General features: G+C 48.3%; 2 protein-coding genes across 7 annotated transcripts; both read right to left on the bottom strand.

Moving 5' to 3' along the window:
• Nucleotides 1-1,899: 1,899 nt before the first annotated feature.
• LOC121336133 (putative neutral ceramidase C) lies at nt 1,900-17,024 on the bottom strand. Its single transcript, XM_041405001.1, has 20 exons — nt 16,898-17,024; nt 15,416-15,504; nt 14,911-15,060; nt 13,788-13,964; nt 13,320-13,447; nt 12,845-12,922; nt 12,245-12,365; nt 11,441-11,566; nt 11,066-11,152; nt 9,412-9,516; nt 9,203-9,284; nt 8,791-8,906; nt 7,421-7,515; nt 6,547-6,586; nt 5,538-5,633; nt 4,976-5,071; nt 4,242-4,391; nt 3,646-3,705; nt 2,949-3,037; nt 1,900-2,089 (listed from the first exon to the last, which is right to left on the bottom strand). The coding sequence occupies exons 1-20, from the start codon at nt 17,022-17,024 to the stop codon at nt 1,900-1,902; spliced, it is 2,202 nt and encodes a 733-aa protein (XP_041260935.1).
• Nucleotides 17,025-24,221: 7,197 nt separating this feature from the next.
• SGMS1 (sphingomyelin synthase 1) lies at nt 24,222-113,116 on the bottom strand. Of its 6 annotated transcripts, none has more exons than XM_041404914.1 (8): nt 112,982-113,116; nt 89,365-89,484; nt 59,455-59,698; nt 36,594-37,414; nt 32,753-32,870; nt 29,350-29,503; nt 28,550-28,716; nt 24,222-25,908 (listed from the first exon to the last, which is right to left on the bottom strand). In XM_041404914.1, exons 4-8 carry the CDS (start codon nt 37,208-37,210, stop codon nt 25,729-25,731), a joined length of 1,236 nt encoding a protein of 411 aa, XP_041260848.1. In that variant the 5' UTR covers nt 37,211-37,414; nt 59,455-59,698; nt 89,365-89,484; nt 112,982-113,116; the 3' UTR covers nt 24,222-25,728. The 6 variants fall into 6 exon arrangements, with proteins under 6 accessions (XP_041260848.1, XP_041260846.1, XP_041260847.1 ...); XM_041404912.1 differs by having other exon boundaries at nt 89,369-89,484; XM_041404913.1 differs by lacking the exon at nt 112,982-113,116 and adding an exon at nt 95,784-96,071 and having other exon boundaries at nt 89,369-89,484.
• Between the last annotated feature and the right edge of the window lie 3,169 nt (nt 113,117-116,285).

The raw sequence follows: 116,285 nt of genomic DNA, 5'->3' as shown, positions 1-116,285 counted from the left end.
CCGCTGGTGAATTGGGAAGGGACGGGATGTGCAGGAGGGAGCGCTCGAGCCGTGCACAGGAGCTCGGGCTGCCGACACGAGTTTCCCGAGTTGTGGTAGTTTATATCCCACGCCAACAAAAATAAAACAAAGGTGGAATTCTGCCCTTCTCCCGAGCACGTAGCCGGGCACAAATGGCTCCACGTCGAGGGACGAGCAACTGTGAGGAGTAGTGAGTGCTATATTTAACAGCTGGCGAGGTGCCCAAATTCCTGAAAAATTCTTTTTTTTCCTAGGCTTTGGCTCCAGCTTGTTCTCGTGTAAAACAGCACTGGCACCTAGTGGCTGCTGGATCCAGGCACAGCATCCCAAAAAAGCGTGTAGGGAAGCAAGGAAGGGCTGCTGGTCACTGCCTGCCGACAGCCACCATGCTGTTACAGAGCAAATAAAAGCAAGGGCTTCTCTCCCAGAGAGTTTTCTACGCACAAAATATGATGAAAATCCCAAAAAATATGCTCCCTAAATTCTGCCCACTGGTGACAGCCAAATAAACACAAGGTGTTTCACAAGGGGACCTGCTCTGGGGCACAAGGGGCTCTCCAGATATCCTAATTCTGGCTTTCAACACTCCCTCTCCCCTGCTTCCTAAAAACTCTCTTTTGAGGTCAGATGTTGATGGTTTAGAGGGTAAATCTTTTAATTGGCAATTCAGCTTGGCTTGCTTAAACACGTCCTAAACATGTGAAAAAAAAAAAAAAAAACTACTGAAAAAAACCTGCTGTTAGTGGGGTGGCTGGGGGGGTCATTAGGACAGGACATCGGGAGCATCTCCAGGGATTTTATTCCCAGTGATGTTCTTTCAAAGCTCTCTCTTTTTCCTGACTCAGTATTGCAACTGCTTTGAGCTCCTCTGGATGGGGATCTCTGAGACTGATTGCAGCTGGTTGGAAATGAATAATTCATCCTCTCCTACTGATTTTGAAGAGAGGCAAAATTATCTGATTGATGATTCTCTGAAGAATTAAGGAGATTGCATACAAAATTGGTACACATTATTGGAGCATATTAAACATTTACAGTTGTTTAGCAGTCAGGCCCTACAAGAATCCTAAATCCAGACCTGAAATATGTTTTCTTCTCCCTGTGGCCACTTGTAGAGGGCAGAAGAGATTTAGGGACTGTGGAGCTGTCCCCACTTATGACAGTGCTGGTGGGAGGCAGTTCAGGAGGGACCTGCCACCAACACTGGCTCAGGGTGGTCATGGCTTTGTCCAGGCAGCTCTGAAACCCTCCTGGGAAGACCCTCTACATTCCTGGGGACGTTTTTTGTGGTGAAACCCTTTCAGCCAACAGCTTTGGGCACTGTCCTTGTACCCTGCAATGGTAACAATCCAATGAACTCTTGTGTGGGTTGGAGAGGAATCACAAACCCTTCTGGTGACCCACCTGTAGGTGACTTTGAGTGACCTGCTGGCCTTGGGTCCTTCCTGATACTCCAGCAAAGGAGGCTGAGCTCTGTTCAGGGCAGCCTCACCCACAGCTTTAACTCATAAATTCAGTTCTTACCGATTTCCACCTAATTCCCTCCAGGAGAGCCTATTCACCATCAATAGGCACGGGTTTAATGACTAAAGAAGAATTTACATCATCATTACAATAAGAATCAGCTGAAACCTGGCCTAGCCAGGACAGAAACCACTTGACTGAGGACACATGAGGAGACTCAGCTGCAGGGAAAAGCCAGCACTTCCCAGGAAGTTGAGCTTTGCACATCAAATGAGCACCAGCAGCACCCAAGGGCGTCCAGAACATCACGGAATCATCTGGAGTTGGAGAGAACCCACAAGAACCATCCAAGTCCAACCCCTGCACAGCTCAGACACCAAGTCTCCTGCCTGGCCCTTTAGGGAACGGGGTCACCTATGGAGCTGTGATTTGAAATGCTGAGGATGAGCCCTCAAAGGGGACGCTGATGACACGGAGGAAGGCCACCCTTTTCTTGTAGTGCCCGAAGTAGCGGAGCCGGTACACGCCGGGCTCCGTGCCAGCCGGGATGTGCCACTCAATGGTCACGTTGCTCTGGCCACGGGATCCTTTGCTCCAGTAAAACCTGGAAAACAGGCCCAAAACTGCAGTCAGCAAGGAAATCCACGTTTCACTGGAGCTCACTACGTGCCATGAGATAAAATACACTTCCCTGGAGCGTCTTCAAGTCCTCCCTGTGCGGGGGCAGAGCCAAACTGAGAAGGGGAATATTCACTTCAATCACAAAATCTATAATTATTGAGCTTCTGGCACCCACTTCCACATCAAAAGCCCATTTTCTTTTACAGAATCCTTGTGCAAAGGCCTCTCTGTTCAACCCCCAAAACTCTACAGAGAATGCTCAGCCTCAAAACCCCACACATCACCTGGACATGAGGGATTTTTCAGCTGGCTCTGAGGAAGGCCTTCTTGGGAAGTTGATGAAGATTCACCTACAGCTCTGAAAGGTGTCACCAGCCTTGCTGCTTTGTAGATATTTTTCCTAAAGGCTGACATTCCCACCTTTAACTTTTCTTTCTTCCAAACTTTTGAAAAATTGTTGCTTGTTTATGCTGCACAGCACATCTGGCCAGTTTTCCCTGTGAGTCTCTCCTGTTTTCACTTTGGCATCTTATTCATCCCCACAGTGTGCCAGAGGGAAGGATATAGGCTAAGAGCAAGCTGGACCACAAACCTTCTGTAATTGCTGCCCTTCCTCATCCCTTTCCCAAATTTGCAAGCCTCCATTCCAGACTCTGGAGCCAAGGGGAACACCAGTTTTGCCAAATTAACCCCCCCAAACATGAGCTGATTCTCCCCTGGAGAGCATCACCTGCAGGGCCAAAACTAACCTGGGGCTGGGAGCTCTGGAATGAAGCCCTTCAGGTTAGACTGGGATGACTCCCTGGATTCTCTGGGACAGGGAAATTGCTCAGGGCACCCACCTGGTGTCCCAGGAGGCGTCGTTCAGCACCACATGCCAGCTGCTGGAAATGTTGGAGTATCTCTCCACCGTCAGGAAGTTATGCTCAGTCTGGAATAAAAGCACCAGAGTCAGGCAGACACTGAGGGACAGGCAGGTCCCCACCTTCTGTGGCACTTGAAACTGGATAGGGACTCTGCTTCCTCATGCTTTACTGGCAGATGTGGGAATTACTGGCACAAGTGTTTTATTTTACTGCCGAAGCACAAATTTTAAGCTGATAAATGATGTGAAGAACTTAGGTGTAGGAAGAGAACGTGCAGTCAGAATGTCCATGCAAGGTGAGTGATGGAATGAATTAAGTGCTTTTCTAATTTCCTTTGTTTTGTTAAAATAAAGCAGCAGGGTGGTAGGATTGAAATTAGAGACCAGGTTTGCCCTGGATACCAGCCTGGTCTAACACATACAACTTCAATAATATGAAGAGACCATAAACAGCCCAAATTCACTTCACTGCCCCAAAAGCTTTCTGGTGGTGTGAATTCCCAAAGCACACACCTTTTCCTGGTCTCCCAGCAAAGAAAAAATCCTACCCAAATATCCATTAACCCCAAACAGCCCAATTCCAGCATCACTCCATCAACCCCAAACACCCCAATTCCAGCACCATTCCACCAACCCCAAACAGCCCAATTCCAGCATCATTCCATCACATTTACCGCGTTCTCTGCTGAGTTCCTGGGGTTTGCACCCACAAAAGTCACTTCAGCAACTTCTCTCTGGGGGGGAATTGAGATTTGTGTTAAAGGCTAAGCAGCACATTAAGGAAAAAAGGGAGGAAATAAGGGAGATTTTTTCAGAATGCCTTACTGCAGGGAGTAAGGAAACAGCAATGAGGTGAAAGCTTTGCTCTGAACATCTTATCTAAATGCTGAACATTGAAAACAGAACCATTTCTGACATTTTGATTTCATTTCATTTACATTCCACGGCAGAGGCATCAAAGGTGACCTGATTGCTTCTTGTAAAAGATCCCTGTAAAATATTTGCCTACTTAATCAACTGCTATTTTGTTTTGAAGCAGAAGGGGAAAATCTGCTTTGTGCTGAGTGAAGGCCTTTTATTGCTTTTATTTCCCCCTTTATCCACCCATTTTCTTCCCATCCAGCACAGTGGCATGGCCATGGAAGTGCTCTGTCCCTGCCTTCTCAGCCGTGCCCACCAGGGCACCACAACTCACAGGCTTGTGGGGTCAGGGGGAAGAATTTAAAGGCAATTTCTCCAACAGGTTTTAAGGATTCCCTGGAGCTCTCACCTCTCGATACTCTGGTCTCACTTCTTCCAGCACATCTCCAAAGTTTTTGTTGGCCGGCGCGTTCTCGGTGCCGAGAGAAGGCAGCAGGGTCAGCTTGGTTACGTTGAAAAGTGGGGGCTCTGGGCCAGGGGACAGCTCCTGAGTGGCATTCTGGGAGAGGGAAGATGTGCTTGTTAAACATCCACATGGACAGCCAGGATTCCCTGAGGAGCCACATCATCTGCATCCCAGCCTCTGCTGGCACAGATTGTAGGAATAATAAAGTGAGTGGGAAAGCAAAGCAGAGAATGTCCAGCTGTGCTCTGCCTGCAGGAGCAATCCCTGCAGGACAATTGCTGCCCTGTTGCTGGGGTCTCCTAAACCCAGCCCCAGAACATCCCAGGATATTCCTGCCCACTGCTCCTGCCCGTTCACATGTCACAGTGTTAATGGGCACTGTCAGGTTCACCAAAAACGCAGTAGATTTTTTTTTCCTTTTGGTAGAAAAGCAGCAGCTTCAGGCCATGGTGAAAGTTTAGAAGTACTGATTTCCTACACTCTGAGCTGCAAAACCCCCAGAACTTCTCAAGTGGCGTCAGGGTCCCATTACAGGAATTATTTTCATACCATTTCTCAAGGTGGATTCTGAAGAGAGAGCACAGTAGTCGGTTGGCCTTGGTGAGGAACAGCCACCACCACTGACTTAAGATTCAGATATCCCCAGCAGCCTGTGGCATGTAGGAAATGCTGCTTACCAGAGCAATAGCCTTGGCCAGGCCCCTGTACAGCTGGATGTAAGCAGAAAGGGTGTGTGGCCCATAAATAGTCGAGGCAGCCTCGTATCGTTGAATCTGGACAGGACAAATTCGGGAGAGGAGGGATGGGAGGGCTCCTGAGTGGTTTGCACATCCCATCCCAGCCAGCTCGAGATCAGCAGTGGGTTATTTATTCCCTTTCTGATAAGGTGACAGCCCCAACAACTTGCCAAAGTATTTCTGCTGCAATTTCAGGTTACTCCTCATTCTCCGACCCACTGCAAACAGGGAGGGCCTGTTTGCTCCTCCAGTTTTTACCCTCTTTGCTCTTGCAATTAGCACAGGTTTTACCCTCTTTTAAAGGTTTATGATGCAACTTGCCTCCCCCTCCAACTTTTTGGGGTGGGACTCTTCCAGCCCCAGTTCTTCCAACCTTCCCTCCCAGTTCTCCCTGGCCATTTTTGTGGCAAAGGAAGGGAACGCACATCATTTCACATGAATGATGAGCCCCTGGAGCCAAAAGTGAACTAACTTAGATTCAATCCCCAGTTTTAACATTTACCTGGTATTCCTCATAGGTGGTGATGTAGTGGGTGTAGACATTGCACAGACCTGCAATCACAACGTTCATCCCTGGTGTCCCATGGGAATTAAATTCCTAAGGAAGGAAATAAAACCCTTACCTTGAAAGAAGTGCTTTATGCACAACTATATTGTTTTTATTACTGTCATTATTATTACTATTATTATATCAATATTGTTATTGTTTTTATGTTACTTGGTGGTTGTACTACTACTACTACTATTATTATTATTATTATTATTGTTGTTGTTGTTGTTGTTGTTATTATTGTTGTTATTATTATTATTATTATTATTATTATTATTATTATTATTATTATTATTATTATTATTTTTCAGGACAGAATACAAACCTATGGTGGGAAGGGGGGTGGATGCCCAGGAATGCAAACCTACAAGCATAATTTGCCTTTTTCAAGGTCTCATATTCACTCCCCAAAGTAAAAACAGACAAATGACCTCACATTCCAGTAAATCTAGGGGGGTTATTTTGGAAGCTGGTGTCTGTATACTCCTAAAAAAATCAGGGATCTAAGTATGAGAAAGGCCCAGGGAATTGTGGAGACAGTATTTGGGACTGGGATTTTATTTAGGCTGCAGCCAGGATGTGTCAATCAAATGGAAAAAATACTTTTTCCTTTTTTTTCCCCCCTGCAGTTGTTCTCATGTTGCAGCATCCTGGTAGGGATTGAGGAGCTGAACCCCTCCATCCCAGAGCCAAGCTTCTGCTGGCATCAGTTGTGCCTGGATCCCTGTGGAATTGGCTTAATGGACTGAAACCTGATCAGTTGGTGTTTTGGGAAGGATATTCATTTCTCTTGCCTGTCAGGAAGCAGATGGAAAATCCATCTGAAGAAAATGGGAGAAGGAAACATCTGTGGGACACGAGCCCCGGGAGCCCAGCTGGGAGGAGAGGAGGGAACAACCAGGAGGCTCAAGAGAAGAGAAGTTCCAGATGTGCTTCGCTCAGAGGAACCTCAGCAACTCACCCTTTGAACAGCCTCCCGCAGCCTGCGTCCAGACATGGTCCTGGGGCACGGAGGGAGCAAAGTCAGGCTCCAGAATCATGGAATCCCAGAATCATTGAGGCTGAAAAGTCCCTGCCAGCCCATGGAGTCCCAGCTGTGCCCAATGCCCACCTTGTCCCCAGCCCAGAGCACTGAGTGCCACCTCCAGCTCTTCCTGGGACACCTCCAGGGATGGGCACTCCAAAGCTCCCTGGGCAGCCCCTGCCAAGGCCTGAGCACCCTTTCCATGCAGAAATTCCTGCTGCTGTCCAAGCTGAGCCTCCCCTGGCCCAGCCTGAGGCCCTTTCCCCTTGTCCTGTCCCTGTTCCCTGGCAGCACAGCCCGACCCCCCTGGAGATGTGGAGAGCAGGGATCTGAAGCAGGAATTGCTGGCTGGACCTGCAGCACCCACCAGAAATTCCCACAGCAGCTCCAGCACTGCCCAACATCCCTTAAAATCCTCTGTGCACAAGTTCAACCAAAACACCTCAAAACGTTTCACACCCATCAGCACAGCCAGGGAGGGGCTGGAGGCACCCCAGGGCAGGGTAGAAATAAAGGTACTAGAGATAAATCATTATCCTTTTTAAATTTGCATCACTGCACCACCAACAGTCAGTGCAATTCATCATTGTGGCGTTTTGTGGTGCCAAAACCAGAATCAAAGTTTAAAAATTCCTCGAAACTCCTTTTTGTTACAACCAAAATGATTCATGTGTGCATCTCAGTAGTTCTCAGGGTGAGTTTGGGGACAATTTTGAGCCTGCACTCCTTTCTACCTGCAGGCAGAACTGTTCCAGGAGGTTTGAGTGAAATCTGGCTGCAGTAAATGCAGCAAAACCCAAGGAATACACACGTGAACTCCCCGGGCACAGCAAGGATTGCCAGGGACCCAATGGCAGCGATCTGCACATCCACGATGTCCGGGTGCCAGGGGTGGGGCCAGGTCATCTGAGGGGGAGGAAAAAGTGCATATAAATACTCTGGTTTAATAGGAAAAAAACAAAAAAAGAAAAATCTGAGGTGTTTTCCTTCCTACAGTCATCAACCATCATGAATTAATTTTGTGAATTTATCTGTAAATTAAATTAATTTAATTTATTTGTGAAACATGTGAGAAGGTTCATGTGAGACCTTCATATGATGTCTGGCCATAAGAGTCACATAAGGCACAAGTAAATACTACAGGTAAGGCAAAAAAAACCCTGAAATAAGGTGTTGCCAGAGGGGCAGCTTTGGCAAAGTGGATAAAGAAGGTCAGGGTAGCACCTAGATACCCCTCACCTGCATGGAAAAAGGATGGAATTGGGATAGATTGAGAAAAAAAATCCCACTCCAGCAAGCCAAAAAAGGTGGTTTTTTTTCTGAGGAGCAATTTGCTGGGGGCAAAACATGAATGACAAAAGCTTGTGAAGCACATCAGAAGCAGGAGGCCTGCCAGAGCATCCCTAAAATGTGCTAAAGCCCTAAGAATAAAGTGTAATTTACTCTCAGTAACACCATCCTGCATGGAGGAGGAGGAGGCTGGGAGGGGCTGGGGCCTCTTTTGGGTAGAGCTGAGGTGAGGAGCTGATTGAACACGAAGTGACAGCAGGGAAGCTTTTAACGAGGCTGGTGAAAGGAATAACAATGAATTCCTTACCCAGCTGGCCTCGTTTAAGTGCTCTGAAAACCTTGGACATGATCCCTCTGCCTGGCTGCCTCAGTGCCAAGGGAGCATCAGGTGGGAAAAGGGGCAGCAATTTCCACTTAGAGTCATAAAGCAGGATTTGGGGAGAGCTCAGAAAAGGCCAAGCCATGCCCTGGCGATTAGGGCTCTCAGGATATGCAGGGATCTAGATTCTGACCACTTCAGTTTTGGAGAAATCCAGCAAAATTTGCAAATTTCTAGCTTGGGTGGCCAGGGTGGGTCAGGGTGAGTGGCCACAAACAGAGACTATTGTCCAGGGGCAAAAGAAGTCCTTTGCCCAGGCTCTGGGTATCATATGAAAGCTGGCAATTAGGGCTCTGAGGACTTGCAGGGATCTAGATTCTGACCACTTTCGTTTTGGAGAAATCCAGCAAAAGTTGGAATCCAGCAGAGCTGTGCTCCCTCCTTGTTCTTTAGCACACATCACAGACCCTGCCTGGAGCTCCCTGACAAACCCACGAGGGATGGGGATCTGTGATCCCAGCCCAGCCCAGCCATCCCTGCAGCCCCCAGGGCTCACACAGGTGTGTCCTTACCTCTCCCGTGTTGAAGAGGATGGGCTTGGGTTTGTGGCAGGCTGTGGTTTCGTTCGATGGCTCTCCCAGCAGCTGGTCCCGGATTTGATCCCAAAACGGGTCCCCTTCTACTGAGCCTTGAGGGGGAAACATCTTTAAACTGTGTTCCTCAGCTGCCCCAGCAGCTCTCAGACACCCCCTGCTCCCAGGGAAGGAGGACAGATGAGCAGGACAGTCCCAAACCAGCTCTTCCTTCTCCCTATTCCCCATCCCATCCCCATGCTCTCCTTCCAGGGCGTGGCCATATTCTTTTTCCAAATGGCCACAGACAAACCTGTGAGGGGGTTTCCCCCACATTCCCGAAAACCATCCCTTTGGGTGCTGTGAAGTGACTGCAGGGCTGTCAGTCCATCTGGGATCTGCCCCAAATTACCTTGGGTGAAGTTGAAAGCCCCCACTCCGTCAATAGTCCCCGCAGCAAAGCTGTGCCCCAGGGCTGGTTTACAGGTTTTAACCTGAATCAGAACGGGAGAAGAAAAGGAAAAAGAGACAAACCCCATTTTCCCTCATGGTGGCAGGTGCTGCTGGGGGAAAAAATGGGACAAACCCCATTTTCCCTGAGGAACAGCCTGCTGCTCTCACCGTGTGTGTGGCGTTGAGCTCCACGGACACGTTGCTCATTTTCACCCACTGGTGGGCTGAGCTCAGGGGTCCTGTTACCTCCTGGGAGGCTTTTTCATACAGCTCCTAAAGGACACATGAGGTGGAAAAAAATCCTTGTGGGACAAGGGATCGGGAACAGCCGTATGGATATTTCCTCATTTCACCTTCCTGGGGCCTCTTCAGGCATTAATGCAAATCTCAAATTCCCAAGTCCCTTTGTTTCTGTCTCCCCTGAGCCCTGCAAGCTCTGCCTGCCTCAGGGAGAGAGGACATTTCTTTTACAGCTGAAACACGCCCCTGTTTCAGCAGGATGGCAACTCCCTTCCCCTGGCTGCCACCTCTTGGCATCTCTCACATCTTTGACCAAGCAGAAAAAAAATTTTCTCTGTGAGAAAGAAGTGTTTTGCTCTACTCACTGCCTCAAAGTGCTTCTTGTATTTACTGCAGCCCGGACAGCTGAAGGTATTTACTGCACACACTCAGCCCCCCAGGGAATGGTTTTCCTGCCCCAGGTTGGTCCGTGGGGAGGGCTGCCAGAAGTTCTACAGGTTTAATGACATTCCTGGAAGGAGCTCAGGGCACAGCCTTGGGAGGCCAGGAGTCTGGGGTGCTAAAGACCACAGCAGTGGTTTTCCCCTGTGTTTGATGCACACAGCAGCACTCTTGGACTGGGGACAGAGACACCCAGCCCGGAGTGACTTCGGGGCACAGCCTCTGCAGGGGTGACCAAAGGAAAAGCCACCACCAAGCCTCCTGCTCTTCCTCCTCCTGCTCCAGATCCTACAAGCTCCTGCCCCTGAAATGCTGCCAAAAGCTCTCCTTGCACTCACTGCTCACATCACTCAGGAGGGGAAGCAGAAAATTCAGTCCAGGGTGGCTTCAGAGCCCACGGGTGACAAAAGGGAGCCCTTAGGGCTGAGGAAGTGCAGGGCCAAGCAGAGCAAGGGGAGCATCCTCTGTGGGGGCTTCAGCCACACGTTTTACCTCACGTTTGTGTCACTTTGGGAATGTGATGCCAAACTGTTCCCCAAATGGTGTGTGGTGGTGTCTCTGAGCTCTCTCAGGAGGATTTTTCCCATCATGATGCCTTTGAGATGAGGGAGGGGGAGAGGATAAGAGGGGACATCCCCATCATATCCCAGTGAGGAATATTGAGATCAAAACCCCAGCCCAGCATTTTCAAATGACAACACCTGCAAGGATCTAAATATCTAAAGTAGCTAAATAAAAGTATGTGTTGTCCAGTCTAAATTCAGGTTTCTAATCAGATGTGTTCTACCAGAGGAAAATTTTCGCTACCATTAAGATTTCCTACAATGTCCTAAGCCTAACAAATTCCAGGCTCTGAGGTCCTCTTGATTCCAGCAGACAGAGATATCACCAGCTGGTTGCAGAGCTCATTTACCCATTAAAAACAAAATCAAGGAACTTTACAGTAATTTGAAAAAACATTCACCAAAAAACATTCACCAAAGCAGGTACAAGATGATAGAACATGGAATTAGGAGCTAGAAGATGGAATATGGAATATCCAGAGGAAAGGGATCCACAAGGCTCATCAAGTTGCTCAAATGAGCATGAATTCCTGTTGTAGCAGCACTCACACACACTCAGAAAGCAGAATATCCCTTACCTTTGCTTTCAAGTAGATGTTTTGCCCTATAATCCTGGTGCTCTCAAACATATTGTTCCCAGGCCCCTTGGCCATGCACATGGTTGCCTGTCGGGAAATTTGTTTGGTGATCAGTGACTATGGAGAGCATCTGGCACTGCCAGGTGGCTGTCAGGCTATGGGAACTGAGGGCTTCTTGCAGGCCACATCAAAATCAGCCACGGGGTTACTACACTCCAGTTAAATTTGGGGTGAACAAGCAGAAAATAGGGTGCGTGGGAGACAAAGTGCCGTTAATTCCCGGAAGGGGCATCCAGGACGCTCCAAAAAGAGGTGATTTTTTACTTTCAGTGCACAGTGGCCCAGCAGAGGGTGGGACAGGTGGGACACACTCACCCCTCCGACGGGACAGGTGCTCTGGGGGTTGTCACACGACTCGCCCGTGTTGGCGCAGAAGGGGCCCCGCGTGTTGGGGGACACATCTCCCAGGTTGGACGAGGCAAAGGCGGCCACGAAAGAGCCCTGCCAAGGCCAGAGGAGCGTTGCAGCGCCTTGCAGGGAAAGCTGCAAAGCTCCCGTGCAGCCCTCCCCGCTGCTGCTGTGCTCTAAACCAAGCAGGGCTCTGGTTTGTTCCCAAAGTCGCTGGGAGCTCTGGGATGGATGGGGGTTTGGGCACACCCAAGGGGGAGGGCAGGAAGAGAACTGGATGCACATGATGCCATTTCAGGGAGAGCTTCACACCACCTTGGTGTGCAGACAGCGTCTCCTCCTCCCCCTCTTCCACCTCCGCTCTTCCCCTGCTTCTCCTGTTGCTGATCAGATGTTTATGGGTCACTGGAGCACCTTGCACAGGAGGTTTTTTCCTTCCAGGCATCCACAATGACTGATTTATGGGGTGAGAACTATTGGAGCTGACTGCAGGGACACTGCCCAGGTTGTTCAAGGCTTGAACGCTTCCAGGGATGGGGCAACCACAACCTCCCCAGATTTTAATCAAAATAAATGTGAGTTATTCCTCAAGTCTGAATAATTGCCACTTATTGCTAGTTTGGAAAGAATACACCTTCCATTTTCCCTTCTGAAACAGGAAATAAATCAAAGCATTCACCACAGTCCTTGTGTTCCTGTGTTTGCCTTGCTGTCCCACCTGACCCCTCCCTGTCCCAGCCCTGCTTCCCCCATTCCTTTGGGTGCTCCCACCTCTCCAGGGAGCATTCCCTTGTTCTTCTCCTGCTCAAACAGGTAGGAGGCGTAGCCCACGTTGTCACTGTTCACCAGGTGGTTGGAGTTGTTCATGCTCACCGGGTGCACGGCAAACCAGCTGAGGAAGGGTTAAAAATTAAATTTAAAAAGTGAAAGGGAAAAAGTGAAAATGCTCTGTTCACCCCATGCAGCAGCAATTGACCTGTTCAATCCTGTTGAATTTCAATCCTATTGAATTTTCCTATTCCCTGTTTGGGGGAATTTTCTTTGGGAGAATACACACAGAGACTCATGGTGCTCAGGAATCCTAAGAGGATTCCCATCCTGTCCCTTCCTAAGCAGGAGGGCTCATGGCTGTAACAATCCAGGCCTTGAGACCACAAGAATTTGTCACTGTCATTATCAGGGCCACCAAGAGCTCCTTCAGACCTGAACTGACTCTTGTAGTAACCCATAAATTATATTTTGCAGGGATTTTTGTATTCAAAGGAACAACGAGGAGTCAGTGATGTAAAAAGGGGGGGAAACGGAACACCTTAATTCCTACAAAAAATAATGAGGGGATGGAGAAAAACCTGCTGCTCTGGTGGTCAGTACCTGATGAGGCCCAGCTCGTGTCCATTCTCATCTACCATCTTCAGCAGCACCATTTCTTTATCCGTGTTGGATGAATACCTGGATGGGAGCAAAGCGGGGAAATCCCATCAGAGTCAGGGCCATGCTCTGGTGCTCTGGCAGGTTAAATCCCCGCTAGGCTGAACAAGGATATCAAAAGGTCATTCCAGGTACCAGCAGCACACAGCAAGGCCTTAGAGGAGCACCTGGACCCAGCTGGGAAGGTGAGGGAAGAGCTGTGGCTGTCGCTGTCCTCAGGCATTGCTCTTCCAGGGAATGGAGGCAACACAAATTCGTGCACCAGGGACAGCGCTTTAATGCCCTCTGACTCTTTATTTGTTAAATAAATCACAAGGTCACATCCTTGACTGATTCCTCATGCTTAGAGAGGGCAACTACAGCTTTCAAGCCCTTTTCAAGCAGTTAGTTTTTTTTCTCCTGCCTGGGGAGATTTTACCTTTTCCGCTCGGACTCCGGGTTCGCGAGGTAGGAGAAAGGGCTCCGGTTGATCTGGCTGTTTTCTACTGTGCCTCTGTTTATAAAGAGCCTTCCTCTCTTCATGTTCTCATGGGCAATGTCTATGCTCTGCAAAGCAGCAAGACTGGCACTGTCAGTCCGTGAGGCACGTGGGAGGTTTTCTGGAAAATCTCTTTCTTTCCCTCCCTGTCCATCCCCAACCTTTCTTGGAATCTGCGGATGCTTGTTTGGGATTTTTTCCTAAACACGTCTAAAATTCTCAAAAATTACAACAACATTTTTAAACTACCAACATCTGTCTCTGAAGAAAGGGTTCAAAGCTCCTGCTTTTTGAGCTGCAAACAAGCAAGCCCACCTCAAAGCAGGCTGTGCCACGCGGAGGTGCCACCCCAAACCCCGCAGCCAGAGCTGTGCTGGGCACCAAGACGCTGAACTGGGCCACACCGACCTTCACAATGCCATTCACGATGGAGCTGAGGGCTGGCTGGATGAGCCCCTTGCTGGTGATCCAGAAGAGGGTGTACTGGAAGTAGCCTGCAGGCCCTGAGTGGGTGTGGGTCCCGCTGAGGATGACGTTGTCCTGCCGGTACAGCTCGCCGTACTTGCTCCGCAGCTGCTTCAGCACCTGAGGGGAGGAGGTGCTCCTAAAAACCCCTTCTCCTGCCCAAAAATACCCCAACCATCCATGCCCCCCCTCACCCCACTCTTTCTGCCTGGCACAACAAGGAGGTTGTAGCTGTTGGCTTGGCAGGAAGTTCAAAATAGGAATATCTGGTAAAAGACCTTTATATCCAACCCGAAGAGCATCCCAGATCATCCCAGGAGGACCCACAGTTCTCCAGCACCTCCCTATCATTGTTGCCGCTTTGTGATGAAGAGATGGGACTGTTTTTGGGCTAAGAACCATTTATTGCTGAGATAAACATCAGTCTCAGAGGCTGTGAGGTTTTAGAGGAGTGAGCAGTCGGCCATAGCTCAGAGCGGTCACAAGTTCTTTGTTACAAGGCAATACAGAACTTTCTAAGCCCGTGGACAGATGCCACAAGGTTCACTTTGCTTTTCTAACCTACCACCTTTGCTTCACTGTGGATACTTTCATCTAATGGGCTTCTGTCACACTTAAACACAGATGCTTCTATTATAACTTCAGAACTCTCAGTTTATTCCATACAGCCCCAGCCCTACATTACAGACCCTTCACCATCTCATCAGTGCAGTTTCTCACTTAAGGCATATTCTTACTTACAACTATAGAAACATAAGTTTAAGAGTTTTCTGCTTATTGTCTGCATATTTTATTTCTACATCAATCCAAACTTCTTCTAAGGCTGCAGATCAAACCCTGTGGTGTCTGTGGAGGCTTCTGTTTTTCTGATTCCACATTTCCTCTGCTGTACTAGAGGCACCATGATAACGTATTTGTGATTCCAATGAACTCCTGCTAATTCTCCCACTAAGAGAAGAGCGAGCAAAGCCCAGCCTCATTTGCTGAGGGGCCCTAAGCTCTTCTCCAAGCACCAGCCCAAGGAAATCCCAAAGGATTGCTCCCAGCCCTCCTTTGCAGCCCGTACCTCCAGCCTCACTCTCTGGGACATCATCCCGATGTCGGCGCTGACGAACACGACGCGCTTGGAGCCCTCGGGCTCTGCCACGATGAAGGCTCGGCTGTAGAGGCGTGAGAGGAGCCCCCCACCCACCTGCTCGGGGTTGGCATATCCCATCTGCAAGAGAGGAGCTCCATCATCAATACTGAGCCATTTATTCCTCTGCTTTTCCCGAGCAGATTTGCCCCGGGGGTCGTTCAACAGCTCCGAGCTGCAGCTCTGTCTTGCCCCGCATTCCATGGAATGGTTGGGCTTGGAAGGGTCCCTAAAGCCCATCTCCTCCCAACCCCCCCTTCTGACCTCCCACCAAGCCCACGTTGCTCCAGACCTCAGGGAAATTTCAACTGATGTTCGAAGGCAACGCACATTTGGCAAGGCAGAGGCTCTAAACCGGAAATCCTGCCCAAAAAATACTCCCAGAGGAGGAAAAATCAGTATTTCACCAAGCCCATGAGGAACTGCCCCAACTCACCAGAGGCACCTGTGCCACGGGCCCGGTGCAGTCAGCTCTGCCAACACCCACCAGGTACTTTGCCTCCTCTGCTGTGTTGTTGGTGCAGTCTGCGACAACCACAATCGGCAGGTCAGCGGGCACAGCGAGCAGAACGGGCACAGCACAGGCCAAAGGCTCTGGCTGGGCGCTCTGGGGGCTTTTCCAGCAAGCTCCCAATGTGCCACGGCTGTGAATGCCTCGGGGTGGCACAGCAGGTGTGAGGAACCACCCAGGGAGCTCTCAGAGGGTCACTGGACTCTGTCAGATGGATGCACAGCTGGGGGAACCAGCCCAGCATTCCCGGTTAAACCCCCCAAGCCCACCAGTGCCACGCAGGAGCCAAACCCAAGGGCTGTTTGACAAAATTCAGCTCAGCAGTGGTAAGAAAAAAGGGATGGTGTGTCAGGAGCTGTTGGGAAAGGACTAGGGAAGAGAGGAGGGCACATCAACACATCCTGTGTCCAGTGCTGGTGTCCTGGTCTTCCCCCAAAAAATCACAGCAGAGCCAGCCGAACCTCAGAGAAGGGAAAAGCAGCTCTGAGCAGTGATTTCCAGGCAAATGGTGAGGAAAAGATCTCCCAAAGGAGATCACATCTCACCCCAGACACCAGGAAGGTGCAGAAATCCTTCCAGGATGGGCAAACCCATGGAAGAAAAGCCATGGATGGCTATCAAATGATAATCAATCAGAAATGTTATCTGCATCTCAGGAAATCCCAGAGCCACAAATCACTGCAGGCTGAGATAACACTGTGGGAAAATATGAAATATTTCTGTGTGCTTGCCCTGTTCCCACAGCCTTCCCCAGGCAGCTGCTTTGGGATCAGGGGATGCTCCATTTTCCCAGCCTGGCCTTTCCTGGGCTGTCACTTAAAACACGGGAGAAGGGAAACACAGTGGCCAGAGACTGATGCCATTTCTGTCATTTAAAATGACACCAGCCAACTGCGCCACCCCTTTAGAACTACCCCTCCTCCTCCTCCTCCAAGAGCTCTGACACGGAGGAGAATCATTTGTGCAAAGCTGTTATAGCCTAAAACCACAAAGTTTTGAGTCCCAGATATGAACTACATCCAATTTGAGCCCAAAATCTGGAAGCTGGGAGGTCCCACTGGTGAGATGCTGAGTCCAGCTCCCGACACCCTCATTCCCTGTGCCTGAGGATGGGGTTGTGAAACCCCTTGGTCAAATCCTGGGAGTGAGGGGCTCTCAGCAGGCACGGAGAGGGAAGGGAGGATGGAAGGAAGGGATGGATCCCTGCAGCCAACCTGAGCCCATCCTGGGGCTGTGCATCCATGCCCAGAGAGCTGCTCCATGCTCGGGTGGAGGCACCACGTGCAGAGGTGGTGGTGACAGCTCAGCAGTGACCTGGGACCTCCACCTGTCCCCCTCTGACCTAAACCCTGCCCTGGGCACCCCCTGGAGCAGAGGGCTTGCAGGGGCTGGGATAGCTCCACTTGCCATCGGTGTTTTTGGTGAGGAAGTGCAGCACCAGGAGCACCACGGTGAGGGAGATCATCAGCACCAGGCACACGATCAGGATCACCTCCAGCCGGGAGAAGGAGCACCTGGACCTCTTCCCAGGCATGGTGGGGGCACTGTGGGAGCAGAAAGGATCCCGTGGGACATCCCAGCGAGGGGCACATCCCAGCCAGAGCTCACATCCCACCCTCAGGGAGCTGTTTGTGTCCCCCAGACGGCGTCAGAGACAGCAGCTGTAGCCATGATATTTTATGAAAAATCCTTTGCTAGGATTTTTCTCCTGAGAAGCTGAGGAGCCTCAGGAAAGAAACATAAACAATAACTATCTGCTGCTGTGGAATGCAACAGGTGCAGCTGTGATTGGTGTGTGTTGGTTGTTTCCAATTAATGGCCAATCACAGATGCAGCTGGCTCAGACTCTGAGAGGCACAAAATTTTGTTAGGCATTCTATTCTTGTTCTTTCTAACTTTCTAATCAATCTTTTCTCTCTATTCTTGTAGTATAGTTTCAATGTAGTATTTTAATATACTATATATCATAATATAACAAACCAGCCTTCTGAAAGCATGAAGTCAAGCCTTGCGCCTCCACACATTAAACACCAGACACAACAAGCAGCAGCACAGAGAAGGGTGGGACATGGAGATTTATATTTCAGCTTATGAAAAAAAACATATCTCCTGCTGGCAGCAAGCACTCCCTGACACCAGGCCTGACAGGACAGGGAGAGCTCCCAAATTCCCAGCCCTGTGTCTCCCGAGACACTTTGCTCACCCTTCTGAAGAGATCTGGGAACAAACCCCACAATATTCCACCAGCTTCTCTGAGTGGCTGTAGGAGATGCTGAAGCTCAGAGCGTGGCAGAAGACAGTACTGTCACCGTAATAAACACCAATTTAGGAATCTCAGCTTCAAGGTCCCTCCCAACCCACACCAGTCTGTGATTATTCTGCGATTAGAGAGGGAAGAATGAGGCAGAGAATCTGATTTTCCTGGCTGTAACATTTGCCAGCTCTGGTGAAGCTGCCTGCAGGCTGTTCCTCACAGGGAATGTGCCCTGGAAACAATGAACCTGCAGGAAACAACTGCTGGAATGAGCACTTATGCTCCTGAAAAGGCTGCAGCGAGAAATGACATCAGCAGAGAGCCAAGTGGTCACTTAGTCTTGCTGCAGGTGACCTCTCTTATCAGCTGCTTTGGCTGCAGCACTCGTGGGCAGGGCTGAATTTCACAGAACAAATATTTTAGTGACAACAAATCTGGAGTTACAGATTTCCCTCCTGCCCTCTTTGTTCCCTGAGCTGTCCAGAACTATCCCAGCACCAGCCTGAACCACATCAGCATCACACACACTCACACTCCTACATCCCACTGATTAAACTGCCCCAAGACCACTGGAAGGTGCAAACCCCAATCCTGTGGGATCCCAGGGGAATCTCCTTACCTGAGTGAGTTCCCTGGCCAGTCCCAGCAGCTCCCAGCTCCAAGCTGGAAAGTTCAGGTGGAAAATTCTTGCTGAGCAACCCCGTGAGTCAAGCGTGGCACAAGATAAGGAGAAACCAATCAATAATTGAATCCCACGAGGAGGTGATGGAAGGTTTTCCCCTGGTGTGTTTCTGTTAAGCTGCAAACAGCACCTCCCTCTCCCAAAATAACCTTTCCAGGACTGCTCTGCTGCTCGAGGAATTTGGGAAGGGGATGTTTTTACTTCCTCTGCCTCATCACAGCTTGTCCGGCCTGTGGAATGGTGGCTGGATGTGACTCCTGATTCTCACTGCTCAGGGTTTCCATGCTTTACTAGAAGAGCTTGGAAACACAATTGTATTTCAAGTGTAAAATACTTTTTATTATTAATGCACTTCTATTTAACAAAAAAACTTTATTTGTTAAAACTCAGCTTTTTTCCCCCACCTGTTTCAAGTCCCAGCTAGGCCTGGATAAATTCCCCAGCTGCTCAAATAGCTTTATCCAAAGGCTTTTGGCACTTTGCTCCTCCCCAAAGGGACAGGACCCATCAGTTGTTGGTGCAGCAGGAGGAAAGATCCAACCAGCCACAGCCCTTTCCCCTCCTGCATTGTGGTGGGAACTAAAAGCTGGGAGCACCTCTGGCATTTTGCCTCCCCTCTCAGAGAAGGGAAAAGAGTTTCCATCACCTTTGCCATGGTGCATCCCTGATCCAAGGGTTAACATCGCAGGCAAGGGCTGCGTCAGCGATCAAGGTCACGTTCTGCCCTTTGGCTCCAGTGCTTTTTGGACTGCCTGCTGGGGAGAAACGAGATTTCTTGATACCTTATCTCCTGGCTGTAATTCCCAAGGAACCTGCAGGCCCTGCAAACAGCCCTGTGGGCTGGCAGATCTCCCCGGACACCGCTGTTCTCCTGAGAATGCTCAGTGGGTCCCAAAGTGGGTCCCAAAGCCTTGGGGGGAACTGGAGGGGACAGACAAAACCATGGAGGAGCTGCTCTGCTGGCATGGGAGAGCTGCTGGCACAGGGATGAGCCAGGAACAGGCTGGGCAAGATCAAGAGCTCTTCCTGCAGGTGGAGCATCAGGAAAAGCTGATTAGAGATGGAGTTTTAAGGAATTGCTCTTGTGATGGAGAGTGCTGCCAGCCTCACCCCACAAAATGCAAACGGCTGAGGACAAGTGGCTCTGTGATCGGCTGGGGGTGGAGGAGGGAAAGGAAGATTGGTCAAAGGAAGAAAGCTCAAATCATGCCCTGGGGAATATTTCAAGTTGTTTTCCTGTTGTTCTGGGGAGCAACAGCTCTCCACCTCCCCCAGGTGATGGCCGTGTCCAGGCCCGGAACTGCAGAAGCAAGGAGCTTTTTGGTGCAGAAAAGGCACTTTCTGGGCTGCCAAGACCTCAGCTTCAGAGCTAAGTGCTTGGTAAATCCCTCTGAATGCCTCCCTGCCTGTGGCAATGTGAGGAGGGTGAAAAGTTCCCGCAGGCCATCCTCCTTCCCAAGCCCAGGAGTCCTCCAGCTTCTTCCCGGTGCCCTTTTGTGCCAGAGGAGTCTAAAGAAAATGATGTTCTCTTTACACTCTTCACCCTGCGGAAAAAAGGTTCCTCCCCATCACTGCTACCACACGACTGCTCTCTGTGACCCCCCCAGGGGCTGCAAACAGCTCAGGGACTTCACCCTCAGCAGGAGAAGTGTTCAAACCCCCCTGGGATGAAGGGATGCGCTGAAGGAATCAGGCAAGGCTGGCACAAGGGGAACCTCTCAACACAGATGGCCAAATGTGCATTTCTTCTCCCAGGGAACCTTGTGCTTCCAGATCATTAAGAAAGAGGATTCAAAGTACCTCTAGACAGGAAAAATAAAGTGAATTAAGAAAATTGGCTTTGAAATATGAACCCATGAAGCATTTACTTCCCTTTCCTCATTTTGCAGTTCCTCATCCCTCCCGAGCAAGACCAGATCATTTCAGAGAAATGGCACTTTCCTACAGCACCCAAATTTCACTTTATAACCAGCATTTCCTGGTCTCTTGGAGAGCTCCCTCTCTGTAAACCATCCAAGGTGGGACTGGGTAAAACTAAAACTAAACTCTTCTCTTCTCTTAAAAATGCTCAGGCCACGATCTTCTCTGTAAACTTTCTGAAACAAGAACTCTTCTGATGGGCAATGAAGAGATTGAAAATTAATTTTAATTTTTTTTTTTTTTTTTTTTTTTTTTTTTTTTTAATTAGAAGACCTGGAAGTATTCCTGAAACTGGCTGCATCAAGCCCCCTTGTTCTAGGGGGGAAAAAAATCCCTTTTTTCCTGAGAAACCACTGTGATGAGCAATTCCTGCAGGGCTTCACCCTGCAGGACAGAAACCTTGATTCCAGCCTGTTTGCTACACCCTGGCCAGGTCCTGAGCAGAAAATTGGACCAACCATCACCTCAGCTTGAGCAGTGGCTGGTGCAGAGCTGAGATGTTCCCAGATCCTGGGTGTGAGAGCCCTCACAGCAATGAAGAGGCCTCTTACATAATGTTGTTTATTTAACAGAAAATGGCCAAAGTCCTTTCTGCTGGGGCAGGAGATAAAAGTGTTTGCACAGAGCTGACAGCAAGAACCCTGCCAGGCTTTGGCCAGGACACACCAGGGCTGATTTATGTGAAAATCCAGCACCACGTGGATTTTCTTCCCTGGTCAAAACACACATTCCTACTCCAAGCAGCAGCTGGAGGTGGAGCACTTCTTTGTGGTGGCAAAAGGTGACTTTGCTGCTGGAAAACACAGACATGGAGAGTTTAGGGAGGGCAGGTTGAATGGAAAGGCAGCAAAATTGGAGTTTCTGAAATCAAAATCCTACACAGGTCACTGAGTGACAGCTGAGCTGAAGGGATACCTGGCAAATAAAATCAAAATGTTGTCCTGGGGTGCCTTGCCTTTCCTTCCCTACCCTCCCTTGCCTGGCCCCAAGAGCAAGAACTCTCCTGCCCTTCTGAAAACCAAGTCATGGTGGCTTTTTGCTGCTAATAACTTATGGCCAGACATGTGAACACCCCAAAATTCCCCAGGTGATGTGCCTTAAATCTATCCAGGGGTTAAAGCTTCACCACAAATAGAGAATATTTTGCCATCCCTTGTCAGAAGCTGCAGCAGCATCCCCAGGGACAGGGCACTTCCCAGGGATGTGGGAGAGCCCTGGGAAGCATTGCTCCCGGGGAGGGCCAAGCAGCACATGCCAAGCTAAAAAGCTCTGGCACAAAACTGGGAAAACCTCAAAAACAGCAATGCAGACTTGGGCAGACCCAAATTCAGCCCCACTGGGGTTTTTTGTGGGGGAGAAAATGGTCATAAAATGAATAAGGTGGGTTGCTCTGTGTCCACCCATGCCAGCAGGGGCTGAGCTGCTGCTGCTGTTTTTTGGGAGCCCTGTCTGCTCCCAAACCTTGCAACACCTGCTCCTTCCATCATCTCGGAATCACAGAATATCCTGATCTGGGAGAGACCCCCAAGGACCATCAAAATCCAAATCCTGGTCCTGCAGAGTGCCTGAGAGTGGTGTCCAAACATTTATTGATTTAGACAAAGGGTGCCGTGCCCAAATCCTGGCTCTCACTGGCATTCCCTGCCCAACCTGCAGCACACATGGGCAGCCAGGGGCAGGAGAGGCATTGAGAGGATGCAAAAACAAACCACAGATCCTTCTGGCAAACATTTGTGGCCAGTAGCTGATGAGCTGGATGGGAGAAGCTGCCACACCAGAAATTTGTGGCTTCTCTTTGGGCAGTGCTCTCACCCGCTGGCACCAGGAAGAGAGGGAAGCTGATGGGATTGATCTGTCCAGAGCACAGGAAAGCAAAGGGATCACTGCCTTTGCTCTCATGCTCCTCCACCACCTCCCATCCCTGTATTTATGGGTGTCAAACCTTGCCCATGTTCCCGTATCCAGGAGGAGAAAGAACACCAAGCTGTGTCCTGAGGAAAAGCAGGAGGGGGAAGTTGATGGGATTGATCTTTCCAGAGCACAGGAGAGCAGAAGGATCACTGTCCTTGTTCTCGTGCTCCTCCACCACCTCATATCCCTGTATTTATGACTGTCAAACCTTCTCCACGTTCCAGTATCCAGATGGATCTCGGCAACATCAGTGCCCACCCTCCTGGCAGAGATCCTGGTGTGCCCAGCTTTCTCCACCTTGAACCTTCCTTTTCCAGCCTTTTCTGGAGCAGATCCCTCTTCCCACTTTCAGCCTTCTGGCACCTGCACTGGCCTGTCCTGGTTTGTCCCTCCACACCCAAACCTGGCTCTGCCTGTCCCCTAAAGACACCCTCAGTGCTCAGCTGAGGCCACAGAGGATGAGATCCATGAGTTCTGTGGGATTGGGGCAGCACAATGCCAGATTCCAGCTTTTACAGCCTTCCAGTTTGCTGTGCTCACCTCTCTGATGGGCACCAAGCAAAGAGGAGCGGCGGGAGCTGGGAGGGAGAGGCAACAGCGCACCAGTGCTCAGGGCAGGGAATCACTGAGGTGGTGGTTCAGCCTCTAACTGGGACAAGAATGTCACTGGAAGTCACCCAAGGATCCAGCCCAGGAACACAAAGCTCACAGGCCAAGTGATGGCAGAGGAGCCCCAGCAGCCCTGGCTGCTTTCCCCAGACAGCAGAGGCTGAGGGATGGCTGTAGGTGGATCTTACCTGAGGTTTGGGGGGGAACACAGAGAAAATCTGGGATTCTGGCCATCAGCACCATGTCCCGACCCCAAGCCACGTCCCATCCCACCCAGCCAAGGCAGCACAAGCTCCACAGCCTGGACTGAGCCAATGCACAGCAGTTCTGTCCCAAACCCACCCCTGGCCTCCCTCCTCCAGAGCCAGCAGCCCCCATTCCCAGGCTCCCTTCCCGAGGCAGCAGCAGGCCCTGCCCGAGCACAGATGGGACCGCGAGGAGCCAGAGCCATGCAGAAAGTCAGACACCACAAGGCAGGATTGAGCAGATTCCATTTAATGTCATGTGCATATATATCCATACATTTACTTATGTCAATGGTTCGGATGTGCGTGATGCCAGGTCTTGAAAAATCTACTCCTCGGGTTACGTCTGGGAGCGCCAACTCTCTCAAAAATCAGCTCAAAAACCAGCTGGGCTGGGCTTGGGCTGTTGAAAAACCAACTTTTAGCCCAAAAAGCCATGAATTGAAGGCAGAGCTGGCAGAGCTGAGCCCTGAATTCCCACCCAGCTCTGCAAATGCTGTTGCAAAGGGCTTGGCCACGGAACCCCTCCCTCCTTCCCTCCCTCCCAGGGGGCAGAACTGATAAGGAACGAGCTGCCCCTGGTCAGCATCCCCAGGCAGAGCAGCAGAAGCAGCACCCCACCAGCTCTCCAGGGTTTTGGCCAAGGCTGAGAAACAGGGCAGAGAGGCAGAGATAAAACATTCCCAACAAAAAGAAAAAAAAAAAAAAAAAAAAAAAAAAGGAAAGGAGGAAAAAAAAGTCACTTTCACCACCACGGACGCGCAGAAATTGGCTTCTCTTCTCTTTTTTTTCTGGTGTCCAGGGGCCAGCACTGGCAGCTCCTGGGGGAAGGGATGCCCACCCTGCCCTGTGCTGCATCCCAGCAGTTGCAGGGTAGATTTTTCAAGGCCTGGAGATGGCTCCCAGGAAGGCTCCTCCCGCCCGCTCGGCATCGATTGCATAGCATTTATTTCACATAAGGCACTGTTTTGCCCAACAGCAATTCCACATCAATGCAGTTTCCATACAGGATGGCCTACAGTGCAATAACATCAACTTAAAGGCAAGGTTTGGAAGAATAAACCCAGCTTTAAATTGCAACTGAATATTAAGAAGATAAGGGAAACTACATTTTTCAAAAGCCTTTTTTATTTTCCTTCACCATTGTTGTTTTACAATACAAATATCACCTTGTGAATACACAAAAAACCTACAGAAGATAACTCTGCTTCACGTAAAATACAGAATGGATATATATATATATATATTTATATATATATTTTTCTCTTCTTCATTCTTTTTTTTATTTTTATAAAAACTATTTTTGTTCTGCACATTGGCAAGTTTAGGATAGGAGACTTCCCCAAACATACAGTATGTATGGTAGGAGTGGAAACTTAGAATTACATGCAGTTTCTGCACAAATATTTTAAAGAAATAGATTATCTTTGTTGTTTTTCAACAACACTCCGACAAGGGCATGGAGAAACCATTCATAGTTCACTCAGTGATCGTTTGTAAAATTCTTAAAAAACAGGAGTTCATGGCTGTTTTGCTTTTTAAAACCCAGCTACCAAGTAGACAATAAAGTGATACTTTTTTAGCTTGACCTGCCCACAATGTGTGAGCAAGGTCGGACCCTTTTTTATTTGGTGGGGTGGGAGGCTTTTCCCTACACGTGGCAATTTCAACATTATAAGCAAATTTCCAGTTTAATTTAGCTATAAATGCAAAAAATTAGTAATTATACAGTATATATAATTCTGCTTTCATGGAATACTTTATTTTAAATAAAAACATTTAAGACTGCCTACTGACCATACAATCAAGACAAGAAAGGCACTAGAAACATAGACAAATCTCTCTCTCTCCCAAGAAGCATTTTCTTTAAATTTTTTTAACTCTCTATTCTCTGACATGTAAAAATCTTTTTAAATTTAAATTTTTTTCATACACATTTTGAAAAATAAAGTTAGGAAATACTTAGAAAATCACTTTACATTTTTTCTCTCTTTTTTTTTTTTTTTTGTTTTTTTTTTCTTTTTTTTTTTTTTTTAATTTTTGCACTTTTTTGACACAGTCACTGCAGAATCTACAAAATCAGGATTTACCAAACCTTTCTGTGTCTATCATCTTATTCGTAGCGCGGTGCAACAGGTAGAAAGATTTCTTGATTTCACCCAAGGCAGATATTTAGAAACCTTCATATAGTCATTTGCTAGAAAATGGCTTACAGCCCAATCTTTGGGGCAAGAGATATGAAAAGTATGTTTTCCCAAGAAAATAATATGCTTTGTTCCCAGACGTGACTGGAAAGACCAGAACTCATGATATAAAAGCTTTTCATCTATGTTGTCGCATCATATACAAAGGAACATGGTGATGGGCAAATGCAAATCCCAACTCTATCAACAAGAAATGTATAACAGTGCATGATCAGTTAAATTCTCTTTATTGTTGTCCAACGCAGATCCTTTGGAGAGAAAAAAAGATCACAGTGCTTACCAGGTAACTGAACAGGTCAGGTCCAGGGAGCTGCTAAAGAAAGGGTTAGGGAGCGGTGGATTTTTGTTTATGGCATCTTCTCTTGGAGTTGTGAGCACTTGGGACAGGTCCTTTCGGGGCTCTGGTGACACTGTTACGTGTCACTCACCAGGCGGCTGTACTTGACCTGCCGGCCCCGCGCCAGCGCCGGACACCGCAGGGGCCAGTGGTAGGAGCGAGGTACAATTCCTTGGACATTCTTCTCAAAGTACTGGAAGGGCTTGTACCACCAGACCCTTGCAAGGAGGTTCGTTTGGGAAGCTTCTTTTAGCACCTGCAGGGGGAGGAGGACAAAAAGAGGATTGCTGAAGGGCAGGTCCTTTATTCGCACCACTTCACTCGCCGCCGTTCCTCCTTGCTCTCCTGCTTCCTGCTGCTCCCAAAATCTCACCTCCCCGACAGATCCCAGCCTTCCTGCACACACCAAACCTGCTCAGCCCTGCCTACAGGACCCCAGTTGTTTGATGGGCCCACAGGAAAGGAATGAGTGGCCCAAGGATGGGTGTCTGCTCTCCTTTGGGGATGAAAACGCCATCCCAAAGCAGGATGTTCTGTAGGGATGTCCCAGGTGGCTCTGTAAGTGCCTCTGGAATTCCATGGGGATCAGGAATCACTTTGGGGCCTGGCTGTGTGCCTGTGGAGCTATAGGAATACATCACACAGGACTCCATTTTCTTCATGGAGGAAAAAGCCCATTCTTTATTCACACAACTCCTTTTTATACCGTTTTACAGACCTCCTGTGTGACTCCAATTGGTCAGTAGCTCTCTTTAGTAACAAGTTGTTATTCTGTATTGATTGGTCACTCAAACTCTCAGTGTGTATGTGCAGGAAAAGTTGTTTATGAGAGATAGAAAAATTTTTTCAGATAGAAAAATGGAAACTATCTGTATCTGTATTTTTCTATCTGTATAAACTGTGTAAAAACAGTTTATACAGGTGCTGGTTGTTTTTCACCCAGGAATAGATTGTTATGCTAACAAACTGCTCATCCCAGGATTGCTTTCACGTGGGAACTTGCAAAAGACTAGCCTGACTTAGAAGAAATGACAGGCCAGCCAGAGCAGGCTTGATTTTATAAGGCTTTTCTTTATAATTTCTCTACCTTACTGCAACATGGAGCCATGAGCAGGGCACGTCCCAACCCATCTGGAGATCAGAACCCTGCCCTGCCCTCCACACACTCCCAGACTGCTCCCACCTAGCTTTTGCTTCTCTCAGCCACGAGCAAGCCCCAGCCCACAGACACACAGAGCAGGCAGGCCCCAAGGGAATTATCCAACTCCCCCCGTGCTGCCCATTATCCATGCCAGAGCCAGGGATCCCTGTATCCACCCCCCAAAGGGAACACACAAGCACAGGGCTTGTACACTGAGCTTCATCTCCAGGTCAAGCTCAGGTGTCAAATAAATCCACTGTTGCTTTTAATTTTAAGGCCAGGCACAAGCCCCAGCATGAGGAAGGAGAGAGCACCACACCAGTGTGTGCTCAGGGAAGGAGCCAGGGACTGGCATTTCCCAACATCCTGGCAGCTCAGGGCAGCAGTGCTGAGCCACCTCCCCAGGCACATCAGGTGGCAGAACAGGAAGATTTCCACACCAAAGCTCTGCTGAAGCAATTCCTCAGCAGGACTGGGGGCACTCCTGACTCCAGCACTTGCAGCTTGGAAGTACCACTGCTCTGAGAGCCCAGGAGCAGAGTGAAAGCATGGAATCCTCTGGATTGTGTGTGGAATCCTCAGCTCTGGTGTGACAAGAGCTGCAGAGCATGGGCACAGAACACAGTGGCTCCCAAGCTGACTGAACATCAAAGGGCACCTAATCTGCAGTCAGGCACTTGGCCAGAAGTGCACCACAAGGCCTGGCTGTGGTGTGTTGCTTCAGGCAGCACCAGAGCAGTGGAATAAGGAGATGTGACCATGACCTTTAGGGCTCCTTCCAGCCCATGATGATTCTGTGATAGGATCTAAAAAACTGCACTGTCACAATATATATTCCTCTTCTACCATTGTAGGAGATCTTTATTACACATCATTAACAGCATGTGCCACAGATAAGCAAAAGATCTTTGACCACGAGCACAGAAAATATTTGGGCACCAATATGCTGCTACAGACCTAAAAATGTCTCTTAACTCCCTCGTCCACTATCCGTGGCAAAAAACTTGTGCATTTCCTCTCAGAGAATCATGGAACGTGCAGAGCTGGAAGGGACCCACAGGGATCATGGATCCAGCCTCTGTTCCTGCCCAGACGCCGCAACAACCCCACCCTGGGCATCCCTGGAGTGCTGTCCAAGCTCTCCTGGACCTCTGGCAGCCTCGGGGCTGTGCCCATCCCCTGGGGAGCCTGGGCAGTGCCCAGCACCTCTGGGGGAAAAACCTTTCCTGATCTCCAGCCTGACCCTGCCCTGGCACAGCAGAGGTTTCACTTCCCTCAGCAGTGTCAGCTCCTCCCTGATGTTCCAGTTCACCAGCCAGGAGAACTCTCCACCCCCTGGAAACACTATCAAAAACCAGTTTCTTTTTGGCTGAGGCCTCCTCCTGTACCTCGAGAGATCTGTGGCACAAGCCACAGAACACAGGAAAACCCCAGCTGGCCTCAACAACCAAACTAAACAAAACCAAGGCAAAAGAATCTAAATGGTTTGTTGTTCTGTCACAAACGTGACCACCTGGCCCAAATTCAGAAGACTTCAAAAAACTGAGGTTACCCAGGAGTGGGAGAGCCCTGCCTGCCTTTGGGAAGCCCTTCCCATATTTTTGTGGTCAAGAACCCAAAGAATGATGCCTCTTTCTTCCCTGCAAACCCAACAGCTGGGAGGAAGAGAGGGACTCTCCACAGGACATGGGTGAGCCTGGATATTCTCACCCCCCCAGGCTAGAGCAGGAGCATCCAAGGAGTGGGAGGAACTCACTTGCTGGTTGGCCATTGTGTGGTACCACCAGAATAGCCTTGTAGTGATGTAGTAAGCCACCACCACGTCCACAGTGTAGTGGTCATGAGCAAGGAGGATGCAGAACATCCCCACCATGCTGAGCGCCCAGCAGAGCCAGTGGTACCACCAGAGTCGCCGTGGGGAATCTGCAAAGAAGCACAAGCAGGGGTTACTCTCCCAAGTGGAAGCTTATCAGCACTATTGCTGTGATTAGCAGAGGTCATGGACTGCAATCCTGGCTGACACAGAGATGCCTGTGCTGAGATTAAGAGCAGGAATGCTGAGATCACAAAATAAGTATCACTCTCTTAAGGTGTAACTTAAAATTGTACTCAGGGGTAATGAGATCCTTGGAAATGAGAAAGATATAATATACCCTGGCCAGTCAAACCAACCTGCTTGTGTTTAGACTGGATTTTGGGAAGGAATTGTTCCCTGGGAGGGTGGGGAGGCACTGGTTCAGATTCCCAGAGCAGCTGTGGCTGCCCCTGGATCCCTGGCAGTGCCTAAGGCCAGGCTGGACGGGGCTTGGAGCAGCCTGGGACAGTGGAAGGTGTCCCTGCCATGACAGGGGGTGGGATGAGATGGCTTTTAGGTCCCTCACAACCCAAACCCTTACAATCCCTCTGGTGAAGAATTTTCCCCTAATACCCAGCGTGAGGCCGTTTCCTCTCACCATGGAACACGCAGGTATTTTAACTGGAACTGTGCTCATGAGCACAATAGAAAGCCCTCAGTCAGGAAGGAAGCACCCAGCAGGAGGGCAGCAGGGCACTCACACTCTTTGATGAACAGGTAGGTGAGGGTTAGGATGACGGTGTGGCCGCTGTACAGGTAGTCCCCACACATGTTGTGGGAGCCCGTGATGGACAAGCCTCCGCCAGCAATCAACTTCATTATCCTTCGCAGGTGGGATTCCCAGTCTCCAAAGAGCTGGTGGGACAGCAAAACACAAAAGCACAGTAAAATATCACAGCTCAAGCAATGGTTTTAAGCAGCAATTTGGCCTTTCAGTTCTCTATTGTATTTGCAGGGACCCCCATGTCAGGGAAGAATGATGAATCTGACTCCATGTTCTCAGAAGGCCAATTTATTACTTTATAATACTATATTATATTAAAGAATACTATACTAACTATACTAAAGAATACAAAAAGGATACCTACTAAATGCTCAAAAGCTAATAATGAAAACTCATTACTCTTTCCAGAGTCTTGACACAGCTTGGCCCTAATTGGCCAGAGAGTGGAAAAAACTCACAGCAGAACCCAATGAAACAATCACCTGTGGGTAAACAACCTCCAAACACATTCCACATGTGAGCACAACACAGGAGAAGCAAATGAGAAAAGAATTGTTTTCCTTTTCTCTGAGGCTTCTCAGCTTCTCAGGAGAAAAATCCTGGGCGAAGGGATTTTTCAGAGAATGTGAATGCCACATTCTCCTCCCCTTCTGCTTTGATCCACAAGATCAATCAGCAGATAAATAAATCCTCAGCCTTTCCCAAAAGCTGACAGCACATTTCCAGTAGGAAAAAGACTGGAAATGAGACACGAGTGTTTTGATGCTTTGCACCTCTTGTAGCTGGTGCTCAGGTGAGATTTGCCTTCTGTTCAGAGGCAGCACACTCTAAAATAAATGAGGTTTAATTTAGTTTATGTTGTTGGTAACAGCACAGGCCCTACTGGTGATCCTCCAACAGAAACCGGGAGGAACTGCCCAGACTGAACAGCCAGCTGCCAAAGTCAGGATCTGATGGACACAAGAGCATCTCACTCCAAACCCCAAGGCCTTGGAAAAGTCTGTTAGATTATTTCTTCCTGCTTCCCACTCCAACAGAAACATGTGTGCTGTCTGTCAGAGCACGGGGCCAGACTTGTGCTTTGAATCCACAGCAGCACAAACAGGGATCTCCCTCCACAGCCAGATTTGCTCTGACCCACCCCCAACCACTGGCTCACAGAGCATTCCTGGAAAAGCTTCAGTTTGCCCAAGGAAAGCCAAATCCCAGCAAACCAATTCCTTCCCAGAGGACACTCTGCTCCCTCTCCCGAGTGATCAAGGGCAGCTGGCACTGCCCAAGACTTTTGCTGCTCTCAGCTCTTAGCCAAGGCCAAATATTAAACAAATCCACAAAAAAAGTATGCCATGGGACAACCAGGATGTGTGGAGAACCTCTGGCACCCATCAGGAAGCAGGGACTAATGGATCAATATACACCTGTGCTGCATCCTCACCTCATTTTATGGTGTTTGAAAATCCATGGAAACCACTACACTGTCAGAAGGAAACACAGACTCCCCCCAGGCTGGCCATTAAGTTTTTAAGATTTTAAGATTTTAAATCTTGGCCTTGCTTTAAGAAGTGGAAATTAATAATTTCTGACCGAGTGGAGCATGTTCTTTGCAGGAATTAAACACTTCCTGCTAACAGTTGCTCACAAACACTAAACTGCTCCCCAAAGCCCACTTTTCACAATCACACAGAACTCAATAAGGTGTTGAGAGGTTATTCTTTTCCCACCAGTACATTTAGGGCTTTCAAGAAAACTCCTTAATCTTATCAGGGCCCTCAGCTTGTCTCTACTTGAGTAATGAGAAGGATTTGCCAACACCATAAATTCCCCAAATTCCCCAAACAGGCAGATTTATTCACTTTAGCCCATAAATACCTGTGTTCTCTCTTTTTTAATTTCATAGCAGCAGGCTGTTCAAGCACAGTGCTGAATCCTCTCCCACTCACTTCTTTCCAAAATCCCTCCAAAAACCACAAAGGTTCTGCCTTGGCTGGACTTCCCTGAGGAACCAAAGGTTTGTTTGGATGTGCCAATCCTCACCAAAACAACGACAGCACGTGGATCAAGTCCAATCAGGATTTTACTGCCTGGACCTCAGTGATTTTACAACCTGCCAGCTGATTTATGGCTGTGCTTGTGCCCTTTCTCCTGCTTCAACGGCGTCACTGCACAACCAGCCCCAGGAATTGCAGAAAGGATCAGGATTCCAGCAATGCTGTAGTGACATGAGGTGGATGAAACACCAGCAGCTCTGTCCCATCTCCACCCTGAGCACGTGAATTACCCTTCCAGGCTGACCACAAGGGTCAACACCTCTGCCCCAGTAGCCTGGTTTCAGCCACGGCTTTCACAAGCCTAATTTATCTCTGGGAGTCAGGGCTGGACTGGGGAGGAGGTGAGAAGTCCTTGTGCTAACAGAATTGCAAAAATATGTGCAGCAGGCAGCCTTAGGAAAGTCCCTCTGGGCCATTTTCAACCACGAATCATATTTGGATTTGACACACTGAGGTGTGTATTTATTTAGAAATCAGTGACTCACACATGGCAAAGGTTGCACGTTGCTTCAACAGCTTCAGTGGGGACAGGAACACGCTGATCATGCAAATTAGTTGAAAATGCCACAGAATTTGGGTAGCTCAGTGCTTTGAAAAGGGTGGGAATCCCTGCACTGCCCCAAGCACCTCCACTGAGAGGGCAGCCAGTGACATGCAGAAGGGAGTCCCTGTCACACCAAACCAGCGCTCTCAAATTAAAATTATAGAGTGGTTTAGGCTGGTTTGGGCTTAAAGTTCATCCCATTCCACCCCTGCCCTGGGCAGGGACACCTTCCACTGTCCCAGGCTGCTCCAAGCCCCAGTGTCCACCCCGGCCTTGGGCACTGCCAGGGATCCAGGGGCAGCCACAGCTGCTCTGGACACCCGGTGCCAGGGCCTGCCCTCCCTGCCAGGGAACAATTCCTAATTCCCAATATCCCATCTATCCCTGCACTCTGGCATTCTGAACCCATTCCCTGTGTCCTGTGCCTCCAGTTCCTGTTGCAGGGTCCCTCTGCAGCTCCCCTGTGTCCCTTCAGGTCCTGGAAGGAGCTGTGAGGTCTCCACACACCCTTCCCTTCTCCAGGCTGAGCATTCCCAGCTCTCCCAGCCTGGCTCCACAGAGAAGATGCTCCAGACCCCTCAGCATCTCCATGGCCTCCTCTGGACCTGCTCCAACAGTTCCATGCCCTCCTTATGCTGGGGGCACCAGAACTGTGCACAGAATTCTGAGGGGGCTCTCACCAGAGCAGGGCACAGGGGCAGAATCCCCTCCCTTAGTAACATTTACTGAGAAAGCAGTTTTGGGAAGAGGAGGATGAGGGGGAAACAGGCAGATAAGGAGGGATTTACCTTTGGAGAACACTTGAAATGCATTCCAGGTACTGGGAGTGTAGTCACGTACATGGTAATACACCGGTACAGGTATAGTGTGCCAACAATACAGAAAAATCTTCTGCTAATTATAGACCTGGCAGGGAGAAAAAACAGGCACAAATAAGGAGGTGCTGAAGGCAAACAAAATCCACAAAGGTAAATAAAACAAAGCAGCAGCTGGTTTCTCCTGATGCTTTGGAAACTCGTGACACTATCGGCTTACACCTGGGAATGCTGAACTACTCCACAAATATTCCCACGCCTTCCAGGCCAGGAACACAGGAGCAACACAACTCACACTGCCTTTGAAGGTGAATATGGAAAATCTAAGGATTAGGAGGCCAAAGCCTGTGCAGATTGGGTGCTGAAGACATTAAAGGGGATTTCATGCCCCACACCCCTCCATTAGCTGCGGCCAGTCACTGATTTCCTATTCGAGGCAGGGGATAAAGTTACAGGATTTTCATTGTGAGATGAAAAGGACTAAGTTTATTTCAGCTGACACACAAGTTAGTGATTACAAAGGGTCTCCTGTATAACCCAGAGGAGTGAGAGAACACATCTTTCCTGTGCAGCATTATAAAGGAAGCAGTTCACATCAGCAAGGAAAGCTCCCCAGTAAAAATGCAGAGCTGCCCTGGCTGCAGGACAGGGTGTTTGCAGGGAAGCCACTCAGCAGCCACAGCTGCAGAGACACTGATTAGTGAGGGCTGATGCTCACAGAGAGGGCAGATGCAGATCTGGGGTACTGTGAGGTGCTTCTGCAAAACCAGCACGAGCACCCGGGGTACAGGGTGGGCTCAGGAGGGACAGCCAGCCCCAGAACTGCCCCCCTGGGGTAACACCTCAAAGAAAAACAATTAAACCTCTCCTGGCACAACCACCAGGAGAGGAGCAACCTCTGGAAAGATCCTTAGGAGAGATCACTGCCAGGGTTACAGAAACTGGGGGTGAATCCAACTACAGCAATGACCCTTTGTGTGCCACTGGCTACAAATCCTGTGGGTTTGGTTCATTTTAAATCACTGCTCTTTGCACTAATGGCCATTTCAAGCTGCAGGTTCTGGCATTCCCAGAATCCAAGAACAATCTGGATTGGAAGAAACCTTCAAGATCATATCATTCCACCCCCTGCCATGTCAGGGACACCTTCCACCATCCCAGGCTGCTCCAAGTCCCAGTGTCCAGCCTGGCCTTGGGCACTGCCAGGGATCCAGGGCCTGCCTACCCTGCCAGGGAACAATTCCTTCCCAATATTCCATCCATCCCTGTCCTCTGGCAGTGGGAAGGCATTCCCTGTGTCCTGTCCCTCCAGGCCCTTCCAAAGAACCTCTCTCCTTCTTTCTTTGAGGTTCCCTTAAGGCACTGGAATTCAGTTGTTGCTATTTTGCTTACTTTCAAAAAAATAATACTCCTATCCAGCTGAGCTCTTTCAAAATTGGCCACCTTTTATATTGTTCAGTGCTTTTGGCATGGTTACTAAACTGGAGTGCTCCACTTTTGGAGGAGTATGAGTCTGCAGTGCCAGATCAGCAACACCTTGAGTGCCTTGATTTATCAGGAAAAATTCAACTCTTGCAGGCTAAACACATTTTGCTGTGGAGTACTACTCCCTGCTGTAACATAGTATTCCAGACTTTCTACTTCCCTCTCCTGGTGTAAACATGGGCAAAGCTGTGAGTTAAGAATGACAATTATTAATCTTGTTCCACTAACTGAAATTTAAGTGTGGAGGGCACCACTCCAGTAGAGCAGGGGTTCTCCTCTGCAGAATTTTTCCTCTCATATCTCACCCTTGTGGCTTTTAGAACCAGACATGAACCTGCTTTTTTCTTTTTAACATAAAGGCAAACAGGGGGTTGGGGATTAAAGGCTGAGCAACACTATATTCTGAGAGACCAAAGAAGCATTTCTCCAAGCACTGAATTTCTTTTTTTAATTAAAACTACCACTTGATTTTGCTGGATTTGGCATATTTTAACTTGGGAAAATCTGAGAGAACTCTGCACTGTAATATAAAATAAAAATAAATGCAAGAAGCCTCGTATTTCCCTTTCCCTCAGGAGGATTTGTGTGAGTGTGAGACTCAGAACCAGCCAGTAAGTACAACCTCCACACTTATTCCCGGCCCAGAGAACTCCATCCCAGCTCTGCAGACCTCAGCAGCGTCCTTCAGCCCCATGAGCCAAACACATGGCCAATCCTGGCACTGTGCTTCTCCCACAGCATCTGGGAATGCTTCCCAGGGAAGTTCACCTCCCTCAGCAGCTTTCTTGAGCTCCAGAATGGCCAGCCAGACCTGCTCCTGTCTTCTGGAGAGACATCAGCCCAATCCCATGCCATGGACTGCATTAGAATCATGGAATCACACAATGTTTGCCTTGGAAAGGACCTTAAAGCCCTTCCACCCCTGCCATGGGCAGGGACACCTTCCACTATCCCAGGTTGCTCCAAGCCTTGTCCAACCTGGCCCTGGACACCTCCAGGGATGAGGAAGCAGAAGTGAGGAAGGCCCATGTGGCCCAACGCCCTCCCTTTATTCCTGAATTAGGTTTCAGAGGGAGGGGATAACCCCACCACAAAAGGGATTCAGCTTTTCTGTAGCACTGAGTCACCACCCCTATGGTGTGCCCCATCCAAAACCACAAGAACAAGGTCCTCCACATGAAGCCACCTCGCTGGGCTCCTGTTCCTGCCAGCACCTCTCCTGCTCTTCCCTTTCTCCTGCTCTTCTCTTTCTGCTGCTTAGCCACAGCTTGGGCCTCTGGGACCTTGATCCCTCTGCTCAGGGATAGAAAAGAGGGATTTTGGTCCTTGAAACATTCCATGATCAGTGCATAGACTGACCAAGCTCTGGGACTCCCTGGCATCTTCCCCTAACACCAGAAAAGGCCTTTCCAAAGGGGACTTCCATGGCAGGGGGTTGGAATGGGATGACCTTTAGGGTCCCTTCCAGCCCCTAATATTGTGTGAATCTGTAACATAAATAAAAACAAACACCCCAAAGCAAATGGGGACACGGTAAGGGGAAACCTTCACATCTACCAGTGACACCAATACATGTATGTTACCATCAACCCACATCTCACTGCTTCAAAACTTCCAAGGATTCTGCTGTTCCTCACCTACAGGCTCTGCTCAGCTCCACCACAGGATGTTTGATCCCTGGTATGGCACTATTAACCCCACATCCCCTTCTTGAGGGCAATCCCACACCACCCTCCTCTAGCTGTTTCCCTTGTTTAGAATCATGGAATATGCTGAGCTGGAAGGGACCCACAAGAATCACTGATCCAGCTCCTGTCCCTGCACAGATACCTCAATAATCCCACCATGTGCACCCTGGGAGCATTGCACAAATGCTCCTGCAGCTCTGGCAGCCTCCGGGCTGTGCCCATTCCCTGGGGAAACTGGGCAGTGCCCAGCACCCTCTGGGGGAAGAACCTTTCCCTAAAATCCAACCTAAAACCTCCTGGCACAGCTCCAGCCATTCCCTTGGGTCCAGGTTCACAAGAGCATGTGCTCCCTCAGAACAAACAGTGAGTTCAGAACATCATTTCATCCAATCCACGGCTTTTCACCCATGAAAAAGGTTTGAGTTAACCACGCAGGCAAACAAGAGCAGGGGCATTGCCCAGTTTCTCAGGGAACATGTGGAGCTCTGCCTTCTGCACAAGCAGCTCACACTGCGTGCTACCTCACCTTTGAAAACTGAGATAAGAAGATCACAAGAAGCTTCATTTTGTTTGGGTGCAAACCAGCATCTGCCCTCCAAAAGCTGTCAGAAGCACGCAAGTTTTGAAAAGGTTTTACTTACTTGTATTTTAAGAGCAGCCACTGAACAAACCACAGTCCTACAAGGATCATGCCGTTGATTTCACAAATAGAAAAAGCCCATTGCACCCGATCAAAGCGATCAAAAAATGCATCTGGGAGGGGAGGCTGCACCTCCTTGGGAGGCACTCGTTCATGAACCACCGAGATAGTCACCGTGGTGAAGACGAAACAAAAAAGTGCATAAATGAAAGCCAGGAAAGTCTTGCCCCACTCCATGGGATACTGCGAGCGCTCCGGCTCCGGCATGGGGATCTTGATCATCTCCTTCTTGAACCCGTTGGGGACCCCATTGAGCTTGAGCGCGGCGCCGAAGCCGTTCTGGCGCGCGGCGTCGCTGGCGCGCACGTGCCCGTTGGCGTGGCCGTTCTTGTGAGCCTCCATGTGGTGAGCCATCTTCAGCCCCTCGATCATGTTCAACAGCCGCTGCCCGCTGTCGGAAGACACCCGGCACAGAGGGGATTTCTTGAAATCCTCCTCCGTCAGGTTGATGAGGTCCCGCCCGGTGAAGTTCTTCAGGGGCTCACAGTACTCCGGCACGGCATTGTCCGTCAGCCAGCTGGTCACCTCCTCGGGTGACCACAGCACCACTTCTTTCATCTCGCCAGGGACGGTGGCACATGGGTTTTAAAAAAGTGGGCAGCAGTCACTGAGGCTCCAGCGTGGTGGGAAGCTCCTCCTTGGCTTCATCTTGTCCCTGGAATGGGTTTGGCCAGAGCGAGAGCCTGTCCCTGCCCAGCCGACACCAGCGTGCGGCCAGCATAGGAAACACTCTACTTCATCTTCGTGCTGGCATTCTTCTTCCTGGGGAGGGGGACAAAAACACAGAACCAGGCATTAGCACGGCAGTTAGCCTGCAGGTCATGGCCAAAGCCAAAATTCCTGCACCAAACCAGCTCTGCTTGGGATGGACAACAGACTCTGGAGGGAAAAGAGCAGCAGATTTGAGCTCCAGCCTTGTACACACAGCACTGTCCTTCCCAAGCTCGCTGTTGGTTTCTTAAAAGATTCAACACCACTTTGCTGTTGTAGGAAGCTTCCCTCCTGCTCTGTATTTGTTACATTTTCCATTTCAATGCTCTAGGCCATGAGCAGCACCCAAACTCCTCTTACAATCATCATACTCATGGATTTAAGGAGCTACAGAGCAAATGTTTGATGTTATTTGCAGTAGAAACCTCTTCTACCCCTTATAGACTGATACCTTAATGGAATGTGTAGCACCAGTGATTGAATACAAAACCTGTTTTTCATTCTGCAAGGCAAAAATCATGAAGTCACAGAATCCCAGACTGGTTTGGGTTGGAAAGGACCTTAAAGCTCATCCCATTCCACCCCCTGCCATGGGCAGGGACACCTTCCATTAGACCAGCTTGCTCCAAGCCCCATCCAACCCACCCTAGAACTCCTCCAGGTGCCACATATAGTTATCAACACTAAAAAAATGACGTAAGTAAGCAAGGATTCTACTCTCTGGGCCAAAAGAGCAGCAGGAAAATCAATAATCAAGCAGATTAGCCTGAAAATAAACTGAAGCATTTAGGTTTACAAGTATTTAGGAGCTCTGTGAGGTAAATTTGACTGTTACCAGTGTATACTGCTCCAATTCAAAGAAATGTTGTCTACCAGAGACAGAAAAAAAGGAACCAGGAGAAATGTTTAATAAAAAAAAAAAAAAAAAAAAAAAGAGGAACTAGGTAAGAAACTTCTATACTCATTGAATTGCAGAAATAGCTTAGAAAAGCTGATTGCTTCAAGTACAAAAGTTGCAAGCACACACAAGTTACTTGCTTGGAATCTCCTCCTGAATTTTTGAGATGTACAGCAAACAACGTAGTGATGGCAGGGACCACCACCAGCAAATTCTCAGGTCTGAGATGTTTATTGAACCAAAAACCAAAACTGCTCCTCCCCAGAGCAAGGAGAGGAAAGCAGTGGAAGCCCCACCATCCCACAGACCACGTGCTCTGCTGCAGCTCATAAACATGAAGTGAGAAGGTAACAGCACAGGGAAAAAAAAACCACTTCATACTTTCAGAAGTCAAACCAAGCCTTTATCAGCTGTAAGAATATTTTTAGCCTCTTACTAGGCTCCCAAGTGTTTGTGTTTCATCAAAGGGAGCAAAGTTGTGACTGAGGAAAACCAAAATAATTTATCCTACTGGCATGATTTGAGCTGAAGTGGCTCAGAACAGATACAGAGCTTTACTCCTATGCAAACACGACCACAATGCACATCAATTCATTTTCTGACCTGTTACCTCTAAGCTCAGCAAGAAACACAAGGTGCAGTTTTTAACTTGTTTTTCCATGGAAGGAACTGTGATGGTAGAGAAAAGAAAAAGCCTTGGATGGAAGGACTGGCAGTACTTTGGAAAGGCCATCTCTCACCTCCTGGACACACCAGGAATGTGCACACATTTTAAATCCATGGAGGAAGCAGGGGTGAAGATGACTCTTCCACTTTGTGCATATCTGTGTCGTTTTAAAGCAGAAGTGAGGATACAGCTCTATTTGCTTCCTTTTCTTTCAATACTGAGGAAGGCTTTAAAGCCACAGATTGCTTCATTATTCAAGTTGTGTTTAGCAAATCAGTATTTAGTTACAGAGCTCTGAACATGGAAAAAGGATGGCCTGAATTATGCATGGTAACCCACATTAGAAGCTCCTACAAGGCCAGGACTGAGCAGCAGCTCAGCTCCACCTGCTCATCTCCATGTGCTCATTTCAAATCCCAGCTCTGGCAGCACAAATTCCCAACAGACAATCCTAATAGACTTCTTGAGGATGGTGCCTCACAACGACAAAGCCAAAGTTATTTATTTTTAATGCTGTTCCCCCTGCCTGCAGCAGCCATCCCGCATGCCTTTGGGGCTCTCTGAGCAGTCTGGGGGTACACAAGGTGGGCCAGTATCAACTAAACCTTTTCAGTTTTCAACAGTGGAGTGCCTAAATCCCAGTTTCACAAATCCCTGAACTGACAGAAAAGCTTCCTGTCCGTCCTGACGACATTTTTAATTAAGGATTTGGAATCCCAAAGACACAGCTCAGGAGCCTGTAGCCAACCTCCGAATTACATCTCCACTGCCAGGGAAGGTCTAGACTGGATACTGGGAAAAACTTATCCATGGAAAAGGTTGTCCAGCCCTGGAATAGGCTGTCCAGGGCAGTGGCAGAGTCACCACCCCTGCCTGGAGGGATTTAAAACATTTGTAGATGTGGCACTCGGGGACATGGGTTAGTGGTAGCCTTGGGAGTGGTTGGACTTGATGAGCTTAGAGGGCTTTTCCAACCTAAACCATTCACTGGTTACATTCCAGAAAAGCTTCCAGCAGGTTCTAAGATGAGTTCCAGATGGAAAAAATCTGTTGCCAGCTGCAAATAGCACTTGGATACTGGCACAAGAGTCCCAACATGCTGGTGTGACCCCAGGATACCTGGCCTGGCAGCCTGACAAAAACCAACAAAAGTGTGTCCTGCAGGAAAACTGCAGGTTTGGGCAATATTGCTGGAAACTACCATCAGTTCCAAAATGTGCTCTCACACCACCAGTGTAAACCTCTATCAAGCACCTTTTGTAAAAGCAGAGTAATTGATACAGGAGGAAAGGTAATCCTCTGCCAAGGACACAGGCCATGGAGATGAGTTGTTTTCACTGAGAGTTAAAATGAGGAAAACCAACTAAAATTTTTAACACCACTTCTTATTCAAGCCTGTTTTCACAGCCTGTCTAATGGGGGAGGAATAGGCAAAAAAGCTTCTTTACTCACACCTTCCAGCTTGTCACATTAAAAATTCCTCATTCCCTATGGTGCATCCATGAAGGCTTAATGAGGTGTGGTTTGCAGAAACTATGGGGGACCACAAAAGGTCTCCTCTCCACACAAGCTGAAGACAGAAGGTGGGGACCAGGTCAGCTGCAGCCAGGCCACATGCCCACGAGGATGAGACACACACAAACCGCCCCAGCTCTGACACAGGTTCTTTAGCCTGGCTGGCTAAAAATTCCCTCCATCTGCAGCAGAGCTGCCTCATTAAGGAGCCTGAACCTGACAAGGAATTATAAATAACAATGTGATTATCATAACAATACCAACTGCACCGTAATAATGATGCTGTGGAAAACCAGTACCTCAAAATACCCACACAAGAGTGAGCAGGATGAAACAACCTCATCAAGGGCTCAGGTGGAACCTCCTTGTGTTTACAGGACCTTTTTTCCCCGTTGCCAGCAAACACTGAAGTGCTAACTCAAAACATGGGGAGTAATTGCCACCACCACTTCCATCTACACCTTGGCCATGACCACATCAGAGGGTTAAACAAGTATTTGGGGTGCAGGGTTACAACCCTGCCTATCAAGACCTGTTCTTCTCAGATCAGCTGGGCATAAAGAGCAAACGTGGGAGCATCAACCTTTTTGGTTAAAGAGCAAGAAAATCAGCCATTAAATCATCAGCTGATTAGAATCTTAGAATCATGGAATTATCTGGCTTGGGAGGGACCTTAGAGCCCATCCAGTGCCATCCCATGCCATGGGCAGGGACACCTTCCACTGTCCCAGGCTTGGGCACTGCCAGGGATCCAGGGGCAGCCACAGCTGCTCTGGGCACCCTGTGCCAGGGCCTGCCCACCCTACCAGGGAACAATTCCTAATTCCCAATATCCCATCCGTCCCTGCCCTCTGGCAGTGGAAGCCATTCCGTGGCCTGTCTCTCCATATCTTGTCCCCAGTCTCTCTCCAGCTCTCCTGGAGCCCCTTTAGGCCCTGGCAAGGGCTCTGAGCTCTCCCTGGAGCCTTCTCCTCTCCAGGTGAGCACCCCCAGCTCTCCCAGCCTGGCTCCAGCCCTTGGAGCATCTCCAAGTCCTCCTCTGGACCTGCTCTAACAGCTCCACATCTTTCCCATGCTGAGGACAAGGCCCAGGTGTGGGTCTCCTTGCAAGCAGAAACGGTTAATTCTCACAATTAACACTGATGAGACAAAACCACATCCACTTAAACCAGTAAAAAACCACCTCCCTTATCCGTTTGTTCATCTTGAAACTCCTCCTGAAGTACTTTGAAACCCAACCAAAGCAAAGAAAAGCTAAGCCTTCCGAAACCAAACTGCGCCCTGCTCGTGTTTGTGCTTTTACTCTCTAAGCTTTGCTGCCAGGGCAACAGTCACTATAGAAATCAGTCAAATAATAAGCTAATTCAGCAACTCGTCACCGGGAGCCAGGAAATCCTTTCAGAGCCAGTGGTGTGCTCCACTTGCAACCCTCAGCATCCTTCCAGACAGCCCAGAAAAGTTGAGAGGATTTGACCCACAGTGAAAAAAAGAGGGTCTAAATGAGAGAGGCTCATAAGCAGAGCTGGAAGGTACAATAATGGTGGTTTGGCCCTTGGAAACCAAACTCTGAGGTTCACACTGGTAATGTGTGCACACAACAAGCAGAGAAACCCAGCTGCTGTAAGGACTGAAGACTGAATACTTTATTACCCAGCCCACCAGTGAATTCCCCATGAATGATGAGCAGGAGTCACACAGACACCGAGTACCCCGAATAAAAGCTGGGAGCTCTTGTCCTGTGTTTTTGGAGCACAAAACAAACTGTTCACAGCAGCAGGAGCTGAGTCACTGCTACAGTCACCTCTTCTCCAGGCATTTCATCATGGCCAACAATAACACTCTGACACCTCAATAACTGGACATCCTGTACTTGACAAGCACCTCTGCACACAATTTGCAAGGGAAGGGAGCTGCCTGCCACAAATTATGTGCTGGATAGCCCTAACAAGCTCTCAAGCAGTGTTTCCCTCCCTCCAGGACAGGCTTGCCTCCAAACCTGCATCACCCCTTCTGCACCACTAACAAGCAAGAAACTGCTGGCAGTGTAAAACAGGCCAGTAAAGCTGGGTTTGTGCAGGAAATGCAAATATATGCAAATATAAAATAGCTGTAAGTATAACACTGAGGCACAGGTGGGCTCACAAGTTGCACAGAGAGGTTTCCAAGGTCAGCCTCAGATGGAAAACATTGGCCTGTGGATGGGAAGTCAGAGCAAGTAGAGCTACTACTATGAAAAGAGAGGCTGGGATGAAAATGCAAAGCAACGCCCACATCCCCTGAACAGCCACTTACACAGCTTCAGAGGGAGAAAAAGCCCTGCCTGAATCCTGAGCAGCCTGCTTTTTTCTAATTTACTTAATAGCAAGAAGAAAAAGAAACCCTCACCATAATTTTTCTATCCTAATTAGATTTAAAAAAAAACACCCAGAAATGAAAATCCACTCATGGGTGTAACAGCTCGGAACATAAGCCCAGAGGTGAGCATGGAGGATTTAAAACCCAAAGTACTTGCAGCACATTTGGATAACCAAACAGGGCCCACCTCCAGATGGGAACACCACCAGGGAGTATTTCCCTCCATGAGACTCCACCAGAGCTTGGAGCAGCCTGGTCTTAGTGGAAGGTGTCTCTGTCCATGACAGAAACTGAAACTGGTCTTTAAGGCCCCTTCCAACCCAAACAATTCCCTAATTCTGTGATTTATAGCCCTACACCTCAGCTTTCTTCCTCTCCCATCTTCCTGGTGCTTGGCAGTAGTAATGAAAACCAGCAAACACTCAGGAGGAGGCCACACCTGACCAGCAGTCCCACCCCAGGAGCAGCTGCTAAGCAGGCTTTTTACTTTCCCAAGACAGAAATCCTGCTTCCAATGATCCTGGAATGGAGAGGATGGAGCAGGGAGGAGGGCAGGGCAGGTTTAAGTTGCAATTATTTCAGGCTGGGAAGTTGCCGCAAGTCAGGGAGGCGGAGGCAGAGGCAGAGCCAAGCACCAGGCCCAGAACCCTTCTGCCCATTCCAGGGGTAACCCAAGCACCCATCCCATTTTGTACTCCATTCCACAATCCTAATGTCTCAATCCTAAAAAAATGCAACGTCTGCAATGGAAGCGGGACCAATATTGGCTTATTTTTGAACAGCTGCAATAGGAAATCCACGCTCCCCATCCAAAATGCAAAGGGGGGTGTGAAAATATTAACAGAACATCACAAATCTTTAAAAATTAGTTTACACTGTATATTAGGAAAAAATTCTCCCCTATGAGGATGGGCAGGCCCTGGCACAGGGTGCCCAGAGAAGCTGTGGCTGCTCCTGGATCCCTGGAAGTGTCCAAAGCCAGGATGGAAGGGGAGCACCTGTATGAGGTTATTGTAATTTTCAGGGTGCCCCGATGAAGGAAGGAAATGATGAATCTGACTCCATGTTCTTAGAAGGCTAATTTATTATTTTATGATACTGTATTATATTAAAGAATACTAAACTATACTAAAGAATACAGAAAGGATACTTACTGAATGCTAAAAAGATAATAATGGAAATTCGTGATTCTCTCCAGAGTCCGACACAGCTTGGCAATGATTGGCCAATGAGTGAAAACAACTCACAGCAGAAACCAATGGAACAATCACCTGTTGGACACACAATCTCCAACCACATTCCAAAGCAGCAAAACACAGGAGAAGCAAATGAGATAAGAATTGTTTGCCTTTTTCTCTGAGGCTTCTCAGCTTCCCAGGAGAAAAACTTGGGTGAAGGGACTTTTCAGAAAATGTGAATGCCACACAAGGTCCCTGCCCATGGCAGGAAGTGGAACAAGATGAGCTTTTAAGATCCTTCCAACCCAAACCAGTCTGTGATTTTATGAATAACCTGCTCAGACACCAGGATCTTCAATGTTTCAGCAGCTTCCTACAGCAGAACCCACCCAGCCAGCATCCCCCAAGGCAACCCACGCCTCTCGGGCACCACACCACGCTCAAACCTTGCCCACGTGCGATGTGGACAGGAGCAGCCCTGAGTGGCTGTGGGCTCTGTGCTCAGCAGAGCAGGCTCTGGCTGCTGTCCCCAGCAGAGCTGAGCACTCATCCCTGGGATGCCTGGGGATCTGGGTCAGGCAGAGCTAGGGCAGGGCTGGAAATAGAGCCCCGCGTCCTCGTGCAACCCCGCAGACAATCCGGCACTGAGAGCGCTCAGCCATGCTCCTGAGACTACCCAGCCTCCCCAGACTGACACACAAACTACAAACACCTTCAAAGGAACACAGATGAAACACTGAAAAGGCAGAAAGAGTGGGTTTTTTTCCCTACAAGGCAGGGCAAATGGATGCAAGGAGGAAAATGAGAAGAGACTAAACATTTGCGACATGCTCCATATTTTAATTCAATTAGTGCAGGTGTTTTGAGGTTTTTGTGAGGGTTTTTTACCTCCAGTGACTACCTAAAAGCCATTTATTATTAGAAAGTCAGATTTGTTGGAAACCTCTGGGAATCTAAGTGGCAGCATGAATTTAAAAATTAAAAAATCATGGGAACAGAAAGGGAAGTTGTGCCCAAGGAAACTGAGAGCAGTCTTATGACTGATGGTAACGTGGCTCTGAAATGCAGACTCCAGCATAATTTGCCAAACCAGCCATGCAGATTAGGAAAAGAAACCTGGCAGAAATCACAGAGAAAACAGATCCTCTCTGAAGACTTAAATCAGTTACTTGACATATTTTTTTAATATTAGGGTTTGTTACTGGCCAGGTATGAGACAGTAGCCAGACCACAACAGTTGCTCCCTCCCAGCTGCCCTTGCCAGGGTTGTAACTAAAGCAAAAGAAAACTAAATTTACACGCTACGATTCCCAGCCTAGAATAATATTTCCATATTTCATTAGCAATATAAATATTTTATTTCAAACATCCTACTTTTGAAGTCCCAACACATCAGACCCACATCAAAGCCTCCAAGCCTCCAGAGTTGAAATGTGAATATCTTCATGCACAATGCTGTTCTCTGCACTTCAGCTGTTACTTTTCATAAACCCACCCAAAAAGACACACCATCAACAAGATTCACTTTCAATGCCATTCCTCTTGGAAAACAAAACAATCCCTAGCTTTGTCTTTATTAATTTAGTTTCATGTAACACCAAGTGTTCCTTGGTGTGAAAGACAAAACACCACACGTATTCAAGATTACTCCTGGTATAAACAGTCTGAATTTCTGAACAGAGAGTCCTCCTCTTTCCAGCAATACCTGCTCAGAGTTGCACCAAAAATCAAATAAGTCTCTTCAAGACATGCATGTGCAGGAAGGAGAGGAAGGCTCTTATTGCATAGTTGGTCTAGAAAAATCATAAACACAGGAAAGGGAAGGAAAACGAAAAAATCCCAAACCATCTTGACTGCCAACAAATTATGGGTGTACAGCCTGCATGGTGGGGATGTGTCTGACTAGAGCCAGATCTCCTGGCATTGCAGATGAACTGTCCTGGCATCTTCCTTTTTGTGGTTATGCTACAAGCAGGAAAAACCCTCTCAGTTTTTTTGCCAAATCCCAGAACCTTTCTTTACTCTCCATCACAGGAAGCCAAATCCTTCTGTTTGCAGCACAGATTTCCACTTGGCCTTGATAGCAAACCCAGTGTGGCTGGGGACACAAATCCTCCCCTTCCCAGCCCAGCCATCCAGCACCTCCTTCTTCAACAGCCACAAGAAGGTGCCAAACAACTCAGAGCAGCTCTGGTCCCTGCTCCAAGGGTCTCTGGCTTTTGCCTTTTATAGGTAATCTCATCATTGCTGCTCAGTGTTTTGGGCAATGAATGTGACACTTTGATCATTCAACAAGCTCCAAATTTCAGAATCTGGGCTCCAGAAACCCAAGCTATTCCTTGCCCAGTGCCCTGCCCACAGCTTTATCTGTGTGTCAGACTATTCCTACTCATTCCATCCACTGCTCCTACTCAGCTGCTCCCAATCCATGTCATATGTGACACTGCTCCCATCGATGATCTGTGACACCAGCAAATCCTGCTCAAATCTTGCTGGGCACTGAAAAAGTGGGCACTGAACCCAAAGAACAGGAATACACAAACAACCTCCCTGAAACATGAAGCACTCCTTACAATTTTAACTGGCAGATGTTTGAAGATCACAAAACAACAATGAAAACACGCTTCCTTCCACACTGACAGCAATGGTGACAGTACCACCAGGCACACATCAAACTGCCCAGATCACAAGCAGAGTCACTTGGGGTCTTAACAGTGTGTTCAAAGGCTGCAAAATATGTTTTACATATTCCCCTCAGCTCAAAAGTTATGATCAATTAGGTTCACAAAGAAGGAGAAATAAAGGAAGATTAAAAACTCAGATCTCGCCATCTAACTGTTCTGGAAATTATGAATATTTCAACAACCACCTGAAAGCCTCAGAAGTAAATGCCTCCTGCAGACACATCCAATTGCTTCTAAATTTCTTTTCTAGTGGCACAGTTGAGGCACAGCTGGTGACGTGACTGTCATGCTGTCCTAACACCTTTACGGAGAAGTCCATCAGCCACCTGGCCAGGGACAATCCCAGGCAACATCTCTGGAGCTGTGGCTCTCAGAGATGCTTTCTTCTGCAGGCAGTCACTCCACTACCTGGCACACTGAACAGGAAAGACTGGATGGCTGGGTAACAGACCCACAGGCTGAACTGGTAGGATTTGAACACATCAATTAATCAGTTCCAAAGGTAACCCGTAATTCCAGTCAAACAAGGGAATCTCAGCCAGAGGTACCGGGTAAGGGCGAGCAGCTTGTGTTCCTGCCATGGAAATTAAGCTGTGTTTAAAACTAGAATCTCAGGATGGTTTGGGTTGGAAGGGACCTTAAAGCCCACCCAGTGCCACCCCTGCCATGGGCAGGGACACCTTCCACTGTCCCAGGCTGCTCCAAGCCCCAGTGTCCAACCTGGCCTTGGGCACTGCCAGGGATCCAGGGGCAGCCACAGCTGCTCTGGGCACCCCGTGCCAGGGCCTGCCCACCCTGCCAGGGAACAATTTTTTCCTGATATCCAATCTAACCCTGCTCTCTGTCAGTTCGAAATTGAACAATATTTCACTTCCAAAGTCCCCCACCTGGGGAACGCTGTCATCCACCACACTCACCCACAACCCATAAAACTGTTGCAAACAACCCAAAACTGAGTGCAAAGCTCAGCCAGCACTCTGTCCACCCTTCACTGCCAAAAACAACTAAAAACACTTCCCTCAGATGCCTCCTGAATGGGTGGGCATGTGATCCCTCTCCTCCTGCCACAGAAGGGATGAAGGGGTGTCCAGCTGCCAGCACAGCCTTGAGCAAACTTTCCTTACCAGTCTAAACATTTTCTTTTAACTAAAAGAAGGCAAGCCAAAACTTACAGTACAGACTGGAAGATGCCCTCCTGCAGATGTGTTTTCTCTTGCTATAAATAACAAATACAGTTATTGGCTTTCTCATTTATGTATTAACTTTTGTTTTGCAAGTTACTATTGATCACAAGAATCCTGATGTAGTACAATTTGTAATTACTGCTTTTGATACAGTATAATCTGTCTGTTTATGCATGCACCATATAGCTTTTATAAGAAGCTGTGCCATATATACTATCTTAGACTGTAGCATAATGCTGAAATTATTTTTTTCATGTAACTAACTCAGAAGATGGTGTAAAATAATTAGGTTATTTCCCATATTCAGGGACTATCTTATCTGAAAGGCAAGATAATAGAAACACAAACCAGAGGACCCAAAAAAGAGAAGAATTTATTGACCCTCGTTATCAGGGACTGAAAATACAACAAGATGGAACCACAAGAAAAAATAAACTATATTGGTTTCATCTACAAGATGGCACGAAGACAAGTCAAAGGTTAAAACTCCAAAGAATGTTTGAATATGTTTAAACCCTTATGAATATACATGTACCCCCTATAATGTAACAGTATACAGAGAACATGGTTTAAGTTAACTGTGTGCAAATAGCCAAGCATCCCAGCACTTGGATTTACCTCTTTTATCCCTTAATAGACTTTAATAAACATTTTCAGTAGTGAGCTGTGTTTCTCACACTCTCACGAGGGTGTGCATCAGTGCAGCTCCCTGCAGGGCACGCGCCACACGCTGCTCCCAGCAAACACAGCCCATTGCTTAGATAATCTCAGTTGGTTCAGGCACTCAAAAGCCACATCCACCCTTGGAAAAACAATTAATAAAAGTCAGTGTTCCATCCTGGGAAGCGGACATGGGAATTAACCATTTAATTAATGAAGGGATGCCTGTGGCTTCAGGAGGATCACTGCAAAACCAAGCCTGGCTTTCACAGCTGCTCTTACACAAACAGTTAAATGCAACAAGGACCAGCCCTGCATCTTACAGCAGCCAGAACTGCTGGAACCCAGTGGCTCTGTTCTTCTTCCAGAAAGAGGAGCCCAAACAAATCAACCTCCATCCCTTCTGTGGCAAAGTATCGCATGACCAAGCAGCTCCAGAGGCATCTGACTTATCTTTAATTATTTGTTGTTGTTAAGTGTGAACAGATGAGAGGGAGGGAGAGAAGCAAAGATTTCAATCTGCAGTCACGTGCATGTGTGCAAGCAGGTGGGTGAAGCTCAGATTAGCAAGGTATTAAGGAGAGCAAGGCAAGGATGCCAAGGAGGTGCTGCCTGAAAATAGCCCCACTGTGACCTATCTCCTCTCCCAGATGGATCAGGAGACCCATGGCCACGGAGCCAGGGCTCTGTGACTGCTGGGGAAGGATGGGAGATTGCAAGAATATTGGAAAATGCTGCTGAGGCTGAAGAGAAAAGGGGAATGGCCAAGTAGATAATGAAGCGGCAGTCTGAATTTTTGAACAGAGTCCCCTCTTTCCAGCAATACCTGCTCAGAGTTGCACCAAAAATCAAATAATTCTCTTCAAGACATGCACGTGCAGGAAGGAGAGAAAGGCTCTTATTGAATAGCTGGTCTAGAAGAATCAAAAGGAGATGCAGGAGAGTGCGCTGCTCCTTTTCATCTCCCTGCAGCACAGCCACACAAGAGCTTGCTGGGAATGAGCCCTTCCCATAGGAAAATACTCAGGAGACACATTCCCTGGGGATGCCCAGCAGGATCCACTATCCCTGCTGCCTGTGAGTAAGCAAACAAAAAGGGCAATGACAATTCTGCTGCTGTTTCTGATGAGCAGGGGCTCCTCTGAGCAGGAGGGGTGAGCTAAGATGTGCTGGTACTGCAGGAATTCATCTGGGTTTAGACTGGATGCTGGCAAGGGATTGTTCCCTGTGAGAGTGGGGAGGCACAGGGTGCAGCAAGCTGGGATAGTGAAAGGTGTCCTTGCCCATGGCAGGGCTTGGGATGAGAGGATTTCCAAGCAGAACCATGGTGGGATTGTGTGATCTGACAAGGAGCCCTTGGGAGCAGGACATTGGGAAAAGCCCATGGAGGCACCTTGTGACAGGCACACCTCTGTGACTCCCCAGAATTCCCTCCAGGCCTGGGAAATGCATATGGGCCTCCTGAATATCCCAGGAGTACAAAACAAATAAGGGCAACCTTGCCACAGCTGCTGTTTTACCCAGCCAGCCCACAACCAGACTTGCTCTACAGGACTGTCCTCAAACTGTGCTCTGACATGCAACTTTTAGATTAATCTCCCAGACCTTCTAAACCTCATAAAATATGACATTTCAGTAAGAGGTTATTAAAAAGGAAAAAAAAATCTTCCTGCAAGCCACACAAGAGCTGTTGAAATGACTACAGGTGTGGAAAATACAAGTGGTATTCTGGAAACAAGATCAAGTACTACGAGTGTTCACACCAAAACATGCTAAACAGTCACAGAAGTTGAAGTTTGGAGGTTGTTCAGGTCTTCTTGGGGTTTTTTTTGTGTGCTTTTTAGAGGTAAGGGTGGGGCCACTAGATATAGCACAGGATATAAATACACATGAGATTCTCTTTTAAAAGTAAATATATCATTATCTGTCCTTGGGCATTGCAAAAGCTTTTCACTAGGTCTGAAAATAACCTAAATCCACAAATATTTCATGGGGGTGAGGGGATAGAAGTACAGTGGCAGAGATCCTGCTGAAATATGCAGCTCACCCTGTGTGGCACCACAACAGCACTGACAACAAGGGTCTAATTCTAGGTTTGATTTCACATCAGCAGTGAAACAATGTGGGGTCTGGAACTCATCTGATCCTGAGACAAACTTGTGCTGGTCTCAATCAGTCTGAAATGTAAGACATGCCACAAATAGCACCATGTAAATTCAGATTTAATGGGGACACAGTTGAGCTCAGCCCAGAAAAGCCAGCAGCTCCTGGACTGCACAAGGAGACCACGTTCCTGGCTGGTTTTGGGACTTCTTGCCCTCCCCAAACACAATCTGCAGGAGACAGGTTGCCAGCAGCAAGGCTGCAGGCTCTCCTTCCTTTCTGGAGGAGCAGGGAGGAAGGATGAATATTCAGAAAGCTCTTGAGAAGCAGTGGAACAGCCCCTGGGGAGCAGAGCAGACACAGCGCCAGCCCAAAATTCAGGAAACCTGGAGCTCCTTAGCCCACTAAAAGCCACTTTTTGCCAAGTAACCAATTTCCTTACACTCTCCATTAAATAAAACATGAAGGGCAGGCAGAGACATAAAATATGAATGCACCCACGTCCAAAAGCAACAGGCCCTCTTATTGTAGATGCTGCATAAATCATTGAGGACAAGGGGACTTGTGTCCCCTAAGGGAGGGTACAGAATTTGGGGTCAGTCAGCAGGCAAGGGAGTTTAATATTTAGAAATGTTGCATCTATGCTCGCCTTTGTGCCTAAAAATAGCAGAACCCACTTTAGTTCATGTATTATTTAGTCAGGCCAGATGGGTGAAAGGCAGAATCAAGCCTCAAGACAAACATCAGATCATTTTGGTGTGGGCCTCTACCAAACACAGAGCTTGGAATGGGATGGCACAGCACAGAAGCCCAGAATGGTGTGGAACTGATAAAACACATCCTGCCATGGGCAGGGACACCTTCCACTGTCCCAGGCTGCTGCAAATGTCCAACCTTGGGCGCTGCCAGGGATCCAGGGGCAGCCACAGCTGCTCTGGGTACCCTGTGCCAGGGCCTGCCCACCCACAGGGAGTCTCTTTGGGAATTCAGCCAGAATGACCAAAATAGTCTTTTCTGTCTGATTTCCCTGCCTGGGGCCACGGCAGTAGTTATGAACAACTCACTGCTGCATCTGTTTTCCAGAGCTTTGCCACACAAACACATCTTTACAATTTCTAGTGTTAGCAGTTACAAGTGTTGCTCTGGCAAATTTCTCTAGGGAGGAGTAATAGCTACTTTATGGAAAATTTGCCCCCAATCACTGCCATCTCCTTTTTCTTGAGATTTTTTATTTCAGGCAGTTGACTGACAAATAACACTGCTGCTTACAATGCACAACACCTTGCCTTTTTTGTGTTTGCACAATTTGATTGAAAAGGCACAGCAGCTTTCAGACAGCTGGTGGCAGACAACAACCTCCAAGTTCAGTCATGACAACACTGTAAGTAGCTGAAAACCACTTTCCACTGTGAAAATGTGACTCAAAGTATTTTTGGGCTACCTTTTTACTACTCTGTATTTACAAAGTGGACTTGAGGTGATCTTGCAGGCAGATGGATGAGCTCAGGATGAAGACTGTTCTCAGCTAAGTGAATTCTCTAGGACAGGATGTGCAAAGCTCCAAGCCAGTGGTGCTCAGCTCTTTCAGGGACTTCACTCTGCTCTTTCCTACCTTGCAGGAGTACAAAGCTCAACAGGTCCCCACTGAAGATCCAGAAATTGCCACGTCTGCCCTAACACTCAGCTTGTGAATGCCTTCTCCTCTGATTATTCAGAGGTTCAACAAAACGGAAAGTAATCTTTATGCCCAAAGTTATTTCTGAGTATAAATTCACAGAATCCCAGAACGGTTTGGGTTGGGAGGGACCTTAAAGCCCATGCAGTTCCACCCCCTGCCATGGGCAGGGACACCTCTCACTATCCCAGGCTGCTCCAACCTGGCCTGGGACACTTCCAGGGATCCAGGGGCAGCCACAGCTTCTCTCTGCAGCTTCTGCTCACTGTTTTCAAAGGTACTTTTTAGGCAGAACTCCCTCTCTGCTTCAAAACTCTGCATGGCAGAGCATGGAGGCAAACTGTATTATGCAGGAATCTCACAAAATCAGGGAAATCACGAAGAAAAATCAAGAGCATTCATCTCAAACTGAGAGCTAGACAAAAACTAGCTGGAGTGCTTGCACTCTTTAGTTCTTTTCTTCCTTATTTTTCTTTCCATCTTGGTAAAGTCTGTTCTTCAGTCTCTCCTTTCCTCCATCCTTTGAGGCTCCTCCCAACCCCACATGTCAGACCCTTTCCAGCCCAGTGGCACAATCCAGATGAAAAATCACCAGGATCAGGAGAAAGGAGAGAGGCTGCTAAAATCGGGGAAATGCCAAACCACCACCAGAAAGAGAGGGCAGAGTACTTTAGATAACTTTGTGGTGTCTCCTCAGCCTCCTCCCCACCCAAAATAAGGAGAATCAGTGTGAAAGGATCCCAAGAACTGTAAATAAATGATGACCCTGTTCATCAGTGAGCTCAGGCTGCAATGAAATGAAAGCCACAGCAGGCTCTGTAATCACTCACAATAAAACCCTCCAACAGGATCACTCCTGCACTGATGGCTCAATTATGCCCGGGCAGAACGTTACACAACATTAAACATTAACAAAACTCTGAGCCTGGGTCACTTTTCTCCCAGATAAATCCAAATAACTAACCCAATGCTCTTAGCTTAAGTAACCCAGAATTACCAGATCAATTCTTTTCCCACCTTTCCCTTCACATCTGACAAAAGCCAGGCTACCACACAGAGAGAAAAATGTTTGCAAATAGTCCCTGTGCTAAACAGTTATACTGTTACAATTTAAAATACATGTGGTTTGGGAGAGAGGTGCTGATGTAAATTTAGTAGCTCCGAAATTAAGCCGGGGCAAACTGTCCTGGGCTATGAGGGGACACTCTCAGTTCCCCAGAAGGACTTCTTCCCTCCCCTAAAATCCTGTTCCCAGCAAACAGTTGCACCACTTCTGTTCCCAGAAGCTGCAAGGATATCTGTGAAGGCAAACACAGCAGAAAGCTGCTTTCATTTCTCATTTGGCTTTTGCAACAATACCACTTTTCGTAACTCTACCAGAACTACAGGTCCCCTCACCACCTGAATCATCTGTCCTCTCTCTGTGTGCAACTGAATTAACACAAACTAAAGCTTCTCAAGGTTTGCCCAACAGATCACAGGATCCCGGGTGGCCGAGGCTGAAGGAGCGGAGTGGGCAGCTGGTGTCACCTCCCTGCTCCAGCAGGGCCATCCCAGAGCACAGGGCACAGCATTGTGTGCACACAGCTCTGCCACAGCCCCAGGGAGGAGAGCCCCCAGGCTGTGTGGGCAATGTGCTCAGGGCTGGGCACTGCCCAGGGAAGAAGTTGTGCCTCCTGTGCAGGGCAATGGCTGGGCTCAGGCCCTGCCCGTGGCTCTGGTGCCATGGCTGGGCCCCGGAGCAGAGCCTGGGCCCTGCTCTGCCCCTCCCTGCAGCCAGGGACAGCCAGGCCTGAGGGCCCCTCTCAGCTGGGGCTCCTCTCCAGCCTGAGCAGCCCCAGCTCCCTCAGCCTTCCCTGGGCACCCAGAGGCTCCAGGCCCTTGCTCAGCTCCAGCAGCTCCTGGCCCTGCTGTGCTCAGCACCCAGAGCTGGACACAGCACTGCAGAGGTGCCTCCAGGGCTGCCCACAGGGCCACCATCCCTCCCTGCCCTGCTGCCAGTGCTCTGCTGCTGCCCAGGCTGCCATTGGCCTCCTTGGGCCCAGGACACTCTGCTGGCCCAGGACAGCTCGGTGTCCCCCAGGACACTCTGCTGGCCCGGGGACAGCTCGGTGTCCCCAGGACACTCTGCTGGCCCAGGACAGCTCGCTGTCCTCAGGACACTCTACTGGCCCAGGACAGCTCGGTGTCCCCAGGACACTCTGCTGGCCCAGGACAGCTCGCTGTCCCCCAGGTCCTTCCCCACAGAGCTGCTGCAGCAGCTCCTCCCCAGCCTGTGCTGTTGGTGGGGTTGCTCTTTGTTCCTTTAACCTCAGTACAACATCCAAACACACTGAGAGAGCTGAACAATGCCAGGATTTAGGTGGGGTGTGACTGGTTTAGAACAGACAAACCAATGTCCCCAGAGCAAAGCAGGTGGCCGAGATGAAAAGGGAAAATTTCAAAACACCAAAGAAGTTAGAAATAATATGGAAAAAACCCAGAAAGTTGGGAAGATGAAGAAACTGAAATCAAAGTTACACCAAAGCTCACTTGCTCGTGGTCTTCTAACTAAATTCTTCTCATCCTTGATGCTTAATACCCAACAATCCCAAAGCATCAGCTTCTCCAATACAAATGAAGTCAAATGTGTTCAACTGCCTTGTTTAAAAAAAAAATAAAGTATTACAGCATCCATACTAATAGTGGTAAAAACCCTGCTTGACTGCTGAAGTGATCTTTTAAATCTACAAGAAAACAGTCTTATATCTATCACTAAGACAAATGAATTTTTACTCCTGGTTATGAAAAGCAGCCCAGTAATTCCTGAGAAATCATGCTGAAGTGTTACAAAACTTTACTGAGTAAAAATACTTGCCTGTCTTCCAGTTTCTTTTTCAGAGGTTGAAGTATAACTTCAATTCTTAAATTCACTTTTTTTAAAGGTAGAACAATTCCAGGTAAAGGTGAACTAATACCGAATTCCACCTTGTATTCACAGCTTCTCAAAAACAATAAATGCTGTTTGTCTTCAAAGTATTTTCCCAGGAAATGTGACAGGTTTCCTGAACTAAGTGTTAGATAAACATTCTTTAGCTATGATAAATAACTGCTGCCGTCTCTTCACCACATCCTTCGCAGGGAATGCTTGGTACAGGATGCATCCTGGGTTTTAGGATCTATCTAGGATATCTGAAATGCCCCTGGATATTTCTTTCTCAACACTGTACAGGCTGGGTCACTGTGTATCAGTGTATGGCTGGGAGTGCTACAACAAGAGAGCTGAACCAAGGAGAACCCAAACTGTTCTAAAGGCTGATAAAGAGGTTAAAAAATTAAAGAAAGGAAATAAAAATAAATAAAAATAAATAAAAAAGCAGCAGGAAACAAACTTTTCACAAAGAAAATAATGGTTTTCCTAACTGGATTTTAAGAATTGAGTTGTTTTAGGAAAGGCAACAGAAAATATATCAAAAGGACCAGTGATAACCACAAAGAACAGTGATAAACACTGAAGCCTGGTGACAAAACACTGTACAGTGAACACTTCCTAAATGCAACTTCAAAAGTCCATGGTTTCCAAAGCAGAAGTCATTTCTCCTTGGCTTGTCTGTTGACTCTTTTTCCTGACACTTCACACACTTATTGCAAAATAAAGTCTCTTCTGAGAGTGTCATATTACACATTCACATTCAGTGAAATCACACCCTCAGTATTTTTTGGTTTTGCCTTTTTTTTTCCCCCAAGTAGAACTCTCCTCATAAAACAGTAGAATAAGAACAATTCATTCAAAGAGCAGAGTAAATCTCGTTAAATCTTTGTCCTTAACTTGGGCAGACTAACCCAGATGAGCTCAAACCCAGCCTTTCCAGTGGGAGCCTTCACCTGAATTCCAGTGCCTGCACACCTGGGACTGTGTCACCTGTGCCAGCAGAGCTCACCAAGCTTTTCTCAGAGGCATCCCCCTCCTTCTCTCCTGTGCCTGGGTGATTCCATGGTGGAAAACCCGCTCTTTTGCTGGTTTTCTGCAGGAAAACCTGCTCTTTTCCTCGTTTTGTGCAGGCAAGGAGCATGAGCAAGTCCTTCCCCTTTCGGTGGCAGCAGCGAGTTGCGAGAGCAGCCCGGCTGGATGCTGAAACCATACCTCACATTTCCTAATCCGTCTTTCTATTTTTAACCAGAGTCATTTCCCCCACCTCCTCTGCCATGCAGACAGCTGCAGAAAGCAGCTGGAGACAACAGGGTGCTCCATCAGGGCAGTTTTCCTGGCAAAAAGCCATCCTCAGGCCAGAGCAGAGTGCAAAAAGGGACATTTCCAAGGTGTGCTCCTTCTCCTTGTCCCTTGTGGTCACAACACCTCTGAGTGCACGCAGAGTGTGGCAACCTGGTTACCCAAAGGACCGTGGCTCACCTGAACTGGCTGAGATCCCATCAGCACCTCTTGTCCCTAAAATCTCAAAGGAGAAAGGCTCCAGCAAGGATCCAGAGCATGGATCTGCTCCTGTACCGGGCTCTCCCAGGCCAGGGAGGAGGGACCATCCTGCCCTCTGTAAGGCAGCATCACCACCTGACACAGCATTTGGGAATACTTGCTGGGGTGTCCCCAGCACAGAGACCTCCTTCCACATGCTCACACCTCCTGGGGAAAGGTCTGGAGTAACCTTCTTCTCCAGATTTGGATATCTCCTCCCCCAGGCACTTGGTGTCAAGTGTCAGATACACAGTAACCCCTGAATTCTCTCCTCACATGGGAGAGCAGCTTTAAAAAGCTAATGTTCAGCCAGGCTGTAAAGTTAACCAAGCAAAAAGGGCACTTTCCTGAGCAGCAGGAGCAGTTTGGAGCTTTCCCAGGCAGCTGGAAAGCCAGGCACACAGAGCACAGGCTGTGCAGGGTGCTGAGCCGTGCCAAACTCCCTGGCACAGCATTTGGGGCATGGGCTGGCACTGAAAGTGAGGTCCAGCTTTCTGAGCTGTGCCCTCCAATTGGACCCATTTTCTCCCTGGAGTTGCCTGAAAATGCCCTGGTAGGATCAAGCAGACCTTTGGCAGAAGACAGCCAGGCTGAGAGTTTGGCACTTAAAACAAACCCGGCTTAGGGGGGGAAAGGCACAACTCCAACACCGACTCAGGGAGCTTAGAGGAGTTTAGCTGGAAGTTTTGAGTCATGCTTTTGGACATGGGCAGCCAGAACAGCTTAAGCCCTCCCTGAACCCTTTTTCTTTTGTTCAGGCAACGGCTGCAAACATCACAAATGGAGCTACTTCTGCTGTTGTCCATGTGCTACAGATTTTCCATGCTTTAAGTTACTCACACAAAACAGACTCACTGCCAACACGATCAATCAAAATGTAAAGTGAATGCAGACAGGACTGTACACACTCTAAGTATTAAATGTTTCAGAGAAGCCCATCACTTACATGCCTGTAGAAACAAAAGTCAACCAAAACAGAAATCTGGTGTGGAATTAAGCACAGCAAGACCCACAGCAAATCTTCCCAGCTCAAACGGATTTGAATTACAGGATGCCAGGAAACTAAGCTGCTGAGCAAAACACTCCATCAGCCATAAACCCATGTGAAATTACATTTCATTAATGAATGACAGTGTTTACAAGTAAGTAAATGCTGTGTTTCCCCTCTGCCTTAGCTGGAGCTGCTCTCTTAGGAAAAAGACCGCAGGGTGAACAGGTCCTCTCCCATCATTAATCCACTGGACTTTGTTAACAGGCACAGAAACCACAGCAGCAGCAAACACCCACGTGTGAAACCAAGATCTGCAAGTAATTTCATTTCTTACTTTCTGGAAAAGGGGAGTTTCAGGGGTAGGAAACCTCTTTAGCATCTTTTACAGGCACCAGGCCCGTGGGTTAATGATTTACCTGACAGTGCTGTTAAGCAGATTAGATAAGAGTGGTTTTGTTATGGTCTGTTTTCCTGCCTTTGTCTGTATAACCAAATCAACTGGCAAATGAAGAAGGCAGGGTATTACCTGACAGAGCAGGAAGAAGTTAATGCTCCTCTCAGCTTGCTCACACCATCTTGCCATAAAAACACATTTTTAATACAAACACACATGCCCATCTATACACACACAGCCTAAAAACCAACGCCTGGAGTAGCTCTTCTCTGTGTGTACACTTGTGTGTTCATATACACAAATATATGGATAAAAAACACACACAGATGAGCCACTGCAGGCAGTTTGGTTTAGTTTCTTCCCCATAAGTCACGTTAAAAAAAAAAAAAACAGCCTTGACTCATCGCTCTAAATCTATTAGAAAGCTTCCAGATTAAAGCATTGAGTTCCAAAGAGGTTTAGGATGAGCAGAAAAGGCGGCCGTGCCCAAAACGCACAAACAGGATCACAGCCCCTGGAAAGACTCCGCAGCGGATCCAGGGTGCAGCTCACAGATAAAGTTCTGCTCCCCCAGTGCCCTCCGAGAGGGTTTCTGCGCTCTCCCAGTGACTCACGGGCTGCTCACACCCAGGGCCACCCTGCTGTACACCCGCAGCTCTGCTCACGCTGCGGGGCAGCGGTGACACCGTGACACACGCGGAGCAGGCACAGGCACAGCTGCTCTACGACATCACAGAAAGTCTAAAACACTTTCGCGCTCCTGCTCCTTCACACAAACACCGCACACAACTGCCCTGGGGATACGCGGCAGCAGTCAAGGGGGAGGTCAGGCATGGCGAGAGCTGCCCGAGGTGCCGAAGGGGACAGCAGATTGTTCCTGGCTTTTAGTTTTTGCGGGCAACGCCGTTGCCACGCTGTGTAACTCTGGTTATCTCCCGCAGGCGTGCTGCGAACAAACTTACAAACCCAGAAACCAGGGGGAGATTCCGTGCCCCAGCAGGAGATGAAGCTGCCTGATGGAAACACAACCCTGACGCAACCCGGGGGACAAGCCACCGGCAGGTCACTGCTGTCCCACATGCTGGCAGCTTGGCTGGTTTCTAGTAAAAAACACCCCAAGATAAACTAAAAACTAAGATTAAAACCAAGCAGTGAACAACAAAGTAACCACAAGCTTTAGCGCCACTTTCAAAAAAGTCGCCCAAGCAAAAAGACAGCCAGCTCCCCAGGGCTGTGCTGCAGACCTGACTGTACCCAAGCCCCTCTGTGGCTCCCCAGCAGCAGCCAAACACCCCTTTACACTCAAACGGGACTATCCGGAGAGGAAAGCTACTCACTGCTGGAAATGAGGCGGCAGAGAGCAGCAGAAAACGCGGCTTTTCCCCTTCCAGCCGCAGCCAGACGCGCCGCTCCCGGCAGCAGGACGGGGACACGGCGGCGGCGCGGCCACTCCCGGAGCGCGCCCGCGCCTCCTTCGCCAGCCCCGACTTCCTTCGCCTTCAAAGTTGCCTTTCAACTTCCCCCAGGCTGGGCTTCTTCAGTGCTCCTCTCCCAGCTGCTCGCTAGCCCCGCGGGAAGCGCCTGCGGAGGGAAATGGGGAGAGGTGAGCGGAGATCCAGAGGGGATGGAGCGACAGCGCTCCCGCCGCTCCTTCCGCGGGCGCGCCAGTGCGTCAGCACCGGGAGAGGAGGGGACGGAGCGCCCGCCACAGCAGGAACATCGGCAGCGGGAGGAGGAGGAGGAGGCCGGGAGTGCCAGCACGGCCGCGGGTGGTGCAACAGCTCCCGGCAGTGCTGCTCTACCGGCAAACAGCACCTAAAACACGAGGAAATGGGTACATCACCCAAGTTCAGTCTGGTGATTCCTACTGTACGCGCGGAACGCTTTCATTAAGTGTCACTTTTGAAAGCTGAAAAAGTCACTGCAAGGAGGAAGGATTCCTTTTTCCAGTATATACGAGTACCAGATGTTAAGTCCTACCCTACAAATTAAAAAAAAAACCCTCCACCAAATAGAAAAGTCGTGTTCTACCACACTAACACGAAGGAAAACAACCAATTCCCCAAGCTTTCCATGAATTTTTTGGCTCCGTCCCACTGCTGCCATCAGCAGCAGAGTCCCTGGCCAGGCAGCATCACCACCCCCCCAGGGCTGGCGTCCAGCCTCTATCCCAAAGGCCACAGCACGGACTGGAAGCACGCAGGACCTCCTGCCCGCGGATCCAGCGGGAAAGGCTGGTGAAAGCATCCCAGGTGAGAGGGAGCAGAAGATGCCTGCTGGCCGCTGCCTCGGGACAGCGGGGAGTTGCTGTAATTCCGTACAAAACCACAACACAGAGCAGGCTGAGTCATGTTGGGAAGACTGATGGGATGAGCAGCGCTGGCAGAGTTTTCCAGCAGAGCACGGACTCTCCCGAGCCTGCTGGCTGCTGGATCCAACAGAGACACTGTCCAGGAGTGAAGTCAGAAGCGTAGGAAGCAGCCTGCTTCCATTCCACAGATTAAATAATGTGGAAACTGAAAAATAGGCACCGGCAGTAACAAATAGCAGCATCAAGTTTTCTGAGCTCCATCCCAAGAGAGGGAGCCTGTTGCCAGGAATACTGAGGAATCTGAAGAGCCACATCGAAGAAGCACAGGGTGGAAAAAGAATTTTCAGAAGCTGAACACAGAAATCCTTCTACACTCATCCTAACATACAGAAAACAAGTATTTTAAAGGAGTAGCTGCTTTGGGGTTTTTAATAGATCCACGCCCCTGAACATGGCCCAGCAGTGCTTTTTCCTAACACACAGAGGCAGCCAAGTATCCAGTGGAACAATGTGCTCATCATCAGCTTCTCCACAAAGTTTAGACACCTAAAAACGGCCCATGGTCAAGTCCAACTCAGCCCATTTTCTTGAAAATCTGAGGAGACATGGAATGAGGCACCAGTGAGCTCTGGTTTTTTGGTTTTGTTTTTTTGGGGGTTTTTTTGGGGGGTTTTTTTTTTTTTTTAAGCAGTCTTTTAGTAACTGGGCTCTGTAGCACTCAACAGATGTTATCTGCCCAACCTGGCCCCCTTTCCAGGAGGGATTCTGGAGTGAAAACAGTAATTGCTCATCACCTAAAGATTCCTTAGACTTAATTCGGTCGGTACCAATCCTGCAAATCCCTCCCAGTGAGAATATATATAAGGAATCTACAGCTTAATTAGCAGCTGCCACAGGCCAAGGACTCCTTGTTATGCTGACGACACTCATGTCTGCTTTGGGCCCTCACACCTCTCAGGACAGCAGAAGTGACCTGGTGAGGCCAGAGACCAACTCAGTACCTCCCTCCAGACAATAAATGCGTTCATATTTGACAGAAATGCCCTTGTGTTCCTCCAGCAGATCTTATCTTGGCGATATTTTTCCCCCCATGATCCAGGCCTGCGTGAGTTCAGTGACCTCGAGGCACGTAACAAAGGCAGCCCTGTGTTCCCACGAGTCAGGTGGGGCCAGAAGGGAGAAGAGAAGACAGCTGAACGAGTATTACAGGTAATTAAAACTCAGCTTTGAGAACACCTTTTCAACCACGGCGCATTTAAATACTGCATGTGTCCAGACAGATACAACATAACACCCTGTAAAGCCCTAAACAAATAAAAAGAAACACAGTGAACTCTTCCACTGCATGTGCAAAGGAGGGTATTTTTTTCTCCTACACAGTCCAGCCAGGACATATTTAGCCTAAGGGCTGAAAGAGAGGACAGCCTGAGCTGATGACATAATTTTCTTTCTATAGGACTGAATATCTGGGACTACTGCCCTCAGTTCAGTGGCTGTTGCTGTTTCACCTCTACCTTCCCCCATCCTGCTTCAACAGGAAAGTGACAATCAGCCAGAAACGCCTGAAGAACAGAGATGGCCACAGAGATGTTGCTTCTTTCCCACCACAACATGAGCAATGTGACAAGAACCAGATCTGAGGCTGACTGCTGGCACTGAGGAGAAAGGGCTGCTACCCCAGTGCTGCAGCGCTGATGTGTCTTGATCATTCAAGCACCACATGCATTTGGAATGCCCTTCCAAAGGCCTGGGGAAAGGCCTTCCTTGCCTTGACAGCTTAAATCTGCCTGAATATCAAAACCAGGCAGGTTATGTTGAGCTCCCTTTTTCCCTACCCATCAGAAAAGAATTGTGTATTAGCAGGTGAAATCCAGCACTGAGGGTGGCAATGAAAGTCTTGAGCAAGTGAGAAGAAACTGCTCAGAATCCCAGGGTCCCTGAGGCTGGAAAATCCCTGCCAGCCCGTGGAGTCCCAGCTGTGCCCAGTGCCCACCTTGTCCCCAGCCCAGAGCACTGAGTGCCACCTCCAGCCCTTCCTGGGACACCTCCAGGGATGGGCACTGCAAAGCTCCCTGGGCAGCCCCTGCCAAGGCCTGAGCACCCTTTCCATGCAGAAATTCCTGCTGCTGTCCAAGCTGAGCCTCCCCTGGCCCAGCCTGAGGCCCTTTCCCCTTGTCCTGTCCCTGTTCCCTGGCAGCACAGCCCGACCCCCCCTGGCTGTCCCCTCCTGGCAGGGAGTTGTGCAGAGCCACAAGGTCCCCCCTGAGCCTCCTTTTCTCCAGCCTGAGCCCCTTTCCAGCTCCCTCAGCCCCTCCTGGGGCTCCAGCCCCTTCCCAGCTCCGTTCCCTTCCCTGGACACGCTCCAGCCCCATCTCCTTCCTGGACTGGGGACCCAGCCCTGGAAGTCCCTCAGCAGGGCCAGCCCAGCACTGTGACTGTGTGATGTGTTCAAAGGGCTTCACATCAGCAATGTAAATTTATACATCCACCTCACGTATCCCAAAAAACCTTCAAAGCATTTTGTCTGTCCATTCAAGTAACTTGTCCAGGTCACTGACACATCAGGAAAAATGTGCTACAGGAGAATTATAAAGCTACTCTGACCTTAAAAGTGTTTGCATTAAAACACTTAGAGAAGTAATGTGAAACTTTATTATTACATGTGTAATTAAATAATAATTATTATTTCATCTCTGTTACAGCATTAAAAGCCATTACAACTTCTTATGTGAAAGGCAGTTAATGGACAGTTGCTTTTGAAACTAAAAATATTGACGTTAATGGGGTTCTGAGAGAAACTAAAAAATAAGAAACAGCTGAGTTTAAAATCTCTGAAGTGCTATCAGAACAACTTCCAGAAGCAGCAGGTAAAGTGCTTAGGTGTGTTTGCTATCACAAAGGGAGATTCCAGAGCGCTGATGCGCTCATCAGTTCCAGCAATGAAGTTTCCCGGGAGGAATGCTGTGTCATGTAACTGTGACTCACAGAGCAACGTCCGCAGGAAACCACTCTTCTCCCTCTCTCCCTATAAAAAGCTCAGCCTTGCCTGTAAGTTGAACTGAGTTCCCTGAGCAGAATTCCTCCAATTTCAGCATCATGTGCTCCAGCACGGATGCAAGAGCTAAGGTGTATTTTAAACCCTGGCAGCAAACCAGAATCCTCTGGAAAACCAGTGGGAAGCTCCTCCTGCTCCTGGTTCAGCAGGGAGTTCAGAAACACCTCGTGCTGCTGTGTTTGGACACGTGGTTGTCCTTTGCCCTCAAAGCAGTTTGGCAACCAGTCTGGGATGCTCTGCCTGGCTGAGCTGATTCCAGGCACTCCCAGTCCACTCCAATCCTACAATGCCCACCCATGGGACTGCACTCATTGGGACAGCTCTGAGGCATCACACACCTTCCTGTGCACACACTGTCACTCTAAAGGGATGTCAGGAGCAGCAGTGGCATCCCAAACCCCTGGAGCTCCACCAGGATATGGGAACTCACGGTGATGTGTCTCCACTCCATGCCGCTCGTGGTTCAAGCAGCTCCTGGAGTTCTCACCTAATTTAAATGGATAAAATCCTCACTCTGCTCATTGTGTCTGTTTCCCAGGTGCCCAGACTTCTGCTCTTTTTGGTTCAAGGCTGTGGCTGACCTTTAGATCCTTGGAGAAACACATGGACCTTCCCAAGGGCGGCTCTGCAGGGCTGAACACCCAGCACCTCTCCAGGGAAAACACTCTGGAATGGCAATTCCATGCAAGTGCAATCACATATCCAGGTCAAAGCAAGAATTTAATACCACTGAAGTCCCTTTTGAGCCTGGAAGAGTGAGGCTTTACATAAAAGAGAAAAATAGAAACGAGGCACCCTTTACAAACCCCCCACTCAACAATAAGGACAATTTCACAGGCAGGGTATCATTCCCATGTGACTGCATCCCACATCCAACACTTCCAGCTTGGGAGTGCCACTCCTATTCCCTGATCCACTTATTCTGCCCTCCCAGAAGTCTCATCACCCAGGTGTGTTAAAAACCTCCAATTAAAAAAGTCACCGCCTCAAAATTCTCATTTACTTCTGTCTCTTTCAAACCCAAAATTTCAACCCAGAGGCCTCTGTTACAGAGAGTTTCCTCACCAAATAGTGTAATGGGACACAGAATGGTGTCCCACTGATTTTTCCATCGAAACAGTTTGCTGTTTTTCCCACACCTTGGGAAAAGGCTGCTGGTTTGTATACCAGCAGTTTGGAACTATCAAATTCTCTGGCTTCTTTAAGGCCATAGAGACCATCAAGCAAAATAAACATTCAAAACAGCAAACCCCAAGCAACCAAAAATAAACCCAGCCACAACCCCAAAACAAAGCAAGAATTAATACAGGATGATGTTTGGTGCTAAAGTTCAACAGCAGGGCTCGTGGGTGTGGAGGGGGCTTTTTCCTGTTAAAGATAAATCAACCCTGTCTCCACATCCTGAGCGTTTGCTTGCACACCACAGCGAGCACCAAGCAGTGAGAAATCCGCTCCTTGGGGCTCTTCAGCAAGATGTTTGTTATCCCAAACACCTAACCTACACCTGCTGCTCCTGCCAGGAGCATCTCTCTCCCACAGCCAGGCAGCAGACCCAGAACTGGGACACTCCACTCCGAGTGTGAAGGTAAAACACGCGTCACCAATTCATCCCAGGCTCCGGTTCCCTTCTTCCTAGGGAGCTGGCAGTCAATATCCAAAGGTTAAACGGCCCTGACATCCCTACCTATCCAATACCTTTTTCATTAATAAGCATGATGTGGATTAATACTCAAATACACCCTTCCTCTGCCCCAAGGGCAAAGGGAACAAGTCATCAGGAGCGATAAGGAGCTGTTTGTGAGGGCTGCAGGGTGTTGTATTCCCAATATCCTGTGTCAGGGCTCTACACACGGCTGAGCTGTGCAATTCCATCATTCCAGCTCTCATCCTCCTCCTTGTGACTTCCCCAGCCACAAGTTCACCTGGGTTCTCAGAATGACCTTAATTAAGAGCTGGCAAGAGCAGATTATGCTCAGGAAGCCGGAGCCATTAATCTCAAAGGCTTAAAAGGTTTACAGGGGAAGTGTGTTTATATGTCCCCTTATCTCATCCTACAAAAAAGGGAACAGGCAGCAATGCCACCACAAGCAAAGGCTGCTTTTGGTGTCACTCGGATAAAATCTAACTGTACTTTTATCTCCACCAGTGATCAAAATGCAATAAAAATTTGGCCTGCTAGACCTTATTTTTATAACCTTGACCTCCAGTCCAGTTTATTCTTAAAAGATGCTCAAGCATAAGCTCTGTGTAAGCATGAAAAATAACAGCCTGGTCCTTCTACCAGGACCTTTAAAATTCTGCTTTCTGGGATGTATGTCCTAAAAAAATCAACATTCAATGAAATCTCAACTCACATTTCTTACAGGGACACTTTTCTACAAGCACCTGAATTACTGTCTCTCACTACAACTCCAAACAGAAACTTGGAACAGAGACCTGAAGGAACTTCATCCTACTCCCACCAAAGCCAAGTCTCAGCAGCTTTGACCACAAAAGGCATAAAATCATGGAATGGTTTGGATTGGAAGGGACATTAAAGCTCATCTCATTCCATCCCTGCCATGGGCAGGGACACCTTCCACTGTCCCAGGCTGCTCCAAGCCCTGTCCAACCTGGCCTTGGGCACTGCCAGGGATCCAAGGGCAGCCACAGCTGCTCTGGGCAACCTGCTCTGTCTGGGCTTCATCATGTGTTGGAATTTGAAATGCAAGGAACTTTTAGAACTTTGGGCTTTTAAGTTAAAGTTTAGGATTAAATATAGGATGTGATTTGAGATCTTGGGAAAGGCTTTTGAACTTAAGTATTAGAAGTGAAAATGTAGATTTATAGTTTAAAGTAGAAACATGTTAAACTAAATTTTTAAAAAATTTAGAGTTTTAGAATTTGAAATATAAAAAAATAAAGCAGTTGCAAAAGTAAATAAAGAGATTATAATAGAGAACTGTATGTTTCTGTGTTATAACATAATTAACTAAAAAAATTTACACTGTAACATAAATCCCTAAGACAAAACATTTAAAAATTAAGTCAAAAACATAAATATCCTTATTAGCAGTGTTTTATTAGTAAATAAGTATCCTTATTAGCAGTGTTTTATTAGTTTTTTAAGGAGCAAACTCCTTAAGAAGTCTTGCAACTAAAAGTCTTGTGACCTTCTAAACCATACTGTAACAATATGAACCAAACTCACCCTTCCTACCTATAAAAAAGATTAAAAAAGAAACCACATCATCAAAAACAACTCAAAAGTCTCATTCAAAATTCCTTCAAAAATCCCCATAATCACACACTAATTGAACTAAACTTCTATTCCCAACACAAACATATTATGCTGCAGCATACACAGAGCAGCTAAATCAAGCCATGGCCAAATACCTTTCGCCTGGCATTCATCATGCAAATTTTGGCTGGCATTTACTGTGCTGCCACTTGCATTTCTGTTCTTGACACCAGCCACAACACACAGATTATGTTCCTGTTTTCAAACCCCAGAACACCCAAAACCCCTCTCCTAGAGTACAGACAAGGGGGTTCACTCTGCTTGATACTGACAGCAGAAGGACCTGGAGCTGTTAGGGCAGGTCCAGAGGAGGACTTGGAGATGCTCCAAGGGCTGGAGCCCCTCTGGAGCCAGGCTGGGAGAGCTGGGGGTGCTCACCTGGAGAGGAGAAGGCTCCAGGGAGAGCTCAGAGCCCCTGCCAGGGCCTAAAGGGGCTCCAGGAGAGCTGGAGAGGGACTGGGGACAAGGGATGGAGGGACAGGACACAGGGAATGGCTTCCACTGCCAGAGGGCAGGGATGGATGGGATATTGGGAATTAGGAATTGTTCCCTGGCAGGGTGGGCAGGCCCTGGTACAGGGTGCCCAGAGCAGCTGGGGCTGCCCCTGGATCCCTGGAAGTGCTCAGTGTTGGACACTGGGACTTGGAGCAGCCTGGGATAGTGGAAGGTGTCCCTGCCATAGCACTGGATTAACTTTAAGGTCTCTTCCAACCCAAACCATTCCATGACTTCATGATTCTGCGATACCCTGCTGCCTCCTGGTCATTGCCAGTGGATTACCCAAGGTTATCACAGAGCTGATTCCACAGGAGTTACATGGGATAGGTGTGTATCTCAAACTGGGGCACCACCATCCCTGCCACGCTCTCAGTCAAAGAAACCCTGGTATTTTTTAAGGACCTGTAAGTACTCCCAAAGGCTGACCTCACTTGGGTACTATTGTGCTGCACCCACGATTTCCTAGAGCAAGAATAGCTCCATTTCTCTTCCATCCACACCAAAGAGTCCCAATCCAGAACATCTCCACAGAACTTCCACTGTCTGTTGTGTTTCCTAAAAATCACTGTCAGAGGTTTTACCCCTGCAATTACAGGTCACAAAAATGCAGTTTGGTTAGGAGTTAAAAATATCTAATAGGGAGTAAAACAGTGAAGGTAAATACTTCAACTTTCTAGAGAGGCAGACTCGCTTTCTTGGCTGTTTATTTATGCTGGACTGTTATATTTGCTGAGAGATTGGCACTTCTGCAAAAAAACAGAGCTCAAACATGCTCAGCTTCACACTGAGCACTTCAAAACCTTCGAGTGTTACTTTCTGTGTCTTCTACAGCTCACAAGCAGCAAGAAGTAGCAAATGCAGCTTCAGATGTCAGAAAACCTGGCCTTAAGCAAAAGTAAATGCTCTTATTTTGCAAATTACCCTACAAACACAATACAGACAATTCAGTTTATACCTTTATAAAACTATCACCTAAATTCTTTATTTTAGATTTAGACCAAGCACAGTAATAACAGAAAGGCTTGGGAAGTTTCAGAGCCAGGGCTCTGAAGGGCTTAGAAAGCTACAGACGAGGCAAAATTCAGTTTCACTGTAAGGAAATCACTTCCACAGTGCAATCACAATATTTGGGGAGCAAGGGGGAGAAGGAAAAGCCCCTGTGCATCACCCGATGAGGGGGCACAGCAAGGGAGCTGTGATGCTGTGCATGCAAGCAGCTGATGTAGACAAGTCTTGCTGGATTATTAAAGAGCCATTGTCCTGAGCCTGGAGGCTTTCAACAACTCATTTCACAGCTCCTCTCTAAAAACCACCCCAGAGCTTCACGCCTCCGCCCCCCGGAATGAGAAGTTCACGGGTTTTGGGGGTGGATGCCACTGCATTAGTCAAACAGAAAAAGGCGTTTACCTTGCCAGGCTTCCTGTCCTTCCCAGGTGATCATTTCCTCTGGCTCTCCAGGCCTCCCTTCTCCCCAGCAGCAGAAGAAAGGAATGCTTTCTCCTGCAGCTTTGAACGCTTGCTCCTGCAGCTTTGCTTTCAGTTTGCCTCAGACAGACGGAGAGATTTCTTCCAAAGCAAACACTCCTGCAACGTCACCGCGAATATAAATAGGCAGAGGAGAAGGAGGGAGAAGCACAGCCCTTCTGGAGAGGCTGGAAACACGCAAGTAGGGGAGAATATCAGACAGAAATAAAGCCTTTCTTTTCCTAAAGCTACACTCACAGCCTCGACTCGGACACCACAGCCGGGCTGAACGAGCCAAGAGAAATATTGCATGCATGCAGCCAGCCAGAGAGGGAGGTTCTCACATATCCCGGGTTTTGCCAGGAGCTGTGCTATTTCTGCTGCCACCCTGGAGCTCACACACACGGCTGCACGTCCAAATAAACACCAGCAAAGCCACCTGCACCCACCCACCGAGGTGGGCACGCAGGAGAGCCTGCAGGGCTCCAGGGGCCATTGCCCAGAGAAGCTGGGGCTGCCTCTGCATCCCTGGAAGTGTCCATGGCCAGGTTGGATGGGGCTTGGAACACCCTGGGGTAGTGGATCTCATCCATCTCAGCTCTCTCCCCTGGCCCTGGGAGTGGATCTCATCCTTACACAGAGGTAAGAACTGGTCAGGGATGTGAAGGTCTGGGCACCTCTGGCTGCACTGACCATGGAGTTCAGAGCCCTCAAAGGAAGGAGCTGAGGGACAAAGCTGCACCACAGCCCTGGACTTGAGAACAGGCTTTGGCATCATCTTCAGGGGTGTGCCTGAGAATCTCAGGGGCTTGGAAAGGGACCCAAAGGAGCTGGCTGATCACCTCCTCCAGGCTCAAGGACACACCACCCCAACAAGCAGCTGATCGAGCTGAGCAGGCAGGAGGCCCCCATGGAGGAGGACAGAGCTCCTGATCAGGGCCAAGCGCAAAAAGCAGGGCAGGGTCAGGTGATCCAGGAGGAATCTGGGAATACTGATCCTTCAAGGGCAGGGGATACAGGAGGGATCTGGGACCACTGATCCTGCAGGTGATCCAGGAGGAATCTGGGAACACTGATCCTGCAGGGACAGGTGATCCAGGAGGAATCTGGGAACACTGATGGGGCAGAGGTGGGGCTAAGAGAGCCAAAATGCATCTGGAACTGAATCTGGCAAGGGATGCAAAGGGTGCCAGTGAGGCCAGCCTTTGGGAACTGCAGGCCTCCAAGGCCAAAGGGAAAATCCAGACAAGGAAGACTTATCCTTAGTGGAAGAGGATCAGGTTAGGGGACAGCAGGGTGGACATATTCATCCCATGGGGCCTGATGGGATGGATGCACAAGTGCTGAGAGAGATGGCTGCTGTCACTGTGAGGCCACACTTGATGAACTTTGGAAACCATCTCCAGTTACCTGAAGGACAAGAGGGTGATCAGGAGTAGTCAGCATGGACATATGAAGGGAAAAAAATCCTGCTTCACCAGCCTGACCTCCTCCTAGCATGAAACAATCTCAGAGGATGAAGGGAGTGCAGAGGATGCTGTCTGCTTGGCTTTGGCAAGACTTTCAACACTGGCTCTTCTCACACCCTCAGATGAGCTGGCGAAGTATGGAACAGCCAGGAGGGCAGGGAGGTGGGTGGAAAAGTGGCCAAATGGGCAGGCCCAGCAGGGAGAGGTCAGTGCCATAAAGTCCAGTTGGAGGACAGACACTTCCCACAGGTTGATATGAGAGCCAAAATCATTTAACCTCTTGTTAAATGACCTGGAGGATGCACAGAGTGTGCCCTCAGCACTTTGCTGGTGACACAATAACTGGGGTGAGTGGCCAGTACACCAGAGGGTCACACTGCCACTTGGATCAACTCTAAAAGGCTGGAGCAAAGGGCAGAGAGCAGCCTCAGGGTGTTCAAACACAAGAAAGGCAGAGTCCTTCCATCACCTGGGGGGGAGTGACTCCAGGAGCCAGCACAGGCTGGGAACAGCTCTGCCAAGCAGGACCTGTGGGTCTGAATTACAACAAGCTCCCAGGAGCCAGCAAAACACTCTCCCAGCAAAAAAAGCCACCAGCTGCATCACAAGAGTGACCCTTCCCCTCTACTCAGCACAGGTGACACCATTCCTGAAGTGCTGGGCCTAGTTCTGCACTCAACAGTGGGAAAGAGACATGGAGAGAGTCTGGCAAATGGCCCTGGACAAGCAGCTCTGGGTGACCCTGCCTGACAAGGTGACCTTCCAGAGGTCCATGCCAAGCTCAGCTGGGCAGTGATCCTGAGGAGCCTTCAGCCAGTCCACTCTCACAGCCTGGATACCATCTGTGATACCCCCAGGAACTCAGAAGCAGCACCTCAGCCCTGTGTAAGGCACAGTGCCACAGCGCTGACAGGTCACACCCCAGCCCAGCAGAACACCTGACATGGGCCCCATCTCACTCCTGAGGTCGAGACTCAGTTCTCAGCCCTTGCTAACTCACCTTGGCCATGGTATGACTCCACTTCTGCTTTCTCAGTGTGACACAGGGGTCAGAGACTGGCAGTGTGAACAGACCAGGCAGGAGGTGTTTCATCACTCACATTTCATAAAGGTCCCTTACAGTCTCCATCTCCCTTGAGTTTTGCTTTCCTTTTGCCTTTTTTTTTTTTCTCCTCAAACATCACCATTGGGATGAATGCTTTAAAAAGCCCTCAGCCCCACAAATGTTGTTACACCTCTAAAATCCAGAGGAAGATTATCCTCTATTATAGCAAAGCAAGAAGAGTCAGACAAGGATATCATTTAGGTTTACAAGCCAAAATCTTCATTTAACTTAGCAGGTAACTACTTGTTGCTGGTGTAAAAGAACAGAAATACTGAAGTTTATTATTTGACGGCCAAGAGATAAACTAAAGCTGTAATTTCTTTAAATCTCCAACATTTCCTGTTCCCACAGCTGGAGGCGGTCTGGTATAAAGAGGCCAAGTGAGAGCCATTAGCAATGGAGGGAAGTACAAAATTGATCTTACCGATCAATATTTCACCCTAAAACGGAGGGACAGGGAAGACTCCATGCAATATCCAGGTTTTTGTCCAAAGCTCCCAATAAAACATGTTTCTCTCTAACTGTCAGTTCATTTGCCTTGCCTGCTTCTCAGTTTAGCACACCTCCTCCTCCTCCTTCTCCTCTCTTTGCAAATACACTGAGGGCTGAGCAGGGACAGGGAGAGCCCAGCAGGGCTCTGCTGTGGCGGCAGTTGGCACAGCTGGGGCCAGGACACTCGAGGTCTCTTCACACAGCAAAAAAAATAAAGGCACCAGTACAGTTTTAAACTGACTCTCTGCAAGGATTGGCTCACAGGGATTTAAGGCCATGCAGGGTTCTGGCTTCTTGCCATGGGTGTTGTCCCTGTGTTAGCCCAGTGTCGCCAAACCCAGATGCCTCACATTACAAAGGACTGCTGGGGTCAGCTGGCCCAGTCCCTGCCCCAGGCAGGTGCATTTTCTGGAAGGGTCTATGGCCCTAGGCCACACCATGGTTCCATCCAGGAGCTTGGGAAGGTTGTTGTGGATTGTTCTATTCCTAGCTACCCAGCTGGATTGTACTGTAACATGAAAGGCTGGGCAGGGAAGTGTCTGAGGAAGGTGTCCCTGCCATGGCAGGGGTGGAATGAGCTGAGCTTTAGGGTCCCTTCTAACTCTTCTGGGATTCCATGAGTAGGTGCACCAAGAGGCAACCCCACAACAACAGACACTCCCTGCAAAGATCTGCACAGGGGCTCAGATTCTCAGCTCACAGTTTTGTCTTTAAAATTCCTGCAGCTGTGAACATAAAGACTAGACCAGCACCTCCAACCATCACAGCAGCTGCTCCTGGGGAGGCTGAGAACTTGCCTTACACTTGTGGCACTCAGGGCACAAAGGAAATCCCATCTATACAGGACTTTTCTCTTGGGCAGCAGGAGCTACTGTTTGATACTGAATTAACCCCCATAAAGCAGAACCAACTAAACACAGAAAGAACTACTCTGGACTTGCAAGGGAAAAGAAAGGCTGCTAATTACAGCCCAACTCAGCTCCTCACTGCCAGCAAGGCATCACCAGCCCTGTCTCTGTGTTACTCTGCTGGAGGAGAGTGGCTCCCCTACAAGAGTCCCAGCTGGAAGATACCAGGAGGTTGTAGCTGGCATTGAAACCCAGAACAAAGCAAACCAAGGGAGAATCAGGGATGCTGCACGTCCTGCACATTGCTGAGACCCACCCCAAGGATCTTGGCATGCTGCTGGTAGAGAAAGGAACAACTGGCCAAAGTTTCAGGGTACCAGAGAAATAAAAACACAGGCACACAAACATGAAAAGAAATAATTCTATATGGAAATTACACATCAATCCAGAGGCAGCCAGGACTCCATCCTGCCCCAAAGAAGCAGATTTGGAGCCTGGGTATCACCTGAGGCAACACCCAACAAGTATTTTTGGAGGGCTCCAGCAAGGAACTGAAGCACAGGGAACATCCCTACACCCACACTGAGAGCATGGATGGGGACCAACCATAAAACCAACACAGCACAGCCAGGTTTCCATCCTAGACTCACCCAACAGGAACTCCAGCAGAGCTTAGGTCATTCATCTGGTGACAAGAGGAACAGTGTTCCTTCCCCAAACACACCATGTAACAGGGCAGTGTGACAGAGATGGACACAGCAGCTCTCCCTCCTGCCTAAGAAATGCTGCAGGATTTTGTGTGGTCAATATGCTACAAATTCAGGAAGATTTTGGCACAAAAGACCTCCATTATTCATTAAACACTTGCAATCCCAAAATATTCCCCCTCTAAGTCACTGCCCTTGCTTAGTTGCTCTTGCTGTTATGAATGTGACCCTTTGTTTATACAGCAAAAGGCTGGGTTTGGTACACTACTAAATAAAGGAAAATTCAAGCTTCCACATCCATCATGAAGCTCTGAAATAAAACAAAACAGGAAAAAACTCACTTTGTCTTCAGCATCCCAAAACAGACCAGGCTTTACAGGGCTTTCAGTGCTAAATGAAAGCTGACCATAGAAAATTCCCTTGCAAATGTTTATTATTCTAATTTTAACCTCTGGACATTTTTAGGGCCAATAAAAAAACAAGATCAAAACCCAAGAGAGCAAATAATCCACACAGGGATTCTCTCCTGCCTGTGCTGGTTCAAAAGTCATTCTGAGATTTGGGGTACATTTTTATTTTTAAACCTCTGTTTAATTTCTGGTACTGGAAGCATTAAATCCCACTACAATGTCAGATCAAAACAAGTCTCTTAGAAAGCAAGGGACAAGGATTCCCATGGGAAACAACACTGTCCAATATAAATACCCCACAGAACCCACTGGGCAGCAGAAACTCCTTTTTAATTTGTCTTTTCAAGGTGAAAGGAACTCAAGGAACACAGAGATACCTTGTGCCAATATACTCTGGGTAAGCACTTCCCCAGGCTCTGTCCGATCCTGCAGAGCTCTTTCATCCATCCAAACTCTCCAGAAGTGTTCAAAACATTTCTCTCAAGCCTTAATTGCACCTTTATGCATCCAAACCAGATAAACAATCACGGTTCCACAATCATTTTCATGCCCAGACCCACTCCTTTGGCTTCTACCAGGGGAACAGACCACAAAACCCTTGTGGATTTGGGACCAAGAGTGAGATTTTGGACAAGAGTGAGAGCAGCCAGACACCGTGTCACTTGCAGGGGCTCATCACAGTGGCACAGGGACCACAACTAGCCCAAAACCTCCTGGCACAAGCACAAATGCAGCTCTCCAGGACAGCAGCTCTGTTCTTCTTTATTCTCCTGCCCACAAAGGTGCAACCAGACACCCTGCAGTGTGTTTTGGAGAGTTACTAAGAGGAGAAAAACAAACAACCAAACAACAAAAGCCAAAATTGGGCTGCTGGGGTGAGCAGCTGCCTGCAGGGATAAACTTCACTTGCAGACAGCACCGTGCTGGTGCCAAAAGGCTTTCCCCAGTAATTCTGACCTTTATTCCTTGGCCAGCCTCATCCAAAAAAAGCAGTGAGAAGCACTATTCCTGTGTCTCACAATTCTGGCCCTCCTGGCTGTATTATAGACTACAGTCTTCTTCCATTTTATCATCAATCCAAGTAACAAATCCATCATTTAGCTCTTTAGCTTCCCTGTCCACCCTACAAGCTCACCACACACTGATGGGACTGCCATAAGGTGAAAAATGCACCTTCCTATAGCTTTGGTGGCCAGCAGCCCCTCAGTTTGATCTGCTGCTTGTTTTGTTCCACCTGCTATGGGACCTGGCATTTCCTTGTCAAATACAAGCTGAATTCCCCTATTCCAAATTTACTCCAGAGTGCACATGAAGGCAAAATGCCCTCGACCTACAGATGAGAAAAGGCACTGCTCTCTGGGGGTATCATCCCTCCTGCCTATCCAGAGACATCCTCTGGAGACCTCACTTTGTGCTGCCCTAAACCCTTGTCCTCCCTCTGCGTCAGAGCTGCAATTTAATTCCTGAGCTCCCAGTTGGGCTTTGTTTGGAGGGTTCTCCCCCTCCTTGTTTATTTTAATCCATAAACCTACACACCCATAACTCCAAAAATAAGAAGTCACAGCAGAAAAAGGCCTCCAACACAGTAGGAAAAAAAAAAAAAAAAAAAGTAAAGCACATCATCAATACAAAAGCACTTCCAAACATAGAAATTCAAAACCTCAACAGCACCAAGCAAGAGCAATAATGAAATCTTAAAATGAGCCCAGGTCAATCAATAGACAGGACGCCAGTGAAGTGACCTGTGTGACAAGTTACAGCTGTTTGTTGGGGAAAAGAGTGTCACACAACTGCTCTCAACACTTCTGATTCAGCTCCTCCCTTTAGTTCCAGCCCCTAGATGAACTGAGCTGGCCACATATCACAGTTCTCCCCCATCTCCAGCTTTTCTGTCCCCGCAACCTCTGTCTCACACCACAGCTCTAGGACTCCTCAGCAGTGTCACAGCAGTACTTTGCATATGATAACATGGAGGAAACAGCTTCTTGTTAACCATTCCAAGGGTAAGAATCAGCAGGAAAAGGCCATTGCAGGCAGCTTATGAAACACTGACAAGCGAGCAGGCAATCCTGGAGGTAAAAGGCACCAGCCAGCCAGGCTTTTGTTGGGAAAAAGGAAGAAACCTGGCATCAAGACAGTTCAAAGTTTTAAAATCTTGCGTACATGAAGGTAATTATCTCCTTATTAAATATTTCACACTTATTTACAATGGTTAAAATGGCAAATCTCTGGATTCAGGGTAACCATCCTCTGACATGCACCCAAACTGTAGAATCATGGAATGGTTTGGTTTGGAGGAGACCTTAACCTCCTAACCCCCTGCCACACAAGCAATCAGTAACTAAATAACAGGCCAAGGACTTTTCCTAAGCAAATTATGCTGAAATCATCACGGACTGCGCAGAAGACACAGGGAAAAAAATTAAAAGTATGAGTTAATAGAGTCTTGCTGCTTCCTGCTGCACACAGGCTTGTTTTTTTCCTGCAATTACAGAAGAGGGATTTTTTTTTTCCAGCACCACTTTCAGCTGCCACAAGCAGGCTATTGTTTGGATTTAGCCAGGCAGCAGCAGTCCCCATGCAAACCCAGGGCAGCAGGATGGATTGCCTGGAACTGAAAGGGAACAGAAGGGAATTCAGTCCTGTGAGGATGAGAAGAGAGATTTGTACTAAATACCTGCTTGGAGCAAAGCCAGAGGAAGCACATCAAAGAAGTCCTGGGATACTTCCCAACATCCAGGTGCCCTCAGGGATGTTGTGCATCAGGTGACAGCTCAGCAGCCTCTTCCCAGCACACATCTCCCAGCTCGTGCCCCAAATCCAGGCAGCCCCAAACTGCTCAGACTACATCTCTGCCTCCTCCCCCGCACACCACGGCATCCTCTCCCATTCAAGAAGTGATTCCCCAGCCCTTGGACACACCAGAATTAGTCATCTGGGTGCACTGGTGCCTTCACTCTGAAAACTCCTGCTCGTCCCTGGCAGAGCACTGAAATGCTGTGAGCTCACTTGTAGCTGTGGCAACAGAAATGCAAATCCTGCCACACTGAAAAACTTCACCACCGACTCCTCCACTACACGGGGACTATGTGTGAGCAAAGCCAGTTTTTTCTTCTCCCTTCCTGAGGATAAATTGGGTTTGTGAAAGCTGTGCCCTAAAACAAAAATCCAGTCAGCAGGGCAGAGTTAAACCAGACACACATTGCTTTAGCTGTGCTTCCGTGCACACAGAAAACAGGCACAGAAGAGTTTGGAAACAGGGTACAAAACCAGGTTTGAGGTCGCTCACTGCAAGGGCTCTACTCACTCTCTACACCTGGCGAGGAGCTACTCCATTTGCAGCCTCCAGTTTCAGGCAGAGCGAGTCATACCATGGGCTGGTTTAATACAACAAAGTTACAGAGAGAGAAGAGAAAATGGCTTTCAGCTAATTGTTCCCTGGCAGGGTGGGCAGGCCCTGGCACAGGGTGCCCAGAGCAGCTGTGGCTGCCCCTGGATCCCTGGCAGTGCCCAAGGCCAGGTTGGACACTGGAGCTTGGAGCAGCCTGGGACAGTGGAAAGTGTCCCTGCCCATGGCAGGGGTGGTACTGGGTGGGCTTTAAGGTCCCTTCCAACCCAAGCCATTTTATGATTCTATAATTAAATGATCCATTTTTCAAAAGAAATCAGAAGTCTAAAAAATATCAGCATATCTGGATGCAAAACCATGAGCTTTTCTTGGGGGATACGTAGGATATTTCTAACAAAAATGCAGGCAGTAACTGCACACAGCAACCAGAGGTTAAAAACAACTGATGGGGGTGGTGAAGAAAGAGGGGGGGGGAAAAAAAAAAAAAAAAAAAAAAGCAAGCCTCACCTAATAAGTTTTCAGCAGCAAAACTTGTGTGAACTGCAAGACCCGAACTGCAAATTTAGCTTTGGTGAGAATTGCACCTCACTCGCAGGATATCTACCTGTGGTTTGCAGAAACTTCTCAGACAAGCGTCAGTATCCTGAATGGCAAACAAAGAGTAAACTCCCACCGATGCTTCCTGCATGTTGAGAAGTTTGGGTGGGGAACTGGGAGATCTCTGGGCTTGGTGGGGGCTGGTGTTGGTTTGGAGCCTTGTGTTTTGTGGTGCTCTTTGTTCCCCTTTCAAATTGGGTTACCGAGAGCAAATGTTTGCAGGAGTGAAAACCCTGCAACCTCAGCTTCACCTGTGAGTGAGCAGAGCCAGTGTAATCCCACAGGCAGGTTATTCTATCTGGGAGCAGAGCAAAGGAGCTAAAAGCAGAGGAAAAGCAGAGTTACCATGGGATACCGGGATGCGTCACTTCTCTTGGCTCTCCTGGCGCCACGTGACACCTCAGCCACCAGATGGGATAGGGAAAAAAAAAATGGAAAAAGGTCCCTAGATTATAGCAAAGTTTAGGTTTTAAAATCTACTGCTTATGGCTACACAAATAGATGCAACAATATTTATCTACAAACCAAACTATCTGTCTATAAATCTATTGCCACGGAGCAGTAAATACGCGCTTTCCCTTCCAGCAGTCGTCACCATCTACACTTTTCAGTTCCCTACAGTAAATTTAGTCCAGGCACATGCAGAAATACCACCCTTGCCATCTCAGAGAGAACTATCAATTGCCTTTCAGAGGAGGCAAAGCAGGTCAGTAGTTTCCACCTCGCTCATAAATACAGAAGCAGCCACTTGACAGCAACAGACACGAGCAGTCAGAGTTCAAGAGAGATCAGAAGAGGGATGAATCACTTGGAATTTACTCTCCATGTTATCATACAGGTCAAGCCCGTGCCTTGGGCTGGAGCCCACTGAACCAAGAGTTTCTTTCCATTTTCTAGGTATGGCTGTAGAGCATGTGTGTGCAGCATGTCAGTGACCCCACACATGCTTACTCACACTTGGGTTTCTCCCCCACTCAGACCACGATCAATTCTCAAACAGCTCCTGCTCCAAGTGTTTCTTCTCTATACAAAATCCTAGAGCAGTCCAATGTTTGAGGATTTCTTCCCTCCTTTTACAGCAGCCAGTTTCTAGCAGATCAAAACAGCTCTGATTCAAAGGACATTATTCCAACTCCATCCTCCTCCACCTCCCAAAGCCTCCTAACACCCACACACTGCTGAGCGTCAAAATCTCCAGGGAAATTCAGTCCTTGCAGATGGCAGCCAAGCATCCCCCTGGGGGTAATAAAAAGCTCTGTTCAGCGTGAGGAACCCTGGCCCTTCCTGGGTGAAGGTGCATTCCCAGCCTTCCAGCTCTACCCAAACATTGCATTGGGCTGGGAATGGAGTGTGCAGGGAGCTGCTGGGGCCCATCTGCCTCCAGTGCAGCAGGGTAACCTGAGCATCACCCCAGCACCAGCTGGCACGCTGCCACCCCAACCCACCCGCTCCCAGCACGCTCCAGACTGCAGAATTTTGGGAAAGGAACACAGCCCAGTCAGCCAAGACAGCTGCTGCTATCATCTACTCCTAAACACCAGCTTTTATCACCTGAATCACTTGCTATTCCTGCTTGCCTGTTTCCCATTACCTACCAGAAGTAGGAAATAGTCTGGAAGCCAAGAAATCCCACATTTCATCTGCTACTCCAGGTTGTAGCCCCTGTGTTACACAGCTACACAACAGCTGGGTGTTATTTCTGACCTGATTATGAAAGGAAGTTTCAGATTTCTACAAGAAGTTTAACACAGAGAGTGATACCTTTTACAACAAGGGGAATGCAGGTCCTGCACCTGGGCAGGAACAGCCCTGAGCACCAGCACAGGCTGGGGATGAGCTGCTGGAGAAAAGCAATGGGAATATGGATTATTTAAACCTACAGGAATAGCACAAAGTTATAATAAATATATTTTATGTTTTAGCATGAGAACAGCAGCTGGTTTTAAGGCCGTTTTATTGCACTTGTAGGAGGAGATTTTTAATGCTGTTTTATTCTGAAAACTGCAGAGTTTGTCCGTTTGACCCTGTGGACTGATCTGGAAAATAAGGGAGTTATTTGCTCTGTGGGGAAGGACCTGGGGGACACCGAGCTGTCTCTGGGCCAGCAGGGTGTCCTGGGGACACCGAGCTGTCCTGGGCCAGCAGAGTGTCCTGGGCCCAAGGAGTCCAATGGCAGCCTGGGCAGCAGCAGAGCACTGGCAGCAGGGCAGGGAGGGATGGTGGCCCTGTGGGCAGCCCTGGAGGCACCTCTGCAGTGCTGTGTCCAGCTCTGGGTGCTGAGCACAGCAGGGCCAGGAGCTGCTGGAGCTGAGCAAGGGCCTGGAGCCTCTGGGTGCCCAGGAAAGGCTGAGGGAGCTGGGGCTGCTCAGGCTGGAGAGGAGCCCCAGCTGAGAGGGGCCCTCAGGCCTGGCTGTCCCTGGCTGCAGGGAGGGGCAGAGCAGGGCCCAGGCTCTGCTCCGGGGCCCAGCCATGGCACCAGAGCCACGGGCAGGGCCTGAGCCCAGCCATTGCCCTGCACAGGAGGCACAACTTCTTCCCTGGGCAGTGCCCAGCCCTGAGCACATTGCCCACACAGCCTGGGGGCTCTCCTCCCTGGGGCTGTGGCAGAGCTGTGTGCACACAATGCTGTGCCCTGTGCTCTGGGATGGCCCTGCTGGAGCAGGGAGGTGACACCAGCTGCCCGCTCAGCTCCCTCAGCCTCTGCCACACTGGGATTCCTCCCATCTCTGCTTTAATAACTGTTCCCTGAGCCAGGAGACACTGTCTTTAATAGTTTATAACAGGATGGGTTTTATCCAGCCTCCTCTGAACCTCTCACCTTCCAGTAACATCCTGGCCACCAGGAATACCACAGCAGAACTGTGCATCAAAAGAAAAGCTTTCCCTTTTATAAGCTTGTTCCTTCGTTCCTTGTTTTGGTTTTTTGAGTGAGGAAGGCCTGGGTACAGTCATCTTCTTTGGAAGATGCAAAGCTCCCAATCTGCTTAGCATTCCTCTCCTCACTTCTTCCCCTCACAATCATTTCTGCTCCATGCTAGAGACAAAGTTTATTCATCTCCTTTTATACAACAGCTGTTCCATGCCTTCAATCACCTTCATCATCCTTTGCTGAACCTTGTTCTTCTTGGAGATGGATGATTCAGGACATGGAGAATCATGGAGAAAAAGGTGATTTCTAAACTTATTTTTACAGTAGCTTATTCTGTTATCTACTCCTTCCCTAATAATATTTATTCATTTACAACTTTGACTTTGCAGCTATTTGCAGTGAGAAAATCTCCAAATTCAGGAAAAAAGCCTCCCAAGAGAGAACAAAACCCAGAACTAATAATATTTTTGCATTCTGCCAGTGTTGCAGAAAACAAGCATTAGGCTTCAGAGAGAGCAAAGAGCCTGAACAATGCAGTAACCTCTCAATATATTGAAACAGAGGCTTCCAAAACTTTTCTTAAACCAGAGCAGCAGAGCAAAGAATGAACCACATCCCTGGCTCTGCATGTGCCTTCCTCCCCTCAGCTGATGATGGCTTCTGGTAAGAAAACATCAAATAAATACACACACACAAACCTAGGTCACTTATATTTATTATTTCCTCATGCAGCACCAGCAAAGTGACCCCTAAGGAGGTGCACAGAAAATGACCTGGATTTTTATTAGTAACCAGTTGCTGCTCTCCAGCCTCCCTGACCTTGTAGCACACACCTGATTCCTGCTCAGCACACCTGGGTTTCCTCTTTTCATGTGCACAGTCCCCACACTTCTGTGTCATTAATATTCACAGTACACCCAGGGGCAGAGCTGTAGCCTCAAACTCCTGCTGGGACACAGATTTTTAATTTTTTTTCCCCTGTTTTCGGCATCTCAAACTCACAGGATGACAACACAGGATTGCTTTGAAGTATCCATTTTCACCCCACCTCAAATTACCACAGAGAAGCAGACCCTGGCTGAGTATCAGAATTCTCCAGATAAAACTAAATGATCAGCGCATCAACATGGAAACAATGAGTGGGTTTTTGTAAACAAACAGAGAAGAGCTTCAGATTTAGCATGACTTTTACAAGGATGGTGGATGGTGGTGCCTCTTGCACAAGCAAGAAGCAAATGGACTCTAAACAAAAACCTGCTGTTTTATTAAGCTCACTTATCTAAGTTTTTAAGACTTGCTTTTTGCAAGGCTGTGGCGTAAAAATAAAGCTGCTCCTTGGGGCAATTTGTCAGGTACTCCTACTGCACAATTTTGGATGTTGTAACAGAAAGGAAGGATCAGAACAGGGATTTCACTGAAATTACCATCTAGAACCCCTCCTTGAGAAGAAAGAGAATAAACAGGTCCACAAAAAACAGACTCTCTTAGATGTTCTGATGCCTCAGGTTTTAGCCTTTGTATTTCTCAGAGTCTGTGCTGCTTTGGTGTGTGGGTCTGAGCTTCACATTAGGGGATGGTGAGCTCTCTGCACAGAGCAGGGAGACAAAACAATTCCTTCTCCAGCTGGGGACCAAGGACAAATGATCCAAATCTCAGGCCCAAGATCACAAACAACATTTCAGCAGGAATTTCAGCATGGAAAGGGTGCTCAGGCCTTGGCAGGGGCTGCCCAGGGAGCTTTGGAGGGCCCATCCCTGGAGGTGTCCCAGGAAGGGCTGGAGGTGGCACTCAGTGCTCTGGGCTGGGGACAAGGTGGGCACTGGGCACAGGGGGGATTGGATGATCCCAGAGGTCTTTCTAACCCTAATGATTTTATGAGTCTACGAATTTCATGTTTCAAAAGAGCTCTCTCTTGCAAAATTCAAACCATGTATCTGTGGGCTGTGAAACAGCATTCCTCTGCTGGGGGCCACTCTTCAGGCAGTCAGGTTGTTGCATTCTGTGTCCCATTGTTCTTCCACCATGTCACCTCTGTCCATCCCATTTCCCCTCTGTACAGGGACACCCTCCTGCCCTGCCCAGGTCCTCAGGGGTTCTGAGCACATAACTCGTGTGCTGGCTTTGAGCAATCCTCACAAAGCACCAACACAACCTTATGCTATTACTGGAGTGTAAGAAAAATAATTTACAGAAACAGCAGCTCCTTGCTTTATCTCCTCTGTAAACAGCTTTTAAACTGCCAGCTGCAGCTAGGAGCTGGAGACAGAAGAGACATCCCTGCAGTTGCTGACAGGTAAGTTTATTGGAGCTTCAGCACAAGCATTTAAAGATGAAAGAGCACAACCAGGGTGCTGAAAGACAACTGACAGCTTGAGGAGTACGCACCGGTTTTCAAATTGTTTCTGTGATGTAGGGTAATGCTTGTGATCACAGCATTCACCGGGAATTAGATCATCCATTTAGCAGCAAGTTTGCCTGATCAACTGTCTGGGGACTTCAAACAGATCAGCAAAACTGCAGAGCTGGAGAGACACTGTCTTGGTATTCAGCTGCCTTCCCTGAGAAGCTTCACAGAGACCAAAACACAGGCAGGGAAATCACAACAAAACATTGACAGCAAGTTGAGTGCTGCCCCTGAATTTGGGAAGCAGCACCAAGGCAGGGCACTCCTGCTGGCAGCGAGCACCAGGGCCTGGGGCAGGGGCAGCCAAGGAGCTGCCTCAGCTCATCTGGATCAGCCCCAGCACGCACAAAACACCTGGAGCCATCCCGTTAACATATCCTAATAATGACACAGCTTTGTGCAAAGCCTGTCCCTCACCTTTCTGCCCTTCTGCATGTGCTACACACAGCTCAGGGAGCTCCACAGGCTGAAGCAGCTTTCCAAGAAACTCTTAGCAAAGCTTGGGGAATTCAGTGATGTGTCAGTGCCTGGAGATGGCTGTCAGGATGCTCCACAATGCAGGGAAGGGCAGGGAGGAACCTGGAGATGGGAGCAAACTCTGGACAAGAGGCTATTTAAACCTGCCTGGATGTAGCAGGGATGCATACATCACCTGAACAGCTGGGACAGTCACACAGGACTCTGGTGACAGAGCAGACATCCTGTGCTGGCACTACAAGTCCCTCAGTATGTTCATATCATATATTTCACCCACCCTTTGCTGTGTATTTATCCACGCGCAGCAAAATATGTGAGATGTAATTTTTTGTTTTCACAAGCAGTACACGGAAATCTGTCAAAACAGCTGCTGACAGCCTTGCAACTGCTCCCTGGGAATGGGGACAGCAGAGGCAGGGCAGCACAGGCCAGGACAAAAACCCTTCCATTTTCATGCATCCTGCAAACACAGATAAAAACATTTAAGGAGTGAACTGAAACAAAGCATCTTGTGCAAGAATCCCAATGACTGTATTATCTGCTAAACAATTAAACTGGAAAAATGTGGAGTCATTTTAAACAAGTGCATCTGTCATTAAGATAATGACCAAATGAGTCAGTGCTTATCCAGTAAGAGATATTTAAAAGAATCACAGAAAGGTTTGGCTTGGAAAGCACCTTAAAGCTCATCTCATCCCACCCCCTGCCATGGGCAGGGACACCTTCCACTGTCCCAGACTGCTCCAAGCCCTGTCCAGCCTGGCCTTGGGCACTGCCAGGGATCCAGGGGCAGCCACAGCTGCTCTGGGCACCCTGTGCCAGGGCCTGCCCACCCTGCCAGGGAACAATTCCTAATTCCCAATATCCCATCCATCCCTGCCCTCTGGCAATGGGAAGCCATTCCCCCTGTCACTCCATCCCTTGTACAGAGTCTCTCTCCATGTTTCTTGTCAGCTCCTTCAGGCCACAATTTGGTCACCCCAAAGCTTCTCCTCTCCAGTGAGCACCCCCAGCTCTCCCAGCCTTTCCTCCCAGCAGAGAGCTGCTCCATGCCTGTGCCCATCCTGGTGCCTCCCCTGGGCTCTCTCCAGCAGCTCCAGGTCCCTCCTGTGCTGGCCCCAGGGCTGGGGCAGCTCTGCAGGTGGGGTCTCAGCTGAGCCCAGGGGCAGAGGGTTTAATTCAACACAGGAGCAGCGCCTGTTCCATCCATCCAAAATTGAGGGAAAACAACTGATTAACACCCCAGCGTTCCCAAAAGGCACAAACCCAGGGGTGCTGTCTTCAGCCTGTGGCTCCTGGGGTGCAGAGCAAGAGGCACCTTAAATCTCTCAGCGTGGTCTGAATACAGCTCTGCTGATTGCAAAGAAAGCAGAGACCAAAACAAGATTAGAGCTCAGCGAGACAGCGTGCCCCTCGTGAATCCAAATAAACAAGACATTTTGAACTATTTCCAGCATGACTTCAGCACAAAATAACATTTGCACATCAGTGTAATAGCTGATGTTTTAACTGCTTGCTAAGGGAGCAGTCACGCACTGCAGCCCTGAGTTCAGTGGTGGCTGCTCAGCCTTCAAAGGAAGCAAAAAGAGCTGCAAAAGAGCAGTGCTGCACTTGAAAGCCTTTCAGAAAGCACTAATGTATTTGTGTTCACTCTTGAACCCAAGGAGAACACGGCCTGCCCTGTCCCCACATGCCTTGGGGTGGATGATGGGGCTCTTGAAAGGAGCTGGGATGGCAGCAGCCATCAAATCCCAGCTGAAACCTCGTGGGGTCCAGAGCCAGGGAGAAAAGGGAGCCAAAGCCAAGGGGCACAAGTCCAGAGGATGCAACACAGGAGGGAAAACCCGTTTTCCCTTTGAACCTGTGCAAGGACTGGTGACACGCCCTCACAGGAAATCCTATTACTGGGGGCCCTAAGCCATGAATCAATCCTGGAGTCATTCAGAGCCAGCCCCAGGACAAAGGAACAGTCAGATGCTAATTCAGGCCACAATGCTGAAGAGGGAACGTTCCCTCTTTGGATTAAGGATTAATCATCAGCAAGTACAACCTATTTTCATTAACTGCAGCCATTTCCTGCTAACACATCCTTTCCATTTTCCTGGAAACACGGGAGTAACTACATGTCTGAAGGCAAATAAATTAGGAGACAAGAAGGAAATTATCCACAGCACCCAGAACAAGCCACGCCTGAATATTCCCATTGAATAAAGCAGCTAAAAAATCTTCCAAAACCCAACTTGATTGATCCAACAAACTGAACACAAGGTATATAAAATCTCTGCTCCAAAATTCCATTAAACCTTTAGTTTTGCAAGTGCCAAAGATGTCAATGCTTGGAGAGGCTGTGGATGCCCCGTGCCTGGAAGTGTCCAAGGCCAGGTTGGATGGGGCCTGGAGCAACCTGGGATGGTGAACCTGTTCCTGTTTGTACCAAAACCACCCAGGCACATCCTGCAGCATCCTCTTAACATCCCCACTTCTCTGGGATAGTTTTGATGAATGCATCTCAAGCTGTGTCAGGGAAAATATAGGCTGGATATTAGGAAGAAGTTTTTCACAAGAAATAGTGATAAAATATTGGAATGGCCTGCCTGGGGAGGTGGTAGAGTCACCATCCCTGGATGTGTTCAAAAACAGACTGGATGTGGCACCATGGTTTAGTTAAGGTGTTTAGGGCATGGGTTGGATTTGATGATCATGAAGATCTCTTCCACCCCAGTGATTCTGTGAAAAGCTGGGAGGAATCATCAAACCATTTAGGTTGGAAAAGACCTCCAAGACCACTGAGTCCAACCTCCTCAGTCAGCAGCAGCTTCAAGCTGAGACTTGCAGCAAAACAAACCAAAGGTGTCACTTAAAAAAAAAACAAAAACAATGTCACAATCAAAGTGTGGCCTACCGAGGACACAGAAAAACTCCACATGATTCATAAATTCCCCGCAAGGTGCTTTTACATGCACAGGACAACACCCAGGAAACAGCCAGCACTTCTAACAAAGATTATTTGAACTTCACAGGGTGGTGGGTTTTTGTGGATGATGGATTTTTGAGTTAGTGGGATTTTTTTCTGGTGATGGTGGTTTGTTCATTTTCTGTTTAAACATCTGCTCTAGTCACCTGTTGCCCACTTAAGTGGGAGATCTCACCTCTGAGTGTTCTGCACTGGAATTTGCTGTTAACCATTCCAAGCCCTTGCTGCATTCACACAGAGTTCTATTCCTGATCAAACAACTTAAGCAGGAATATTTTCAAAAGACTGCACATATGCACATATGCTCTCTTCCCATGGAGCTAAATTTGGTAGGTATGAGCATACCTGGCTGTAACAAGCTGAAACAAAAATCCCTGAGACACAGAAGCTGAGTTCCAGGCATAAACCCTGCTTTCCACTGCTCTAAATAGTCCCTGTTACACTGTGATTACACAGCAAGCAGTGTTTGCTTTGCTCTCTGAGCCCAGGGCTTCTCCTTCATAGCCACTGAAATTCAAGTTTAAAACAGAATTCAGCAAGCAGCTCTGTCAAGCACATTCCATGCCAAGCTGGAGGATGAGTATATTTATATAACAAAAGGCTTCCTGGATTATTTTAAGGCTCAAGTTCTGCAAAGGGAACAATTGATGAAAGGGATGTTTTTCCTTTGTTTAAAAAAATAATACTCATACCAAGAAGGAAAAAAAAAAAAGCCATTGAAGAGACAGCAGTGCCTTGATATTCCACTGTGAGATCCCTGGATCACAGCAGAGTCATGCACATGCTCTCTGACCCTATGAGTACAGAACCTGTGCTGTCACAGAGTGAGATAAATACAGCAAAAACCAGAGGTCACAGACACCAAGGCAGCTGTAAGTGAATATCTGCACATAAATGATGAGCTGTGCCACAGAATCACAGAATTATTTTAGGTTGAAAAATCCCTGCCAGCTCAGGAATCCACCCTGTGCCCAATGCCCACCTTGTCCCCAGCCCAGAGCACTGAGTGCCACCTCCAGCCCTTCCTGAGACACCTCCAGGGATGGGCACTGCAAAGCTCCCTGGGCAGCCCCTGCCAAGGCCTGAAATTGAATTCCAAAAAGGTATGATAGAACTGGGATTATGAGTGTGTAGTTTGGTTAGAAGTGTGCAATATCATGTGGTGGGAAACTTAAGAGTTTAAGGTTTTAGGATACAGTAATATATATAAACAAGATGCAGGTTTTGGGGCAGATGCTGGTCCTTCTTCTTCACCTTCTTTTCCATGGGTTTGGGCGATTTTGTGTAATTGCATAAAAAAGTCCACTTTGCAGGCCACAAGTAGCTGGTTATTGAGTTAAAATTAAAAATAATTTAGGCTCCAGCCCCTCCATGTCCTTCCTGGACTGGGGACCCAGAACTGGACACAGCCCTGGAGGTCCCTCAGCAGGGCCAGCCCTGAGGACAGGCCCTGCCCTGGGCAAAGGAACAACCCACCAACACAGACCCAGCCACACCTGGTTTGAATCCTTTCCCTTCAGCACAGAGCAGAGCAGCCTCCTCTGCACCTCTCGATGTTCAACCCCGATTAAAGCTGCATTAAACTTTAAGTAATAGATGCCTGCATTATTCATGACTGCTCTGTATTGGATGCAGAGCAAACAGAAGCTGAATCAATGCAGTGACAGGAGCTTCGGGTGTCTGCTCAAAGTGTCTCCTGCTCCCAACACTGATGTACTTGAAGAAGGGTGGGGAAAGTAGGAATTTTTCACTACTGCTGTAAACAAGCCTTGGTATTATAGTTCGTCCAGAACAGTGACACAGAGGCAGCTTTCAGAGAGCAACAACTGCAAAAATCCTGCTCATCATCATCTGACCTGTGACACGCAAAAATGTAATTTCCCTTTATTTCAGCAGCCTTGGTGTTTAGTCATAGCATTTTTTTTTTTGTATTTCTGGTGGTATTTGTTACAGATTCTGTAAGATACCACCAGAACATCTTACTTATACAGCCTTTGAGATCCAGAGAGAGGCAGTATTGGGACAGCCACAGGAGAGGGGCTAAACCCAACTTGCCAAAGACAAAGGTGCTCAGGGCACCTGCAGGGATTAGAAAGAATCACAACTGAAAGGTGCTTCTCTGCTCTGTCTCCCACAACAGCCTCTCACAATCAGCCAGTTAAGGCTCTCTAATATTTCAGAACATTTTTAGGAAAAAGGCAAAAGGTTTCCCAACTAGGAATGGGAGGCATGAGAGACTTGGTTCACTCAAGGTGCTGGACACTGGGGCTGCACACAAACAAATCACAGCTTTTAGAACACTCTTCCTCAGAATCTTTACACCCAAAACTCCACTTTTATTTTCTGATTCTCACTACACCTCCCCTCTACCTCTTCAATCAGTCACGGAGCTTTCCAGCACAGATCAAACCCCACAAAACCATGACAAATCCTATGAGATGCCTTTCAGCAAATCCTCACACAGCTTCAAAGGATTACTGAAAGACAAAAACACAACTACAAGCAGCAATAAAGGGCACAGACCCTGTTTATTCTCTCTGCAGGTCATTTATCTATGCCAAAGCCAGAGCTGGGAACAGAACACAGGTATTCCAGCCCCATTCTGGCTGTCTACACAATATATCACCAGTTTCCATAGCCAAAAGGGCAAAGATTTCCTTACAAGCAGAGTTTTGGGAGCATTTATCCACAATCTACATCTTCAAGTTCTGCTCTCAGTCGTCCTCCCCTGGAAGCAGGCAGAAGAAACTGATCTAAGGGATCTTTCAGTTGTCTTTCCCTAAGATTTTACAATTTAATAATACTGGAGTTAGACAGTTTGTGAAATATCCAAAAACAAGAACTTGCCCCAATTCAGATCACAGTAAACAAGGTTAAGAATGAACACATCACTCCAAAACACACATGTTTGAAAATGCAAAATGCAAGATGCACTGACCTACCTGAAACTGCTTTTCTAGCCAGAGCACTCGATGCATCAGGTTAGAAACTCATTTGGAAGAGGAGAGTGGAAGCTCAGACCTGCTGCTGGCAGCTTCTCACGTAGTCATGAGAGTCACTGTTAACAAAACAGCAAACAAATAAAAGATAAGGACGTTTAAGAGGTGCTAACAGGAAGCCTTCATTAAAACATCAGGAGTTGTTTCAGTGTGAAGACGACCTCAAGGTCTAACAAGAGCTTGGATATACAGGGAAGGCCATGCTAACATAAAATCATGGAATGGTTTGGGTTGGGAGGGACCTCAAAGCTCATCTCATTCCACCCCTGCCATGGCAGGGACACCTTCCACTGTCCCAGGCTGCTCCAAGGTCCATCCAACCTGGCCTTGGACGCTTCCAGGGATGGAGCAGCTGCACTTTAAAAATAGTATTTCCCACAGGACACAGAAAGAGAGAATATCCTTGTGTGCACACAGGCCTAGATGAGTTTTGGAGGATATCACTGAAGGGGTATCGGGGACAGCCAAAGGTGATACAGAGACTCCATCCTCAGAAGGCATGAAAAGACACTCAATTATTAGAAATCTACAGTTCTTGTAGAAATAATGGTGGACCTAAGACCTGACTGGCCTTTAGGAATCTTCTCTCACACTACTGGTGAACTATGAATAGCACACTCTGGAGAACCATATCTATAAACAATGGTTACAGAAGGAGAGATAATAATTGTTTGAATTCTTTCCTCTAAGTTTCCCACAGCTTCTACACAGCTTGCCAGGATTTTCCTAGGAGAACCATATGAAATTACTACAGGAGGAGACCACCACCCCCAGAACAACGTGGGTTTCCCACTGCCACAAACAGGCTGCTGACCACCCTGCTACACCCTTTTTAAGAGCACCTTTTCTTAACTACAAGAGCAATCCAGGAAACTCATGGGATACACACTGCCATATGGAGCCCCAAGTAAAGAAATTAACCTCAATGTTTTCTCTGAAGGGAGCTGCTGAAGTGACACTGGCTCTGAACTCCGCATCACACAAGGTATGATGAGGGGGAGCAAAGGAGGAAGGCTGGAAGCCTTTTCTGATAGTCTCCAAGATAAGCAGGATCATTTAGGAGAGAGAGGAAGAAGCAAAGAGAAGCAAACCCAAAATGCTCATGGCCAAAATCCTCAGGTGGAGCATGCAGGGACCAGGTTTCTCCCCATCCCTGTGCCCACCTCTGCCAGCAGCAGCACACAAACTGCCCTGGGAAGCAAACCCACTCTTCATCCCATCCCTCCAGCCTCCAAGGGAGGCAAAATCAGGGTGGGGATTTGGAATAGAACATCCCTGTGCTGCACAGGGCTCTTCCAACTCAGCTTTCAGACGAAGGAAAAGCAGAGGTCTCCCTGCTCCATTCACATTAGTTAGTGCAATTCATACCTTTCCACTCAAATACAAGTTGGGGAGGAAGGGGGGATAAATAAATCCAATTCTGCTTGTTGCAGCAGCACCAAACCCAAGGAATTGTCTGCCAGGAAACAAGCAGACGGAAGCCTGGTAACTAATTTCCTGAGACTCCTTTTTAGCTACATTTAGGATTGCTTGGAAATTTGCTTTTGAGTTTTCATACTGCCTCACCTTCAATGAGTGCTGTGGGGAGGGGGACACCAGGCACCTCCACCTGCAGGCCAGAAGATTCTCCTGTGCCACAGGCTGGAAGAGGCTCTGTCCAGATGGGCAGAGCCATGGAAAAGCCAGGGAAAGCCTTGCCACCCTCCTGCCCTGCCTGCTGCAGGATCATGAGAGGTGTCACCCAGGCCAGGAAGGCCCTGTTTCCATGAGTAACTGGCCATTATCTCATGAGAGCAGCCCTCCCAAACTTAGCACACTCGCTTATCTGCAGGGTTTGCTGAGCCCCCAAAAGCCAGCCCAGGAGGAAGCCAGCCAGGGACAGCTCCACACCCTGCGTGCCCCCTCTTCCAGCCATGACAGCTCTCATGGATCCCAGAGCCCAGCGTGGTGCTCAGACACAAACACACGTTTTTGATGAGCAAGCTGTGAATCAGCAGCATTCGCTGTGAGAATCCCGAGCTGCTCCCTCGCAGCTGCAGCCTCTCCCTCTGCTCTCCATGGAGCCTGCTAGGACACGTTCCTGCCACATCCAGGATTATTTCTGGGCTGGTGAAAGGACAGGAGGAGCAATCCACAGCGAGAGTTTGGGTACTAGCAGCTCTGCTGGCAGCAGGACTGCGTGGCAAGGTTTGATTGAGCTCTGTGCTGTCTGTCCTGTGGCACACAGCACTGCCCAACTCTAACACTGCTAATACACTTTTCAGAAAACACAAGGTCTGTCTTCCCCAAATCAACGAGCCTGTATGCGAAACTCCTCCCTCCCCTGAGGGACACCCTTCTGCTGGCAGAGCACTGGCTGCTGCTCTGCTGAGGGATGAGCTGCTGGTTCAGGGCCTTGTTTCCCTAAACTCAGTATCCCTGTGGAAACGGTGCAGCTCCTGGAGTTGCTAAGTGATGCTGAGCTGGGAAATATCTGCACATAAACGACAAGCTGTGCCACAGAATCACAGAATTATTTAGGCTGGAAAAGCATCCTGCCCGATGCTATTTACAGAAAGGGTGACCAAGTTCTGGAATGGCCTGCCCAGAGAGATGGGGGAGTCACCATGCCTGGATGTGGCACTCAGTGCCAGGGTTTAGTTGAGGTCTTGGGGCTGGGATGGACTTGATGGTCTTTAAGGTCTCTTCCAACCCAGAGATTCTGTGAATTTCAGCATCTAACGTGACCATGCTCAGCTCTGGCTGTGCCACCCCTTGCTCTGACAGCCACAGTGTTTCCTTCATGCAGGAGTGTCACATTCATATTTTCTGAAAAATCCCTTCACCCAGGATTTCTCTCCTGGGAAGCTGAGAAGCCTCAGAGAAAAGGAAAACAATTTTATCTCATTTGCTTCTCCTGTGTTTTGCTGCTTTCGAATGTGGTTGGAGATTGCTTATCCAACAGGTGATTGTTTCATTGGTTTCATGTGAATTATTTTGACTTACTGGCCAATAAGGTCAAGCTGTGTCGGACGCTGGAGAGAGTCACGAGTTTCATTATTATCTTTTTAGCCTTCTGTATGTATCCTTTCTGATTCTTTATTATAGTTTAGTTTAGTATTCTTTAATATAATACAGTATCATAAAACAATAAATTAGCCTTCTAAGAACATGGAGTCAGATTCATCATTCCTCCCTGCCATGGGGCACCCCACAAATACAATACAGGAGCACCAGCTGAGAAGAAAATTTGGGAGATTTTGATGCTGTGAGCATCAATGAGTGAAGTTAGCACCAGCCTTGTTCTCCGTGTCACAGCACAGCTCAGAACCACCAGGCAACAGGACCCAAACCTCTGCAGAGCTCTGCTGGCTCATTCCCAGAAGATTCCCCATTTTCCAGCACAGTGTCCCAGCACAGCCTGCTGCAGGCTCACAGTGGGAGCTCCATCTCTGACTGATGCATCTGGAGATGTCACAGCCAGTGGAGAGCTGCAGGATTCCCAGAGAGAGCACGTGATTCCTCTTACTAATATTCAGATGTTTCCCAGGTGAATGCTACCATCCTTATTATCCATGTGGAATTACAAGCAAACCAGGATTTAGGAGAGTTAAGTGGCCACATCTGAGTGCTGAGGGCCACTTTTGTAGACTTTGCAGAACTCCTCGTGCTGTTCATCAGCAAAGCTTTGGAGTTGAGGATTCTCCTGTGTCTTTTCCTTCCCACTTCTCACATCCACACAAGCAGCACCATGGCAAAAAGAGCAATAGCAGGCTCTTGTCTTATTTTCTTATTCCATTTAACCAGTAGGGATCAGGAATGTCTGTGAGGGCTGGATTAACCAGCTGAAGAATGCTGCTTGGAGAAGGCATCCCCATGACTAGAGCAGCATCTTCATTTCACACCCTGGCACAGGGCATTTCCATATTTCACTGCCTTTTTTTTTTTTTTGCACCATTTCAGCAGTACTGAAGTACTCTTTAAAATACTCCGGAGAAATTCAGCCTAAATAGATCACTGACACAAGTTCACCAACCCAGTTGTGGATTGAGAAAATCAAATTAATTGATTTAGAGACAACGTAAGGGATTTTGAGAGGATGTTTAGCTGATGTCTAAGATGTCATTTTAATCCTCCTCACAGTTAATTCTTTGAGTGTAGGGAGCCAGTAAAATTTGTGGTGCAGCCCTTACACAGAAAAACATCTCCACAGGCGTGCTAATCAGGGAACTATTTTGCAAATTGTTCCTAATCTACAGTTGCTTGTCTCTGCTCTCTTCCTGCAGAGACAATAAAATCATCCAGCTAATAGCAATGTGAAAGGGAAGGAATGATCCTCATTTGGTTTAAGTAGACAGATCTGCACTAGGGAACCACTAAATAGTGCAGTGATGAACTCAGAGAGGCAGCCCAGAAACATCCCTTCCATCTTTTGGGCATGGAAAGCTGCCAGGAGACCTGCCAGCACCATGCAAACTCATTCCCAGTGTCCCAAAAAGTGAAAAAAAATTGATACTGCAATCGACAACAACATAATTATGTGAATTAGTAGGATTTGTTGATGGAATTTCTTTTTTCTTAGTTCTTGCAGTATCATGGTGACCTGAATACACCCGACTTCTACAGCAGGAGACTCTTTCCCCCTTTCCAGAATAATCAGTCCTGTTCCCAGACCTCCTTCCCCACCTTATTGTTGTTCATCCTTCCAAAAAACACCTTCCAAGGCACATTTCTCTCCACAAACCTGGCCCCAGTGTTGCTATGACCCTTCTCACCCCTTAGGGAGCCAAGTGCCCCAAGGAAATCTCAGCCCTACATGAATGCCTGGACACTGAGAAGTGACTTGGTACACACACTGATATTTTCAACTGTCCACTCAATGAAAAGTCAGGGTTTTGCCTCTACTGTTACAGCCCTCAAAGTCAGTCACCCCAAGCTTTAGGGGTTTTTATTTCCTTTACAGCCTCATGCAACAGAAATACCACAAACAAGCAAAAGCACAGAGAAGAAGCAAAAAAAGCCACAACCCTAACCCTCAAAGTTGCTGAGCCATAGCAGTTAAACCAACATTGAAGGGCAGCTAAACTGCCCCAACCAGACAAGGCTCTGCCTGAGGATTTGGCTACTTTCAGCTCCAGGAGCTTCCTGAGCATGGATTTAGGAACCTTTTGGGAAATTTCTCATCCTAAGAGCTGCTCAGCTTCCCTCCACTCCCTGCAACTTGATCCCAATTAAACTCTTTGTATCCACAACGCTTGCTGGCAAGGAGTCTGACATGTCCCTAAGAGAGGAGTCTATGCGCCACTGCCCACTCCTTGCTCCCTGCCTCATCCCACCTTTCCCACTCAGAGGAGTGCAAAGAAATCCTTTTTTTTCTGGCTCCCAGGCCATGCAGCTACGTTTAAATTACTGCCTAACAAGCCTGGAGGGTTTGCTCTCTCACAGACACCAGGTTGGGAAAAACTCTTCCCCTCTGCAAGTAGGAGAGACTTTGGAAGTTCTTTACTGTAAAACAGCAAATACCAGAAATGTGCTGCTCCTCTTTATCCCAGACTTTATCCCAGTAGGTTCCTAAGATGCCACACTATGATTTTCCAGCACTGCTCCTTATTTACCCAGCAATATCCAGTGGAAATTTGGGGGAGAAAAGCTGACTGCAGACTGTTCCATAAAGAAAAAATAATCTGGTTATGGACACCAGTAATTTTTCATACAAGAAATGGTTTGGAATGTGATATGCCAATCAAAATTAACATTTAAATGTGACATGTTTCCCCACTCCATCCCACTCCTGGCCATCAACTCTGTTAGAGGGCCTTGTTCCCACTGCACTTTTCCCCATGGCTGCATTCCACTCCAGGGATAAAGGTTGCCTGTAAGCACTTTAAACAGTATGTGAAAAGCTTTGTTTATCCAAAAATATTTTAGCTCTGAGAAGCATTAAAGCAAGACGTAGACTTCAGCATTTGCAAAGCAAAGAACTGCAACTCCTACAGATATTGCCAGAAACTTTATTCCTTAAGGCTTTCCAGCTATGAAGGACTATTTTGCTAAAGCAAAGCTACAAACAAAAAGTGTCATCCCTTAGTAATGGGCTGCAAAGGGTTGTCACAGCAAGGTTGAGTTGAAGCAAGGCTGTCATTTCTGTCTTGCTCACTTTTTCAGAGCAGATAATTGATCAAACAGTAGGAAAAACCTGAAGGTGCAGCAGGGAAACCCAAAACTTATGGGGTCTTCCCCAGTAAGCAGCTGTAGAAAACCACTATCAAAATAAAGGGAATTTCCCTGCAGCCTGGCCCACAATTTCCCTTACAGGAATGAAATCCAGCCAGCCTGCAGATCACCTGCTGTCCTCTAGCCCTAAAACACTCATACCCACCTTAAAACACAGCTTTGCCCCAAGCACTCAGCAAGGCTGTTGTTTAAAACAAGAGGAATCAACCACAGTGGTCACCAGAGGCAAAAGCAGCACAGTCAAACAATCACAATTCAGCTGATCCCAGTCATCCCAGGGGAACAGGACTGCAGGACAGGAATATTTAGAATGTTATTGCCTAAAAGCAGCTCGTTTTCCAGCTCAAAGCTCTTCTCATTTAAAGGCTGCTGTAGATATGATCCCTGCTTCAGCAGAGGAAATAAAATGTGCTGGACCCTGCTGCCAAGGCCAGGCTACCGAGCCTGGGGAATTCCTTGGGAGAGGGCAGGGGACAGTTATCTCCCACTCCACTGGTTCTGGAGTAGTTATCAATTAGTGCATTTTCCTAGGCTGAATCCTTATCTATCTCTGCAGGCTCACCATCCCAGAGCTCCAGGTCCATGTTTTTCTTGGGATATGGTTTGGTTGTTGTCCCTCTGCCAGGGAATTCCCAACCAGCAGCTGGTTCTGCACCAGTTGCTTACATCCATGAACTGCCTAATTAATCAATGGACTTACCTCTTGCTGCTGCAAAAGTAGAATTAACCAAGTATAAACAGAAAAAAAAAGACCCACACACACCTTCACTTACTCCTACTGTCTTTCAAGCTGGAATTTGCCTGGTGTGATTCTTACCCTGACTTTATTTCTTTTTTTTTTTTTTCCTTACTCCTGGGAGAAAAGTAGTTACACCAGGCATGCTAAGTGCCAAAATTAGCTGGCTTGCCTAAATGCAACACACCAAGCCAGCTGCAGCACTTCCTGAGGTACAGACTACACTATCAGCAAGTGACACAAGATCCTCAATGCTTAGTTTAAGAGAAAAAAGGAGGGGAAAGAACTGTTTTACACCTCTGAGAGCACTGGAGGGGCAGAAAGGCAGGTTTTTAAACACCAAAAGGCTCACTCAGCACCATCATCACCTTTATAAAGGAGATCCCTCTCCCTCTTTGTCCAAAGACACTTTCCAAACCTGTGGGGAGAGGATGCCTAATTCTGAACCACACACAAGTCATCATGCAAAAGGCACCAGGGCTGGGGCCAGCTGCCAGCTCAAACAGAGATTTCAGTCCTTGCTGCCAAAGCATGAAGAGCAACAGGCAAAGCTGGCCTGTGCCCATGAATTCAATGTCAACACTAAAGCAGACAAAGAGGCTGGAATACAAAAGTGACCTTCAGGCCTCACTGTCCACTCCATTTCTTCTCCAGACACCTGTGAAATGACACAACTGTCCCAGTCAGCCCAGGGAAGCCATCAGTGTGGCACAGGCAGAGCAAACCACACCACAGTGCCCTTTCTGTGGTTTCAGCTGGTGCCAGAGCAGTTTGTGGCCACCTCACCCCAGACCTTCCGAGCCACTGCAGAGCACGGCAGCACAGCAAATAAATCTGTTCCCTTCCCTTTCAGAGATCTGCAAGGGTTATCCTCACCTCAGGGAAACCCTAACAACATCTGTGCCTTCTCCAAATCCTGTTTTTTTCAATTTGGGCTCTGGACTAACAGCTGGCCAGAGAGCAGAGCTCAGTCCCAGTTGGGTGGTGACAGCCTGCACTGCTCAGCCCCAGCTGGAGCTCCCTGAACAGCAGAAAGTCTTTCAGCACAGGGCACACACACAGCAATAAAACCTGAAATCAGCGATGCTGTCTCATTTCCCATCCTTTGCACAACACAATTTAGGTCATACACAAGTTAGGTCATAACTCCTGATGCAGGACGCAAAGAAAGTCTCATTTCCCATCCTTTGCACAACACAATTTATTTTTAGGTCATAACTCCTGATGCAGGATGCAAAGAAAGGATGGGCACAGGCGGATGGGCACAGGCACAACAGCTGCAAGCAAACTTGGAAACACCAAGAATAAGACATTTCCACTTCATGTGTTGTTAAAACAGCTACACCTTCACCTCACACTGAGTATTTCTGGAGCCAAGATTTGTACTGGCACATGGATGTCACCTTCTCACGTGGCTTCCCAGCAGGCTCAAGCTGCTTACAGAGCCTGTCGCCATCCTGAAACCCATGCCAGGGGAGGGTCAGGTTGGACATCAGGAGGAATTTCTTCCTGGAAAGGGCAGGCAGGGAGGTCACTCAGTGCTCTAGGCTGGGGACAAGGTGGGGATAGGGCACAGCTTGGACTCCATGGGCTGGGAGGTGTTTTCCTAAATGCACCTGGGAGCCTTGTGAACTACAGCAAATGCTGCTCTTTTGTCTCTTGCTTCACAGGAAAAGAACAGGATTGAACAAGCTGCGTCAGGTGTGGGGGAGGAATATTGAGCAGGTGACTCCTGAGTGGTGGCTGAGCAAGGAAATGTCTGCTATGAGAAGCCAGAAGTCAGTGAAACTCCTTTGCAAGTCACCTGAACCAAAGGCAGTAACCAAACCTAGTACACCACATCAGAGTTCCACAGGGAAACCTGGGCAGCAAGTCCTGCACAAAGCTGGAAAGCAGAGCTAAGGAAAATTCAGCAAACTGGCCATCACCAAGCACACCTCCTCCTGAAGCAGCTCTCTTGCTGGAGAGCCCATTCTCACCTCAGCCAGCCAGCAAGGAAGGGATGCACACCTAGAAATGCCTCCACCAGCCTGAAGCTCTGCTGCAGCTCCTTCCTCCCCTCTCTCACAGCGAGGCTTTTTATTTCTTAAACGTATCAAGCACGTCTCACAAACCTCTCATAGCCACTTAAAGCCAGGGGTTAAGTGCAGCTCAAGTGAGGCAGCATTTCTGCTCTTACGCTGAAATTGTCTTACATGTTGCTTTCTCTGTTGGTGCCACAGGCATCAGAGGGAAGCAGGAGGGAGCTGGAAGGCAGCAAGGGCAGGTACAGGCACAGGAAACCAACTCCAGGGTGGCTCTGCACAGGTGACTTAGCTGGGGTGCTTTATTCTCCCAAATCCCACAAACAGAGCCTGTTCCCTGGCTGTCCAGAGGCAGGGGACGTACTCTCCATGGGCTGGGAGTGCTTTATTCTCCCAAATCCACAAACAGAGCCTGTTCCCTGGCTGTCCAGAGGCAGGGGACGTACTCTCCATGGGCTGGGAGTGCTTTATTCTCCCAAATCCACAAACAGAGCCTGTTCCCTGGCTGTCCAGAGGCAGAGGACATGCTCTCCAGGTGCTGGGAGTGCTTTATTCCCTCGTGGCAGGTGAACAGCAAAGCTCCTGCCAGGGCATCCTGCTCAGGGAGGGACCACAGACCTCAAACTCCCAGGGAAGCTTTGCCCTCAGCTGCCCCACACACCAAATTCAGCAGGAACATTTCTCTCCTGACACTGACTCGAGTCTCCTGGGAAAAGAGATTCTTCTGGTCACTGCAAAGAAAGAATAAATGAGCCACCTGCACACAAGGAATTCAAGCTGTATTTGCACTCCATTCATTTGCTGCAGGTGACGTTACAAGATGACACCTGTGACAATCAGCTGTGTGTTTAATTAGTCTAGAAAGCAGCTATCAGAGTAGCAATTGCTCTGTGCTAGCCGTCCATACATCCCCAGACTGATGCAAAAGACCTCTAAACCTCAGGCAGAGATTCTAAACAGGCTTAACACCAACACTAACAAGTGGCAGATGACTTGCTGGAGTTGAGAGGTCATCCCTGTGGGAGAACAGCACAATGTGTCCATAAATAAACTAACCCGACAAAACAAGTACAGCTGAGCCCTAAGGAAGCAAAATAAATTAAACAAATTGAAACTTCCAGCTACAGAAGTTATGTCAACTTTCAGAGGTTCCCATGGTTTGCAGCAGAAATTTGTTTCACGTCCTCAAAGTTTTATACCCTGTCTTGGCCTCAAAGCTATCAACTTGGAGAAGGAATTGAACTTGGAAGAGGTATTTTCTGGACAACACACCCCTGCTAGGCTACAGTAATTGCTTTTTAATCTTGCTTCTTCCAGATATTGCTGCAACAATCCTCCTGTGCAGGTAAACAAATGGTAAGGGATGGTCATTTCCCAGGATTTATGGGTATACAGGTAGAAATTCCATATTAAAAAATATATATTCTTTTAGAGTTAGCTTTGGAGAGAACTCTGTTAGCTGAGGCTCTGCTTTCCTCATGGAAAAAGCCCTTTGGGACAGGGAAACCTGGCCATGCACTCTCAGCATGAGATCTGGCACCTGACAAAGTCCTACTGGCTATTCTTGCAGGGGCATTTGGCTGGAATTCCATTGCTTTTCCTGGAATTCCATAGCTTTCCTGGAATTCCCCCACTCCCCAGCACACACACTTTCACTTTGAGCAGAACCAGACAGTGATTTACCTCTGACCCCTTCAGTCCCATCCATTCCCCCTCAGCATCCTCCCATTCCCACCAACCCACCCCAAAGTTTTCACACTTGGTTTTGCAGTGGTTTTGGTATTTCTGCAGGAGCTGCCTTCCCCTTTTTCTCCTGAAAGTTTCTGTGGTAAACTTTGACACCCAGTTACCAAACTGTGGCTTTTGAAAGACACACAAGTTCCCTGAAGAAACCAAAATACTGGTTTGGAACAGGGGGCAGGGAATTCCCTGCTGTGGTTTGCTTCTGTTAAAAATACCCAGCTGGGAGTCTGAAGGCTGCACCTGCACAGATGTGAAGGATTAATAATATCTTCCAAACAAGTTTGTGAACAAGGAAAATATAACTGGCTTTTGCACTACTTCCCTTTTTGAGAAGCCATTTCCTGCAAAGCATCCTTTACTCAAGTTTTCCATCAGCTTTGTAAATGCCAAACAGCCTCTTCCAGCTTCAGCAGTTCATCAGATGATTTATGAAAGGTGCAAAAGCACTACATTGGCAGGAAAGAGAAAAACTGAGCTCCACAAGTGTATCTGCAAATTTGACCTGAACAAAGCAACATATTTTCACTAAAAATTAACAGAAAATCATTTTTCTGGGTGGAAAATTGAGCTAAATCTTCCATAAAATGGGGAAGTGCTGCTGGGGCTGCAGACAAATCCTGTGCTCAGAAGCAAGGAGTCACTATCAGTAGGAAAGACCTTCCCTGGGATGCACAGATGCCTTGTTCAAAAGGGATAACAGGAACATAACACCAAGAGGAGCACTGCATAAAACCACCAAAGTCATGACAATAAACAAACCCATTTGAAATTGGTTGTTTGTCCCCATTTCCGTGCAACAGCCCAAACCAGGGATTGATTGTCTGCCTTCAGTTCCCAATGTAAGCAAGAAATTTAAGCTCCCCCATTCTCAGAAATATCAGCAGTACATGATATCCCATTTCTCAGCTAAAGAAACTCTTCTATTGCAGATTTGACGAGCCAGCTGGCCTCATGTCTGGCAAAAATGCAGTTTCTGGATCCACCTCTCCAAAACTGGACACACCTCAGCATCAGGAATCTGTTCCATCCCTCTAAGAGCCATCTGCAATGTATTGGGGCTCTGGCCAAGCAATTAATTCCTCCTAATTGCTGGAATGGGACCACCCCCAGCTGGAACTGCAGCCAGCTCTCTCTCCCTGCCCTGCCCTTGGCAGGATGCTGATCCCTGACTCCAGCTTCAGGCACTCTGCAGGGAAAAGCAGGCCTTGGAAATGGGATCCTGGCTGCACTTCTGGAGGTGAACATGCAGGCAGATGTCCTGCAGGACGAACAGGACCTGGCACGGTGACACCTGGGAGGGAGCAGCACTGGGATGTGTCCATCCAGTTCCATCGTGGCTCACCACAAGCCAGTGTGGGGAGAAGCCAGACCCATCCCCTGGCAGCCTGCAGGATGGATCCTCCCTCTCCCCCTTGCAGCTCTGCTCAGTGCTTTGGTTCTTAAACGAAGGGGAAGGAAATGGGCAAAGCATCCTCCCAATCCCCACAGCCCACACTGGGAGGGGTCCAATCCCCACCATCCCACACCTGGAGGGGTGTCCCAGTTCCCACAATCCTACACTTACAGGGTGTCCCTGTACCACAGAACCCACACTTGGAGGGGTGTCCCAGTCCCACAGTCCTAAACTTTGAGCAGTGTCCCAATCCCCCCAACCCACACTTGGAGGGGTGTCCTGATTCCCACAAACCCACACTTCGAGAGGTGTCCCAGTCCCCAGCATCCTACATTTTGAGAGGTGTCCCAGTCCCCACAATTCCACACCTGAAGAGGTATCCCAGGCCCCACAATCCAACACTTACAGGGCATCGCTGTACCACAGAACCCACACTTGGAGGGGTGTCCCAGTCCCCACAACCCACACTTGAAGGGGTGTCCCAGTCCCCAGAACCCTAAACTTTGAGGGGTGTTCCAATTCCCACAATCCCACACTTGGAAGGGTGTCCCAGTCTCCAGAATCCTAAACTTTGAGGCATGTCCCTATCCTCCAGAACCCACACTTGGAGGGGTGTCCCAGTTTCCCCAGAAGAGTGTCCCCATCCCCATAATCCTGCGCTTGGAAGGATGTCCCAATCTCCACAATCCTACATTTTGAGGGGTGTCCCAATGCCCACAGTCCTGCACTTGGAAGTTTGCTCAACAAACTGACAGGGGAAAGGATTAAAAACAACCTGGATAACACAATCCAGCTGCAAAAAGGGGAGCTGAAGTCCCAGAGGCAGCAGAAGGTTCTGCCCTCATCAAATACAGCCACAGATCTTCCTACACAGGATTTAAGATGCACTGACACACATTGCAAAAGCAGTTTAATTAAGGAAAAAATAAAATGTCCTCCATAAACTGTAATACAAAAGAAAAATCAACACGCCCCCTAAATTTCTGATGCTGACCTTACCAAGCCAAGCTTTGTTTTCTTCTTCAGCACATTAAAAATCCAGTTTATGCTTCAATGACTGAATCACCAGTTGTTACAAACTATCTACATCACTTTCATCCCCTCCCTGAAGTTTCTAGGAAATTCACTGCATCTGCACATGACAGCAGAGTCCAAGTTTGAACAATATTCCTGCATTCTGAGCACAGGGAACAGCACACACAAACAGGGGGGCTGACCTGGCAAAGGCAGCTGCTGCTGGAATGCCAAATTCCCCTCCCCTCTCCCCAAAAACCCCAAATGCAGCGCAGGGGTCCCAAAGCAAGGCAGGACTTGGGGCTCACAAGACAGGACAGGGTCTGTGGAGATGGGAATGGATGGGGAAGGTGGCAGTGGACACAAGGACATGGGAATGGACATCAGGACGTGGGAGTGGACACAGTGAAGTGACAGTGGACACAATGAGGTGGCAGGGGACACCAGCAGGAGGGAGTGGACACCAGGACATGGGAGTGGACACCAAGATGTGGGAATGGACACCAGGTTGTGGAAATGGACACCAGGATAGGGGAATGGACACAAGGAGGTGACAGTGGACACCAGGACATGGCAGTGGAAACCAGGACATGGGAATGGACACGAGGAGGTGGCAGTGGACACAAGGAGGTGGCAGTGGACACGGAGGAACAGTAAGCAGACCAGTCCAGGAAAGGCACAAGGACTGCTCCCAGAGGTGACTTCCAAGTGTGTGATATTATCTGCATTTCTGAGCCTTGCACAAACCTCCCTCACTCCGGTGCCAAGAGGCAGCAGCGGAGGTGTTAAGTCAAACTTGGGAATATTTGCAAAGTCACGCTGAGAACACTTGTACTAAACGTTGTGTGTGGCTTTGCTGCACATCCATACTTCCATGGAGGAATTATTTAAGTACACAGCTCTGTAAGCACCTAAGAAAGTGTCCAGATAAGGAATAGCTCTGCTCCTTCTCTTTCTCTTCCCACTTGTCTGAGGCACTGCAGGAACGGTGCTGCCCTCACCCTGCCACTGTAAATCATAGCAATAAAAACCCCAATTAAAACCAAAAAGGTACTTTGCTCAAGACAATCGGGCAGGACAATCTGTCTTCTAAGGGCCTGACTTGAACACTTCATTTTTAAAAAGTCAAGCCCAAATAAAATAAGTAGGTTATTAAGCACTCAGCAGTCCCTTCACATAAATGTCCATGGAGTAATTCATTGTTTTTATGAAAAATTAAATGTTTTTAAAGCAGACCAGGAAAGGAAACTAATCCTCAGAACCAGAAGATAATACTGCCTCCAGAGAAGCCACTACAGAAACCATTCCTCTTTTTATTTATTTTAATTCTTCACCCACATTTAAGGCTATAAAGACAGCAGCATCAGCATGTTCAGCTCTCCAAATTCTTCTCCTCTCACTTTGCAGTGTCTGTGGAAACACATGGACTTTTCCTCCCTTCCAGCTGAAGTTTGTGGGGCCTCTTCCATGACCACCAACACCACAAAGACAAAAGGATGCAAAACTACCATTCTGCACTCAAGCAGTGCTCCAGCACCCCCAAATCCAGCAATCCCAGGCAAAAAGACTCCACAACAGCTGAGTACTTCTTCCCTGCAGTGAGCAGCACTAACTGAACAGGGAACAGTCTGGTGTGCAAATGTTACACTGCAATACACCCCACAAGCTGCACTGGGCTCTGTCCCAACTCTCCTAATTTAGGACAGTACTGGGAAGCAAGCAAGTGTGAGCATTTCCAGCTGTCTGCACACATCCTGTCACTGCACTGCCTGTTCACCACCAGCAAGTGTCCTCCAGTTATTTCCAAAAGCAAGACCCACTTCACCTCAGTCCACTGCAGATCCTCAGCTGCCCCTTGTTTTTAAATAAAAATAAAACTCAACAATAGCTCAGTCCCAAACACAAAGTTTGTTGGCACAGCTGACAGTCACTGCAGAAGTTACTCCAGTTTAGGGGTGCAGAAAATGTCATTAATGCTTTGCACGACCCAGACCTGAAAGAAGCCCATTACTGATATTCCCTGTGCTGTTTCCCTCAGTGCTGTTATCTCCCTCTTGATTCAGCCCCACCTGCCAGGCAAACCACAGAGCCTGTCTCCAAAACCTCGTGGAACACCCTTTAACACTGGAAATTGGGAAGAAAAGACTGCTCTTTAACAGTCATTAATTAAATCAGCCCAGAAAGCTCACTTGGAATGGATGTACCCCAGCCTTGGGTTTCTCTGGGAATGAAAGGTGAACCTGAAGGCAGAGGTTCAGTGATAGGAATCAGAGGTTACAGCTCTGAGGTGTGCCCTCCTCCCCTGGGTGCCAGGGTGGGAAGCCTCTGCCTGCCACAAGCCACCCTGCCACCACAACCACTCCTCACAGAGGAACACACCAGTGTTCCAGGCTGGGAAACTCAACAGGCTCCTCTCCAGTGAGCACAGAACCATGGAATGGCTCCATCCTGCCTTGGAAAGACCTTCAAGCTCAACTCTGATGAGTTCTGCACACGCAGTGAGCCCAGAGTTTGTAACCTGCACCTTGCAAAGGTTGGGATCTCCGTGTCCCCACAGCTGCCTGTGTCAGAACACACATCCAAGCCCCTCTGCAAGGTGGCAGGGTGTCTCTGCATCAATACAAGGCTCCCACCACCCATAATACTCATGGTGAAAAGCACAGCAAGACAGAGGCAGGCAAAGCTTTATCCACATCACCATTTCTGGGAATCTCAGAGCAGAAGGGCCAAGAGCTCCCTGGGTTATTATCCCATGGCTGGGTGATTATCCAATCTTCAAATAAACACAAGTCATTAATTTATTAGCATGACATCACATCCTGCAGGCTGAATTGCAACACACACCCACAACATTGGAACCACGTGAAGAAATATAGCATTCCCTAGGATTTCTAATCTGCTTTCTGAACTTTTACCTTGGAAAGACCTAAATGGATGTCCTGGACATGGAAACAACATCCCCAGGGAGTTAATAAACAGAAGTCAAGTGAAGTCAACCAACATTTTGTAGAGTGGACAATTATTTTAAATATTTGCTCATATCCAGCTACAAATGGGCGGCATTAAAGCACAATTACAGTGTGAGGGTGATTACAAAGTTATGAGGTTAAAGGAGATTGTTTGCATTAAGTACAAGAAGTCTAACAGGAAGAATCATAAAAGGATTTCAGACTGGCAGCCACTCGATAAAGTGGCCAAGGAGAGTTCCCTGCAGACATTATAAATGATGCTGCTCAATTCACTTGTGCCCTGATGGACCATGAGTTAAGGAGCAGCAGTCAGAAATTAAGATAGCTAAGGAGTAGTTCATTAAGAACATCAACTTAGCTGGCCAGGCACATAGGAGAAGACAGCTAATGGCCTTTAGTGCATCAATCTGGTGCACCTGGATCCAATATCAGCTGGTCTCAGGTTCCTCCCTCTCCTCCCCTGGCACTGAGTCAAGCTGGCAGGGTATCTCCTCACACCAGCTGGGAATCCCTGTCCCCAAAGCAGCCCATCTCCTTCTCTGGACATTTTCAAACCCCAGTGGGACCCTGAGAAACCTGACATTTCTTTGGGGTTAGGCCTGCTCAGAGGAGGAAGTAATATAGATTTGCCTGTGGTTTGTGATTGTCATGTTCACAAGTATCCTCCCAGCCACTTACACTTCCTGAACCTGTGCCTGAACTCCGGCATTCCCTCTCAAAACCATTACAATTCTTGGATACAAGACACGTGGCTGCATGGGTCTGTGTCTTCTCAGCACAGACACTCATTTTCTTGCAAGCAAAGGAATTCTGAATAAACCATCAGAACTCAAATAATCCCCTTCTGATAAATGTGCTTAGGGCCCTGGTTTTGTTTTTAAAATGGCCTTTGATAACCCATCTATTTATGTTTTGAAAGGGAGAAAAAATGAATTAGGAAATTGCACAGGCACAAAAACAAAGGCAGTATCTGACAAAGAGTTTTGTTAATTTGTGGGTAATTGCTCATTACTGCAAAATAAGGTTTTTGCAGTGTTTCATGGAGAGTAGATAAGAACCCCCAGCCCATTACTGAGTATTGCTTTTGGCAAAGGCCAGCTTCTCCCAGGGTGCAGAGCCTCCATAAAACCACAATTCCATTAAATACGGATCCTGACATCCCAAAAGCACCCAGGGAAAGGGAACAACATGTTCTGTCGAGTCATTCAGCAGGGATCTTCACGTGCTTGCACTCACCCTTCCCCGTCCACTCCTGCCTTGTTCACAGCTCTGCCTGGGGCATCACCTCACCCCACTGCCTCTGCTGAGCACCCCAAACTCCAGCACTCTGGAGCACGGGTGTTCCTCTCCCTTCCTCTGAGGCTGGTTTACTTTCTTATTCCACTAAAAATGTATTGCCCAGACACTCAACATCCCACAGGCCACTGGCATCCCCTGCAAGGGACAAAGCTCACCCACAAGTGCTGGATTTTCCCTCCCAGTTACAGCAAGCGGGGTTTGAGCCCTGGTGTGTCACAGAATCCCAGATTGGTTTGGGTTGGAAGGAACCTTAAAACCCAACCCATTCCACCCCCTGCCAGGGCAGGGACACCTTCCACTGTCCCAGGCTGCTCCAAGCTCTGGCCTTGGACACTTCCAGGGATGGGGCAGCCACGGTTTTTGTGGCTGCCAGCACTGAAGGAGGACACCCTGGAGTGTTCCCTCTGGGAGCAGCTCACCACTCACATGGCCAAGCAGGTACTCCAGCAGCAATCGCTCTCAAGGCACTTTCAAGGTCTTTTTCATCACCCTAATAGCAGAGCCTTTTTTTTAAGCCTTTCAAATAGCTTTAAATTAACTTCCCTGAGAAACTTTTCCAGAGCAATATAACCTGGCTATGTAAAACTCCAGGCAGGGACACACAGAAGACAAAGAGCAGAGCTGAGAGAGGAGGAGACACTCGATTTTGATGGAGCTGTTTCATTACTATGTAGATCCAAAGCCATTCCTGCAGTTTCTGAAGCACTACCCCAAGCCCTCCTAGCAAGCAAAAATCCATTTTGTGTACAAATAGGGCTTTTACAGCTTTGGCACAATGCTTGACTGCAGAGTCAAACTTTTCCAATGCCTGATAAGATTTTACTTGAAAGTGGCAGGAGAGTTCATGCCAGGAGCCCGTATGAAATGCCAGCTCAATGGCAGAAGGTCAAAGCCTGGTATCACGAGATTTAATGGAAGTGTTTCCAGACCAACTCCTTAAAAGCACTGTGCTATCTAAGGAGGCACAGATTTACACACTTGGAAAGCCAAGGACCAATCTTTATGAGTCTTTTCCAATGCAGGGTTATTTCTTTAACACTTTACCTCACAAAAGGCACAGCAGTAGAGTCTCCTTTTCTGTGCCTATCCAATCCTTGGGTATTAGGCTGAAGTTAAGAATAAACAAGTGTTTAATGCCACAGTTTTTGTTTTACAGGAAAAAAAAAAAAAGAAAAAAAAAACCCACAGAAAACATCAACCAAACAAAAAACACCCCAGCCCCTCCCAGAACAAGAAACTCTCAGGTGAAAAAGTTGCAATGTCCTGAATAAAAACCCCAGAAGACAGACAATTGAGTTTAAAGACCGACAGCCCAAACAATTAACCTTTCTCCAGCACTGCCTAAAACTATGGCTGGAGAAGCAGAAATTTAAATTGCACTGAAAGACTCCATAATCTTTACCATTTTTACAGAAGCATTTAAGGTTAAGTTGCTGTCAACAATGACCCTGAGCAGACGTCAAGCATTAAGACTTTCAACATAGTGGATTTTGCCAGCTGTCACCAGGCTGTGATGTACAAAGGGACACTAAAACCCCATCAAACCCTGATCTGTCTGCTCAGGGTGTCCCCTTCCATCTACACAAATGCACTGTTGGATTCACTCACTCTTAAGAGCAGATTTGCAAGTGCTCCTCCACTCTCCCATTAAAGCATTTCAATTGTCTGCCTCTGCCATTTTAACAAATTCAAGTATAAGACTTTAAATTCAATTAGAACAAATCTCAGTGCTCCCAACATTAAATTTGCAAGTGACATTTAGTGGCATTCAACACACACGGAGCTAAGCTAATACACTAATGGACCAGCAAGGGAAATTGTAAAACACTCCCAATTGCAATGCTCTTTTTAGTAAGGGAAATTAAAGGAGTAGGCTGCAGTGGACAGGAGGAGATGGCAGCTATGAAAAATTCTTCTTAAGCCAAGGCTGCAAAAGCTCACCTCTCCAGATCCTCCTGTTCAGAAAGGGGCACTTTGAAGGCTCTTTCAGTCCTTCAGACAGGATTTACCCTGGTTTTACTTCTGTTTCTTCCTACTTTTTCTGATGAAGGCTTAGACAACACAGCCCCACTGTGTATTGTTCCCCAGACACAGAGAGCAGGGATAAAATTCCCAAGCCTTGTCCCACACAGCTGATAAGGATGTGACAGTGCCCAGAGCACCCCAAAAGGCCAGTCCAGCAAAGCCACCTGAGGAATTCTGCCACCACACCTGTGCCTCACCCAGCTTGCTAAGGAAGCTGCCGGTTTTCCTGCACTAGAAAAACACAAAGCTATTGGACTTTAGAAATTCCTTTTTTGTTTCCCAACTGGTAATATGCTTTGCTTAGCTCTATTTAAACAGAAAAAGCTGCCTTCAAGCGGTTTCAAAATCAGGGAAACAGAAGGCAGACTAGGCTGGGAAGTGAGAGAGAAAAAAAAGTCTTGGACTCATGGCTCTAAGCAGAGGGAGATTTATTCCGTTGTGCATTTAAACCTAAGCAAATTAACAAATCAGGCAAAACCTAGGGAAGATGCTTTCCCAATCAGGATTTATTAGTGGCTTTCTTTGATTATGGATGTGTAATTGGACAGCAGAGCAGGTCTGCAGCAGCACACGAAGGAAACATCAACAGGACATCTGTCACACTCTAGATTTGCTCCCTGATTTGGATGAGTCAACTGTAGAGCCCAGCAACAGCAGTAACTGCATTTCTTTAAGAAACACGTTACAGTCACCAAAATTAAGTTTTCTCTTTCTAGCTCTTGATCAAGGACTATCAGAACAAAGCTCATGGGTTACTTTCAAGAATTTGGGGGTTTTTTTCCTCCCCTCAACTACAACACCATGTTTGATAAGACCAGAAACAATACAGACAAATATTTCAGAGATGTTTAAATCCAGAATCTCAGAATGGTTTGGGCTGGAAGGCACCTCAAAGACCCTCTCTTCCCACCCCCACTGCCATGACAAGGACACCTTCCACCAAGCCCTATTACACAGTTACACCTGGCAGCTTATTAGGATGGATGTTCTTACAATCCATGAAAAGGCAAAGCAACCTGCACCAAACACTGACTTTGCTAAGCAGATTTTCAAAATAATAAAATACGATTGGGATGAAATCATCTCAAAAAGCTGGTAGGTTTCACACATTCCTCAGTCTTCTGCATTTCCCCCAGTATTCTGGGGAAGGAGGAGGACAGGATTTAATAATTAACTTAATGATGTCACAGCACACACTTTGGGAATTCAAGCTGTATTAAATGCTGGAGATTCCATGCAGAACACCAGCCCTTCCAGACGGCTCCTCCCCTCTTTGTGTGCTGGTGCCCTGGGCCCAAAAATCCTCCAATGACACCAAATATCCTTTGGAAAGCACTGCCAGTACCTGGGAGCTCAGTTCGTGACCATCAAATCCAAGAAACCTCTAAAAACCTCCGCTTTTTGAGCTCCTTTTAAGCTCACCTCCACTTCAGAGCCGTACAGTTGGGTTTGATGTGCTGCACTTGAATCACGACTGAAATAGCATCAGGTGCTCTGCCCACTTCAGCAAGGAACAGCCTGCACCCACCTGGCTGGGCAGCCTCGGAAATCCTTCCTGCCCTGCAGACCACCCCGGGAAACAGGGACCTCGTGCCACCTCCAGCAAAAGCAGCCTTCAGGCCCGTGTGCAACACTTCTTCACTTTTTGGTGATGCTATATGGATTTATTCTATTACTCAAACAGGCCCTTCCTCCAACAAGGGTCTGGATTATTTCTGAGCAATCTTTTTTTTTTTTTCCTCTCACAGGATGTCCTGCTGCCCCAATTAAAAAGCCTTTAATTCTGCAACCATTCCTTACGGCCAGGCTGAAATTGCTTTTAAATCCGAGTAAGTCCCAGGCCACCCATATTTAGTGCACCAATTAACCAACGCTGAGTGATGCACAGAGGCAGCAACCAGAAGAAGGAAGAACTTTTAAGTCACCATCACCCACAGTGCACGGGTCCAGTTCAAGGGAACTCAAGAATTATCTAATTAAAAGTAGCACCTATTCAATCTTGATGAGTGTTGAGTGAAACAATGAGATCCATGGAAAACAACAAATCACTGCCTTTTAACCATTAACTCTGAGCAGTCAAATAACATCCATAACGCCTCCAAGTCCTGAAAATCATCCACCCACTTGGATTTATTAAATTTGTGTCACATTAAAAGCTAATTAACATGAGACGCTGTTCCCAGGTTGATAGTGTGGAAGGAGAAAGAAGCGTAATAATTTGGAAATCACCATTTGTTGCAGAGATCACAAACACAGTCTAAAGGCAACTGAGCTGAATTTAGTTCTGCTCCACATGCCCAAAAACTCAGAAAAATCGCGGCAATCTCTCTGGATTTAGAGGGGGTTTATTATCCATGTTGTAAAAGCAGCCTTTACCTTTTGTCTGCCACCAACCAGGGCGACTGCCCTCTCTTTCCAAACTCCACACAACTTCACAAAGCTGGAGCAATTTTAACACCCACAAAATACGACACAAAACAAACCAGAATGCAACTCCAATACAGCATCCACTCCCAAAAAAAACCACAGCCAAGCCCAAACCCACCAAGATCCACGGCACCACCTCCACTGACTTCAGCCAGCTGTTTTGCACTGGTTCTGTGCTTTGCATTGCTTCACAGCTGGGAATGGAAGCCAACAAAAAAGCATTTTCGGCCATGTGGACCTGGGAGAAGGGAGTCTGAAGGCATCACTACAAATCCTGCTGTCACACCAGGCTGCACCATCAGCCAAAGTGACACGAGGACGCTCATCGACATCCCGGTGCTGCTCTGCTAGGAGAGGCTGCCTGCATCAGCAAGCTTCAGCAGCACCGTGTCAATATGGCAGAGCTCCCATTTTTTACAAATAATAATCTTTTTCTCCCTTTTCCCATCCTCTCTCCGTGTATTTATGGTGCCTTGAAGGCATCGAGGCACTCTTTAATGAGGTTTTCACACAAGACAGAATAAATTAGAAACCTTGATCAAAACAGGGCCTCAAGCAGGAACACAGTACAAAGACAGCCCCATGCTTTATACACCGTGAAAAATCCAAATACTGCAGCCGGGCAATCAGCAAGCCATTCCACGAGCAAACAGGGAGCACACCCGGCTGCCAGGATGGACAGGTCTCTCCTTTTCACCCCCGTTCGTCCCCAAGAGAGGGACAAAACCATCACCCCACAAACCTCAGCCCCAGCGAGGCAGCACAGCCCCAATGTCACCACGATGGGATGGGATGGGATGGGATGGGATGGGATGGGATGGGATGGGATGGGATGGGATGGGATGCTCCCACTCACAGCAGATGCCTCCAGTTTCCCCTGGAGCAGGGAGCATCCTGCCTCTGCATCCCAGCAAGCAGAGGGTCTGGAGCCCCCAGGCTGAGGGGAGCGGGCTCACCCCACACTGCCACATGAGCTGAAGGGACCAGATGTCCCTGCAGAGCCTCTGGGGCAGGGAGGACCAGACCCGCCACTCCAACACCCCGGGAAGGAGGGACAGACCCGACCAGGCTGAGCGGAACAGAGCCGCTCCCGGCTCCTGGGCTGAGGGGGCTGCAGCCCCTCGAGCTGGGGGTGCAGCGCTGCCCCAGCACCACCCGCAACCGCCCCAGCTCGGGCTCCCACCGCTCCCCGGGAGCGGCCGCAGCCCCACGAGCTCGGGGAGCCGCAGCTCCCGGCACCCCAGGGCTGCGGCCCCGAAGCGGGCAGAGCTCCCCCGGGCAGAGCACCGAGCTGCCGAGGGCTGCCACGGCCGCAGCCCCGAGCTGCGCTCCCAGAGCTGCCCTGGGCTCCCGCGGCCGCAGCCCCGAGCTGCGCTCCCAGCCTCCCCAGGCTGAGCAGACCGCACCTTGCCGGTGCGCCCGGGGGCCGAGGGGCCCAGATCCGCCCGCGCTGCGGGGCCGGAGCTCTGTCACACCCCCGGGCTGAGCAGCCCGAAGCCCCCCCGGAGCCTCCGGTGCTGCGGGGGCCGGAGCTCTCCTTGCATCCCCCGGGACTGCGGGGGCCGCCGCCGGGACGAGGAGCCGGAGCCCCGCGCGGCACGTCCCTGCTGGAGCGGCGGCGGCCGCGTCCCCGCTGTCACCGCCGGTGTCCCGTCCCGCCGCCACCCCCGGGCCTGCGCTGAGCCGGAGGCCGCTGGTTCGCCGCTCACTCACCGTGCGGAGCCGCGGCTCGCTACGGGCCGGGTGGGTGCGGCCGGCGGGCGGTCCCCGGGCGGTGCGGCGGCTCCAGCCCGCTCCCCGTGTCCCGTTTCCAGTACCCCGTTCCCGTGTCCCGTGCGGCGGCCGCGGGCGGGGCGGGGGCACCGCGCGCCACGTGACCGCCGTGTCATCCCGGCCGCCATCTTGTGCCCGTCCCTCCCTGCCGGGGGGCGCTGCGCCTGGACATCCCCAACCTCATCCCCATTCCCATTCCCATTGCCATTCCCATTGCCATTCCCATTGCCATCCCGTTCCCGGAGGGATTCACAGCCCCCACTGCCCAGCACAGCTTAGGGTGCACAGGACCAGCCCGCTGCTCGCTGTGTTTTGATCCCATCTGGCTGGGAGCGCCCAGAACTGGACACAGCCCTGGAGGTGTGGTCTCAAAGAAGCCGCCCTGAACCCTTCTGAGCATATGTAGTGCCCCCAAAATATTAAGTTCTGCCATCAGTATAGCTTGCTCGGAGCAGCTGAGGTGTAGCAGGGTGTGAGTTCTCCTAAATCCATCTGGCAGCTTTCCAGTAGCTAAAGGAAACCTACAGGAAAGATGGAGAGGAACTTTTTAGAAGAGCATGTAGTGCCAGGAAAAGGGGGAATGGCTTCCCACTGCCACAGGGCAGAGTTTAATGGGATATTGGGGAGAATTCCCTTGTGGTCCTGGAGCGGGATGAACACACCCTGTCCCAGCATCCCCAAAAGCAGAGTGCAAAGTTGGAGCAAACTCTGCTATCTGCCTTTATTTCCCTCTACAGGAGCTCGACTAGCCATTGAACTTCAGTTCTCTGTCAGATCTGGAGATGTGAGAAGTCAGCTGTTACTAATAAAATCTCAGGATTTTAAAATAAACTCACGGGACAATTTAGCTTAGGAGCAAACCCTGGGTGTCACCATCCCCAGGTAGAAAGAGGCTCAAATTTTGTTCCGTGAGCATTAACACCCATTTCAAACCTTGTGCTTCATAAATTGTGGCTTCTAACACAAAACTGGTGTTTTACCCACGCCAGAAGGTCAAAATCCTTTCCTGGTGCCCACGGAGGGGTTCCTGCGTGTGGTTCCCTGCAGGGCTGTTCCCCAGCGTGGGAAGATCTGCAAGGTCTGATTAAAACTTTTCCCGTATTTCAGGCGTTTTTCCAGCCAGGAGATTGTGGAGATAGCAGAGCCACACATCCAGCTCCCCCTGTCCCAGGCATGGGAGGATGACAACACACATGGGAGGGACTGGAAGTACCGGTGTGTTTCAGTAACACCGAGCAAGAGACATGTTTTGCTGATCTTGGCACGTAAACAAAACAAAATCTGAAAGAAACCCTGTGACTTATCCCAATCAACAAGCGTTTGCAGACATTACCCAAGCAAAATTCAGAATTAGGCTTGAATAAATAGTAATTTATGCACTGGGACAGGTGAATAACGATGGTGTCCTAGGCCTCTGTAAAGAGCTGCCAGATCCTGCACTTTCTAAAAAGGGAGTTGAGCCATTCTGAGAAAAAAATTCTTTGTGTAATAAAATGTAGAGTCAGTTTGGAAGTTATTTAAAGTCTGCTGTGACCTGCAGCTCCTCACAAATTTTCATCAGTGCCAGTGAAGAGTGAACAAGTTTTGTGTGACCTCAGGATCCAGGCAAAGCTTTCACCCTGTGCAAACTGTTTGGTAGTTAGGAGGGGAAACAGAGATGGAAGAGAATGGCTTTGGAGAAGGGCTCTGGAGAAATCCAGGAGAGTGGTGCTGGGGACACCAGATGCCAACAGCTTTGTTTCTCACCCCGGAGGATGGATTTATTTGTGAGCAGCTCTGTTCTGGTTTTTGCCAGGTTGATCAGGCTGGCTTGCATGAGGAAGAGGAAACCAGGAAGAGTTTAGGAATAGGGAAGGCTTTTGGGGGTGCTGGTGCATCTCCCTTGGGGCAGTGGAGCCTTTGGAGGGCCTGGCAATCCCAATTCCAATTTACCTTTCCATTTGCTCCCCTTGTGCAATGCCATCAAGGCTGGAGGGGTTAAGGGCTTTCCTGCTTTTCAGCAGGGCGCTGTTTCCTTCCTGACTACGGTTTCTTGCCATCCCATCTCACAATGCTCTAATAGGATTAATGTTGTTGACACTTCCCTGTACAATAAATCCCCCCTTTTCCGGGGTTGTTCCCCCAGGATGGGCGTTTTCCGGCAGATAATACCAACCTGAAGCCTGTGCAAATTGGTTCCCTGGGAGCCTGACCTCCCTGTTGGGAATGACAAAGGGCCATCCAAGAGGCTTAGGAATAGCTGTCCTGAGCTGCTGCCTGGGCTTAATCCTGCCGAGCCACTGAAAACAGCATTTCCTGCCTGGCTACAAGCAACCCCCAAGTGTGGGGGACATTCCAAGAGTGTGCCAGCACCAAGGGCAGGTTGGATGAGGCTTGGAGCCTGGAAGGTGTCCCTGCCCATGGATGAGCTCAGCTGGGGGTTTCTTCTGCTGCAGCTTTGAATAAATTGATTTATCAGAATCAGTGTGAATGGATCAACAGTGAAATGCTAATAGGTCACAATCATTAGGCATTGATCAATAGTCCATAAATCAATGATGTTCCAGTGGAAGAGATAGTTTTATTTAGAAAGGTATGTTGATTATTAGCATGCTAATACTTTATTAATGAACTAATATTAAACTAACTTAAGTAAAATTTCAATTACCTTCATCTTACTTCACTCACCATGGGTCCTTCTTTGAGGCCAGCAACGTCCACATCATTTATGCCACCAATTGATGACATCATTTCCCCATTGATGGTGTTTATGACATCATTTCTGTGGGTTGCATCATTCATTTAGTGCCTTTATCCGTGACACCATTTACACCAAACAGCACAGTGTCTTTGAGATGTCTTTTTGGGATCATTTTGACCCCATATGACATCATTAACTCAGCGTCTTTACACCAAACCCTGATGTTTGATGGGGTTGTACTGACTGTGATGGTTTTAAAAGCCTTAGAAATAGAAACAGCCAGAGAGGTCGTTGCTCCAAATGTGTAGAGTCCCACAGGGCTTTGTCCCTGTCCCCTGATGGTAGCAAGGGCTGTTCAGAATAAGGCAGCAGAACAAAAAATCAGAATTAAATACATGGTGAATGGAGTCGAGCAAAGAGCTCAGTGAATCCACATGCTGTGGCTTTAAGGAACTGCAGGGCAGAGCTGTTAGCTGCAGTATAAATGGGAAAAGAGACCAAAATCCCTGTGTTCCAAAGGATGCAGGAGATTCCGATTAGCTACTTTGTTATTCAAGCAGTGAT

Source organism: Onychostruthus taczanowskii, unplaced genomic scaffold (genome assembly GCF_017590055.1).
Source record: "Onychostruthus taczanowskii isolate IOZ18803 unplaced genomic scaffold, ASM1759005v1 scaffold22, whole genome shotgun sequence".
NCBI classification, from domain to species: Eukaryota; Metazoa; Chordata; class Aves; order Passeriformes; family Passeridae; genus Onychostruthus; species Onychostruthus taczanowskii.
Note: the sequence above shows the minus strand (reverse complement) of the source record. Positions and strands in the feature narration are given on the sequence as shown.

Bases quoted from the DNA above. Each gene is read 5' to 3' on its own strand.
- LOC121336133 (XM_041405001.1), bottom strand. From the start codon at position 17,024: ATGCCTGGGAAGAGGTCCAGGTGCTCCTTCTCCCGGCTGGAGGTGATC. The intron at 8,907-9,202 runs GTAATTTGGGGC...TTCCCCCTCAAG, and splicing joins GGCTTTCAACTTCACCCAAG to GCTCAGTAGAAGGGGACCCG. The intron at 5,072-5,537 runs GTAAATGTTAAA...TGTCCTGTCCAG, and splicing joins CCACCTATGAGGAATACCAG to ATTCAACGATACGAGGCTGC.
- SGMS1 (XM_041404914.1), bottom strand. From the start codon at position 37,210: ATGAAAGAAGTGGTGCTGTGGTCACCCGAGGAGGTGACCAGCTGGCTG. The intron at 29,504-32,752 runs GTAAATCCCTCC...CTGTCCCACCAG, and splicing joins ATTTCAAGTGTTCTCCAAAG to CTCTTTGGAGACTGGGAATC. The intron at 28,717-29,349 runs GTGAGTGCCCTG...GCTTCTTTGCAG, and splicing joins CTACCTGTTCATCAAAGAGT to ATTCCCCACGGCGACTCTGG.